Genomic DNA, 140685 nt, shown 5'->3' with positions numbered 1-140685 from the left:
CTCGATGCAAAAATCATACAATTCCCCTTCATTCAATCTGAAACTCAGCTGGCTGATATGCTCACAAAGGCAGTATCAGGGAAGGCATTTCATGGTATAATTGACAAGTTGGGCATGACCGATATCTATGCACCAACTTGAGGGGGAGTGTTTGCAAGCCTGTAATGAGCTGGTTGTAAATTGATTAACGTGATTGTAGGAAACAGATTGTAATTATTTATTCCTTGATTTTAGGATCTAAATTTATCCTAAAATCAGTATGTAATGTATTATAAATTGCCTCCTAAACGGAGAAGAATACATCATCGGAAAATCATTCTTTGAATCTTTGTTATTGTTTTTCGGTTTTCTCTGTTATTGTTTTTTGGTTCTCTCTGTTTTACAAAACTTCCACTATCAACAATGATGTGTACACAAATGTTCTCGCTAGATAACACTAGAGGCATACAATCAATAATAATTTCAAGAAAACACTTTCTTGGCAACCAAGACAATGTGATAGAAGAGGTTTCACCTAAGAAGATGTGGTATTGTTCATAGCTATAAACATCAGAAATACTTCTCTAAATCAGATCCTCACCGTTCAGATTATAGAACCCTCAGTCTTAAACGTGTCTAAAAACATTCAGCTCGATCGGACCACAGACGACACCGATCAGAGCGTTTGACAACTCTATTTTGATGGCCCGTTTTATTTTTTTCTTCTTCTCCTCCTTCTCTCACACGTTTTCTTCTTTTTATAATGACAACGACACTTAGGTTTTAGTAAACCTAAAATCAGTTTGGCCTAAACCCTCTCTCCATGTGGGCTTAATGGACCCACATGGGCCATCCTCCATATAGAAGGGAACCCACACAACAAATTAAGGGTGGGTTCTAACCTCACAATTTAGCTTCTTTACAATGTTCCTTCTTGGTAGCATGAATGTAAATTCTACTGACACAAGATGGCTGTAATGTAAATTTGTATAAATTGATTGTGAAAGTGAAAAGAAGTTGGAATCTCTTCTCCTTACTGCAAACTACAAAGTGCATCATTGAGAGAACTCTTTGAGTGAATATTGTTGCAATGCTTGGTTCAACTATCTCGTGCCTGTTTCAAAGGATTTTTTTTTGTTTGTTTCCATTACTACAAAGTTATACTCTCTTGAGAAAGGTTGCAACACATTGTTCTATGTATGCCACATCCTCTCCCATCAACAAATTCACATACTTTTTCCTTGTTTAGTACCTGCATTTTTTTTCAATTATGAGACATTTATAAATTTATCAATACGGGAGAAGATTGTTTTGTAGTGCCTCAAAAACTGCTTAGTTTGGATTTCTTGTTAGTTAAGATGTGCTCTTCCAGCTTTTGCGAGTAAGATCTCATCTTTTACCATGGTATTTCGAGTCTTATTCATTGTGTTCAACCTAGGACTATGAGGCCTGAAACTGGGTTCCTTAGGCACCATTGTTGTTTGAAGCTGGATGAGAATTTGGGAGTTTCCAAACCGAGACAAGGTATTCCAATTTCAATGACGATGAACCGTTAGAATGAGATGACAAATTATGTTTGGCATTCAATTCGAAAATCTTTCTCCAACTTTGTACAACTTTTACTTCAACCCGATATGCCCTTTTGTGATGCATCTTTTATTAAGACATAGTGATTCGATATATTAGCATAACAAACGAGAACATGTTATGAGTGGTTTGTTCAAGCTACTCAACAACCAAAGTTTAAAGACTTTATTAATTGGAATCGCCAATGGGAAATGAATTTTAAAAGAATCCATTCAACTAAGTTGTTTTGCTTATTTTTTTTTATTTTTTATTTTTTGCTTATGGTTTTACTCTACAATTTTAGATATTACTAAACAACATGGAATGGTTTGAATATTACAATCCTCACTAGCCACATATTATTATTATCTACACACAAAACTATCCGTGTCACTCCCCTTCGATGTTGCTCACTATTACAAACTTCTTGAGGGCAGAGGATGTTAGGCCATGGAATAGCCACTGATACATCTTGACAGTGGAAATGTTCATATGACCTAGTTATGTTGATCCATTTTACTCTGCTTGGTCGGGAATCACTATAGAACATAGGAATGAAGAATAATATTACCGTGATTATTATTGATCAAGTGTAAACTATTTATAGAATTACACAGAGAGATTGTAGGTGATTAGGATTCTATAATTTGAGTCTTTCTCTAATTCAATCACTAGTTATCTTTATCTCTATCATTATTTTTATATCTATCACTATGTTTATCTCTATCTCTATCAATCACATGTCATATCTCCATACATTGACATGAAAATCTTCACTTGCACAAACCACATACTTGCCATTTGTAGTCAATAAATAACATTGTCTCAATTAAAAGATGGCCAAGCTACACATACAGGAACTAAGCTATAATCTTACACACAACTATGTATCCCAAACATATTTATTAATTTATCACAAGTTCAAATCTCTCTTAGTTTATTAATAAAAAAATAAAATATCATTTTAATATAAATTAATGATGGTTAATATTATATTTAATTACTACTTTAAAAAATAACAAATTGATTAAATATTTTGATATTATAAAAGTAAGCATTTATTTTATTATTTTATATTAAAATAAATAAATAATTTTTTATTAATTTATCATAGCATAGCATCAAATTTCACCACTAAAAATATAATTTTAATTAAATTCGTACTACTATTTTTTATTTAAATTATTAAGATAGTTTATAGTTTTTACTATTAAAAATAGAAAAAACTATCTACTTCCAAATCGCCCAAAACATATCCAAAGCGCGGGTGACCAACGCCATACTCCAGATTACAGATTCCAGATTCAAGCCATCGTCGTCAACCCTCCGACAATTCCATAGCTCTGTTTGTCGTATCTCGTAAAGGTGATGCATAAGGAAGAAGAGCAGAAGCAGCAGCGAAGCAACAGGTTCTGGTCAGTCTCGCCACAGTCGCCGGCGAAACCGAGTGAAGGGTCGTTTTGACTTAATTCCATTCAGTCTTCTGCCACTAATGGCAAAGCCACGGACGTCCTTTCCGGATTCTTAAGCCGATCTAAATCTGCTGCTGCTCGAGTTTGACTCCCCGGGCGAGCTGTACCGCTAATGGATCCTCGCGTGGCGCACGGGGACGAGGAGAGCAAGGCAATCAGTGGATCTTGACCCGAAAATATACAATTCGCGGAGTTGACTTCTTGTTTTCGGTTCTATTGCTGATCTTTTTCTCTAATCTTTTCGACGCTAGCTCTTGTCATCTTCTTCTCCCAATTAAACCATTCTGACGAAGGTTTTTATTCGCCTGCAATAATTGAAGTAAAAGTTTAACAGAAAATACAAATAGATTGGCACTTTGTCAAATTGAAGGCACCAACGAGAGATTCAAATAACGCCAAATGTTTACAGAAAGTTTTATAAAACGAACCAGGTTAAATTAGATCAGACGGGTTGGCTGTGATGATAAAATACTAAAACACGCTGATGGACAATTCAAGATTTTCAAGCAGCCGATACCATGATTGTTGGCGTGAAAGTTTACAATGATGACTACCGTGGAGGTCTCATCCAATCTCAACTGTTCATACACTACAGTTCCACCGAAACTGTAAGTAATTACATGATTTGAAGAGCAGCAAAAATGTCGCAAGGTGGTAAGCCTCTTGGTATGTTGCATCCTGTTATTTGCTTGGAGTGGATAAAATCATAAAAGAGGTTAAGCAAGACGAAGAAGTCAAAGAAAGGAAACCCCGGATCCCTAAAACAAAGTTAAGCTCAAGCTATATCTGTCACTATATTTATCGCTATCTATATCATAAGAAATATCATAAGGAAGGGAGACGGGATTCTTTCTGTTTTTGATAACCGGTAAGCTTACTGTCCACGGAAATGATGACCAGTCGAAACGATGCAATTATATGCAGATTACAGACTGTAGGTGGGCGGTTGGTCGCCCTAAACCCCACCGCGAGGTGGAAAACGGATTCAAGTTCAGTTTATTCAGTACTAAAGTCTAACAGGTGCCGCGACAATAACTCAATTCCTCTCCCAATGCATTCTTTGATTTCGACTGTCGCCGCTATAGGGAGCATCCGAGGAAGACACGGGGCCGGGACACGGTTCACTGTTCAAACTGCGGCGGGCTGCTTCTGCTTTTGTCTGCCTCCGTTAGCGTTCCTGCCCGTTACATTCCACATAATCGTGGACCACAAATAGGAACAAACTCAGGTATAGGGGTCACATCGAATCAAGCCGGTTCGTGAACAAAACTCAAGTTCAACTCGATAAATCTCAAATTCGAATAGAGATTCGGGATCGGTTAGCTACCGCAGTTTGGTTTAGTGGCTCATGAGCAATTTCGAGGCCAGACCCTAATTTTCCTCAAACCTTCCTCTTTTCGACTTTCTGTCTTCTGGCTTCGATTTCGGGGAGTTAGCAAAGAAAAACTCAAGGGGCTAGGTAAAATCAGAGGAAAATCATAAGTAAATCATTGATGGTGATGCAAAGTTCCCTCAACCTGATCTTTCCCAAATCTAAACAGAGAAATAAGAGGTCTGCAATCTGACCCTCTAGGTAAGTTTTCATTTTTATTCTATTTCATCCTCCATTTCTATAATTTCTTCCTCGATCTCTTCGTTCTTCGTCGTCAATCGATTTTTTTTAAATGAGGACCAAATTACAAAGGTGAGCTGAACTTGTTGAAAAGTTACGAAACAAAAGGAAGCTCATATGTCCCCTCTCTCCCCTTTCTCTCTCTCTCGGCTAGAGGTGCTTGCGGTCATTAGAGCGGAGACCAGAGGTGCTTGCAAACTAGAACTAGAGGTGAGCAGAGCCTTTGGAAACCAAGTCATAGTGACGAAAGGAGGGTAAACACGTACCCCGCCTGTCAGATGAGTCCCCCAAGAGGAGGACATACGAGTTTACTCTCTCTAGCTTTTCGGTCGCATAGGACTCCATCAGCATGGGACAGTCTATAGATGAATTTTGTGTTGGGTTCTAAGCTCTAACTGAGGTGAAGTGTCGAGCATTTTATGGGATCAAATTTTTTGTTAGAGTTGATTCTACCTTTTTTGTGTTGTTCAATTTTTATGGATCCTGCTGTGGTTTGTGGCAAAGAAGTGGACTTCGGGGATGGAAGTGAAAATCGTTAGTAATAGAGAAAGAGAATTGTGCTTTGTGATGCCTTTCTCTAGTGTGTTATGAGCTCATTTACGAAAGCAATTCGGTGAGTTATTCTAATTTCTTAAGGAATTCTATAAATATTCGTGTTATCCCCTGTACTTAGTTGAGCTTTGAGCTATTGTTTTTTTGTTTCATTAATTGGTTTTTCTTTTTGGATTTTACTATCCTTTTCTCAACTTGAAGAAGTTGAGAAAGATTAATTAGAAAGTACAAAACCAAAGATCACATTTTTTATTTGAATTGTGATATTTAGTGATTGAAGCACCTCTCTTAAACTGTAGAATTTATCTTGTACAATAGATTTAGAACTTCCATTTCCAAAAAGAAGAAAGGAAAAGCAAAAAAAATAAAATGTAGATCTTTGGTTGCTTTCTGATGTGATCTTTCCTTGAAGTCTCCAAAGATCATATTTTTTCTTACATTTTTTATGTTTGTCTATGCACAACCGGACAATTATCCCAACAGGAGTTATAGATATTAATGGGGTTCATTCAAATATTACTTTTGATGTTCTTGACGAAATAGATCACTTGTTTTTTCATCTTAAACACCATCACCATTTTGAATGGAATATGAGTGCTACTTGCTATTGTTACGACAATATTATTCTTCATTCTTATATTTTATTCTTTTTTTTTTGTCATAGGTGGAGATTTTGCTCATGCTGGGACATAGTATATTATTTTCTAGCATAAAGAGAAAGAGCTAGAGGTTATAAATTTATATTGGATTTATAATTTTTATTTGGGTGATTGTAAATTGATATTTTATTTAATTTTTTTGTGTTTGATTATCGTATAAAGTTTATGCATAATATTATGTAGTGATTATGAATAATTTTATTTAAAGTGTATAAACAATTTTATGCAGATATTATGTATATAAGTTATGCCTAATTTTAAGTAAAGGTCATATCCAATTTTATATACAGTTTATTTAACATGTATTTTTTGTAATGTTTTAAATATAAGTTAGAGCTCGAAATCGGTTAAAATTATTAAGGCCGAACTCAAGTTCGGAATATTTAAATCAAACCCAACTCAAACATAGGTAGGTTTGAGGTCGGCTCGATTCAACGTCACCCCATAACAAATCACATAAGTTCGTTACTGTGTTTGAAGCAGTATAAGATGGAAGAGAATAAGCTATTTAATAAAATATAGAAGATGGGAGGAGAAAGGCGTGTTAGAGGTTGTTCTGGTCCACCTCTCTTTAGTAGGTTGACTTTTCGCACTTAAACGACTAGTCTTTTAGATTGCATTGGCCAACATCTTGACATGATATCAGAGTTGGGCACCACATTCGAATCTCGGCAGAAGCGATCGGGAACGAGAACGATAGGTGTCAGAGCTAGATGGTTCTGGTCCACTTGGGTTAGGTACTTAGTTTTTCGTACTTAACCAACCTGTTTTTTGGATTGTATTGGCTAAGCATTGGACATGGTATAATAACTGGGTACCACGTTCTGCGTTCGAATCCCGGCGGAAGCGATAGGGAACCGTTCTACGTTCGAATCCCGGTAGAAGCGATAGGGAACGGAAACGATAGATATTAGAGCTAGGTGGTTAGGTTTCGTCCACCTCTTGTCCACATATGTTACGTACCGGTGTTTGGGGTTTTTCTCGTGAGGTGGAACGATCCTCGGGTCGCGAACGTTGGCGCATGACCCTTGACGCGAAGACTTAGAAGACTCGACACTAGACCAACCCGATAGGATCCAGCCCCGTACAGACTCCAGTGACCGGTAGAAGAAAGTTCCGCGGTGGCGCACAAGAGATAAAAAGAGAGGGCCCACACACGTGTCACATGCCAGCCTCATAAGTCACGTGAGCATGCTGGCGTCAACCATGTCGTCTCTCCTTGCGTCATCTTCCTCTTCCTCGTCCTCCACTTCCAGGGTGTCGAGTGATTACTCAGTAATTATAGATGCTGCAACGAGGGATACTACCTTTATCCCGATCAACGAATAGAAGACCAAGATGTGAATGCATAGAATCAGAGAAGAGAAGACTTTGAAATTTGAATGGAACAGCCAGCTTTCGTGCTTGTTTCCGGAGTTGATCGGATCAGTGGAGTGACAATTCAGAATTGATATAGCCACTTAGTGGTTCCCAATTAAAGTTTCCATGTGAACAAACGGAAACTCGCACCGAATTTCAGTATTTTCACCGTGGGTGATTTGGCTTAAATTTGTCTTTGAAACGAACAGGACAAGCTACGGCGGGATTCATGTGCTCCCGTAGATTACAGTTTGCACAGAGATAGGTGATGGAACGAATTGGAGGAGAACACGACACGACACGAAACTATCCTCTTGAACCTAGTTTAATCAAATAATTGTTTTAAAATGAAAAGCATCTTCCCCAACAAGGCGAGCATCCATTAAAAAATGGGTAGATTTGTGGGATTCTTCGTTAAAGCGAGGGAGGGGAAAATGAGACCGTGAACGGTGATTGCAGGTTGCAGTTGTCGTCCGTCGCGGGAGGCACTCACAAATGCGAAAGAGAATGGAGGAGGGGCCGAGTGGGGTAGCCTTCTTTGAATCACTTTCGACGCGAAAGTTTAGACCGTCTGATCTTTCTTTGAAGGAACAGCTGGGGAATCATTGAAGCCCCACGTGCTCCCTGATGGAAGACGGTATCCCTCTTTTTAGCGCTCTATATAAAGCCAGTCATTGGCATCCGGGGTTAACGGAGTCCCAGCTCTCTTGTCGCACGCTCGTAGCAGAGTACCTGTATTACGAATTGCAGGATGGAGAATTTCGAAGAGGATTACAGCGCTTACTGGGAAACAAGAATGTTCATGCAGAATGAAGAAATGGACAGGTAGTTTGTTGTTTTTTTGCTGGGTTCGTTGCTGGATTTATTGGAGCAGGGGACTTGTTTGTTGTGTCTGTCAAGTCTGTTGGACTACTAGTGTTTGATTCTATTCTTTGAAGAGGATTTCATTCCTCGATTGGTTGTCCGTCTCATTAGGGGCGGTTTTTTCGCTTTTCATCAGCTTCGTCTTCCCCAATTCCGGGTGTCTAAGTCTAGTTGGATGATTTTGGGATTGGGTTGTCACCGGTTTTGTTTCTTTCTGTCCTCGGCGAGTTACGATCGGGTACTCCTCTGCTCCTTATCCCCCTTTCTTTAAAAAGCTTTGCTGCTCAGTCCAAAAGCTTCTCTCCTTCCTCTGAAGCAGAGTTCTGTTGCATATCAAGTTTTCCGCAACTTTTTTCACAGTTTTAATGGAATATTGCTGTAGAGCTGGTTTTAGTTTACTTTCTGGATTTTGGGCTTATTAGCTTTTCTGCTGTAGTTGGGGATGGGATGAGAACTTCTGTGGATACTACGATTCCAGCTCTCCAGATGGGGCTTCCTCGTCGGCCACTGCAAAGAACATTGTCTCCGAGAGAAACAGAAGAAAGAAACTGAACGAGAGGCTTTTTGCTCTCAGAGCCGTGGTTCCCAACATCAGCAAGGTAAACTCAATATAAATTATCAAAAGATTTTAAAAATCTGCTGCAAATTTCTCACCGGCTTATCACATGGATTTAATTCATCTTTCCTTTTTCTCTTGATTACCCTAATCGATTAGTCTTTGAACGATGGGACTCGCAGATGGACAAAGCTTCAATTATTAAGGATGCGATTGAATACATCCAAGAACTTCACGATGAAGAGAGAAGAATCCAGGCCGAGATAGAAGAGCTCGAAAGTGGGAGAGTACAGAACAAACCAGATATTTTCGAGCTGGAACGCATGAACGCATCTTTTACAGGGATGAAGAAGAAAAGGTCCGACCAGATAATGGAACCCACCCCCATTGAAGTCTTAGAGGTGAGCTCACTCATATAAAATAATAGCAGTCAAGAATCAGTCCGTGTTCTTTATATTTTACCCAGTTTCTTCCAAAATCTAATCCATACGGATTGTTTATCTGCAGCTTAGAGTCTCAGAAGTGGGAGAAAGAACTTCCATTATCAGCATAACGTGCAGCAAAAAGACGGACACAATGGTGAAACTGTGCGAGATTTTTGAGTCTCTCCAGCTTAAAATCATCACGGCCAACATCACTGCTTTCTCCGGCAGGCTTTTGAAGACTCTTTTTGTTGAGGTAACTTTCCCAAACATACAAATTGACGCTGAGAATCCAAAGCTTCCCCTCTGAATTCTAGTGAAGTTAAACCAGAAAAATGGAAAACGAATTGCCCAGAAGCAAAAAAAAAAAAAAAACCACATAGAGCAGACACTAATATTTCCTGGTTATTTGTTGCTACTATGAACAGCTCAGTGATTTGATTTCTTTCTTTTGTCCTACGTATGGTGTTGATTGAGACTCTTCATCTCCTCACTGACGAACAATTTCTTTTATTTTTTCCTGGACAGGCTGATGAAATGGAGAAAGCTCAACTAAAGAGAAAGATAGAGACGGCCATAGCTAGTCTTGATATTCAATAAGCAAATCTGAGCTTCGAAATCTACTTTGGGCCTTTCACCTTTTTATATTTCTCAATAGTTGTATTATCATCGTCACCGTCTTGAATGGGAAGCTCTACTTTCTTTGCCGTGATTTTTCAATTGACCTCCACTGAGTAATTTATTCATAAACAATGACTCTGCAACCTAACTGCAAAAAAAAAAAAAGAAAAAAAAACCCAGCAATTGTAGTAAAGAAAACGATGAACTAGACTCCGTTAAATCACGGAACTGCAACTAATCTGTGTCACTGAAACATGGTACCTGATAAACGTGGGAAACTGCATAATTCGTCACCCATTAATGGTATCTATAATCTTCTGTATTGACTGTTGATTCCGACAGACCCATTAAGATCAAAACAACTTGACGGAAACAGAGAACGGAAGAAAACCTCTACTCCACCCTCAATAATTGAGATCAGAACCCAGCAGTCGTTGGACCTTTCTAAGGTATGAATGCACGAGAAAGTATGGCCCGCCGCAATTAAGTGGAGGCCACCATGTTGACTGTCCTGATATGAATGAAGAATTTGCTGTGATCCTTCTCTCGAAAGATTCAAAAAACGACAGAAGAATGGTGACTCAGTTGGCTTACATCAGTGGGTTACGTATGCTTCTTTACGTCATTCGTCTGGTTATTCCTTGCTTCGAAGTCCTGACTCCTGATCATACGGGTGAAAAAAGGTACAGATTCGAAAGAAAGCTCCACTAGTCGATTTTCTTTTTATTCTTGTCCTTTTCCCTGTTGGTATATTCTGTTTCCACCCACGAAAAACTTTTTGCAAACGAATTGGTTTCGCTGCTTTCATATCTAAATTCGGATATTTGAATCCAACCCGTCTTATAGTTTTTGAATTTAGATGATATCTGATCCAAAATCGGTTCCGCCCTATGTTTTACATCATTCTCTTTGGTAAATTACTGGTGCCAGAACAAAAAAAAAAAAAAAAAAAACAGAATTCGTTCTTATGGAGACTGATAGTGGGTTTATCTGATTGTGCATGACTTGAACTCCATTAGACTGGATGGCTTTTGCACTTGTGAAAGTTAAAAATTGTAAACATTATAATATTCAGAGAGGTTGATGGGTGGGTGAAGTGGTGGCAGAGGAGAGTGGCCATAACCCAAAGCTTGTAATAGTTTAGACTTGCGTTAAGAGAAAGAAAGAAAAAACGTGTGAAATGGATCGATAATGATGCATAAAGAAAATTGCAAGTAGACTATCCTTGTCGCCAAAACATATCTTCTCCAGATTTTACTACCTCAATTATTGCTTAGCCCATCAATCTCCAGAGTAATATTCACATCAGATCTCCGTCCCAAAACACGGAAGGAAACGATGATTTTGTCCACGAAAGAAGGAAAAAAGTTTCGACTGGGGCGATGGAAACCCATGAAAAAACTCTGACCAATAGATCATGGATTGTTGGCAAAGAATAATTTTCTGATAGTATTCCTTTCATTGATACATGTATTTATAGTTACAAAATGATTAAAGAATTTATATAATTATAGAGTTACAAGTGTACATGACTGTAGAGTTACAAGTTGAGACAATCTCAACTTCTCTTATCCTGATCATCTTGATCTCAATCATGCCCCCGCAAGATGAAGCTCCGAGAGGAGATTCCAATCTTGGTCTTCAAGAAGAGAAAGTGTGTTCGGGGAAGCGGTTTAGTAATAGCATCTGCTAATTGATCAGTAGATGTTACATGAGTCACCCAAAGAGCACCACTATGAACATGTTCTCGAATTAAGTAATAATCCAAACCTACATGTTTCTTTTGCGATATTCTGCCTCGGTAGAGGATCGAGCCACAGTCTGTTGCTTCTTAGAACTCCAAGAGATAGGATTACGACTGAGGTAAACAATATAGACAACAGTTGAAGTGAAATCATCTTTGTCACTTGCCCATTAAGCATTAGAGAACGCATGAAGGGACAAAGAAGATTGTCGATGTAAGACGATACCATGATCTAGAGCCCACAGAAATATCGTAACAAACGTTTGACAGCATCCCTATGATCAGTAGTGGGGCAATGCATGAATTGAGATAACTTATTTACCACATAAGCAATGTCAGGGGGAGTGAGAGACAAATATTGTAGACTTTTAACAACCGTTCGATATTCAGATGCATCAGAGAGTGTCCTGCTAGACTGAAATGTGAGTGTAGATGATGTGGCAAGGGGTGTAGCGACATGCTTTGCATTGGTCATGCGTGTGCAAGCAAGGAGATCACATATATACCAACATTGAGACAAAAGAAGGCCTTGAGAATGAGGAACAACTTCAATACCGAGAAAATAAGCGAAGAGGCCAAGACCCTTGAGTGAGAATCTCAGAGCAAGTAGGTGGATGAATGTCATCATAGCTTCATCATTGTTTCCTGTAATAATAATGTCATCAACATAGACCAGAATATATAACACAATTGAACATGTGTGTGATATAAATAGAGATGAGTTTGCATAAGAGTTGGAGAAGCCGTAGATAATGAGAAACTGGTGCAACTCATGATACCAAGCACGAGGTGCTTGTTTAAGACCGTAGAGAGCCTTGCGAAGTTTACAAACATGATTCAAATTACATTGGTCAATGAAACCCGATGATTGTGTCACAAATACATCATCAGATAGAGTGTCTTGGAGAAACACATTATTAACATTAAGTTGGCGAAGCGACCAACTACGACTTACTATAAGGCTAAGAACAATGTGAATAGTGGTAGGCTTGACAACATGACTAAATATTTTATGATAATCAACTCCAAGGCGTTGGTGAAACCCTTTGGCAACTAAACGAACCTTGTACCTGTCAATGGAGCCATCAAAAAGATATTTAGTACGAAAAATATATTTGCAACCAACCAGAATCTGCGAGGGATCCGAGGGAACAAGTTCCCATATATCATTCCGAACAAGAGCATCATACTCATCAGACATAGCCTGACACCATTCGGGATTGGTGAGAGTTTGAGTTACAGTTGTGGGTTCACGGGTTGCAGATGCGGGAACTTGGGTTGTGAGGTTTAATTTTTGAATTGGTTTGTAAATGTTGTTTTTGGACCAGGTGACAATAACACAAGGGGGGGGGGGGGGGGGGGGGGGGGGGGGGGGTGAGCAAGTAGATAGGAATGATGGGTGCGGATCAGTCGAAGTGGGGAGTGGTGATGGAGAGGGCTGAGGAGGGGGATCGTGAACAGGGCTGGCCGGTGGCACAAGGATCGAAGCTATAGATGATGTGCTAATAGCCGGGAGGGACACATAGGAACATCAGTGGGAGAATGTGTCAAATGAGGGTTGATCAAGATGAGAGTGAAGTGAAGTGAAGGGGAAAATAAACTCAACGAATTTAACTTGACGCGACACATAAAGGCGAGATGTAGTGGGATCAAGACATAGATACGCACTTTGAGTAGTAGAATACCCTAAAAAAACACACTGAGAGGAACGAGGAGTGAGTTTGTGAGAAGAGTATGATCGAAGCCACGGATAACAAAGACAACCAAAATTGCATAGTTTAGAATAGTTAGGAGGATTGCCAAAAAGTTTGGCATAGGGTGAAAGAAGACTTAGTGTAGGTGTGGGAAGCCGGTTAATGAGATATACAGTAGTGGAGAAAGCATATGACCAATAAGAGAGAGGAATAGAGACATGCGAAAGAAGAGACAAACTTGTTTCTACAATGTAACGATGTCGTCGTTCAGAATACCCATTGTGTTCAAGTATATGAGGAGAAGATGTAAGATGAGAGATACCATTGGACACATAAAGGCGAGATGTAGTGGGGTCAAGACATAGATACGCACTTTGAGTAGTAGAATACCCTAAAAAAACACACGGAGAGGAACGAGGAGTGAGTTTGTGAGAAGAGTATGATCGAAGCCACGGATAACAAAGACAACCAAAACTGCGTACTTTAGAATAGTTAGGAGGATTGCCAAAAAGTTTGGCATAGGGTGAAAGAAGACTTAGTGTGGGTGTGGGAAGCCGGTTAATGAGATAGACAGTAGTGGAGAAAGCATATGACTAGTAAGAGAGAGGTATAGAGACATGCGAAAGAAGAGACAAACTTGTTTCTACAATGTGACGATGTCGTCGTTCAGAATACCCATTGTGTTCAAGTGTATGAGGAGAAGACGTAAGATGAGAGATACCATTGGACACATAAAGGCAAGATGTAGTGTGATCAAGACATAGATACGCACTTTGAGTAGTAGAATACCCTAAAAAAACACACGGAGAGGAATGAGGAGTGAGTTTGTGAGAAGAGTATGATCGAAGCCATGGATAACAAAGACAACCAAAACTGCGTTAGAATAGTTAGGAGGATTGCCAAAAAGTTTGGCATAGGGTGATAGAAGACTTAGTGTGGGTGTGGGAAGTCGGTTAATGAGATAGACAACAGTGGAGAAAGCATATGACTAGTAAGAGAGAGGTATAGAAATATGCGAAAGAAGAGACAAACTTGTTTCTACAATGTGACGATGTTGTCGTTCAGAATACCCATTGTGTTCAGGTGTATGAGGAGAAGAAGTAGGATGAGAGATACCATTGGACTCCAGAAAAGAAGACATTGCTTTGTATCCCCCCCTCCTTTATCAGAGTAGAGTGTCTTAATCCGTTTACCAAAGAAATTTTTAACTATAGATTTAAATCGGATAAAGGTATCATGTATGTGTGATTTTTGTTTTAGAGGATAAAACGAGATATACTTTGTAAAATGATCCACAAAAATGATATAATGCTTGAAATTATCAATAGAATAAATTGGAGAGGTCCAGACATCCAAAAATATAATATTAAGAGGGGAAGAAGAGACAAGTGTAGAGTGAGAAAAAGGTAATTTTTGACTTTTATTGCATTGACAAAAATTGCAAGTAAAATTAAAATTTAGAGGTTGAGACAAGTCTAACTAAAAAGTGGACACGATATGCTGTAGAATCGGAGACGATGGATGACCTAGACGATGATGCCATACAGAAGAAGTGGTCTTGACACTAGAGAAAGCAATTATTGGTGGAGACTGGAATGGGGACGATGGCCATTCGTACACACCATACTTAGTTTGACCCTGCAAAAGTGTTACCCCCGTACGAAGATGCTTCACACGAAAAGAAGTGGGTAAGAATTCAATAGAAGTATGATTAGTTTGGCAAAAATGAAAAATAGAAATAAGATTCTTTTGCATGGTGGGAACACAAAGAACATGATTTAATAACAATGTACTAGAGGGTGTAGAGAGAAATTTGTAACCAATGTGAGTAATAGGAAGACCCATGCCATCACTAATCATAATGTCGTCAGTACAGTCATAAGGAGTATGAAGAGAGAGAGAGAGAGAGATTACTCAAGTCAGTGGTGACATGGTGCGATGCTCTACTATCCAGAAGCCAAGGAGAACCAGTAGAAGCGGTGGTGGTTGGAAGATGAGCACGAGGTTGCCATGATGTTGTAGGACAAGGTTGCCAATGAGAGGTGGGGCAAGGAGCCTGGGGAGGTGGTAGAGATTATTGCATCTGGCGAAAGACATGACACTGTGGAACGATGTGTCCTTTTTCCCGGCACAATTAACAATGGCCGAGATAAGGTCGAGGTTGAGATCGACCATCAAGAGTGATGATATTGTGAAAACAGGAGGTATTACCTGGCTTTGAGCGTGATGAGGGCGACCCTTGCTGTTGGTGATTACGATTACCGGTCATATCGGAGTTGGACTGAGCATTGGCAAAATTTGCAGAAGCTGGAAATGGAGAGGAGTAAGCTTGTTGAACACATAGCGAGACTTCTTTGTTGAAGAGTTTTTCATGCAGCTCATTAAAAGAGATTGGCGTGTCACGACCATTGATATTATCAATAAGTGGTTTGTACTCATCTTCGAGCCCATCCAGAATTGTCTCAATGAGATCCTCTTGATCCATGGGTTTTCCTAGGGCTACGAGTTCATCAGCTCACGTTTTAATATACTACATATACTCAGAAATTGATTGAGATCCCTTCGTGGTATGTTTGAGTTGCTCCTTGATCTGTTTGATATGAACTCGCGAGGGCCGAGCATATGTATTGGCCAAAATAGTTCAGACTTCATGAGAGGTACTTGAGTGAATGATAAGTGGAATAATAAATGGCACGAGAGTACCAATAACACCACAAAAAATAAGCTTATCCTGACGAATGGCATGATTATTGATCATCTTTGTGGCAGACTGTAGAGAATAAGAACCATCAACAAATTTGAGAAGATCATAACAAAAAAGAATAGCCTCTATATGATCTTTCTAGCTAAAATAATTTGTAGAGGAGAGTTTGACCGAGTTGTGGATGTGGGCGTCAACGGTGTGGTTGGATCATGAGCAATGGGAATAGTAATACAAGAATCTTCAAAAGCCATAAGTAGATTTTTTTTTTGCTTCGTACGTGTGGAAAATCTCACCTGTGAGATTCGCAGGTGTGAAGGTCACAGGTGTGAGTCTTCTCTTATTCTTCCCAAAATTTAATCAGACCTCGGATTAAACCAAAGGTCGTTGGAAAAAAATCAGGAAGAAGAATACATGTTGCTCGCTGTCGCGGCGAGTGGCAGCGACATGCGGCTACGACATGCAGTGGCAATGGGAAAAAATCGAGAAGAAGAATACCACTGGCTTCTGTATCGATGTGCCGCAACCTGCGGTGATGGCGTATGACGGCTTGCTGTGGCGAGTGGCAAAAGTTGGTCGCTTAGCAAAGGCCTGCAGCAGTGGCAGCAAGCGACGGTGTGCGGTGTCAGTTGGTTGCAGAGTTTCTTAGGACCGTCAAGTGGCTCTGCAAAAACTTGGAGCCGAGCAGAGGTTTGGGACTCTGTTGCCACGAGAGAGGTTGAGCTCGGTGTCGGGAGGACGAAGCTCAGGTGCCAATGGTCGGCAGTGGCGGCAGAGAAAATCAGATCTTAAGCTCTGATACCATATAGAAGAAGATAAAAGAATAATTTCCTGATAGTATTACTTTCATTGATATATGTATTTATAGTTACAAAATGATAAAAGGATTTACATGATTGTAGAGTTACAAGTGTACATGACTGTAGAGTTGCAAGTTGAGACAATCTCAACTTCTCTTATCCTGATCATCTTGATTTCTATGTTAGTGCATGCTGAGGGAAAGTGAAAGTGAATTTGCATTTATTTTCACTTACCCAAAATTGTTAGTGCATGCCCAACGAGTGAAAGTAAATGTGAATTACCTATGTAATTCACTTTCACTCACTCTCGTGTAAAAAGAGTGAAAGTGAAATCCCAGGGTTCACACTCTGAATTCACTTTAAGTCTCTCTCTCTCTCTTGAAGCTCTTTGCATCCCTCTCAACAGACCCTCTCTCTCGACGCTCCTCTTTGCTTCCTTCTCAACACTCGCTCTCTCTTGACGATTCTCTCACCGATGACTGGTTCTGAGCTTCAAAGCCTTCCTCTCACCCTCTTGTCGTGCTGCTTCTCTCTTGCTCGGTCGTTGGTCCCCTTTTGCCACTGCTCGCCCTCGCCCTCGCCCTTGCCCTCTACGCCTTCCTCTCAGCCGCCCTTTCTTCCTCTCGACCCAATCTTTCATCCCTCTTCTCCACTCCCCTCTGTTCATCCTATCGTTGCCCCCTCTCTCAAAACCGAAACCGTATTCAACTCCTGTCATCCTCTAAAGCCAAATTTCAGAAGTCGATTGACGAAGGTAGTTTGTTAAGGTTTCTATTAATTTTGATGAAAATATTTTTAGGGTTTCTGTTAATTGAATATATTTTTTGTATTTAAATATTGTATTGATTTTAATTTAGCTATTTAATTACTTTATTGATTTTTCATAGTGATTTACAGTTTAATTACTATATTTATTTTTTGTGTGATTTAAAGTTTAATTTTTATATTTTGTTAATGAAAATTTTGTCAATTATAGATAAATTGAATTGTGATTTATGTTGACGATATTACTAAATTTAGTAGAAACTTGATTGAATTGATTTCTTGATTTATTAACTTTCTTAATTTTAGTTTATGGATTTCTATGCTATTGAATGTTGTATTTTATTTTGGTAAATTAATCAAATTATTAAATAATGATGATTTTGAACGTTGTATTTTATTTCTATTATTTAAATGATGGTTTTGTTCTAATGGATGATTTAATAGATAGTTTACTGAAGTTGATTTGTGTTTTTTTAATACATATTGCAATTTTGTTGTTTAGGGTCTAACCCCAAACCCTAAGCCCTAAGCCCAGAAACCTAAACCCTAAACCGTAAGCCCAAAACCCTTAACCCTAAACCCCAATCCTAACGCTAACCCTAAACCCTAAACTCCAAACCCTACCCATAACCTCTAAGCCCTCTTTTTTTTTGTGTTTTTGTGTTGATATATGTTGTGTTTCAAATACCGATATCAATGTGTTGGTATAGGTTGTGTTTATTTGTTGATACAAATTGTGTTTTTGTGGTTAAAAATTAGTGGTTAAGATAGTGATTTGTTTTTGTGTTTTTTTTTCTATTATTAAATGAACACCTTTGTACGTTTTCATGGATAATTTGTCAGATAAAGAAAAAATTACCATTATGTTTGCCTTCACCACAATTGTGTTATCTATGGCAAGATATTATCTACTCCATTTTAATGAGTTTTTACAACGTTCTTATGAGAATAATGGTCCACTGTATTTGAAAAAAACATTAGAAAAATCACTTGTTAAATTTTGAAAAGTTTATAGGATAAATTAGAATGTCTTACTCAAATTGATTGATATATTAAAGAGTAAAAGATTCTTATTAAATACAATGACCATCTCAGTGAAAGAATAACTTTCATGTTTGCTCCTCACTCTTGGTCAACAACAATTGTACACTATCACATTAGAGATGTTTGATAGATCGAATTGGACTATAAGTGTTAAATTTATGAAAATGAGAAAAACTTCATTGACTTGTTGTAATTAGAGTACATGAACCTCGTAGAGTCCAATTACTATTAAATTACCCTTGTCCCAATTACACCCAAACTCTAACACTTAAAGATAAGTCCTAGCATAATTAAATAAAACAACATAAATAGAAAACTAACATAACTAAAATACTTTTAAGCTGAAACTCTTCTGTGAGACCTCCTACTATAATAATTTTGGATTTGTAAGACTTCTTATTGTGAGAGTCATGTAAGACTCTTCTATATTTACTCTTCAACACTCCCCCACAAGTTGAGATGAAAATGATTCTTGGTCCTCAATTTTGTTTTGCTGAAAAAAATTCTTCACAAAAACAATGCCTCATAGATGCAAAATCTTCATCTTTTGTGCTCCCCATTTCTTGAATATTTGGGTCCCATAAAAATTAATACAACATATGGAATAAAATACCTTTTTCTTGTGCTTCTTCTTCTACTTCTTCCCCTCAAGCTGGGAGGTAATGACAATGATCTCAACTTGAAACAAATAACATAGATGTAGTAATAATATCCTCCATCACGGTTTCCCAAGGATAAGTATGAAACTGGACAGAAATTCTCAAAAGATAAAAATAGGTGATAAAACATAAGTCGAAACCAACTTCAAAGAATTTCGAAAAAAAATAGTGACAATAATCACTAAAGTGGGTAATGCCTGTAACTCACAAGATAACGATAAAAAACCCAAGGGTACTAATAAAAAGTCTCAATGGACATAAAAACACCCATATATATATATATGTAAAGGTAAATCAATAGAAGGAATACACAAGAGATTGGCCCAAAGGGGTATATAGGAGTCAAGAAAGGATGGCAGAAGAAAGGTAACCGACAGGGTAAGTGAGATATTTTCCTGATATTGTTGATTAATAACAACAACTCAAAAAATGACATAAAAAATTTGGCTTGAATTCGGAATTTTCAATGCAACATGATACCAACATGGCCTTTGATTAATCCAATGAGAATATATCCTTAAATATATAGCAGATTGACATTAAATTTTCTCCTTATGAAACTAGACTTAAATAACTTTCATCCAAGTACAACTTCTCTTCATAAGATATACATTTTTTTAAATAAATAATCTGATAGATTTCGGCCTCTGTAATCTGCTGAACTAAGTACTCTTTCTCCTTTTGCCTGCTTAACCATTGACTCTTCCAAGATCAATATCTCCATATAAAAAACTCAGATCGAGAATTGGTAAGAAAATAAACTTATATATATATATATATAAATTTATATATAATTCTCCATATAAAGTCTCGTTCTTGATAACATAAAATAGCTTGGAAATTGAAGTTTTTTGCTGTTGTTCGAATCATCTTGCAATCTAACCTCTGTTGCTTAAAATATTGATTTATTTTTGTAGAGAACTCCAATTGACAAAATTATTTTTTAGTTGAAAATTAGTCTTTAATATCTTTCTGTCAATATATAATATGAAATATGCAAAACTCAGTTTAAAGGTGAAAACACAAAACAAACAACGGGTATAGGAACAAAAAAAAGAGAAAATACATACAAACCAAAACTGCTAGAGATAATAGATCAGAAAAGGATCACATTATCTTTGTGGGTTGAATGAGTCAACTCACAAAACCTGCTCTGAGTTGAATATATGGAGATGAGAAAAACTTCATTGATTTGTTGTAATTAGAGCACATGAACCTCTATTTATTATAGAGTAAAGTAGTAGAGTCCCAATTACACCCAAATTCTAACACTTAAAAGATAAGCCATGACATAATTAAATAACTCAACATAAATAGAAGACTAGCATAACTAAAATACCTTTAAATTGAAACTCTTCAGTGAGATATCCTTCCATAATAATTTTGGCTCTGTAAGACTTCTTATTATGAGAGTTATGTAGAACTCTTCCATATTTTCTCTTCAACAGTAAGCAAATATTTCAATAAGGTGTTAGATACTATTATCAAATTACATTTTGATTACATCAAACAGGCTTTGAGACATGCTCGCTAGAATATTTTGAACGATCCCATGTTTTATCCTTACTTTAAGGTAACAACAAAGCCATTTCATAAATAATGTTTGGATAATATCAAATGTATGTTTGTATTTATTGAAATCGTGTCATTAGGGTTGTATTGGGGCTATTGATTAAACTCATATCAAAGTTCACATCCCATTTAATCAACAAACAATATTTTGGAACATAAAGGATTTTCTCTCACATAATGTAATGATAACATGTACATTTGACATGCAATTCAATTATGTATCTGCTGGAGGAGAGAGATTAGGAGTTAATTCATGTGTACTAAAATAAACATTGACAAGATGAGATAAACTCTAGGTAATTGAAGGTAAATAATATTTCTTTACTTAGTATTTTAGTGGATGTTGGTTATGCAAATCTTCTTGGATTCTTGGCTCCTTATCCAAGCACTCGTTATCATTTGCAAGAATTTAGAGATAATCCTCCTAAAAATGAAACCGAAGGCACTCATCCTTGAGGACTACTATTGAGCATACTTTTGGGGCTTTAATAGTTTGATTTCAAATATTGAAAGATGATCCTTCATTTACTTTTGATATACAAATAAAAATTGTAATTGCTTGTTGTATATTACATAATTATATATGCACATAGGATTATAAAAATATCTTTGAAAATGAAGAGGATGATTTAATTGATGAGTCTGGTGGAGAAATGATGATGAAGTTAACAATGATAGTGATGATTTTGTATTTTTACAATTTTTTTTTTTTACCATGGCTTTAAAAGTATTAACCTAAATTACCCTCTATCAAAGTGTTTTTATAATAAAGAATCCTATTTATTTATTTATTTATATAAATTCTTGGCTTTTAATAATATATTTAATTACTAATTTAAGAGTGATAATGTAGATATTGTAAAAAGTAAGGATTTGATCAAGCGTCTGGAAATTATAAAAGTAAATATCTTTGTTTAGGCATTTTATTTTTTATTTGTTATGATTAATTAAATTTAGACTACAATAAAATCTATCTTATTTTATTAATAAAATATCCTATTTATTTATTTATTTATTTATTATATTCATGACTTTTAATACTATATTAAATTACTAATTTAATATTATAAAAGTAAGAATTTGATCATATATCTAGACATTATAAAAGTAAACATCTTTGCATAGGTATTTTATCTTTATATTTTATTTTTTAAATTAATAATTAATGAATTTATTTTAATTTATAACTATTGTATTAATTTAGACTAAACTAAAATACATCTTATTTTATTAATAATATCCTATTTATTATATTCATGACTTTTAATATTATATTAAATTATTAATTTAAGAGTGATAATTTAGATATTGTAAAAGTAAGAATTTGATTATGTATCTAGACATTATTTTTAGGCATATTATTTTTATATTTAACTAAATTAATATTTATTTTAAAATTTAGAATTAAAATTTAGATGATTCACTTTCCCTTTAAAAATGCTTTTTAGCCCGGTGGTACTGAATACTTGTACTCGCAACTGAATAGTTTCAACATGGCCCGTTTCAGGTGGGAAGCTTTCCCGTTGCTATAATTATCACCTCTTCTCCAAAGCTGGCGTCAGATCTATGAGTGGAGAATGCGCAAAAACACTCATCAAACTCGATGAAACCGATGTTAACGATTTCAGGAAACCAGACAGAAACAAAAAAACTCCAAAAGCAAGATCAAGAAGCCGAAGAAGAAGATCCATTTGCCTCCATCTCTCTCCACCGCAGTTACAGTCTCTTTCCTTAACCCCATCTCATGATCTGACTGTTTTTCTATTCCTTGTTACATTTTCTTGTTTCGGAGATCTGCTCTTCCAGTAGTATTGGGATTTCAGCGTCTAGGTGATCGGAACTATTCAGTTCAAGTTGTAGAGCACTCCGGTTTTTATATCTTCTTGTCTTCGTTTCTTGTCGGAATTGGATTTCGAGACTTGGGGGTGTTGTAAATACTTAATTTTGGAAATTTTAGATTGAACTGGATGTTTTTCTGTTATTTTCTCTCAGTTATTCTTTATTGCATGTGTAATAGCTCTTACTAGTGGAGGCCTGTTGATTGCTGGAGCGTCGGAGGGTTTGAGTTGAGGTTGATCGGATGGAAAAAAATAAGAACCGGACTGATCTGCTTGCTGCTGGACGGAAAAAGGTCTTCTCTTATGTTAGAATCCTTACATTTCTTTTTCCTATTGATATGCACTAGTTTTCTATACTTCACTCGCTCCAGATATTCAAATTAAGGTATCCTTATGTTTTGTGTTTTAATTTGTGAAAATTTTCTTTTATTTTTCGCCAGCTCCAACAATTCAGACAAAAGAAGGATAACAACAGCTGTGGTGGTAGTCATGGAAAGCCCTCGAGTAAGAATGGTAAATCCATCCCTGGAGGACATGCTGAACGAGTGCCTCCTAATTCGTCCATATCTCAGTCCTTAGACTATGATACTGGTACCACATCTCATGATTTGCTAGCATCAAATTCCATCGTCTCTTCAGCTCCTGAGGACAGAAGACCAGCCCTTGGCGATAATATATCATCTGTAATCAATCTGCCTGAGGAAGAACTAATACTGCTCAATGAAGCTGATGCAGCATCAGTGCATCACAGTTTGCCGACCTCAACAAATGTGGCTGAAAGAGGACCGGAGTTGACACTGAGAACCAGTGAAGTTAGTAGAGAAGAGAGACAGAACCCAGATGATAATGTGGCATATGTATCCAATTTTTCTGATAAAGAACCACTGACTGCTGAAGCTGGTTTATCACTGACACCCTCAAACAAATCAGTCTTAACAAAGGTGGTTGATGGGAAACCTGGGCTGGCACCCACAGCCGGTGAAGGGGTTAGAGAAGAGGGGCAGAACCTGAAACCTGATGCAGTATCTGCATCCAATATGCCCGAGGAAGAAGTCATATTGGCTACTGTGTCAAATTCAAATGCACAGGGTCTGACTAAGTTGTCTGAGGGAGGATGCGAGATGCTTCCATCAGCCAGTGAAGGGGCTAAAGAAGAGAGAACGGACCTGGGAGATGGGAAAGCTCTTGTATCTTCCCAAGAACATGGTCATAAACTTGAGCTTCAAGTTCAATCTTTAGATGAGGATATGAGATCTGATAGATTTCTGGACCAGGTAAGGAATGCTGTTTCTGCTTCGTTTTTTAACTGAAAGAAATTTTTAGCCAAAAAAGTGCTATTCAATTTAAATTTGATGTATAATTGGTGCTCATTTGTTGCTGGGTAGGGGCAATGCAGGAGGACGACCATACAGGTTCAGATCGATGTGATGGGTTGGGTGGTAAGACTGGCACCTCTTTACCAGTTGATGAAAGCTTGGTAGAAATTGGGCCAAACAATCATGCTTCCCTTACTGCAAGACCTATGGATGCTGAAGTACTGTATGGATCTTCTCTGATGACGGACTTGTCTGTAGAAGCAGAACAAACCCCTAGTTTTGAGCCATTAGAAGTTTCAGAAGTAAGTAGTTCTAACATGGAAAATGCAGAAAACTGCCAAAATGCTGTAACCATGCTTGGAGATAGATTTCATGAAGGCACTGAAAGAAAGCATCAAGTTCATAACGAAGTTTATGAAGAGCGGAATGCCACTAAGAATGTTTCCACTGCTGAGGTAAATATTTCAGAAGAGGTTCAAAATGGCATTGGCACATTTGACCTTCATAGGCTGGAACATGTTATAGAGGATGTTCATGAAGAGGGACATGGGTTTATTAATTGTTTGGAAGATCTGAAGCAGCAGCAGTACTTGAGTAATGTTGTTAAAGAGTTTCTCCATTTGCAGCTTTCTGAGCAGATGAAGGTACAGATGGAATCTGATTCTCTGAATCAGCATCTAATTCATGAAGTATCTAATCTCCAAGTTTTGATTAAAGAAGCTCTGGAGAGCAAAACAAGCATCAGTGAAGAACTTGCACAATGCAGGTCTGAGATGAAGATTATTGTTGCAGAAAAGTGTGAATTGGAAAACGAATACCTTGTGGCAAAACAAGAGATTGAGGACCTTGGTGCCACAGCATGCAAGTTACAGGATAAGCTGGAAAAGTCCCAAGAGGAGATTGCCCAAGTCTTGACTGGCACTGAGGAGCTCAACACTGGAATCCTGTCTGGGAAGGGTGAGATTTATGGCCTTAACAGCAGGGTCAATGAGTTGCAGAATCAATTGGAGATGTCAGACAAAGAGGCAAAACATCTGTCTATAGAATTGGCAGATCTCTGTGCTTCTCATGGGACTTTACGAAGGGAAAATGCAAATGTAAGTGATGCGATTGTTTCAGCCATGGAAGAAAGAAGGAAGCCTCAGGCGGAGAAAACCTATTTTGCCAGTGAGAACAAGAAACTTGAAGCATTGTTGATTGAACAAAAGGAAAACTTGACTGCTGCACTCAATAAACAAATTCTGTTGGAGTCTGACCTACAGACAGCAATGGAATCCCTTGAACATCTCACTGAAGAAATTTTTTACCTTTCCAACAGTTTGGACTTGCACAAAGCAAAGGTAAAAGAATTTGACAGGTACCAGGAGTTACTTTCAGAACACAGAAGCAGGGTTTATCAAACACAAAGTTCTGAGGAATCAGGTGCTGTTAGCAACAAGCCCCTCAAAAATTCTCAGCTGGATATTGAGTACTATTGTGGGTCTGGAATAGTGGAGAAATCTTTAGACCATGGGCCTCTACCTGTATCAGCTCTCCGGCAGGAAATCTCTGATGATTCTATGGCACCTAGTTTCTTGAAGGTACAGTTAGAAGATGCTGAGAAAATGCTACAGATACTTGAAAAGGAAATCCAAGGGATGCATTCGCAGTCAGCCTCACTAAGTAGGCCTGGTAGAGTAGGGTCCCATGGAGTTTCAAAATTAATCCAAGCCTTTGAACTGAAAGCACATACCGATGAAATAGGTCCGGACGAAGTTTCTTCATCTGGAGTACAGGCAGCAGATTCCTTCAAGTTAGCACAGGCACAAATATCAGGTCTTAGAGACACTCTGAAGCAGTTTGAGTTGGGACTGGAAAGTCTCCATAAAATATTCATGGAAGAGAAGGATAATACTAGAGTGGCTTTAAGGGCGCTTGGAGAAGAGTATGAAGGTCAGAAACAGCAAAAAATCCATCTTGAAACTAAGAACAGTGAACTGTTACAGATAGTGACCCAGTATGAAACAATGATCGATGATTTACTGAATCAATTTGACAATGTTCATAGCAATGCTGACCAAGAAGCAGCTTCAATGCTAGACCAATTGGAGTATCTACAGAAAGAAGTGAATGGAAAGATATCTGTTTTTGAGCATAACTGGCAGTCTTTTGCAGCTGTGGTTTTAGAGGAAGTTGAAAAGCTTAATACCAGTATTAGACTGTTTGTTTCACCCAGTTTATCTGTTTCTACTAATTCAGATGTTGCGGTGCATTTGGCTTCTTCTGTTGATATTGCCACACAAGCAATTGAAAGTTTGCATTTAAAACTCGAAGCAGCTTTTCTTGACCAAGAGGGTATCCGAAATTCTTATGAGGAACTTGATCAGAATTTGACCAGTATGAACAGGAGGAGAGAAGAAGCTTTTAGTCTAATAGATAAGATTTATAGGAGCCTCAGGGAGCTCATTATTAATTCCTTGGAAGAAGTAGAGGAATACGAAATTGATTTAAAAGCGGAGGAACTGCTTGATTTTCGATCCAACAAACTTGAAATGCTTATTCAGGACTTTCAGAAGTTAGTGGATGAAAGGAAGCACCTTCTGCATTCCAGAAACGAGCTCATGTCTGAATTGATGAGCAGAAACAAGGATATTGAAGAGGTGAAGAAAAAATGTTTTAATTTGGCAGTTAAGTTGGAAGAGAATGAGAAGAAAAATTCTCATCTAGAGGGCATGATGAAGTTGGCTGAAGATATTGAGGATACAATTCAGCTGGATGACAGGGTAATTGAAGCAGAGAAGCAACCATTGCTGCGCCTTGAGGCTGTGGTTGTTTGCCTTCTTCAAAAGCACAAAGAAGCTATTGAGCAGGTCAAGTTATCAAAAGCCTACCTAAGCGAAGTTACCGTAAGAACTGAACTTCCTTTAGACCATTGGGAAGGACAATTGAATACCTTGTTGCAGGAAGAGTTTGGTTATTTAGTGAAAGAGTTGGACAGATTGCAGGAAAAACTTCTCCACTTTACTGCTTCCAATCTCCAAAAGGATGAAGAGATCCATTTTATGAAAGAAAGGGTGGGCAAAATGGAAGAAGCCATTAAAGTGGCCGATTCAGAAGTACATGCCAAAGTAAATGAACTTGAACAGTCAGAGCAGAAGCTTGCATCTGTGAGAGAGAAGCTTGGTATTGCTGTTGCAAAGGGTAAAGGCTTGATAACTCAAAGAGACAGTCTGAAGCAGTTATTATCAGAGAAGTGTTCTGAGCTTGAGAAGTGCTTGCAGGAGTTGCATTCAAAAGATGCCAAGCTTCATGAAATTGAGGCAATACTTAAGGCATCAGAGTCTGGGGAGCGAGTTGAGGCTTTGGAATCTGAGTTGTCATACATTCGGAACTCGGCTGCTGCCTTAAGGGAATCTTTCCTTCTGAAAGATTCTGTTCTTCAAAGGATTGAAGAGGTATTAGAGGACTTAGATTTGCCTAAGGAATTTCACTCCAGGGACATAATTGAAAAGGTTGAGTGGCTGGCAAGATCAATTGGTGGCAACTCTATGCCATTAGCTGATTGGGACCAGAAAAGTTCTGTTGGTGGTTCTTATTCAGATGCTGGGTTTGTAGTGATGGATAACTGGAGAGAAGATCCACAGCCCAGCTTAACTCGGCCTGGGTTGGGTGATCTTAGAAGAAAATATAATGAGCTTGAAAGTAAGTTTTATGGCATAGCTGAGCACAATGAGATGCTGGAACAATCTTTAATGGAGAGGAACAACCCTTTAGAGAGGTGGGAGGAAGTTTTGGAACATATCAATGCACCTTTGCACTTGAGATCCATGGTACCAGAAGATTGGTTAGAATGGTTGGGTAGAGCCCTTGCTGAAACCCAGCAAGAGAGAGATACGTACCTAACTAAGATTGAAGACCTTGAAACTTCTTCTCAGTTACTCATATCTGAATCAAGGGAATTACATAAGATGATATCTGATCTTAAAGACTCACTTGTGGATGTTTCTAATCAAAAGGAGCTTCTCTTTGACAAACTCGAAAAACTTGTCAATGAGCATGAAAAACTCTCGCAAAAGGCAGCTCAATCTGAAAATGAACTTGATAATTTCCATAGACAAGTGGCTGATTTACAGGAGAAACTTGTTGAAAAGCATCAGCAGTATTCCCTTGTTGAAAGTGAGATTATGAGATTACAGGGTTTAGTTTGTGATGTTTTGCAAGTTCATGAGATAGAAGAAACTTCTTTATGTAAAGACAGGAGCGAGTCTTTTGAAAGGTTACTGAGGAAGCTTATCAGTAACTATACTACTGTCACTTTGGAGAAGTCAATGCCTGCCAACATGGAAAAGGAACTTACTGAAGAAGCAGGTGTGGATTCTGAAGTACAAACAGTCAAAGGTGCCCCTGATGCCAGTGGGCAGGAATTACTGACCTTGAAAGAAGAGCTTGCTGCAGTTTCTTCTAATTTGTCTCTTGTGTTGGAAGAAAGAGACAAATCTCTGGAGAGGTGTCAATCTCTGGCTTTGGATGTGGAAAGTACTAGTAAACAGAGGGATGACTTGCAAGATTTTCTTAATCAGGAGGAGCAAAAATCTGCTTCTGTGAGGGAGAGATTAAATGTTGCAGTTAGAAAAGGGAAGGGACTGGTGCAACAAAGGGATAGTCTGAAACAGACCATTGAGGAGATGAGTGCTGATATGAGCAAAGCGAAGCATGAGCTTAATCAGAAAATCAAGGATGTGAGGACCTTGTCAGACAAGCTGCTTGCGGTAGAATCTGAGAATTCATCATTAAGAAAGTATCTGGAACAGTCGGAGCAGGAGGAAAAGAAATCAAAAAGAGCTGCTGAACTGCTTGCTCTTGAGTTGGATGAGGTTCATGAGAGAGCTGACAACCTTAATGAGGAGCAGGCAAAAGCAGATGCTAAAATTGCTGAGCTTTCTGCAAGAATAGAGAGGGCTGAGGCAGTGAAAGAGGAAGTTCTTTCAAACCTTGAGCACTTTCAGAAACAACAACATGTGAAACTCATGGAACTAGTAACGGTCATGGAGCACCTGATGAAGGCATGCTCTGGTTTCAGTAATTTGCTGGGTGCTGTTTTCTCCAAGGATGTGGAGTTTTTGTATAACATTCAAGCAGTTTTAGTATCCTGTTTGAAGCAGACAGATAATAATACGATGACTGACTTTCTTGTGCACTCATCCTGTGCTAATCTGGTTGGTGAGGTATGCCCTCTACCCACCTGTTAGAAATGTCTAATGCTTTCTCTCTATATATCTATTTAGTTACCCTTTTCATATTTTGTGAAACATCACGAGGGTGCCCTATGTTTCTTGGTTTCACTATTCCACTTTTGTCCGCGTGCAAAAATCCAGTTTTTATGTTTGAGATGGACATCATTACACTTGTCTTCTTCCTTCTTTTAAGAAAATGAAGAGCTCACTGGCAGTATTATTAATGAAACAGTGCAATTTTAAATTATGTTTAACAGAGTGGAACCTCGTTTGCATAAACATTAACCAGTCTGCTTGTTTCCTTTTTCCATTTATACCTTTTCTTAGTCATTAAATCATGGATGACTTAGCTATCTGTATTGAGTTGAAATTGCGAGTACATGATGACAAACTTAGAATCTGTTGACTGTAAGTTTGAAGTAGAGTTTATCATGGTTAAATGGTAATTAGTTTGTATACGTTGTATTGTTATGAACCTAGTTTGCATTTTATAAGGCAAGGTTTGTTCTGAGCTTTGACATGAGATATATCTGTACTTTAAAGCATTTGTTCAGTCCAATTTTCCAAGAAAGAAATATGCCAGATTTCCATAATTAGGTGGACGCCAAAGTAATGGACCAAAATTAATTATCAATTAGTCCTTGTCATGGTTGTTGTAGGAGCACTACGTTCTACTTTTGGTGTTAACCATCAGAGACTCCAGTGAAGTGATTCATCACCTTTCCTTGCTCAGCTATGATGCCAGCGCCTCTGTTTCCCCTAGTTATAGAGAAGAACTTAGCAAATGCTGCAGCAGTTGTTGGACAACGTCCCTCTGCTTTTGCCATTGTGGTTTATGGACTTTGACGTTTGGTCTGTTTTCGTGTCCTAATTGCTTCTTTCCCATGATCTTTTTAATTCCTTGTTAACGAGTATAAAGAATCAGAATGATTCGTGCCAGTTCAGCTTTATGTTGAATGTATATGGAAGAGTTGATTTTCTGAGGTCATTTGATGTTTCTATTGGAGTGAACATTCTCTTTTTTGTTATTTTTTTAACATTCTGTAAATCTCATTTATACTTTTTTTCTTTTTCCTGTTTCCAGGTCAAGTTTCCTGCTGTTAGGACCCTCACAGAACTGAAGCTGAAGGATGGCACCTTTATGGCTGACCTTTTTGCTGCTATTGGTTGTGGATTGCAGGAATGTCTCAAAGCAGTTGATCTTATGATGGAAAAATGTAAGAAATTCGTCACAGCTTTTGATGGACAAGCTGCTCAGCTACCTAAAATCATGGAGGCCATTGATTCTCTTCATAAAGAAGCTACAGAATCTTTTAAGGGGGAAAATACTAGGCTGCAAACATTGTTGATGGAAAATAATGCTGAAATCAGTTTACTGCATGGAAGCATCTCATTACTTTATGAAGCATGTGTGGGTTCAATTATGGAAATTGAGAACAAAAAAGTGTGTGAGACTGGGATGACTGTGAAATTTCCGGTGCTCCTTGATGGAACAGACTCTAGCAGTGAGCATAGGGTTTCTCTGACGGTGGATTTCATCCGGACAGTTGCAGATACTTTATCTTTGTCTGTGAAGACTTTAATATCGAAGGTTGAAGTGAACAATGAAAAGGAGCTGAAAACAACCATTCTCAGTCTGCAGAAAGAAATTCAAGAGAAGGACATTCATGGAAACAGGATCTGTGCAGAACTAGTTAAGCAAATCAAGGATGCTGAGGCCACTGCAAAGAACTACTTGGTAGACCTTCAGTCAGCCAAGGCTCAGGCACAAAGGCTGGAAGAACAAGTGGAACGAATGAAGAGTGAACAGGATTTTCTGCAGAGAAGAGTTAATGAATTGAAAAATGAGGAAAATGCTTCAAAAGAGCTGCAAGTGAAGGTTAATTCCTTGTCCGATATCGTAGCTGCTAAAGATCAAGGTCAGTTATTTGCTAAAGACTACTTTTGAGCTTTTTACAACTATAAAACTGGAGCCAGTTGTTTATAGAGATGTATAAGATGTAACATTTTTACTTCTGCAGAGATTGAGGCACTTATGCAAGCACTGGATGAAGAAGAATCACAAATTGGAAGTTTATGCAGCAGGGTTGAAGAGCTGGGAAAAACTATTCAGCTGAAGAATCTGGCAGTGGAGAACCTTGAAGCGTCTCGAGGAAAGGCCCTTACCAGACTTGCTAAAACAGTGGGCAAATTTAATGAATTGAGGCAATTGTCTGAGAACCTTCTCTCGGAGATTGAGAACCTTCAGGCACAGTTGCAAGGTCGAGATGAAGAAATCTCATTCTTGCGTCAGGAGGTAACCAGGTGTACTAAGGATCATTTAGTTTCTCAAGAGAGCAGCAAGAGGTATTCATCTGAAATTTGTGAGGTTCTGAGTTGGCTGGAAATGATGGCTTTGCGCTTTGGGGTGCAAGGCATACATGTTGATGATCAAATGGGCAGTCAAATTCGTGCATACACTGAGATTCTTGAGAAGAATATCACATCCACTATTTCTAAGGTAGATGATCTACGGTCAGTGGCTCAAAGCAGGGATGTTCTGTTGCAGACTGAAAGAAGTAAAATTGAAGAGCTGGTTTTTCAGAGAGACTTTCTTGAAAGGTCTCTTCGTGAGAGGGAAACCCAACTAGAAATGATTCAAGGAGTTCATGAATCTGGACAAGTTGCCAATATCAACACAGCAGAGACCCTGGAAGTTGAACCCTTGGTATGTTTGTTCTTCCATTTTTGCAGTTTGTTCTGTAGGTTTCATCTAAAGGGATACAGTGCCTCTTATTACTCTTATTCTTAAATGAATGTTCTCTTGGTTTCAGCTGTCTTGATGGACCTCATGATTGTTTTTCATGCAGAGAAACCTGAGAGCCGCTACTTCTGGTCCAGTAACACATGTACGCAGTAGCCGCAAAGTCTACAGCGATCAGATTGCAGTAGGGGTAGATTTAGAGTCTGGTGACGGTACGTTAGTTGATGAGGATGATGACAAAGGTAAGTCTAATTCATAGTTGTTTTAGTTAGGCTAATGAAAGTGGTATACTTGAGGTATTTTCTAATCGTGGTCCTTCCTCTTTCTCCATTTGTAGCACATGGTTTCAAATCACTTGCAACATCAAGAATTGTTCCAAGGTTTACTAGATCTGTGACAGACCAGATAGATGGGCTATGGTATGCTAAGTTCAACTCATTCTAATTGTACAAAATTTTCTACTCCACGATCTAATGAAGGACGAATATAATCTGCCAGGGTTTCGGGCGAAAGGATGCTTATGAGAGAACCTACTTTGCGACTTGGAGTTGTGATCTATTGGATTCTTTTTCATGGACTACTTGCCGCTTACGTAGTTTAGAGAAGGCTGCTTGGTGAGCAATGGATGTTCTAAATGCTGTCTTGGGAGATATTTGAGGTGTTCACTTACCTTTGAATTTCCAATTTGCAGTTCTACTGTTCTGGCTGGTATTCTATCTTGATGCATTCTGGAGTGAAATCTTCCCAGGACACTCGGAAAAAGGGTGATCAGATCATCTATACAAGATTGCCAATTTTTTTATTGATTAAGGCATAAAAAGGTGATTCAATTATTTTGGCCATTTGGGCAGCTGTGATTTTCTGTTTTTGCTCATATAAATCTCAGTTTGCCTTGGTTGCATTCAATAAACGAGCATGCTACCATGGGGGATCAATCTTCGTCAGTCCATGCTCCTTGACCTTGTATATCCCCATTGAGATGACTTAACACATAGTTGAAGCTTTCTTGTAGGAATGAGTTTTGGAGTTCTTTTAGTAAGAGTTGTAGTTATGTAATTGCAGTTCCTGATCTAGACATGAATCACCAATGGGATAGATTTTTTTATAATTTTTTTTATAATTTTTTTAATATGTTTTAGATGTTAGTCAAGATCATCTGATGCAATGTAGTTGTTAATAGAAGATGGCAATTATCCTTTTTCCCATGGTAATCTTCTACCGCGGCAACGACCTCTTTTTTTATGCTAACCTTGTCTTGGCTGCCACGTGGAGTATCAAATACCTGCCTCTCACATCTTCTGCTCCAGATATTTTCCACCTCTCGCCTCTGTTTTTTTTATTATTTTTATTTCTGAGAAGTTCGAGGTCGACGAGGTTTTGTGGACAGAGAAATCCGAGACCGAGAGAGACTATATAGGCAGCCTTCTCGCTCCTTCCATTCCTCCCAACCACCCAAGCCGTTTCCTTCTTTCCATCCATCCTCAATCTCTTACCCTTGATCTCACCCAAAATCTTGCTTGATCCACGACCAGATCTGGCCATTTCCTCTCCAACAGCAGCGATTTGTCTCCAAACCAACTCACTATTTTTAGGGTTTTAGGCTTCAGTCACCTTTCTTTGCGATTTGGGTTTTGTTCCTGCTTTTTTTTTTTTTTCTCCGCTTGTCGTTTCAATGGTTAGTATGAAACCTCAAGTTTGTGAGCTCTGCAACGGTGGAGCTTCGGTCTATTGCATTTCGGATTCGGCTTTTCTTTGCTGGGATTGTGATGCTAGCGTTCACGGGGCGAATTTTCTTGTGGCGCGACATGTGAGACGGATTATGTGCGCGAGATGCAAAAGGCTTGAAAGCGGTTGTTTCTCCGGGGTTGGATCTTCGGCGGTTAGATCGTTTTTGTGTCCGTCTTGTGCATCGGCTGCCTCTCACGTTTCGGATTGCGAGTCGGATTCCGATTCGATCTCCAGCTCTGGATCTTTCGGCGCGGACTCCGTTTCCAGGTCGAGTAAATTTAGAGTCGGTAGCCAGAGACGCGATGCCTCAGTCGCGGTCTTCTCTGGCCTGGATCGAGGACGGGCGACGGCGTATGTAGACGTGAAGGGCGAGAGGTTGTTGGAACATTGGTGTCGGAGGCTAGGATTGAGGAGCTCGTGCTCGTTTCAATCACTTGCGCTGCACGCGCTGCAGGCGTGCCTCAACAGGTTTAAGATTTTCCCTTTCCGTGTTTGCCTCGCTGCGTCTGTTTGGTTTGCCGCCGACGTGTGCCATGCACGTCGGGACTCCATGCTTCAGCTCAAGAGGTTGGAGGAGTGCTCTGGTGTGCCCGCCAAGTTGATCATTTTGGCGGAATCCAAGCTTCGAAGGCTCCTAAGGGTGAAGACACTTTGAACGACAAATTCAAGAACAAGAACGTTAGGCGGAGTGTTGAATTGAAAACCCAAATCCGAATGTAAAAAAAAAAGTTAAAGTCTCGTGTCAGCGGTATATATTTGTAAAACTAGTACTTTGGAGGGCCGACTAACCTCCCTTTCCGTCATGTGCTGCAAGATCATCTGTAAGGGGTCCAAAATAGTCATGAAAAATGCTCAGAAGGAAAGAAATTAATAGTTCTAGTACTGAAGCGATCAGACTGTCACAAAGGTGTAGTAGGGTTCGGAGTGATGATTTCTTTCTCTTGCTTCCAAATTCTCAATTTCATTCTGAAAACCACAGTTTGCAAGCAGGCGCTATAGTGAAAGCACTGATTGAAGTCTGTTCATGGGAAATCATTATTGGCGAACAGTCTCTATCTTCAGCCATACAAATGTTTCGAATTGGATGGTAGAAAAAGATTCTTGGGGGCGTGTAAGGTACACTTTAGTTGTTGTGATTTAATTTCTTTAATGGATTGTGACTGGTGACCTCATAAAACTCCAACCGCGAACCGGTGCAAACTCATAAAAAACAAAGTTGGTGGCTGCTTGTAACTTAAGCTTCGATTATTTATGCAACATTTATTTCCCTCGGAGTACTTGTGGTCACAGTTTGAAGTCGCCGGAAACGAATCAAATGGCTGTAGATCGATATTCGGAAGGGAGAAGAGAAAAATCTCATTATTCACGCTGGGAAGGACTACTTGTCTCTTTCCAAGCCTAACTTCCAAATTGAGAGCGGGACAGGCTGAGAATGGAAAAGTAGGGAGAGACGAGACAAATGGTCTGGTCTGAAAGTGAGTACGTTTCTGAGTTCAGTTTCGTGCTGTTCCAGACTTGCAGTCGTGGCTACCCAGGAATCTCAAATCTCCATCCTCACACCTGACACCTCCAGACACTGGGAAAAATATGAAATAATGGTGTACGACACAAGTTTTGTGGCATCCACGTGGTCTGAGGCGAGTGAAGCATTGGAAAGATCCTAAAAGGGGAAATGGAAACAATGGCGGATAAGAGGCGGGTGAAAAGGAGTGGCTGACGGACCGTGGAGGTATTGTTAATTGTTCTTTTTGCCTTTTCTACTGTCGTGTGCAAAAATGGAGAGTTCCGTTTTAATCCAATTATCGGAAACGAGTGCGGCGAAGTGGAGTCAGGGTTTCTGTATCTCAGAATCATAAATTCTGAGGGAACCAATCCTGCATTTTTTTCTCGTTTTAGCACGTGGATTGGAGTATTGATCTGTATCTTCATGAAAGGGAAGATCTAATCATGTATCGAAGAGGAGTGGACAGGAGAAGGCCACTTGTATTGCTGATGTGGTGGTCGGTGGACATTTATCTTGCGGACAGCCCGGAGATTCCATTCCAGCAATAGCCTCGTTGCGTGTCATCGGTTTGAGACTCGAGGCCCGGAGATTCCATTCCAGCAATAGCCTCGTTGCGTGTCAGCGGTTTGAGACTCAGAGGCCCGGAGATTCCATACCCTCGTTGCATGCGGTTTGAGACTTAAGGGTAATGGAAGTTTTGTTTGTATTATATGTTACCAATACTTATGTTATATGATCTCTTTATATGATGAGAGAATGAAAATAAAAGACAAAGTAGTCACAAAAGAGAAAGGAAAGGATAAACCATACCAATTAAGAGGTCGAGAAGGGCAAGTACCCTGCGAAGAGTGGTGAAAGCAGGAGCAGGAGTAGGAGCAGGTATCAGGTCAACATCGTGAGAGAGCACAATGGAAATGAAACTAGATTGACCTCTTTGTATTATGAGAGAATGGAAATAGAAGATAAAGTAGCCACAAAAGAGACAGTAGAAGATAAATCATACCAATTAAGAGGTCGAGAAGGGTAAGTAACCTGCGAAGAGTGGTGAAAGCAGGAGCAAGAGTAGGAGCAGGTGTCAGGTCAAGATCGTGAGAGAGCACAATGGAAATGAAACTAGACTCATGTTGACTATATCTTTCATATACAAAACCAGGTTTCAACCTTTCCATAATTGTCAGGGAATCATAAAAGCTAGGCAGAAGAGATAAAAATGCAAATGACAGCTCAATATGAGATGGAAAGAAATATTGATTTTAAAAAAAACCACATTCCTAGAAACACGTATACGACGAGCATGTGGATCATAACAAACATAATTTTTTTGAGGTATAACATAACAAAAAAAAAACACATTTAACATATTGAGCTGTACGTTTATGTTGTTCATGAGCAAGGAGATGCATAAAACAAACATAATCAAATATCCGAATATCAGAATATGAAGAAGAATGGTCAAACAACTTAAAGAATGGATAAACATGATATAACGTAAGAGAGGGTAAGCGATTGATCAAATGAACCGAAGTAGAAAGCGTTTCACACAAAAAAACAAGGAGGAACGGATGATTCAAGTAAAAGGGGTTTTACCACATCAAGAAGGTGACAATTTTTTGTCCTAGCAACACTATTTTGTTGCGGTGACAAAGGACAATAACGTTGAAAGACGATCCTTTTGTTTTGAAGAAAGTCATGAAACTCATTAGACATGTATTTACTGCCACAATCAGAGCACAAGACGTTGATGCTGGCAGAGAATTGAGTCTCAAGAAGAGCAAGAAAGCGCTTAAAAAATAAAAAAACTTTAGCCTTAAAAAAGTGCAAGAAAGACGATCCCTTTGTTTTGAAGAAAGTCCTAAAACTCATTAGGCATGTATTCACCTCCAGAATCAGAGCACAAGATCTTGATACTAGTAGAGAATTGAGTCTCAAGAAGCGCAAAAAAAATTTAAAAACTAAAAAAACTTTGGCTTTAGCCTATAGGAAGTAAACCCAAGTAAAACAATTAATGTCATCAATAAAAGTAACAAAATACTTGTAATATGCATGAGAAACAACAGGTATAATCCCCCAAACATCACTATGAATAATATCGGAATATTGTAGGGCATAAGATGCATGATGAGGAAAAAGTAGAACTTTACTTTTGCCAAGTTTGCATGATGGACATTCAAAAGAAAGATCAAGAGAAGAACATGCGTTATGCCCCAATAAACCAGAATTAAACAACGTACAAAGTGCATTAGAGTTTGGGTGGCCTAGACGTCTATGCTACATCTTAGTTCCAAAACCAACATTATCGTATGCAAAGGAAAGTAAAGGAAAACTAGGGATAAAGGTGCAAGGAAAAAAGTGAAGAGGAAAAAGTCATACTAATTTAGGCCCTTTCGCGATCATTGTCCTGACACTTGATCCTGCACGACATAACCAAAACGAGAGAAATGGACATTACAATTATTATCAACCAATTGACCAACAGAAATAAGATTTGTGGAGAGGTCAGGAGACACAAAAACATTAGTTAATGAAGAGAAGAGATCACCAACAACACTGATAGGCAGAGAATTGCAATCAACACTGTTAATTTTCAAATTTCCATCATAATTTCTGACATTGGAAAGAGAAACGACAGTATTGGTCATATGGTTAGAGGTTTTGGAGTCAAAATACCATGACTTAAAAGAAACTTTATGATTACCTGAGAGCCCAAAAATAGAAAACGCGGAAATGATCATTTGTTGTACCATTTCAGGGGTGAGTATGTTCGGGTTTGCTAAGGATGTAGGGGTAGGAATAGGAACAACCGGAGAGGCAGCAAAACTAGAGGCACAAGCAGGGCATGATGAGCTAGACCCTGCTTCCTTTCTGGTCGAATGGGATAAAGAAAGATGATATGACCCTATTTCTTGTAGTAGTTATAGAACTTCTTAGGGCAATCCCAAACAATATGACCAAAAACTTTACAACTAAAGCACTGGACAATATGCATGTCTCTACCTTTATTCCTCCCCTGTATTGCATAAGCCACAGTAACAGGGGCACTAACATTAGTCCGATGTTCCGTGCCAGCCTGAGTTACTATACGTTGCTCCTCAAGAAGAAGTTCACTGAAACAAGCATCTAGAGATAGTAAAGGATGACGATTCATCAAATTAGAACGTGCAATTTCAAAATCAGAATGGAGCTTAATCAAGAATTGATTTCTCTTGTTTGTTTCATGCACTGCTTGAACAACAGAGAGAGCTGTAACGGGAACATTAACATAAACAATGTCTGAATAGTCAGCCCAAAGTTTTGAAAACCAAAAAAATATTCCTCAATAGAGAGACTTCCCTGTGGGAAATTAGCCATCTCATACTCCAATTGAAAACGTTGAGCCTGTTATCTTGATGGTAAACCTTGTTGAGGTAATTCCATATGTCAGCGACATTTTTATAAGGCCTCAAATTGAGAACAAAGTGAGGTTCAACAGAGCCAAAGATATAGGTCATGACACTAGCATCCTTGACTTTCCACTTGGACAAAGCCTTAACCTCTCGAGGTGTGGGATCACTCTCATCTATATGACCCCATAACTCTTTTCTCATAACAAATAAACGAAACTGAAATTCCCAGGCAGTGTAATTTATACCCGTGAAACAAATATAGAACGAGTCTAACCTATCAATTAACATGATAAAATCCAGATAACACCGAAACCTCTTTGAACAAAAACCCATGCCAAAATTCACAATAATCCACAAAGAAGTCACGCCGATGACACCGAAAGCCACAAAGAACTCCACTCTTCAACATAGACAGAGCCAAGAAAATGTTGAATGAGTACCTTGCTTTGGTTCCGAAATCCACTACAGACAACACCGAAAATGTCGAAGGAATACTCAAATGGCACCGATGATCTCCGAATGCAACTCAGATGGCGTCGATAATGCAAAAGAGGTAAAAAAAATTAAAAATATGAACCTCACTCTAATACCACGTCAATATATTCCCTAAAAATCAATAATACACAGCGAGGTTTTGGTAAAATCCCTTTCTCACAGTTTTCTTCCCCTTTTATATCGCCCCTTTTAAGTATAAGTGATAAGCCAAAGAAAGTTATAATAATACCCTTCCCACTTAAAACTATTATGTATATACAACAACATTACGAATTGCTCAGTCTAGGCGGGCGGGCAGACAGAGTTGGGGAATCTGAGCTTGTCAACGGGCTCTTTGCTCGAATAGGTTTGCTACGGATGAAAGAGATACACGTGACAAATGACAAATCCACAAATATAGCCACTGAGACTGTGAGATTGTCGGTGCCATTTATAGTGCTCTTATCGTCTGCAACCACTGACCGCTTCGTCTTCCTTAGGCACTCATCACGCCTTAAGATGCCAATTTGTAACCTTCAGGAAACAGCAAACAGCAAACTGCAGTGTCTTTGATTACAGTAATGGGTTTTCCGCAAGGGTAAGGAGAACTTTTGGAAGATTCAAAGCCAAAATTAGAGTGAAACAGTGAATTCTATTAATTTGGGTGACGAAATAGCATTAGTATACAGTGAAAGTCGGAGTAGAATTGGCTTCACCCAGGGAAAATAGATCAGCTCGTTCCTTCACAAAAAGATGGAATCTGAAATTTCACCGGTCAAGTGGAATCCACTGTTCGTTCTACGTTCCCCATTTTTTACTTCTTCTTCCCTTTCTGTTTTTTTCTTCTTCCTTCTCCTTTTCCCTTCTCTTTAATTCTTTTTGGCGTAAATAGGACTGAGGGAGGGCTCTTCCTCTCATCTTCCACTTCCTGTCGCCTTAACATAACGACTATAGGACACCAATGGAAGGAGGAAACAGTTGGCCAATGTGTAATTTCATAGGGTAGTTTTGGGGTATCTATTTTTAATAAATATAAAATTATTTCTATAAATATTTATATTTATATTTACGCGGAAGACTCCACATTCCCCACCGCCTATTGTCCTCTGCAAGTAGGCGGTACTCCAGGTCATGGATTCTCTTCTAGCTAATTATGCCTCTTCGGATGAAGAAGAAGTAACAGCATTGCAGGCAAATCATCCTTCCTCCGCCACTTTGCGTAAAACTTCCTCCCTCTCATCTTCTCTTCCTGCGCCGACGAAGAGGAGCAGAGGAAAAAGAAGACCAAAACAGCCTTCAATTCTTCTACCGATGGTAACTCTCTAGGATCTAAACCTTTAGTCCTCCCCCCTCCCAGACACTCCTTCTCTTTGGCCCCGCCTCCGGCGTTCTCTTCAGCTAGACGGGTCGTCGTCCAGGGCGATGTTCCTGAAACGACCACTAAGACCAGTAATGAGGCTACTCATGGCCAGGAAACATCTTACTGGGGTTTGGGCAATCAAAACTTTGACACTTATGAGCAAAATTCTGTCGATGGAGCATCGTACCCATTATTTACCTGGGTTCCAGGCAATGAAAGTTATGGGTATCATCAGGGTTCTTATAGGGATGGGTCAATACCAACGACATCTGATCCTCCGGTTCAGAGTGTGGGAGCTGCCATGGGAAATTTTGTGAAGAGGGGGAAGAATGAGGTCCCAGTTTACACTGTCGAGGTGAAGCAGGACGATTTAATCAGCAATAGACCTAGGGAGGATCAAGTGAAGTTGACTGGGATTGCTTTTGGGCCGGCATATCGGGTGAGCTATCTTCTTATGGTTTGTTGAAAGTTTGTTGATTTTCTTCAATTCGACAGTTGCATATAGTACTGGAAAGGTTACTAGACACTAATTTCACATTTCCTATCCATCTTCCTTACTCTTTGTCACTGAGCCTTTGGTATAATAGTCACTTTGCTTGCATTTTACCTATGCTATTTTAGTTAGGATAAACTCATACGTTATGAACTGCTTATGTGCAGAAGACAATAAGGAAAAACACCTAGTTAGAGTTACAGGAATATCCAATTCTTGGCAATATTTTTCTCCCATCATTTACCATTTATCTAGATGACTATTAGACTTGTATATAGGAAATAACCTCTTTGTTGAATTGTTGCTTCTTCTTGTACATTCTTACATTTTGAAACTTGATTGAACTTACTAATATACTCCTAAACCCAGTGAGACTTGGACCCAAGGCATCGCAGTAGAAACCCCTAGTGACCATTGAACCAAAGGCCAAATTTGTGCCTCAGTGAAAAAATTGAAATCTCTTAGATGACACTTGAGACGTAATGCAGCAAGGTGCTATTTCATGTGCTTGGCTTTTAAGTCAAGGTAAAGTCTAGGTGGGTGGGTGCGTGCGTATATGCATCTCTCAATTTTCACTTATGGATTGGCTCATAAATTTTCCTCAGCAACTCTGTGATCCACTTAGCTTATCGTAAGTCATATTAGATGAACCCTTGCAGCTACTTGAGGGCACAGATCTAAATTGCCTCTTTAGAAACATGAGAAAGAGACTGGCCTCTTCTTAAATGTTCCATGATATTCTTTCTTTTGATTTTCGTACTCATTTTCATCAGTGTAGAAGTAAATGCATATGACATATGAAGGGTCCCATTGTTGATTTACAAGGTTAATTTCAAGCTTCCAAGGTAATTTTTTTTTCAACTGGGAAAAGAAAAGAAAAATCCAAATATCTGTTCTGGTGTGAAATACCTACTGATCCATCTAGCAGTTAATCATTGCAGTGTCAGCTTATACTTGTGCACCTCTAAATGTCTACACAAGATGCCTATGGTATTCATTCCTGAATCAATAAGACTAGTTTCCAGGACCAGAAAGAGATGAAGTCATTGTAAACTGATATGTTTCAAGTAATGGAATCAATTATTCTTGTTCATCCTATTCCTGTCTTGATTTCTTTCCAAGCTTTCATGCAAATTGAATCATCCTGATTGTTGAAAAGTGATATGGCTACGGATTACTTCTAATCATACAACTTAAGCTTCGATCCATGATTTGGAACTGAACTTTGCAGCTACAGAAAGCCTTGACACTTACAAGTAGAAAGCTGATTTTTGTGTGGATGGGAGTTGTTGGTCTAATTAAGTCAGTCCAACGTTAAGGGTGCAAAAAAAGTGAATCTAAATTCAAAATACCTGTTTCTGTGTTTTCTTCCATTTTAACATGATACAGTGTTATAAATTTGCTCTCTGAAGTGTAGCAATCGTACCAGGGAAAAAAGAGATCCATTTCTATTATGGATCTTTGGTGGTCACTCTAGATCTAGAACATATATCTGTTCCTTGTAACTTCTTAAAGATTGCCTCCATCATGTCTGGGGCTGTTAGGTCTCCAGAGAAAACTTCCTAGTTTCAGAAACTGTGTGACAGAGTATTTGCATCATCAAGAATGACAGAGCATGATGTAATCTCTGACTTTATATCCTTGAAAATGGTTTTGAGAACAAAAACTAATGGATTATTTTTTGTCGTCTTTCTAGGGAGATTTTCCTTTTTTCTGTTCGTTGTCAGAGAGTCCTTATATATAGCTTATGAATTTTAGAACAACAATTTTGGTTGCAGCCTGTTTCATCAGTCAAAGGAAAACCCTCAAAACTGCACAAAAGGAAGCATCAGATCGGGTCTTTATTCTATGATATGAAGCAGAAAGAGATGGAACTTGCAGAGAGGCAGGCCAGAGGCGGGCCAGAGGCTTCCTTACAAAAGCTTAGACTCAAGCAAAGTATGGGTGGTGAGTGGGACCCACAGCATGATCAGAATTTAGAATTGCCTTACAGAAAGTGTTTGTATGCGAATGCTTTCTTTTTGTTGAGTAATTTAATGTCTTTCTCAACATAACCAAATTTCTCTTTCTTCAAAAAAAAAAAAAAAAAAGTGTTTCTCCATATATGTTTCTTAAATATGTGCTCACTAGGAGGGGTGAAATGCTGGGAAGTAGAAAAAGAAAGGTGGAGAGGAAATACTTAAGAACAAAAACAAAGAAAAGAAATGATACATCTTCACATGCTAACATGCCTGCCTGTCATCAAAGAAGCAAAATGTAAAATTTCAAGTAGGAGAGGAGTGCAGTTTCTTCTTATGTGTGCGGATAGTCACATTGTGGTTATGTTTTAGGCAAATTGCAGTAACTGGTTATGTTTTAGGCCAATTGCAGTGACTGGTTATGTTTTAGGCCAATTGCAATGACACCAAATCAATTTGCTTCATCGTAAATTGCATTGGCCCCATCGCGACTTCTCTGCAACAAGTTTGGAAACCAGATTTTGGAGTTTTTCTGCTTGAGGTCCTGGCTCAATGGCATCAATGTCTCCCCAGTATGAACACGGATCTTCCTGCAAACCCTTCTTACTCTCATTTGAAGATGGACGGAAGCACCACTTCCCCGGGACGATTCCGTCCATTGGACGCATCAAAATATACTCATCCACCTTCTGAAGCACTGGATCACCTTCCCTGAAGCGCCTGGCAAAGGCGGCTCCACTGCTCACTATCTCCTTGTAATTCGATTTGCTGAGGAACTGTGATACCAGCTGTGGTGGAGTATCCCACACTGCATACTTCAGATCACTGTTTACTGTGGTATTTCTGAAATCAGGAGAATTGCATAGGATCGTCTGGAAGTAGGTTTCAAGAGGGAAAGCTACATTGGAGAAATACATGAGTAGTTTCCTTGGGAGGTTGTCCCATCCATGGACAGTGTACTCCACGAAAGGCCTGCTGAGGATGGACCATGGGGAACCTGTTGAATCCAAGAAATACAGGACCGAGTCAACTTCATAGAAGAGAATTCTCTTTCTTTTTCCTCTACAAGTAGGTACTGGGATCTGGGCATGTTATTTGAAACAGACCTGTGAAAATCTTGAGAGCATCAGGTGTTTCACGGGTTTCTCTAACTTGGAAGATTGGGGTGTTTGCTGCCATATAAAGATTTGGGTCTATAACGATCTGATTAATCCTTTGAGACCTGCATGAATTAATGGTGATTATAGCAGGCAATATGCGTGCGGGAACAGAATCTTAATGAAGTTTTTGGTTTTTGACACTACTCTTTCCATCCAATGCTGTTAGTATGATGAATGAAGTTGAGATTCCGGGGCAGAGGGCTGAAAACATGAAGAAGATCTGCAACGAAATTGCACAGAATGTCAGTATGATCAGCTCAAAAGATTTAGACTAGAACAGTTCGCGAAGAAATAAATTATCGAGTCTAGCTCGTTACCATCCTGGCTTACGATGGGATAATCAGAAGCACTCAGGGTGATGAGCCAATCCCAGTCCTTATTTATTTTCAGCAGCACTGCAGCTGCATGAAGTACGGCAGCAATGGCGGATGAACCCATCTGGTTTACTGGATAGGCTTTTCCCACGATATCGACATTTCCAAATGCTCTAAATTCCCGTTCCGATAGGACAGAGAGCGCCAATTTGTTTCTTTCCCAACTCGAGGAACCGGCGTCCAGATGCAGAAGGTACTGATTTCTTGGATGATAGACAGCTTTCACGAGCCTCAGAATTCTCTGGTTATCACCTTGAGTGCCTGAAATCGAGTACGCAAGCACAGGAGGAGAACCAGAACCTTTTGATGGCGCTTTCTTTACAATCTGTGGTTGTTTCTTCGTATTCCTCAATCCACCACTCTGAAACGAGCTAGGGAAATTTGCCCATACCAGTAAACCTGTTGTGAGAAAAAAAATTGCCACCGAAAGCACTTGAAGGCAAGCTGATACTTTGATTGTCCTCATGGCGTATCCAGAACACGCAAAGACTCCTCTTCGTGTACTTCATTCCCCAATTTTGTCTGAAGACCTCAAAGTCAATCCAGGTACGTTCATCGATGGAAGAGTCTACCCTTCAGAACTCGAGCCTGATTACAGAAAAACTGAACAAGCTTACCCCCAAAATTTATCAATCCATGAGGAACTCTGCTATATGCGAGCTACAATGGAAGCTTTTCAGGGAAAAGCACAGAGAACCAAATATATCCCCAAACAAACTGAACATCTACCAGATTCACACAAAAAGGTTGATTCTGTACATATGGATTCTCAAAATTCTACGAGAATATCGACTCGATCAGTATCTGGGAGTAGGGAGATGGAACAGACAGCGAACCAACAGAACACAGTTGAAGCAAAAGGAAAACGGAGATAGGAAGGAAGAAGACAGAAGAGAAAAAATACTAAAAAAACCATTTGTTTAAAACAAGAAGCGTGAAGATCCCAATGAAGATTTAGTCGTTGACGAGACAAATGACCCAGTTGGTTGATGGGGTAGGTTTATTGGACGAAAATACCAGTTTGGTGATGCAATTCGTTGTAAAGATTTGAAAATTTTGCTTAAACAAAGGAGAAGAAGCCGAGTCTGGGAGGGTGAAGCTCGTTCAGACTGCTGGTGAATGGAGCAATGTGTCTACAGCTGATTTGATGTTGGACCTCAACGGTCATTACCAGAAGTTTCTAGAGCTGATTTTTTAGGGAGGTGGTTACTGGTAGTTGCAGACGAAAACGATGACGGCAAAGTTAATTCTTTTTTTTATTTTTTATTTTTTTTTTTGAAAAAGATGTGTTAATAGGGGAAGCAGTAGCGTCTTACCATCAATGATAATTAAGAATTGAAAGTATCCTATCAATCTCGCCATTAAAGTTGAATGAACAAATTCATCTTCATTGTTGCCGTTTAGAGAACTTAAATTTATAAGATTACACTGAATGTGAAGGGGGAAGGTTAACAACATCTATGAAAGTTAAAAGGAAACAAATCTCATTCCTGATATGAAAATCAGAACTTGATATGTAGACCCAAAATACAGTTCTGTAAGGTATTAAGTATAATTAAAATGTATAGTTGGAAATGGTTTTTCAAAAACTGGTCCAAAGCAGATGATCAGACCGGATTCTACAAGAAATAATCACATTGAGAGTCTAGTTCCACCTCGGAATCGGATGTCCACAAAGAATACAAGCATGGGCATTTTGAACTGGCCATGTTGGGACTGAGGAAGAAATTTTAAAATAACTATTCAGTCCAATTTAAAGAGGAATTCTAAGGATGAAAGGAAGAGAAAACAGATCCACATATGAGTCAAATAAATAAGGACAAGTTAAATGTACTAGCTTTTCAGGACTGTCAACCCAAACATCAGGTCTCTTTTGAGTTATTTGTTACTTCATAAAAGCTTGGTGGGTTTTCATTCTTCCTGACATAACATAAGGACATGTTGAAACCATAGAACACATATTTTCAAACAGCAGATTTCACAGTTTCTATTCATCAACTCTATTAAGCATATCAGGATTTCTTGATATATAATCATGTGATCATACTCAAGTGGCTATGCTAGAAATTTTAACACCTCAACCATCCAAAAGTGTCTATACAATCTAATTCATACAGTTGTTAGATCTGATCATTTAGCCTCTTTCCAAATAATAGTCCAGTATATTATTAACTTATGTTTTCTTTTTATAAGAGCAGATAGAGTTGTTTTGGAAGGTGTTGTTTTTCTTCTCATTGGGAAGTTTTCCACGTTGAGATAGAGTTTGGATTTACTTACCCAAAGATTCATGAAAAAAAGGGGAAGTAAAGGCTGTTTTTTTCGATGATTTGATTTATTCATTGATATTCTTTCTTAATTAAGAAAGATATGTGGTTTATCTATTTGATATTGGCCAGCATGAGGAATCTTTATTTGATGCATAAACTCGGGTTGGTTCTTCCCTCTCTCGAGTTGGTTCATCTTTGCCTTGGCTTGTTGGCTTGGTTCAAGTTGGTTTGCTTATTCATATGAGAAGTGACTTAGTGCATGATTAACACTACTAAGCCTCGATTTTCTCCTCTTAAGACTCGATTATTAAGCCTTTGTTACATCACTCATCCTCTATATTGCATAAGAGTATTGTTGATTTGATACTTAATAGCCAAAGATCACATGGGAAGTAAAAATGACCTTCTCAAAATTACCACTATATCCTTGAGAGAGTTGTTTAATAACTTAAGCTGGCCAAAATTGGTTAAGAGGTTTCTCATTACTCGTGACCTCTTAGGACATCTAACTAAACCATCTCCACTTATTGATGAGGAGGATAACTCCTATATTAAATGGTTGAAGAATGATTCATTGGTTATTAGTTAAACAACATTGAGGAGCATGTGGTCAACAATATTATCCACCTTGAGACTGCCAAGCAGATATGGGACACCTTTGTCAAGTTGTACTCACATAGAACTTACAAAAGTTATATGATGTTTTTCAAAATATGTTTAATACAAAACAAGGGGAAAATCTACATGAGTATTTGGCTCAGTTTAATGGGCTGATTTAGGAATGGAAAATTGCTCAACTCTACTCTATTAATATCTCGGTTCAAGAAAAGTAGTAGGATGCCTTAACAACTGTTATTTGCTTGGCAAATATCAAGCCATATCTTGAGGTGGCCAAAACTCAACTTCTCATTTTCTCAACACTTCCATCATTTGATGATATAAGTACAACACTTCTTCAAATACCAGAACTCTCTTCCACTTCTTAGACTGATGTATCATCTGCTATCTACTCAGGTAATAGGGGTACAAATTCTACCACCAGAGGGCACGGTAGAAATTATACAGGAGGCTGAGGAATTGGTGGTAAAACTAGTTCTAGTCTTTCAAGGACTGATAATTGGGTCTGCACTCCCTGTGGTGGACGGAATCATCTAGATGACACTTGTTGAAAGCTAAATGGCAAACCATATTGGATTACTACCAACTAGGTGTCGGTTAATAGCAATGAGAAAAATGAAGAAAAATCGAAGTTACAGAAAAACCCACTGCATAGGTATGATCTCTACTACTCCCTCCTCTTCATCCTAGATCATTGACTCAAAGGCTTCCGAGCATCCTACAAGTAATAAGAGTCTATTACATTTCATGTTTCCATGTTTACCAGACATGTTTGTTAGCATAACATATGGATCTCAAACCAAAGTTCTTGGGAACTGATCCTCCTCTATTGCACCCACACTTCTACTTATTGATTTCTTATTTGTTCTATGATTCCTACTAAATTTGTTGTCTGTTAGACAATTAACAAAAAAGTTTAATTGCTCTATCATCTTCTCACCTTTTTCTTGTGTTTTCTAGGATCTAACAATGAAGTAGGTAATTGGTGAATGCCATTAACAAGGGGGCCTCTATTACTTGGACTTGCCTCGAGTGACTGCAGTTTCCACTTCTCAAATGGAGGCAACATTATGTCAAAATAGATTTGTACATCTGTCAGCAACATCACTTTTGCACTTGTTTCTTAGAAAAAACTTGTCTAGCCTAAATTATGAAGTATGTCAGTTGAGCAAACACCAGAAAACTAACATATTCTCCTCGAGTTGAACTTTAAAGGAGTTGCTTCCTTTTCATTGATTCACTCTGATGTATGAGAACCCTTAAGTATCTCAAATACCAATTAAGTATTTAGTTACGTTTTTTGATGACTTTACTCAAGTTAAGTCTGAAATCCTTTCTATTTTCAAATCATTTCATGCCATGGTATCCACTCCATTTGGTAAAAAGATAAAAGTCTTTCATCATGATAATGCCAGAGAATACCTATTAGGAGAATTTCAATCCTTTTATAAGGATAATGGCATTATCCATTAGACATCTTGTGCCTACACCCCTCAACAAAATGGTGTAGCTGAAAGAAAAAAATTGACATATCCTTGAGGTAGCCCCTGGTCTGCTCTACTCTATGAATGTGACCTATTTTTACTAGCCTCATGCAATTTTTATAGCATGTTTCCTTGTTAATAGGCTACCATCTTTAGTACTTAGTTATAAGTCCCCATATTCATTATTATTTCTAGATTATGACCCTTTCTCCCTTCCTTTGAAGGTCTTTGGTTACACATGTTTTGTTCATGTCACATTACTCCAAAGAGGAAGCTAGATCCGAAGGCTCTTAAGTGTATTTTTTTGGGTTATTCTCGTACCCAAAAAGGATATGTTTGCTATAATTTTTCTCTTCGGAAGTTAATTGTTTCCAGGGATGTTACGGTTTTTTAGGACATATCCTTTTATTCTTCATAGGGTGCTCCTCCAAGTTTTTCATTAGTTCAGGCAGCTCTAAAGCCTATTATGCCTCTTGATGCAGATCTCTCCATTCAACCCCCTGAAGCATCGACCGATACCACACCTGTGGACTTTACGGATCCCATCGAAGAAGGTCCATCTTTTCTCTATTGTATTTGGCCCACAATTTGATGCTAGGCCCATAACTCTTCGGAAGAAACCTAGGACTTGTACTAGGCCATCTACTTTTTATCCTATATCCAATTTTCTTTATCACCATCCATCTTTTTTTTATGTCAATATCTTGCATCTATTTCTTCCATCTCCGTCCCATAGTCGTATTAGGAGGCTCTGAGGCATCCAAGATGGAAGGTGGCAATAGAAGAAGAAATGAATGCATTATATGAGAATCAGACTTGAGCCATAGTTCCACTTCCCCCCAACAAGAAATCTGTGGGCTGTAAATGAGTTTTTATTATCAAGCACGATCCAGATGGTTCTGTGGCTCTCTCAAGGCCCGTCTAGTTGCAAAGGGGTATACTCAGTGCTATGGAGTAGACTACAAGGAAACTTTCTCTCCAGTGGCTAAGTTAAACTCGATGAGAATCATATTATTACTCGCTGTTAATTTCTCTTGGCCGGTATATCAATTGGATGTGAAGAATGCCTTTTTGAATGGTGATAATAAGGAAGAAATATATATGCATCAACCATCTAGCTTTGTGGTTGAGGAGTTGGTTTGTACATTGAGAGAGTCTTTATATGGCCTGAAACAATCTTCTCAAGCTTGGTTTGATAAATTTCGCCAAGCAATGTTGTGGTTTGGATTCAACCAGTGCTCAGTAGATCATTTTGTCTTTGTCAAAAATACCTTAAAGGGAAGAGTATTACTAGCGGTTTATGTAGATGATATTATCTTAGTTGGCAGCGATGCAAACAATATAAAAGAAGTCAAAGAGAAAATATGCAAATAATTTAACACAAAGGATCTTGGATTTGAAATATTTCTTGGGTATTGAGGTCTTCCAGTCAAAGCACGAGATCATAAGATCATATTATTGATTTTGAGGACTCCATAGATTTAACTCATGGAGAAAAAGGGAGAGAGACCCATTGGGAGAAAACTAGAGGAATAAGAGGTTATGGACTTGATGCCCTAACCCTCCCCCTGTAGCTCTATTTATAAATTAATAAAACTACTGTATTATAATAATTCCCCTAAACTTAGGGTTTAAGGTTTAGGGTTTTAACCCTAGAACTTTAACCTAATTACATCAATGACATCTCTATAAGATGACTTTTATTTACCATCCTGCCATCATTGTATGTGGGCCTATGGGCCTTCTCCTTGATTTGTGGGCCTTGAACCAAGCTTCTATATCTCTTGGATGTATGGGCCTTCCTTGGTCTTATGGGTTTGAGCCCATCTTCCAACACACTTGGATATGTGGGCCTTCCTTGGTCGTGTGGGTTTGGGCCCTATCTTCCAATGTTCCCCCTCAAGCTAGGGGTGAGAGAACATCATGAACTCCCAGCTTGCTACAAATGATGTATAAAATCTTTTTTTAATAAAATGACAGTCCTCCATATCTTCTAACGCTCCCCCTCATGTTGGTGCTCTCGTTCATGAGGCCCAACTCTCATGAGATAAGTGAGAGTAGCATCACTTCGAGTTGTAAGACATTGCTCCATAATCTAGTCAAATAACTCAAGCTGGATGTTCGGCACACTCCTATCTTCTGTAGGTAGTGTCACTCCTATTAATGTAGGTAGTGGGTTTATACACTTAAGGGTAATAAAAAAAACTCCTCCATCATCGCATCCCTCCACAGGACAACGTCTCTAAAGTGGTAGGAGTAATAAATGACATTAATGGGGGGAAGTAAAATGATATGTTGTAATAAACTCATCCATCATGGTGTCCCAATCTGGGCATCGACTCTCATGGTGTCCCAACTGCAATATTTTTTAGATTCAAAATAAATGATGGTGTCCCAATCTGGCCATCGACTCTTATGGTGTCCTAATCGTGATATTTTTTAGAGTCAAATAAATTATGGTATGAGAAAATGTATTGAGGCTTCTTCAATAATAATGTCTCATCCAAAGATACACAATAGCAACAACTGAAATGGGTTTGAGCCCATATAACACGAACCAAAATAATCCTTATAAAATTGACCCATGAAATAATCGAAAACAAATATTTGTACCAAATAATATGCTGACCAAGGAATAATCAGTCAATTCTTCAAAATAATAATCCAACCAGAGAAAAATTTATCGATTCGTGTCGAGTCAAATAGTAGACCAATATATCCGAGTCGTTGTAGAAATATATATAAGCTTTGGTCTAGACATGTATACCGAGGTAGAAAATAAGTGGCCCAAGTCAGATTGATCCAGACCCGAGTTGACACGGATCGAGTTGACTCGGTCCGGTCCGGTCTGGGTGTAGCAGGCGCTCGACCCGGATTTAATACGTTTGCTCGATGTCGAAGGACTGTCGGTGGAAACAGAAAAAAACAGCAACAAGGATAATGTATTCACCATGGTAATGCGCTGGATTTAGTTTCCTAACTTAGGGGGGATTAGTGCACATTGCAAGTGCGGAGGGAAAATTTCCCAGGGGAAAATGAGAGGGAATGTAAAGTACTTGTTTGTGTTAGTGTGCACAATGGAAAGTGCACTGTAAAGTACTTATTTGTATTAGTGTGCACAATGTAAAGTACACTGAAAAGTACTTGTTTGTGTTAGTGTGTACAATGGAAAGTATGGTATAAAGTTCATATAGATTATTTATTAAATAAAATATTTTGATATATCTGACTTTCAGAAAATTAAATTAATTTTAATTAATAAATAAAATATATTAAATATAATAATTAAAAAATGCTTACTTTTATATTATTAAAATTGTAATCAAATTTTAATTTTTAATATCTAAATATGAAATAATTATACAAATATCGTACTACATAGTGTACTACACAAATATCGTAATAATAAAAATAAAAATAATACAAATATAACTCGATCACCTTTTTAATATAAAAAATTATATCTTTTCATACAAAAGTACAACATAAAAAATATTTAGTGGCATTAAAACATAATAGTCAATAATTTTGCCACATCTGAATTGCTAAAACATCTCGATAATATGATGCTGTTGCAGATTGTACTGTGGACTCCCTCTGAGTACTTCTTTGAGTGTCCACATCATCCTCAACATTATCACTACTATCACTGTCTTCATTTTCACTTTCATTGTTATCTTCACAATGTTCTCCACCAGAATCATCACTTGAATCATCTTCTTCATCTTCAAATAAATCCATGTAATCTTCTATGCATATATAATTATGCAATACACAACATGCAATCACAATTTTTACATGAACATCAAAATCAAAAGTAGGAGCATCTTTTAATATCTTGAAACGAGCTTTTAAAGCCCCAAATGTACGCTCGATAGTGTTCCATAAAGATGAGTGTCTTCTGTTAAATAATTATCTTTCATCCGTAGGAGTATTATTTCCAAATTCTTGCAATTGAAAACGAGTACCTCAATAGAGAGCCAAGAACCCTGGAAGATTTGCATATCCAACATCTACCAAATAATATTTGCCTACAATAAGATATATATCTATTATAATCTAATAAAAAATTATAAATTTAAATAGACTATATAGAGAGAAGCGATACTTACCTTCAGGAACATAAAGTTTATCTCGTTTGGTTAATGCTGAATTCAATACACGTGAATCAGCTGCTGATCCTTCCCATCCAGCAAGTATATATGTGAATTGCATGTCAAATGTACATGCTGTCATTTCATTTTGTGAGAGGAAACCCTTCATTTTCCAGAATCTTGCTTGTTGATCAAATGAGATATGTGCTTTAATATGAGTACCATCAATGACACCAATACAATCCTAATAAAAAGAATCATTAATACAAATATATATTTTTATAGTAACTGAAAATTATTCATCAAACGACTTTATATTTAACTTAAAATATGGATAATAGATATCACTGTTCAAAATCTTTGAATGAGTACGTCTTGAAGGTCGTTTGATGTAATCATATTATAGTTTGATGATAGCATTTAACACCTTGTAAAAATACTTACTAATTGTCCAATTTGATCTTTCAAACATTTCTAAGGTGACACTGTAAGATTGTTGTTGACCAACAATGATACAAAAATATGTAAGCTATTCTTCCACATATATTGTCCTTGTATAAAATAAAAGTCCTCTACTTTTCAAGATTCCAGCCAAGTTGAGAAAAATAGTTTGATTCATCCTATACACTTTTCAAAATTTAATAGGTGATCTTTCTAATGCTTTCTTTAAATATCGTTGACCACCCATATGATAAGAACGTTGTACTTGCCTATTACAATCATTGAAGTATGAATTGACAAGGACAAGTACAACTATGTAAGTTGTATTACAAATAATTATTTTCTCCCTATCTGGTAGATTATCCATGGGTACCTACAATACTAGACATTCAATAATGAAAACATGGTTCAAATAAATTCAATAATACACATTCACTATTTACCAAAAATACTCAATAATCAACGTCATTCATACAAAATCAAATGTGTCTCGTAAATATAGGTTAAAACTGTCAACATATGTATAAGTCTATTATATTGCCTTGAGTTTAGCCATCAACCAGTCATACTAATCTTTCTATTTCATCTTGATAAACATGTCCTTCTTAGCTTTGGTGTCGAGCAACTCTGTGGCACAAAATTTGACTTCTCTGGGCAAGTTAGGTAATGCTTCGATAGCTTCGAACGATGGAGGTTCTATGGGACTAAAGATTTTCAAAAGGGTTCATGACATATTGTTAATAGCCTCAACGATCCTGTTACTATTTTCAACTAATGGTTCAGATAACTTCCTACACCGAGTAGAAGAAGTTCTATCCTTATCATTTCTTGGTGCTTTACTTTTCGGGGGAGCATCACTTGGAGACTCTATATCGTTGGGTGCTGGGATCTCCCTAATTGCATCATCTTCATCAATGTCCTCAATCATTGTCCCTTCTACAGCATTCGAAAGGTTATCTTTTGACTCAATGTTTGTGTGACTCGCTTTCCCCACGGAAATAGAATTTCCAACCACTATAGGCAATTTTTCATAGAGTGGACAACCTTCTTACCTATACTTATTGGCTTCTTTATGCACCTACATGAAAAGTTATCATTTAAAATACTAAAAAGCCTGATTAATAAAGCAAGAAACATAACATTTTATGTTACATTTACAAACCTTTATGTAGTCTTGCCACACTGTCTTACTAGCAGTGACTTTCTGGGTTGTTGGATCCCACCCAAAACCGCTAGTGACGAGGCATGTACTCACAACCAAATAGAATTTTTTCTCACACGGTTTTTCAATTGTTCTACTGTCTTTTGCTTTGTTGTGTCCAAATTGAACATACTTACACAATCATTGAAAACTTCGTGTTTCCAAACTCCATTGGGTACTTCGTTACCCAAATTGATTTGCTCAATGAGCAAATCAAGCCTTTTACTATCTTCGTCGCACGTCCATGTGTCATATGATCTCTTTGTAGTGTTATCCATACTGTCTTTACCTTTCCTCCTTCCAGCCATCTAAAACTCATAACAAGTAGACAATGAATAAAAAATAAGTTGTTCTTAAAAAAAAAAAAAATTGAGAGGGGGAGAAGAAAAAAAGGAATGGGGAATCCACCCCCCTCCTTACCTTACCAGATACACAATTTCATCAGTATATCTTTAGACATATACTGAGATAGACATCAGTATATCTCAAAAGATCTATCATGTTTCTTAAAGTGAAAATGAAGGAGGGGATACCAATTTCATCTCAAGAAACTAACCATAACCTGAAAATGAGTGAAGGAATGACTCAAATGTTGTTTTTTCATGCCAAATAAATAATAAGGACCCTCTGATCTGATCCATAGGCATTGCACAAATTTTTACAAGACCCATGCCGATGCCCTGATAATTAACACACCTAAAAAGCGTCAAATAAATAGGCAAGAGGCCGAGCAATCAAAATAACACATATCAAACAACTAATATGGTACATAGGACAATGCCATCTACTATATCATAACACATGAACTGAAAATTGAATACAGAAAGGGTTAGCTATTTAGCCTTGTCTCCTTATGATGGACCCTCATTTGAACTCATGCTTACATATATGGCTCAAGAAGAAAAGAATACTTGTTGGCAATAACTCAGCAATTCTAGTCATTCTAAAATCTGTGATTCTCACACGAGTAATTACTCGAATACCTAGCATGCTCACCTTTTGCATACATCACAAACAACACAATTTCTCACAAGCGCTTGATCAAACACGTGGTGTGCTCACCCTTCGTGCACCTCATAGACAATACAACTTCAACCCAACCCAGGCTAGCCATTAATGCCACTGCCCATATTAACCTAATTATGATGAAATGCTTTTGAAACAATTTATGGTGGCAAACCCCTCTTCTATACGTAAAACTACATTACAATTCATTGTAGAATAAGGTTACTTTGAGCATCATATTGGAGACTACATTGATTTTCGCAGTCAAAACCTATATGATAAAATCAAAAGGTATTATGTTAATAAGAAAAGCAGTACTTACATTATTCAAACCGAGCGATCTACAAAAGTTGATTGACGGCCGAAGTAATTAGCCATTCCCACACCATAAATTCCAACAATGGAGCCAAAAATTAAAATGAGAAGCAGACGAACGATTTAGAAACAATAAGAAGAATAACCATCGATTTCCAGGAAGAAGGGTTTCCGTAGTTCCTTTTAAATCGAGTCGGAGAGGTTGTAGAGAGGGGAGAGAAGTCGCCAACGGTCGTCGGTGCTAGGGACGGCGAGAGGAAGAGAGTCAAGGGCCTAGGAGAGGTTGCAGAGGGGGTGATTGAAATCGTCGAAGGTAACGAGCGAGAGAGGAGTCGGAGAGGTTGCAGAGAGGGCAGAGAAGTCACCGAAGGTCGTCGGTGCTGGGGACGGCGAGAGGAAGAGAATCGAGAGCCGGAGACAAGTCGCACATAGGGTGATTGAAATGGCCAAAGGTCGGTCACGAGCGAGAGAGAAATTTTTTTTCTCCGAGACCCTCGTTCGACAGAACCCTTCCGACAGCCCTAGCCTGAGCTCGATGTAATTGAGGGAGGGAAAGTGAATTGAGAGCTCGACCCCTCTGAATTCACTTTCCCTCCCATTAACAACTTTTGGCTCCTTTTACCCAGCGTAAGTGAAATACATTTCACTTAAAGACGACACTAACTGGGCTGGAAACAAAAAAAATTAATTTTGCAACTGCGTTCTTCTTCCCCGAACAGCAGAGTGGTTGCTTCGCCGTCCATAAATGGCAACATGGCAGGATCAATTGGCCAGCACCTTCGTCCTCCGTGAGCCAGCAGAGAGATCTTGAATATGGAAACAAAAACTTTCCGAATAAAAATCAATTCAACAGATTTAATCAATTTTTTTATTACACTTCAGAACAACGCTTAACGACTTTCTCACCGTGAGAAGTTGTCTTCTCAGGCGCAATGGAAAAATACTTCTAGTTGCAGTAGAGGCTACTGGAAAAGCAGAGTGAAGGCCAACGAAGAACTTCGATGATTTTCGAAGAGAAATAACTCAGTGTATTAAGCACCTAGCCAATACTACCCAAAAGACTGGCCTAGTAGGTAGCAAAAAGCCAAGTACTTAACCCAAGACCATAACATCACATCCCACCTTCACGAGCCGACGTCCACGGTGGCCCACTCTAGCGACACTGGCCCGAACCACTTTTTTTTGTGACCCTACCAGTAATTTCAATCCAGCCTCTAGGTCGCCCCCTTCGCTATATAGCGATGACCCACTCTAACGACACTGGCTTGACCCACCTTTTTGTGACCCTACCAGTAATTTTAATCCAACCTCTAGGTCGCCACCTCTGCTAAGTTTGCACACGCCGGGATTCGAACTCGCGATGTGGGCGTTCGCTCTGATACCATTTGTTAAGCACCTAACAAATACTACCCAAAAGATCGGCCTGGTAGGTAGCGAAAAACCAAGTACTTAACCTAGAACCATGACACAATGGCAGGTAACTTAGCAATAGTTCAACCGGAACAACGTCTGGTTGTCAGTGCGACTTCCTTGTCGTAAGAAGTCGTCGTCTAGCACTAGTCTTCGGAAACAGTAACAAAGCTCTGTGTAGAATCGATAGCAGTAACTTCCAAAAAATAATACCAAATCATCGGTAATGTTCCAGAATTATAGCCTTTTGTGCTTGTCTCTCGGAAGAGTGAGGATAGACAGTAGAGTTTGGTGTCATTGTCTCCGACAACAACAACGTGAATCTTTTGAAAGCGTCGAGGTGGCCTTCTCAAGATTTTCCAAACACCCCACAGAAGCCGCATGCAGAGACTTTCGGTGACGGTGGATCGACAGTCGAGAGATTTTTCTAGTGCGTCGACCTTTGCACCGGTGATGATGTCAACGATTTATTAAAAAAACAAGAAATAAAAAAATAGTGCAAGAAAAGAGAAGAAAAAATCATTTTCTAAGCCTAAACGGAGGAGAATGAAACCTGAAAAACCATAGTCAGAATCCTGAAAATCAAAGCTTTGATACCATGTTGATTTTCAGGACTCAATGGATTTAGCTCATGGAGAAAAAGAGAGAGAGACCTATTGGGAGAAAACTAGAAGAATAAGTGGTTATGGACTTGATGTCCTAACCTTCTCCCTAAAACTACTATATTACAATAATACCCCTAAACTTAGAGTTTAGGGTTAAAGGTTTTAACCCTAGAACTTTAAATTAATTACATCAATGTCATCTCAATGAGATGATTCTTTATTTACCATCCTACCATCATTGTATGTGGGCGTACGGGCCTTCTCCTTGATTTTGGGCCTTGAGTCCGTCTTCTATATCTCTTGGATGTATGGGCATTCCTTGGTCTTATGGGCTTGAACCCATCTTCCAACACACTTGGATATGTGGGCAGAGACTTTTGACGATGGTGGGTTGACAATCGGGAGATTTTTCTAGTGTGTCAGCCTTCACACCGGTGATGATGGCAACAAGTTAATAAAAAAAAACAGTTCACGAGACTACGAAATAAAAGAGAAGAAAAAAAATTATTTTCTAAGCCTTAACGAAGGAGAATGAAAATTGAAAAACCATAGTCGTAGTCGAAATCCTGAAAATCAAAGCTCTGATACCATGTTGATTTTTAGGACTCCATGGATTTAACTCATGGAGAAAATGGGAGAGAGACTCATTGGGAGAAAACTAAGGAATAAGAGGTCCCCCCCCCCCCCCCCCCCCCCCCCCCTGGAAGCTCTATTTATAGATTAATGAAACTACTGTATTATAATAATACCCTTGAACTTAGGGTTTAGGGTTTTAACCCCGAAACTTTAACCTAATTACATCAATACCATATCTATGAGATAACTATTTATTTACCATCCTACCATCATTGTATGTGGGCCTATGGGCCTTCTCCTTGATCTGTGGGCCTTGAATCCGTCTTCTATATGTCTTGGATATGGGCCTTCTTGGTCGTGTGGCCTTGGACCCTGTCTTCCAACACATATTATCTTAGAGAAAGTGTGTTATTGATCTACTTAAAGACACATAGATGATGGGATGTCGACCAATGGATACTCCTATGGAGGCTAACACAAAGCAAAGTGCAAACTCTAGTGAAGATGTTGAAATAGGTAAATATCAAAGACTTGTAAGAAAACTTATTTACCTCACAGTGACTAGACCAAATATATCATATACAGTAAGTGTGGTTAGTCAATATATGCATAAACCATAACTTACCCATTGGCAAGCTCTGGAGAGGATATTGAGGTTTATAAAAGGAGCTCCGGGGAAAGGACTTCTCTACAAAAATAATGGTCACTTTTGCGAATGCAGATTGGACTGAATTACCTGATGATAGGAAGTCCACTTCTAGGTATTGTACCTTAGTTGGAAGCAACGTGGTTACATGGAGAAAAAAAAAAGTAGAATGTTGTTGCTATATCCAGTGCAAAGTACAGAGCTATGGCCCACGCAGTCAAATAGCTTCTATGGATCAAATCCATTCTCATTAAATTGGGATTCTATAAAGAAGTCTCTATGGAATTATATTGTGATAACCAGACAACCATTCATATTACTTCAAATCCGGTACTTCACGAAAGAACAAAATATATTGAGGTAGATTGCCATTTTATACAAGAGAAATTTCAAGCTGGTATCTTATCTCTCAGACATATTTCATCTCAGGGACAGGTAGCAGACATATTTACGAAACCAATTGCATCCAAGATTCAGACCACTATATGCGACATGCTGGGTATCTATGATGTTTTCTCTCCCCCAACTTGAGGGGGAGTTTTGGAAGTTAAGATCGAAGTATAGTGTCATGATGTAATTTACCTTTTGACTTTTATCCCTTTCTTTCCTTTCTTAGGTTAAAGGGTAATAATGTAATTATTGTTTCTCTCATTAATATAAATACAATGTGGGGGAGGATTAGGACGTCACTTAAAACCTAATCCTCCTTCCATCATTCTCTCTCAAACCGTCTCGCAACTTCAAACTCTCTTCTCTTCTCTCACTCTTCTCTCTCCTTTACCTCACCTTTTACTTCTTCTCTCTCTTGTGCCAATTATATAAGATGTTATCATGGGATCCTAAATCCAACAATACATATAGATTTTAATTTACTTTTAACATAAATTATACAACCCTATGAGTCTTAATTCCCAACCCAATACAAATCTTTTCAATTTTTAGGCTTCTATTAATATAAATTAACACTATTAAAAAGTATATTAAGTTTATATCTTAAAATAAACTCCAATGAGTAGTTTTGTCAAACTATACTTGACCCCTCTATCAATTTGAAAATGCTAAAAATAAAAAATATGACAAAATTAATTGACTTCACCAAGTCAAGCAACATCTGGTTTGGACAAGGAGATCTTCTTCCCTCGCGCATGTGACATTACTCTCAATGTGGACATCAGTGGGGGTGGAGGCTCCTCCCTTTATGATATAAAGAAAGGGGGAACGGGTTGTTACCTCTCTCCTCCCCTCGTTAATCATAACCATGAGGAAGAATCTCCTTCATTTAAAAAATATAATTGGATATTTAGCAAGAGGGGAAGACTCTCTCTCTCTCTCTCTCTCCTCTCATACTTCCCCTGATCCTTTCTGTTTAAAAAATACGTCATTATGACATCATACCAAGTCAACCAATGGTCATAGCCAATTGAGGCAGTTGGTGATAGGGTTGGTTTTTATAACATTGTCATATGAGTCTACTTTATAATGCAAGAATTATCTTGTCCATACAAATTTCTAATGAAATGAAATGGTATTCAAAGAAAGGTTCTATCCGAAGCAAGTTGCTAGTAGCAAAAAAGATATTTCATTTGATTGAGGCTCTCCCAAAATTGACCAATTTATTTGCTTCAATCGATTGAGACACTTTATAATTAGTTGATAGATTTTGTTTCAAGCAATTGAGGTTGTTTGAACATTAACTGTTAGTGTTCTCAAGGAAATATCAAACCAGTAAGTTGCCCTCATGTTTGCTTTTGTTAAGTTTTGAGACATGCTCAACAATTGTAAAAGTTGTTTTCAACAAACACTTGACCAAATTATGTTGTTGTTCAGAGTTAAGCCTCAAAAGAGACTGAACCTAAAAAATTTGTGGGAAAATATCCTATTGGTGATGAATATGAAAACTTGTAGTCTTTTGAGGTAAAACTTGTAATAAACAATGACTACCGACAAAGAGACCAGATAACGTTCTACATCAATTGACTCAAGACCCAAAAGTTGTAACTCAAGTGAGTGGATAATCAATGTTGGCTAGGTTCAACTCCCCAAAGTTCCATAATGAAGTGGACTTCAACAATACAACTTAAAGAAGTTCATCAAATTTTAGAGTCTTAAAGAAGTTCATCAAATTTTAGAGTCTTATTGGACTATGGCTACATCAAGCTACAAGTTGAATATTTTAGTTTAAAGCCAAAAGTTCCATCAATTCATCGACAATTTAATTTATGAAGTTGACCATTTTTTTTAGTCCCACTAGACTATGGTCGAATTTAAACTACAAATTGAATACATCGGCTTGAAGGCAGAGTTCCACCAATCCATTGACAATATATCTTATTGTCATCAAGAGGAAACACTTTGTACTCACATATAAGATACTAGTGACCACTTATCTTTCGTGACAAATGAGCAATTCAATCCTCATTTGAGTGTAGATATCAACAAAAGTAGACTTTTTAAATGAGTAATTCATGTTAGAGACAGAATGAAACTAAGAATTCAGCTTATTCTAACGGAATTCTTATGTAACCCGCGTTATGATTTGGAATCTGATTTGGACAGGAATGGCCCCCCCAGTTTTCCCTTGCGAAACCGCTCAAAACCCTGCCCACCGAAAACCCCATTGAACAGCTTGGCTTTCCTCCCTGCTTTACTGTTTTTTCTCTCTTCTGAAACCGTTCCCTCTGAAATGGAAGTGGTTCCGAGCTCCATTATCCATAGCAAATTCGCGGAAAACTCCCCTGTTATTCAGTCACCTTCTTTTGCCATAAAAAAATCTGTTCGACTAAGTAGGCATGTTAAAATCAATGAGAATCTGGCGGCTCGGAAAGTTTTTATATGCTGTCCTACAGTCCGTGCTCACGCACGTGAAGTTTCAGATAGTAGTGAAGAAGAAGGGATTTCGGGAAACGGGTTTGGTTTGATTCCTGATGAGAATTCATCTTCGTTGGAGGTAAAATTCTTCAATTCTTCTTATTGTTTGTGATTCACTTGTTTGTTTTGTTGCTTGGAGGTATTTTTTTGTTTGCCTTAGTCGTTGCCGTAAAGCGTTCCGTTTTTTCCCTTTCCATGCGTCGGATTGAATGGTAAAAACTTGTATTTCACCCGGCTTTCTCCTATCCTTGAGTTATAGTTCGATTCAGAAAACATAAACTGGTAACATTTGTTTCTGAACTTTGTCTTTGATCTCTAATGAAATGGAGAAAATAATATCAATTCGATCTTGCTTTCCTGTTTTTATATTTCATGTTTGATCGATGTTCCTTACCGCCCTTAAACGCTTTAGAGCGGTACTGTTTGAACGTTGCTTCAAGTTTTGAGCTCGCATTTATGGCGGTTGCCTCTAATGTTTTTCAACAGATTGTAGTAGCCCGGACTTTTTCTTTTCTATAATGTGGATATTTTGTTGAAAAAAAGAGGAATAAAACGATTAGTCAATCAGCACGGTCCAAAGGCTGATGGGGAATGATTACAAAGACAAGTTGACTCAAATATAGAATCATCTGAAGTGAAAGTTTTGCTAATATAGGGATCTTCTTGTTCTGTTATGTGAACTTTAACAATGCTGAAGACAGTGCTTTATATTTGACTCAGGCACAAGCTTTTGAGTCAAACCCCATCAACAAATTGCCAGATGATTATCCTTTGTTTCAGTAACATTTTGTTCTAGCATTTGTTTTTAGTTTTTATTCCGCAATGTCTAACTTCTGATATTGTATTTTTAAATTTATGTTAACTTGTCTTACCTTTTATTTTGAATGCATTTTTTTAAATAATTGTATTTCAATTTTATATTGAGAGAATTTATTTCTCTATAGTTATTGTGTGTTGAACGGTCCTGGAATATAAAGAAAAAATTATTTACTTAAGTGGAGCCTTATCCTTGTCTGTTGGTGGATCCGCTTTTTATAATTTTGCAGTAAATTTTTTTTGTCCGTGTGGAATATGAGTGTTAGAGGCTATTGCTAGTGAAACTGGTGACAATAAACAAAAAAACTGCCTGACTCAAACTATGAATGGGCTTGTATGTTTTGACCTTGTTAAGATGTGATTAATCAATTATAGTTATTATTTTTTTGTTTGAAGAGTAATTTATGCCAGAATGAGTGTAAAAGAAGTCACATGCATGAAAATATGCAGATGGACACAGGATTGATCGGTGTAAATGGAACTCCTGGTGGTACCAGGGCTGGTCTTTTTAGAACTCCAATTTCTGGTGGGGTGCAGAGTGCAACCTCTTCTCATGGTCTGCCTCATCCAGCCCTGGCAGTCCGGAACCTGATGGAGCAGGTACATAGTTTACATGGTGCAATGAGTGATTCAAAGGGAAAAAAGAAAAGGAAAGAAAAGAAAAAGCCACTTCTCTTAGGACAAGCATAAGAATGTCTCCATTAGATTAGCTTTATAGATTTAATTGGTGGTGGTTGTTTTTGTCTATAATTCAAGGCTAGGTTCGCTCATTTGTCAACGGTAATGTCACGGATGCATCACCGCAGAATGGGTTATCCATTTGGTTCCTTGGTTGATTTTGCTCCTGATTCTATGGGTCGTAAGTCATTTTTTTCTTTTTGTGTTCAGAAGAGTTTTTTCTTTCTCTTCCTGTAACAGTCTGGGATAAAATTCCATGCTCTTGCTCTTTTTTTTTTTTTTTTTTTTTTGTCAGATCCAATCTTTTCATTTTCACCTCTGGCTATCCACACTCGCAATCTAATGGAAGATCCAAGATGTACACTTGTTGTGCAGGTTTTTTCTTACCCTTCTAATAGTCATCTTAAGTATTATTGTGTATGTTTCTTCTTCTTTGCCTTCTTCTACATTTTTTAGTACAAACTAACCTCTTTGGTAGCTTCTCTGAATTGTAGATACCAGGATGGAGTGGATTGTCAAATGCGAGAGTGACAATATTTGGTGATGTTTTCCCACTCCCTGAGGATGAACAGGTGTGTGTTTTGTATTTACTCCTTTTTGAATACGATAACTAATTTAATTAATTTATTTTATGGAGCTTTCTTTTGGCCAGTTGATCCATGTTCCTTTTCGGAAAGGAAAGAACTGTATTTTTCAACAAATTGTTAGTCATGAACAGTAAGCTTGTGGTAGTCAGGATTCTTAAACAGAGATTTGATTTTTAGACAGTGTGCAGTATCTTTTTAAGACCTTATTATAGAAAAGAAGATTCATTTACTTAAGTCTGAGTACTATTTCTTGGATGCCAGTGAATCCGGATCTATCTTGGACATATCATATACTGATAGAGCTATCACTAGATTTGAAGAACATATCCTGCAGAGTGTTGAACGCTCTGAAGTTTTTTAGATGGACTAGTGAGATGCAACTATAACATCCCTTATCAGAAACTGTCTATTTGTTTCACTTAAAAAGTGTGAAGGATTATTCTAAAAAAAAAAGGTAAAGAAACAAAGAAAGTATGGAATCTCTTCTTCTCCGTCTGGTATAACTTTTACCTAGAGCCCAAATATGTTCTAGACCTATATTCTGTTTTTTTCCATGATCAGGAATGGGCCCACAAACAATACATAGCTAAACACCAGCAGGGGCCATCCCAACAATGGGGCAACTTCTACTACTTCAGGATGGAAAACATCAGGTTCGTTTTGTACTTGCAGTTGTGGTAGGCAAGTTGAGCTCAATTGCAGTTCAAGTTTTGTTCTCATGAACTTAATTGTATTTCATTTAAAAGAATCCAATAAAACAAAGTATACAACAATGTTCTTAGATTCATGAAAACCTTCATTTTAGTTTCACCAAAGAATTTTATCCTATGTTAATTTTGTTTTTTATGTTTTTCTTTAAGCAAATTCTGCGAGGGTGAAATATTAAATATGTGGAATATCGTCATACATCAGTTCTTAATTTGGATGTCAATGAGAATCATTTGAAAGATGAGTATGAGATTTTATTGGAGCATTGAGCTAATGAGTATATCTTTGTTTCTTTCCAAAATCTGTTTTGAATGCAATGTTTATATCCCATCTTTGCCTTACGTATATAATATATTAAGTTTGTTATTGTTTTTTAGTGGAAAAATTTTGGAACATTTTTTTTGGACTATATTGCACAACTTTCTATAATCAATTTTTTTTTGTTCTTTTGTTTTTCCTTTATTTTTTCTTTTCTTTTCTAGTTTGTCTATTCTCTCTTTGAAGAAAAGATAAACTATGCTTAAGAATGTATGATAAGATTAACTACACCTAAGAATGTATAATCTCTGATTGGTTTCTTGTCTGGAGTGTTAAAGTGATAAGGATAGACAGTCGTTTGATCGTCATATATGGAGTTCATTTATTTGGCCAATGAAAGGAGGGTGTTTCATCTAGTTTCTTTTGATCAGTGACATATACTTCATTGGAGGTTTTGGTACTGTTGCTTGGGTGGAAGTCAAGAAGTATGAGGCCCTTAGGCCAGACAAAATTGCAGTCGATGGAGGGGAACAGTACTTGAAGGTGAGCACCTAGTCATATTGCTTCTCATTTTGTGCATGATATTATGAAATGATGCAACAAAAAATGTTTGAAGGGAACTCTAAGATAAGAAAGCTATTACTATTCCTCATGAAATATGCCTAGGAACTCAATGCTATCTTTTCAAAGCCACTTAAAGAACTCCTATCTAGTGAGGCAGAGATAGATGATGCAGCTCTCATATCAATTGATAGCAAGGGAACCGACATTCGAGTTCGACAGGGGGCACAGGTCTATCTTCACTTCCCTTCCACTCCACTCTTTCCAATTTAGATGTTTTACGTGTTTTTACATCTCTAAATTTTGCTCCCTTTCAGTTCAACATTCAGAGGCTCTCATTTGATATAGGCCACGCTGTTGAAACCCTGGAGGAAGCAAAGGCTGCCCTTCATAAACTAATAAGCAAGGGCTCCAGTCAAAGTAGTTGAGCTTCTTAAAAGCTTCTCAGTGCTCTCTTTTCCTTTCTAACATAACATTGGAAATAAACCATAAACAACCAACAAGTTGTTACCAAATTTGGTCTCCATCCAGATATTATGTGAAATGGGAGAAGAGGAGAATTAACTGTCAAAATTTGTCCACTAAAATGTTCATTACTTATTTTTAAGTTGTTTTTTTTTATTTATAGCACTTCTTTATAAGTTGTAGATCAAGGTATGTAATTTTTTTTTTTTTTTTGTTCTTTATGAGTGGGCAGTGGTGCATGAGACTTGCAATAAGCTTGTATTTCATTGTCATAAATGTAGCTGATTTCAAGTCGATTAAGGAGCTCCTTAACCCTAGTAAAGTTTGGAACAAAGTTATATCAGATCATGTGAAGGTCTCGCAAATTTTGTGAAAACCAGGCTGCAAAGAGTCATTCTCCCAATTTGAATAAACTGTGAAACTGTTGGGTGTAGTATTGCAGCAAAATCTCTTTTCTGTAAGGCCATGGAACAATATTGTTTGGTCCTTCTATGGTGAAGAGAAAGGTGTTTCCCCAGAATGTTTAGTGTGAATTCACAGAATAATAACTGTTACTTCTCTCTTCTTCTTTTTTACCTTCAATTGTGTACGCTTTCTTTTAGTCTATTTCAACCTCCAATCGTGCTTTCTGCTCTTGTCCTTGTCCTCCAATCTCTCTTTCTTACAATGTGAATGGAAGCAAGATATCAACCTTAATTTGATTGATTGGGAGACTCATCTTCAACAATGAACATTTCTCCTCTGGTATTAATATTTGGAGGATGGGAAACACCCTGGAAACTATACTTGAATCGAGGGATTGGTGGCAATCCTATCTTGCATTCAATAAACCAATCAAAGAGAATGAAGGAAGTTAGTTCTTTCCGACGTCGAGGAGAAAGTGATGCAAAGTGCCTAGCCATGTTTAGAATGTTTCCTGCTTCTACGCCATCAGATCGACCATAACGCATCCTTCCCTGTTCCTGTCTTCTGTATAGTTTGACTAGGTCAAGTTTCTTTCCTACCTGCTTCCTTTCCCTTTCGTCTATTACTCTGTGCATTAGTATCTCTGATCGGTTATCGAGTTATTATTCTTCGTCTGCATCTGTAGGGTCGAAGAACTCAGCAACCTTGCTTATGCGACTTAATCCAGTTCCTATCGGAAGATAGAAAATGCTAACTCCATCATCAACTAGTCTGTTTGTGATTCCATTACAAGTGTTCTATCTGAAGCAGGACAAATTACCCGTGCTGTCTCCGTCGTGGGTATTCAAGATCATTCTGAACCCGTAAAGGCAATGTCGAAACTACCCATGTCGTCCCTTTCTTTTCTCACCAATTCACATTCATCATAATGGAGACGTCGCTATTTTTCTCATGAATTCATAAATAGGTGAAGGCATCACAGATACCGGCGCCTGAGACGGTAATGGTAAACTTCATGGCTGAAGTTCATAACAGCAAGTCCTGCATAACCCGCCTTGCACATGACCATATCTTCTACATCCTCCACCTGCTTCCTATAGAATCGATCCTTTGTTTCTCTATGACTTGCAAAAGATTCAGAACTATGGCGTCCTCTGACGCATTCTGGCAGTCAATCTGTGGGAGAGATTTTGGAAGCAGCTCTGTTGATGGTGTTCAAGCTTCTTATGCGGCTGAATGCATAAGAATACATTGGAAGAAGCTATATCAGCAGGTTTCACAGTTCGGTTCTGTCTCTTGCGTCAGGTTAGCTGCTCAAGATGGGATTTCTCCAATACCCAGAGCTTCTCACTCGTTCAATTCTGTATCAGATTGTTTGGTCTTGTTTGGTGGAGGGTGTGCAGGAGGTCAGTTTCTTCTATACCCATATCGTGCTCTTCCATTCTTAGTGTTTTCTTATTCCCATTGGATTGGGGACTGAATCGAAGATAAATGAGTTTCCACTTGAGAATTAGAGAAACCTGATTGCAGGTTCAGGACCCCGTTATCTTCCTATCTTCCCCTTCTCCCAGTGAAATTCTTTGCGTTTCCTTCTTTCTGCTCCTTTTTCTGTAGACTTCCCTCGGGTTGAAATTGCTTCTTGCAGGACGTCATCTAGATGACACATGGATAACACAAACAGAGAATGGGTTCCAGCATGTTCTACAGTGGCAACAGATCAATTCAGGTGTCCCAACAGGACGCTTTGGACAGACCTGCAATGTCATTGGTGACAGACTGGTTCTTTGTGGTGGGATCAATGACAAAGGGATGCGGCAAAATGATACATGGATTGGCCATCTCATCTGTAATGAAAAGCAAGAACTGAACCTCTCATGGAGGTTACTGGATGTGAGGCCTAATGAACTCCCTCCCCGTGGAGCCCTTGCAGGCTGTTGCGTCGGGGAGAAGTTGGTGATACACGGGGGGATTGGGCTTGATGGATCCCGTCTAAATGATACATGGTTGTTGGATCTGAGAGATGGTGGAAGGTCAGCAGCCTTTTGGCGTGAGATTGTCACTCTTGTGTCACCCCCAGCTCGATCTGGGCATACCCTGACATGGATCGGTGGAACACTGGTGATCCTCTTTGGAGGTAGAGGAAATGGTTATGAAGTCCATAATTATTTATGGCTCTTGAACATTGGTGGGGATTATCCTGAATGGGTGAAACTCATGTGTGACACATATAATCTGCCTGATACTGTGCCTGATCCGCGGGTTGGACACTCTGCAACTCTTATTTTAGGAGGCCAAGTTCTAATCTATGGAGGAGAAGACTCCCAGAGGCACCGGAAAGATGACTTCTGGGTGTTGGATCCTAGCGCTGCACCAGCTATCAAGATGCGATCCCATGCACTGAATTTGAAGAGATCATCGAAGATGATGTGGAAAAGATTGAGAGTTGAAGGCCAGCAGCCAAGTAGTAGATCATTCCATAGAGCCTGTGCGAATCAATCTGGACAGTGTATATATATCTCTTGGGGTATGGTGGATGGTTTGAGTCAGCCTGCGGAAGCTTTTGGGTTGAGATTTAATGGAGATATGTATCTGGTGAAGATTCTGCTTTAGTTTATTAATCTGCAGAGTTGTCATCAGCATGTATAGAAGAAGATAGAAATGGCTTCTCTTCTTATTGACAAAATTTTCATTTACAGTTTCAACATTAGCAGAAAAACGTATTAATCTGTGTTAAGATTGTCATCAGAGTGAGAATTTTATGAGCTCCTTTATAAAGATTGAACAGTATTTTATGTGACAGTAAGAGATCTTCCAAATTTATTGTTAGAATGCTCCAAGATTATAAAGAAAAAGAATTTGTTCTGGTACGAGATTTTCCAAATATATTGTTATACTCGTTCCTACATTTTGAATTTTAAACATAAGACGTTTTTCCAACCTCTCCAGCCCCTATTTTCCATTTTTCCCATCCATAAAATCAAATACAATAAAGAAGTGAAAGTTGACCAGAGATTCTGTAAAACCCAAGTTCATGGCAGTCTTCATTTTAGTTAACAAAGGATAGTTCCTGTACTTCTTTGATAACCGAGAAGGGTAACTGATCATCCTCTTCAGACATCAAACATACTTAGATCTTTGGTACACGTAACCTCTTTAAAATGTAGAACCTTTGAACCCAAAAAAGGAACGCTGCCAACAACCAAAAACACAAATGAATTAGTACAAAAAGGGCATAAATTAGTGATTAGGCTACAAAGCAGTCTGTGCAACTCCTGTTCATGGCAGGTGAACTCAAAACATGATTAGAAGGTGGAGTATCACATTCAGTTAAAAGCAGAAAGTGGGCTAAGCCTTAAATCACCCCTATCAAAGGGTGCACCCAGAACTCCTTGCTCCCTTGAACAAAAGATCAGTAAATCAGGTAAAAAGAACGTATACAGCTTCTGAGAAATATTACACAGGAGAACATTGCAGCAGAGATGAGAGAAGTACTGGAGGGGGACACAGATAAAAGAAAACAAAGAGACAAAACAGCAACTCACCACATCATTAAGTAGAAGCAAGATCTCTATAAGAGTGCATAGTTTCACTTTCCTTCATTAGATTATTTGCAAATGTGATCCTAGAACTAACAGTTTCAGGAAAATCATGCTTCTGCTCGTCTGCCTATAACCCAACCAACATAAACTCAGGCACACAAACTTGAGTCTAGTAGCACTTGAGCCAAGTTGTATGACTCTCATCTCTTTGCAAACATATTGACTTGAACAGTTATGCAACTGGAGGTGATCGACTCTGCTGACTTGACGAGAATAGAACAAACTCAGAGTCACATTTTCATACGATAAAGTGCACCTAGCAATGGTTATTATATAAATGTAGAGGTACTTTCTCATGCAGGTTAAAGTGACAACATGAGTGAGCAGTGTCCCTACGTGGGCTGTATCTTCATCCTGTCATACAATGAATCGTTTAGTATAATTGATCCCTTCTTTCATCTAGGTTTTTTAAAAGAAGACTCAAATATAGTGGTGAACTAATAATTTTCTTTTAGCTTTTCCACTGCTTTGACATTTTCATGGAAAATGAGGCCATGAAAGGTCATCATTCACTATTGTCCCCACTATGAACACCTATGAAATACAATAAAACAAATTGGTATCAGTGTTTTAATTTCTCCTACTTAAGCAGAAATTGCTACCATTAGTGGATCAACAAATGTAAGAACTATAATCTAACATTGCACAAACTCTGCCTTTCCTCATTAATTTAAGATTTCAGAAGCATGAAAAAGCAAGACAGCTGTTCAAACTTTGCAGTATTTTCACACCACTTCCAGGGTATTCGTACAGTGCGGGAAGGCATGCAGAAATCAAGTCTTTAAGATGTTACCATGTTACCCTTTCAATAGATTTTAAGTGTCCATGGATACCACAAGTACCTCTGGTTATATAATTGATGCTTTGAACATGGGTCCCTGATCTACAATACTATTGGAAATCCATGGACTCTCAATAAATATGTTAAAACAACCTAATTGTGCATGGTTGAATAAATCTCCACTTTAATATGTCCAGGCCTTAATGGGCAAATGTCAACATGAAGCACAGCAACAGCTTATAGTGTGACAGACCCTTAAGTTACTGAGTATATGAGAGAAGGGGCAGGGGCAGAAAAGGACTTCGAGGAGAAAAAGAGGGGATTAGACGAAAGCCAGAATGGGAGGCAACAGCACAGGCCAACTGTCCTTCCCAGGACAGTTAGTTGAGGCCGGACAACCATGGGAGAATGAGGGAATAAAGGAATTGTAGGAGAGAAGGACAGCAGAGAAGAATTTGGAATTTGGGAGGTCGGGACCCTCTAAGTCTCAGGTAATCACTCTCTTCTCTGGTTTTCCATCATAGTGTTCCTTTGAACCAGCCAGCATACTGGACAAAATTCAGGTTACAAAACTCAGTACTATAACAAATTCTCCTTCCCAATATTCCACCCTAGTTTTAGTTATAGCCACTTTGTGTGGTTTAAAACCATAGATTTACCAATCAATACAACACAAATGACCATACCAATGTGAACAGTAATTTGTTGAAATGTTGGACAACGTTGGTAGAGAAGAAAACTAGCTAGTGTGGCCAATTTGATAAGTGATTCTCCAGCTAATCTGTTCATTTGCGCAGAAAGAACAACAAAGACCTACATCTTCCAAAGTCCTCTGACATTAAAATGGAGATAGATAGATAACAAAAATAGATCGTCAGCAGGAAAGTATCATACTGAACAAAGTTCACTTACAGTCATCATATGCTTATTGGTATATATGTCTCAAATAGTCAAGGTATGTAGGATTTTCAAAGAAAAAATTCCACCACATGGATGTGCTACAACTAGCCAAAGAAAGCAGATCAACATCTCTTGTCAATCATTAGACAATCATCAAGGTGAGGAAGATCTACAATGAATGATAATCCATTGATTTTCAAAAGGTTTGCCTAGATTGGATGTGTTAGGTGCCACCTTGGTAGGAAAGTTATGTCTTCCGTAGGTTAAGTCTTTTGCAGGTAAGATGGACTTGAGAAAAATGTTTGGGAACTATGAGGGACAAAGGTGTCTTTTAAAATTGGGGTGCAGGAGTAAGAAGCTGAGGTCATCCCCTCTCTAATGTCCTAGTTGAGCAAGGAGTTTAGATTGCTATATTGGTAAATGAATTCGTTGTAGTCAGTTTTCTACACACGTTAGAGTCTTAGTTGGTTAGTTGCCAATCAAATTATGACGAGTTATAAAATAAAGAGGAAGGATGATTAAGGGCCATGACTCCCACATTAGTTTTGTTTTTTTTCTCGTGGGTATTCTCGGCTTTGGAGACCCAACCAAGCTCCTGCCAGAACTCTCTCTCTCTGTCACTCGCTTTTACATTAACCTCAGCAACCCGAGAGGAGTGGGAACCTCTTTCCCTAGGCCTTCGAGAAAAGGGTCCCAACAATAGGATTTTTAACTGCTTAGTAGTGGTGATCAAGGACAACAGTTGAGCCCAGAATACTTACATTTCACACATTTAGTGAGACAACAATTAATACAAAGCATCGACACGAATGAATTGTCATTAAAAATTTGCATTTAAATTCTCTGTGGTCCTTGAATGGTTGTATTCTATGTTAACCACTTGGGTAAGGATGATATAGTGACAAAGCAAATAAGATCTTCCTTGTTGCCTTCAAACGGAATTTTATTTGAATTTCAGAAAGAATGTTAGGCATTCTTTACTTGGAGTCAAGTAAACAAATTAAGAGCAGATTCTATTCATTTCACCCACTTAACAGGAATAAGATTAAGTTTTTTATAGAAGCATGCATATAGGGGCAACAAGTGCTGTAGCTAATACGAGTAGGAAATACAAAAGACAGATATCATGGCAACAAGAAACTGAAATTGTTCTGGAGCTCACCTCAACATCGTAAAATTTGATATAGAACCTGGAGCTTTCTATCGAGAGTTTGGTCTGAAGAATATCAGCAAGAGCAGAACTGAGCTTGCCGTTCACACTGGGGCCTAGGCCCCCAATGGAAACCAACTCTCCATACGCAGCTGGTTCTTCACTTCCCCCAAATGAAATGGGGACCCCTCCATTAATCAAAATCATGACATACTGAACCATCAACCAGAAGTGGTAAAAGAAAGCATGTTAAATAAGCCAAGAAAACAATATAAAGGATAAGTAACAACCACGAAAAACGACTATCCGCTGAGACCATATTAAAGTGGCAAATTATGTGAGGGTAGGTCATAGCACCACAATGACAAAATACACCAGAAGACGCCATGAACTGAATTATATATATTCGTCGCAAAGGAACAGTTGGTGCGGCTAGTACACCTATGCCGGAAAATCCATGAAAGAATGTGAAGAATTATATAACTTCTTCCAATCAAGTAAAAGAGATCCAAGAAGGATAACTAAAAAAAAATGTCCTATGCATTAAGGGTTGCGACTTGACCATCTTCCAAATTCAGTAATCCTGAACGCGCACTGATAATTAAAAGAGCTCAAGAAAAAAAGAGCAAACACGAAAGTAGGTTTGACGATCATTAATAATAGAAAAAAAAGGAAGAAAATCAGAAGAAAGGAGAACCCCAGTTATGATGCTAACCGCATGAGTGACACCACTCCCGATTTTCACAAAAACAAGATTGATAAACAAGAAATGTCGCCTCCACGAAAGCAACAAAATGACCCAAAAAAAACACTATAACAAATTAAAGCAGTTCCCAATAGCGAGAGGAGATGAGAGCGAGCTTACAGATTCTGGTTTCCCAATGATCTTTCCAACAGCTTTACTCGCATCTTTGAGGATGTCGGAAGAGACAACGGCGTCTACTGGAACATTTGTAAACAAATTTAAGGTGGGCATGCTTCAGACTTAACAAGAAATCACTGCGCTCAACAGTAGTTCTGTGCTTCCAGTAAGTGAGTTGGAGATAAGCCGATAAGGTAAGAGGATACAGCTTACATCACAAGTTCACAATTCACACTTGACCTTGGAGTTATATCAAATTACGGATCCTTTCATGCTTTCTGGCCCAGGAACGGATGGAGCAAAATTGCGAGAGGACCTAACTGCGCTCTTCCCTGATCGTCCGCGTTGCTCTCTATGAAAGAGATGTCTCAGTCAGATTCCCTTCATAAAAAAATGTGATTTATAGTTGGAAAAACTATAAAAGATGAGCAATTATTATTATGCATTCTTGATTCTTTCAGTTTCTCTATTCTTATTAATTAACGTGAATCTTATTGGACATATTTTTGTCAGATTCGAATGTCTGGGTATGGCAGAGATTTTAGCTGATGGAGGATTTACCCCCATCAGAACAGGAATCAATAACACAAAAAAAAAAAAAAAAATCGTTTACTGTATTTTTTTTTTCAAAAGAAAGCCCTGGATCAAACTGAGTTCAACGTAAGAAAAAAAACACTAAAATATTCATGATTTCATCTTCAATGAGAGAACCTCCGTCGACAGGTAATTATCCAACTAATTGATGTTACTGACGTTCTCTATAATATTCTTGTTTCACCGAAGGGATCTCATAATGTAATGATACCAGAAACAGTTTTATTTTCATTTTCTTCTAATTCTTAGCATCTGCATCATACTCGATTTCAACTTCAGTACCACCTGCAGGCATGATATTGTTCTTCCAAAGTCGATGGAAGTTAATATAAGACGAGACAGGGACAACAATGAATTCAGTCACTAAAATAGAAAAGAATAAGCGTCCATCGAAAGACGGAAATCTCGTGAGAAAATAACATATACAGGCCAAACATCTGAGGGCATCCTTTCAAATCATTCTACTCAAAACCTCAACATTCTTCACAGATAAAAGCAGCCCCCCAGCCTCCTCTCCAACACAACATTCCCTCTACTATAATAATCAAATAATCCCCATTACAAGGGCTTGCAAAGCCTAAAAAAGAAAGCATCGGAAGCTATACAACCAAAAGTGTTTTCAGAAAAACAAAAAAGGGTTACAAGAAAAGAAAAGGAAAACACCACCTCCAACCCATTATCATAACCAAACAAAAACAATTTGCAAATTGCATATCCAATTAACACAAACCAGTCCCCACCTATACAGGAATGACATCAACCTTTGACGTGTCTTCGCATCTCAAAACAATACCCTCAAGGCTCGCCGGCAGAATACATTTAGCCCATTGACAACCAGAGGAGAGCGGTTCAGGTGGAGGAACAATCATAAGTACATTATCATTCCTTTGAACAACTCCCATTACACTAACAGTACTTCCTTCTTTGATGTACCTGCCAAAAACAAAATATTGGTATCTAAACCTATTGAAAATTTAAAGTTTGATGAAACATCTCAAAACAGTATTACAACACCAAAATGTTTTGGAATCATCTTTCATCAACAAGCTAGAATAGTTATTTTGTTCGTATTTTTAACTAATTGAAACCGAATAAGACATCCATTTGAGGACATCTGAGGGAACATACTATTTTGAAAAGGATTTTGCAAAATTTACCCTTCTTTCAAACGCATAACTCGATCATCACTAGAAAGATTTCTCTCGCCCAGCCAACGTACAAATTCCGGAGACATATCTCTGTTTTTCTGATTGATGTCAACAACAATTGACTCATCAACATATGGAGTCACTCTAGCACCATAACCAGTCTTGACCAATGCTCGCAGTCCAGATTGAAAATCTGAGATGTAAAAGTCAACAACATGCCTCTGCATCAAAATTGAGATACCATTGCATCAGTATAGAGTTCAAATTAAAGCATGAGAAGAGTAATATAAGACCAAATTTTTGCTCCCCATCAAGGACAACAGGATAATCACTTTTTTCATCACGAAAGTTGTAAAAGATGTCTAGCATTAGCAGACCCACCTCCAGTGATCTGAGTCCCCATGTAAAACGTCTATGTGTTGCATTGGCAGCTTTAGAATCCCATCCCCTGTACTCATATAAACTGGTCGACGTATACACACACCTAGGGACCTTCTGAAAGGATGATTCAAGGGGCACATTTCCACAAGTGACTACCTGGAAAAAAAAATGAAATCCTTCATATTTTGAAAGATACAAAAGTTAACCTAAGGCTGTTTGGTCTAGTGGTATTCTGTTTACATTAGGTGCGACAGGTCGCGACTTCGAATCGCGCCACGCCCCTCTCAAAAAAAAAAAAAAAAAAGATACAAAAGTTAAAAAGCAAATGTAAGGTAAGAGGAAATTTGAGAAAAGGGTAAAAGCACTCCGAAGCATTACAATACATTTTGGGCACAATTAAATTAATAAATATGTTGCTGAGATGAACATAAACATAACAGGGCACGGCAAACTAAGCAAACAAATGCTCCATAAAACTTCTTTACAAGAAGCAGACTTCCCTCTAATTGTCTTAAATTTGTTTTTTTCTTATAAATCATGCATCAATTTTTTTTATTTTTCTTATTTCACTAGCTGAGCACTAAATCTCAGATAGTAGACACCACAACAAGTTTTGGAAAGTAATCTGTTCTTTTTCCTTGCCTCATACACCACATATCTTACAGTATAACTGTTTGTTTCATGAAAAGAGAACACTTTTAATAAGGCAAAAAAAAGTTTGACAACCCTTTTTTTTAAAAAAAATAGAGTTGGGCATCCTTAACAACCACAGATCACCAAATGATAAATTCCATCAGGAGTATGCCTCTAATGGAACAAAAATAATTGCTGACTTTCAAATTTTCGGTATTTGTATCTTGGTGATCTTTTTACAACTTTTGTCACATCAAGGTGAGTGATCTGGCCAGTGGTCACAGTAAGCTAAGCTCAGTTTTGGCAATATTTTAGCTCATTCACATTTTCAGTGTTATGAGGACTGCACTGACTCCACAAAGGGAACATGCAGCAATTTCAGTAAATGAACTTAAAATCTAGATACCCTCAGAGAGTCAGTTTAAGAAATAAATGTTTCATAACAGAAAGATCCCGACTATTCCTTAACATGTCACATACCCCAGAAACTTTGACATATTGCCCATCTTTTGCTGTTCTAAGCTCAGCATCAGGATAACGAGCAATGAAACCTGTGATAGCTCTCCTTCCCCAACAAGTGTTCCATGTGAAAACCGCAGCAACGATGCCAAAAAGCACCACAACCACAATGAGAAGAATGGCATTGTGCACTGCACCAAGTATAAATCCACCAGCAATGAAACCCATCACAAATAGAAGAATCACAGACCAAAGTATGGTTTTTGGGAAGCTTCTCTTGAAGGAATATTCATCCTCCTGACTCAAGTTAGTCACAGCAGGGTTGTGAACAATAGAAGTGCTGTGCAATTTAACCGACCCATGAGAATCCAGTGGACCTGACACCTTTCTTGGAGCCCCAGATGAGTTCAATGGGCCAGAAGAAATTGGCCCAGATGTAATGAGCCCCGTAGCAGGGAGTACTGGTGCAAGAGGACCTGAATTTTGACGAACAACTGGGGTAACTCCACCAGATTGAGGACCTGATGCCTTCTTAACTGAATCACCATGACGGTTAAGTGGGCCTGAATTGGACTTCTGTCTATTTGAACCTCCGGTAACCATCGAAGCAGAGCCTGGGATTCCGCCAGCTGAGACAGGACCAGAAGTGGTATAGCTAGACCGAGCAGCAGCATTGATGGGACCAGAGTGAGAAGCTGCCCCACCAAATGATCCTGTCCTAGATGGCACACCGGCTATGGGACCAGACTTTCTTGATTTGGAGCCGTCTACAGGAATATCAAACATTTTTCCAAGTTCCCCAGATTTTTTTATATCTCCGCCTGTATAGGGCATAGCAACTGAGGTCATGGTGACAGGCCTCTCCTTTGGTTGTTCTGGCCGGCCAGAAACATAAAGGCCATTGCTGAGCTGATGGGAGGGAAATCGGGAACCCATCAGGTGCTGTTAAAAGATCAAGAGGAAAGTAGATGAACCAGACACTTCCAAGGCCCTGATTTATTTGAAATTTTTGTATAGGAGCACCAGACACCAAAAATATCTTTAATTACTCAAAATCCAGATAGTATTTAGATAGGGTATTTGTAAAACTCCAGCAATCAACATTGTGAATGTACATCTGTCAGATCAGTAAAATGGCACTCCGAGGCACTCTGGAGATGAAAACATATAAACATCATCAGTTGACATGATATACAAAATGAAAATTGATTTTTAAAAACCAGAGGTGAAATTATATAGAAAGAAGCCACAGCTAATGTGTCAAATAGTTGCAATACTCAGAAGAAAGTTTAAATGAAAATTAAATCTCTAAAGTTCATATTTTTTAGATGAAAGTTTAGTCTCTACTTAGCTCATATTTTGTAAGACCTATTTTTGTTGTTAACCCGAATGTACAACTTCATCACATAAAGGAAATGATGGTAAACATGGTCAGAACCAACCAAAGATTAGGTAAAGATGAAGGAAAGAAAAAGAAAAAGTACTCGAATGCCAAGAAACCATAGTATACTCATGGTGAATCTGCCACCAAAATACAGGTTATTTTAAGCTCAGAATTTGCAAAATACAAACACATAACAGATCAAATGTCAGGGGGGGGGGGGGGGGGGGGGGGGGAAACAGTCACATTGGAGAACACTAACAGATTATACAAAACAAAGAAATGTAACAGTATTATGCATTAACACCAGGCACGTTGAACTAAACCAATGACACAAACTTTAAAGGCCATTTAATCCTCTCAGTAGGCTTCAAAATCTAGAGAGATATTATCAAACTCAAAACCAGGTGGCCACAATCCCCACAGACAAGACTGGAACTGGTAAGCAACAGTGGTCAATGCAAACAAAGATCAGAAACCTTAAGGACTCACCAATTAGAACAAGTGAAAAGAAAAGTCACAACATCACGTCCTAACTAGTTGAGAGAGAGAGATCCAAAAACCCAGGCAGTTACTGGACTAGAAATATGATAACCGACAAACCGAACTTCAAAAGACAAATCAAAATACAGTCATACCAAGCAAGAATTAAAATCAATTGATAAAACCAGGGAACGATCTCTCAGAATTGCAATTAGTAATTTTAACTAAAAATTAATTAAAATAAAAGTAATTATTTGGTTATCCACTTTTTTTAAAGAGCCTGAAAGGAATCATGGGTTTTAAGGAAGAAAAATATAAATTCATGGACTTCACAACAAAACCCAACAAGCAGAGCAAACTGTCAGAAAAATGGAAATTCTATTGTCCGATGGATCCAGATTCAAGGTCGGGAACAACATCCATTGGAGCTAACAAGCCATATTTTCATTTCCGTAGACATTATAAGGTGGAAAATAAATCCTGGACGAGTACGAAACCAAAATCAGCCGAACAGTCCCTGACATGTGTCAACACTAAAAAATGAAGAGTGATACACAAATGATGAGAAGGAAGCAACCTAATTTCTAAAAAAAAAAAAAAGAGAAGGTAAAGGGATCTAATACTCTCCTGATCACTTAGAGACCTAAATATAAAACATCGAAAGTTTTGGGATCTAAGACTGAGAACCATTGAAATTACGACATGGTGGTCATTTCCTTAAACGATACACAAACAAAAATTTAGAGAAAAATAATGTAAAAGGATCTCAAACAATAAATGCCGATTCAGAACTAAAACGTCACAATCAAATATCTAGGAGCATTCCTCGTCCTAATTCCATATTACGTTAAACAGAATTCAGTTGCATTCAAGCAAACAAAATGCAAAAGATCTGCACTTCAATTCAGATCACCTCCAGAGAAAACCCAGAAATCCTATGATGTATCAACTTGTAGACCATGGGACTCGTACTCCAAAGCCGGCTTCAACATTCTGCCTTATGCCCATCAAATAAAGTGAAATGTAGAAGATCCCACTGCCAATCGGTGTTCCGGCAAGAGAAGAGACCCAAAACCCTACTATTTCCAACTAGAAGAGAGCGAGACCAGACCTTAAACCCCCAGAACATACATATCAAAATTTACCTTAGAAAGCAACAAGAATGAGCAAAGCAACCGTTCCATCCCGGTTCAACACCCCAAGGGAAAAAGATCCGACAAACCATAAGATTCATAGATTCGTAACCCCAAAATAGACGCCAACAACAGTTCCGAAATAAAAACCCACATTCCAGTTTTCCTTTGAACAACTCAGGAAATGACAGGGATCAAAACCCTAGTTCAAGCTTCAGAGCCCAAGGAGAAGCAGTAACAGAGGAGACGAAAGAACGGGCCAGCAGATATGCTCCTACCTTCCGCAAACAAGAAACCGATCAAGTCGGGAAAATGGCAGATCAAAGAACAGAAAGAAGTATCTGTAAGTTGCGACCGATCGCCATCGCAGCGAGATCTCCACTGTATTTTCCCACCTGCAAGAGCTCAGAGAGAGGAGAACGAAAAATTAAAACTAAAAAATTAAAAAGAAAAGGAAAAAAAAAGTGAAAACACCCCCACCCTCCTCACTCCGTTTTGTCATTGCCCATAAAATGACGAACGTACCCTGAAACTTTTCCAACAATACCATTCCGACCAAAGATTTTGTCGCTGGAAATGCCGCAAACTTGAAAGCGGCCGACATGAGAAAACCTGTCCCCTGCTGTACCTGGTAAGGCGTGATTTGTAATTTCGTATCTGATGGCAATCCGACTTGGGTGAAGTAGAATAAAATCTCCCGCGGTAAGGGTAATTTGGACAATCGACGCCGTTAGGCTGTCCCCACAGGACAACGATGTGTTAACCAAACTCCGTCTGAAAAATCCTCTGTTAACCAAACTCCGTCTGAAAAATCCTCTGTTAACGTCAGAAGCTCGTGAGATTCTCAAACTTTAGCCTAGCAAAGTAATATGAAGTAATGTTTTATTAAAAAAAAATCAATTTTTAATGTGAGCAAATGTCTTTTCAATTTAGCCGGAGTTCATATTTTCAGAGTAATTTATGAGAAGAATTAAAAAATAAAATTCGAGCAAATTTCGAGTCTTATCAACGTCTCAGATTAAAGGTCTGTCTTTGCATGAAAAGCGTGAACACAATGCGGATGATTCATTTCCAGATAATGGAGTTTCAAATGCTGCTAAGCTTTTGCTATTCTGCAACTACGGATTTAAGATCCTCTGTCACGAACCTAGCTTCATCCTTACCCACCCACGAAAGTTCAGCAGCGTAGTCATTTTCCAACTGTTAAGAGCAGGTGAAGCGGCGAAATTTTCAGATATGCACAGTGCCATGCGGGTGCGCGTATCAGCTCCATTTAATTTGGGGAGGAAGGAAGAGACTGTGAGAGGAATATTTGGCATTTAATGAAGAAACTCAGAAAAACATCCCACACGGAAATCGAAGGTGGACTTTTTTTTTTTGCAAAAGCTAGGGGCGCTCGGATTGCTCGACAAAACTCCAGACCGGGAATCGGAAAAAACCCGAAGGTTTTGCTTGCAGGGGCCGTTTCCAAAAGGGGGGAGCGGGTTCTGCAGATAAGAAAGCTTCAGAGCGAAGAGATCAGGGACACTCGGATTACAAAACAAAACTTCAGACCCGGGAACTTTGACGGACAACGAGTTCCATTCAGGGACGAATCGGAAAAATCCCTAGTGTTTTGCTTGCAGGGGCCGTTTCCAAAAGGGGGGAGCGGGTTCTGCAGATAAGAAAGCTTGAGAGCGAAGAGATCACTAATGGTATCCATTACATACAGTGTCTTTTCATTGCTTTTTGAGTAGTTCGCTTAGAAGAGGGTTTACTATAATTTGCCTTACGTTGTCGTTATGGTATATTATAAGTGTGGGCACTGAATCAGGGAGGCAGGAATGGTACTTCCAGTTGCCGCAGTTCATGTTTCCAGTGACTTAATGAGAAAGACTGGGGAGATGGAAGTGATGAGTGACCTTTAATCACAAATGTCAGAAGTTAAACCAGAGAAGGACAATGGATTCTTTAACATAAGACCGAATGCGTTGCTGGATTGCTGAGGGAACCGTGGAACAAAGTTGCATATAAAAAGGAAGCCCAGTCCCTTTCTTGCTTCAGCATGGGTTATTGCCTCAACTACGAAATGGGGTAATTGATTGGGTAATTATGGATTTTCCACCTGAAAAGAAGCAATTTTTTGTCAGAAATTTAAAACTCAAAACGTTAATTACAGATTAAATAATCAAACTTTACAACTCAGAACTGCCGCAATTGAAGCGTGAGTTGCTACCAGGTTCAACAAATTGTAACTGATGACTAACTTCATTGCCTCCTGTGGCAAAATCAGGCGGTGACTCCACTTCGTTTGGTCGCTTCAGTTGTCATTTGGCACCAATGCAGTTCCTGTCTACCAGTGCACAGAAATCAGTATTGCACATATGTCTTATGTTCACAAATTCTAAATGGGGATGTTCTTCCGAGCAAAATAATTTGAACAAGGTTTCCGTCATGGACGGAGCTCCTGCTGACTCTTGGCAGAATCCCATATTCAAAAGGAGTGGGTCATTTCCACCACTGTTCCTTCACTTGGATATTTCCTCATACACCTCCAGGGCAATTCTCAACGCTCACCTTCTGCTCGTTTGTGATCCGTCCGCAGTTGCTACATGCTGGTTCAGCGCTCAGCAGCACGCACAGTGCCAAATACAGGATAACTCCCTCCTTCCCCACATCTACCAGGCATGGGCCACTCCACATCTCCTGCACTTTAAGACCCTCCCCAAGGGCTAAAGATTAGACGTCTCCGTCTCAGTGGGTACAAGCCCTGTGATGATGGTTACTCTTCCGTTTGAGCAGTACAAGCCAAAACTACAAAGGAGAGAGAGAGAGAGAGAGAGAGAGAGGTGCACTGACCTCTGAAGATTTCCGTAAAGCTGTTAAAAGGTGAAAGGGCTCTCTCACATGCTGCTTCTCAGTCCTGCCCTGTTCTCACCAATGAGGGTCTATTGAACTCGAGTCACCTAGCCGCTACAGGTTAAGGCTTGCCCATTCGTTTCGAGAGCAGGCAATCATCATTAATGGCTGAATTTTCTTCTAACAATCTTGTCCATGCAATTGTCTCCTAAATCTTTGTCCGGTCCCCATTGACACCAACGGTATGATAGGATAAGATCGCTCCGATCTTCTGGCGAATAAGATTCTTATTTCTTTCCAAGTTCTGAATAAAATCCCCAAACTCCCAGCAGTTTGAATCCCTTAAAGAGAGTATACACCAGAATATGAAAAGAAAAGAGAAAACAGAAATAGTGACTCCATTAGACAGGGAAAGGCACAACATCTTCCACGTTACAGCATCAGCATCTGAATTTCAGTTCCGATTAACAATCAATCCCACATCAAATCACATCAGGATGATCTGCTCGACCAAACCTTGACGGCAATGCTTGGTTTGGCCTCACATTAACCCTAATTACCAGAAAACTCCGGCGAGAACTTACACACTGACGATCATACGACAGTGAGAATAAAAAACACCAGTGACGAATATTCAATTGAGAAACAAATAACAGATGGGACATATGACAAGTTACAAACTCCAGTTGTAAGGTCAACTTGGGATCAGAGGGAAGAAGACTCGAGAAGTGGAAAGAAAAAAAAAATCAGTATCAAGATATTTTCAGAAGATGAGCGCAGAGAAATTGATAAAAGTGAAAGAGAAAAAAAAAAAGCGTCCCAAGGAAAAGAATTTGCCGAGAATGAATCGTCAAATCCTTCTCATCAGGAGCGATTGAACCCAAAATGCCAAACGTAAGACGCTTATCTGCCACAGAGGAAGGAGGAGGAAAAGTCCAAAAAAGCCTCAAATCATTGCACCACGCGAGATCCTATAAAACCAATATAATACTCGCCTTTTTTCTCCTAGATTCACGTGAAAATCTGACTTACCGATAAAGGTCCTGCCACGTTGGCAAAAATCTATTCTATCCAATGGGGGACGGCCATGTCAGCAGATAAGCCAAACTCACTACTTTAATCCAGTAAATGAGAAGCGGGTTTCGGTTAGAGGACCATTAAATGTAATGAACTTACGAAATTACCCTTACGTTATCGGAGAAGCAAGGGGTATTTTGTGAGGGACGCGATGGTCTTTAACCGGAAATGAAATTTGTTTTTGGTGCTTGAGGGGTAAGACGGAGAGAGGGAAGAGCGGGGGGCACGGTAAAACAGTGGTCCAGACTGCAGAAACGGTTAAAACGAACGTTGTCGTTTCCGCTGTTGTCTTCTCAGAAGTTCGACATTTCTTGAACCTGTCGACAGATTTCTGCGATTTCTTCTGATTTTAACCCGAATTTTTCGTCTGTTCTGGACTCGTGAGTTTTCTCAAAGGGAACCATTTCTATAACTTGGGTTTGGAGCTCGCTCAATTTCGTGCCCATTTTGGCATCCTCTCCGTCATTCTGCTTCGGCTTGCCCACGGGTTTTTCGACAGTTTTCGTGGATCCTTCTGAGTCGCTGTACGTTCTGGGTACTGTTAAGGGTTTTAGGGTTTAAATGCTGTATGTTTTTCGTAGTTCGTTAACTTTTTTATGGTACGGTTGAGTTCTGAATTGGAATTGAACTTTTGATGGGCTTTTTTTCTGGAGGGGCAGTGGTTAGTTGGAGAGAGCTGTTTATTCGTTTCTTCTGTTGAGCTTTCTGTGTGGAGAATTGCTGGAATTCGGGTTTAGTTTTTTCGGCGGATTCTCCTAGAAAGTTGGAATCGAAACTATCTTAATCATTTACTGATTTTCCTTTTTTTGTGTGTGATTTACAGCTACGCAGCTCAGGGTTCTAGGGTTTTCGCTACTCTATCTGCGTTTTCTGAGAATCCACTCACTTTATAGGAGGAAATTTTCTGTGTTGTATTTGAATTCAGAGTCGAGGCCTTCTTCTTCTTCTTGCTCTGAATCCGGAGCAATCTCCTTCATTTCTAGGCATTGACATCGGTTACTCTGTTTTCTTCCTTCAATCGTTACAGAAATTTAAAGACTGCGGGTGGGAATTAGGATCTGACCTTGAGTTCCATTTAGGTCTCCGCATTCGTCAGTCGATTTCTGTTACTTCCAAGTTTGTGCTGCTGCGTCAACTCGAAATGTCTACTTGTCTTACTAGCGCGGGGCGAACCTACAGCCTCGACCTCGACATTGTCAAATCCCCATCGACTTCTTCTCGCTCGTCCCAGTCTTCTCCTTCTTCTACCCTCTCTGAATCGAGCAACTCTCCTCTGACAATCACAACTCGAAAACCACGGACCCCACGCAAACGGCCCAACCAAACCTACACTGAAGCTGCGGCTCTGCTCTCATCAATCTACCCAAACATCTTCTCGACCAAGAATTTAAGAAAGCTCTGTAAGCACACTAAATCCTATGATTCTTTCGTCGAGTCACCTGAATTACTACCAACATTTCCGGCCTTTGATAATGCCGGTTTCTTACTATACGATGGAATCCCTGAAAAACCCACTTCCCGATTTGTGCCCAAGCATGTCGATTCTTGTGAAAAGACTTGCCGCAGTCCAATTGAGAACGAATGTCAGCTGAATTCACCGAGCCAATGTACCGAGTACGATGACGATTTCGACGCTGAATCAATCCTGGACGAGGAGATTGAAGGGGGTATCGACAGCATCATGGGTAATCTGAGCGTTGACAACGATTCTTACGACGAAGCGAATGACCAAAAGCCTCAATCCGCCGGGTACTACGCCAATTTAATGCGTCTGGGTCTCGGCGGGAGGTTCGACTTCGCGTTTGGATTGCCGAACGTGAGGGCTTTGAGGCGTGTCGACGACGGAGAATGGTGGAGAACTCCAACAGTGGAGGTTTTAAACATCAGTCCCAAGTTCAAACCAGCGGAGAAGAAGAAGAAGAAGAAAAAGATCGAGGAAGTCGAACGGGCATCCAAGGAAAGCGAGCAATCACGACCACCGGAGGAAGCTAGTTACCCCGTAGAGAACCAGAGACAGAAATTGGGCCTCAAGTTGAACTACGAGGAAGTCTTGAAAGAGTGGTCCCCCAGAGACTCCCCCTACGCCGAAGATTTCTCGCCGGAATCTCCCGCCGACGCCATTGTACGTTTCTAACTCCCTCCAAAAAACAAAGAAATATTTTCACTTTTTTTCACCTCGCCGTCGAAAGAACAAACCGATTTTCCCACAGCCGGCCTCCCTTTATTGTTTAAACTAGTTTAGCACTTGCATCAGTTTAATAAGTTACAAGGAAGCGAGAAATCACTCCATCCCCATGGCGCCGGTCTGCTGCCATGGGACAGCGTCACATCCAATGGAGCAAATTCTAAAACAGGAAAACTTCGTATTTGTCTCAGTTTTACGGCTCGCAATAGTGAGCTGATTCCATAATTGGAACTGTTGAGCGTTAATGGTCCCCGCGTCCATACTACGCTCTCTGATGGGTCCATTGAAGACGGCAGCGTTGGGACTCTGGTCCCCCTGAATAACGTCTGTCAGTCTGTGAATCTCCTTTTCTAGTAACGCAATAGAGGAAATGAAAATGGCCCATAAAGGGGTGTCAGGGATTTGGATAGAAATTTTAGAAATCACAAAGTATATTGCAAAGCTCCAAAGAAGAAGAAAAGTTCTCCGTGCCTTTTTTCTAGGCCTCCGTTGGCTGTTCCTAATAGTGACGGAAGATGGGAACTCTGCTGAGCTGCTCCTGCATCTTCTCTTTTTAAGTCGTTTGTCTTTGGCCTAAGAGGAGTTGCTTGGGAGCTTCTGATTGAAAAGAGCTTAATTTTGATGTTTGGCAGGCCAGGTTGTCGCAGATTGATTTAACTCCGGATTGGAAACAAGGAGAAGAGAATGGAGGGGTGAGAGAGGCGAGCGTGTTGAGGTACAGGGAGAAGAGAAGAAGCAGGCTTTTCTCGAAGAAAATCCGGTACCAAGTTCGCAAAGTGAATGCTGATAGAAGACCCAGAATGAAGGCACGTAAGATTTCTTTTCGATCTTCTCTCTTTACTGTCACCGAATTGGTTTCTAAAATCGTCGTATGTTATGTTTTCGTTGCAGGGTAGATTTGTTAGAAGGCCATCCCTTCTTCAGGAGCTGGAGAGGTGATCGATCGAGAACATTAACGAGTAATGGAGCCGTCTTTTTTGTAGCTGAATTTTATTTTTAGATTTGATTTGTTTAGTAGAGACTGGCTTAGAATATTGCCATGAAGCATCTTTGTAGTTAAAAAAAATGGTAAACCAAGAGAAGAGAAAATAAATTAATGAGAAATCGGATGAATTTTGCCAGTCTTTGTGTTGTTTTTTTCTCTTTTTCTTCTTGTCCTAATGACATAATGATGCTTCCACTGGGTCCAACAGCAGCGGCTGCAATGAAAACCATAACTTCTTTTCTTTCTGGCTGCCGGTGGTGGCTGTCTGCAAGTTATGAGACGTTTCTGGTTTCCGGTGGTGGCCGTCTCCATGTCTGGGTTAGACGCCACTCTGTTCTTACACATTCCTCATCGTAATTAAACGTCAATTTGACCTGTTCACTCACTTTTTTGTTTAACGTTCATTCAAGAGATCATAAATCAAAACAAAAATTCTCTCTTACAATTACCCCTTTAGGGTTTATTAAAATTAATCCAAACCCAACCCCTGAAAAACTTGTGATGGGGTTAAATGTTCAACCCCATCCCGCCTTCTAACCCGTGTTGAATAAGCACTAATGACATATCTTGTAGTTAAGGGATGGAGCGGCATAACTTATAATTACTAAGTGTTTTAAGTTTCACTTTTTCTTTTTCATGTATTAGGGTTTCTACCCTTGATTATAAATAAGACATCATGAAGAGGTGAGGCTCATAATCGAGTTCTCATTGTAAATCTTGAATCACCCTTACTCGTGTTCCCCTACTTGCTTTCCTTCTAAGCCCTTTTCTCTTATCGTTTCTCCTTCTTCTTCCTACCTCACCACCTCAACTCTAGGCCTTTCAAACATGAAACCCTAGAATCTAACATGGTATTAGAGCAACGGTTCTAGGGTTTTGTTAAGTAGCTATAAAGTTATGCAAAAGAGCATGGAATGTGAAAATCCCTAAAAAAAATCATTTTTGTTACCTATAAGAGGGTGGAAAGTGAGTTTTTTTTATTTGATGGCTATTTGGCTTCAAAAATAAGTTTTATTGATGCCATAAAATTACCCTAAAATTTTTTAAAACTCCTCTCTGAATTCTAATTACAAGTTATTAGAATTTGAAGAAGTTTTATCATTTCGAAGTCATTAAACCCTAAGTTAAGGTTTGAAGCAAATGGCTAAATGAGGAGTTGTTTGATTCCAAGTGTTTAAACAATACTCCAAGTCTTAAAAAATTTGTGGGAATCAGAAGGGATAAGTGAAGTTTTTTGCTTCGACCATTATATTTTTTCATCATATAGCTCATTTATAGTGTTTTTATGCGCACGAGCTTTCATGCAAGTGCTAAAATTTCATACATTTAATTGATTTCCCCACTAGTTGGTTTCTCCAATTATCCAATTATGTTATTCATCTTCCTCTTGAGTAACAAAAAAGTCTTTTTTTTTTTTGGGCTAATCTAATGCCTGAAGGTTCACAAAAAGTTGAGTCTAATCTATCAGAAGGCTTCTTATAACAAGAGATCTTGTGGGGGCACTAGACACAACAACCTGTTGAAAAAGGACTCTTCCTATCATAAAAGATTGAAGGAAGATACTTTAATCATCAACCGGTTGATAAATAGCATGGATGAATCTGTTATTAATAATTTTGTTCACTTAGATACAACCAAAGATGTTTGAGAGACTTGTTTTAAGTTATATTCCACTCTTGGCAGTCTTTTGAAGATTTATGATACATTCCTAGATATGTATATGGTAAAGCAATGTGACAATCTCTATGAGTACTTTACTAGATTTTGAGGTCTCTTACAAGAGTGAAAAGTTACACAACCATGTTCTATTGGCATTGCAACTCCAGAAACGCAAAGAGAAACACTGGTTTATGCCATATGCCTAACCAACTTAAAGCTCTATCTTCAAGTTGCAAAAACTCAAGTACTTTGCTCTTCTTCAACACCTTTTTTTATGATGTTTGTACTACAATGTTCAGGATGCCGAACAAAGAACCCACATCTCAATCAGAGTAATTAGAACACTAGTCATATTCTCCCAACATAGGGGGACTCGCAACTATAGTCAAGGAAGAGGAAGAGTAGGTTGATCTGGTGGTAAAGGCCATGGAAAAGGTTGTGATTCCATTACTACTTCGAATCTGGTCAAAATAGAAATTGTACTTTTTGTGGCCTCAATAATTGTGTAGTTAAGAGTTAGAATTTATATGAGAAGCCAGATTTTTACAAGGTTAATCATCCATCAACATCAACCACAAATACCGGTAAAGAGTCCCCTTCATGCCCTTCTAAAGGGTAAGTGACTTTCATAGAAGAGGATTGTGGTTCTTACAAAAAAACTAGGTACATTAATGGTTGCTCCTTCATGTGCACATATAAATATTGTTGTTATCAAAAGTACATATTCTTTTGTTTCATGTTCTTGTTCATCTCTTTATATCATTAATTCTAGAGCCTCTGAGTAGCTTACCAGTAAAGTTGGTAACTTATCATCTTTATCCCCTTGTGTTACTCAACGATTTATATTTATTATAGACAGGTCCCAAACCAAAGTTTAGGGTATTGGTACCTCTCATACATCCTCTTCTCTATCGGTCAATAATATTTTATTTGTTCCATAGTTTCCATTCAGTCTCCTGTCAATTAGTCAATTAACCAAAAAACATAATTGTTCATTGCATTTTTTTCCCTTTCATTGTTGTTTTAGGACATTGAGAAAAATAGGTGATCAGTGGCAGCCATAAGAGAGGAATCCTCTACTTCTTGTATTCTTCCATTCTTACGGTTGTAGCAACAACCAATCTAGATGCAAAACAGTGGCATAATCAGCTTAGTCATCCATCATTGGCAAATTTACAAAAGTTGGTTCCATCACTTAAATCTATTACATAGTTAAGTTGTGAGTTTTGTGAACTTGGGAAGCATCACCACTCTATGTTTCTTCTTATGCAAGATAAAGTAGCTTCCACTTTGTTTTTTTAGTTTATTTCAATGTTTGGAACTCTCTCATGAATCAAATATTTCATAATCTAAGTATTTTGTAATTTTTGTGGATAATTATTCTATAGTTACTTGACTATATCTAATGATGGATAGATTGAAAGTTTTACCTATCTTTGACTCCTTTTGTGCTATTGTTGAAAATTAATTTAACAAGAAGGTTCAAATTTTTGTAGTTAGATAATTCCAAGGAGTATTTCTCTTTCTAGTTTCAATCTTTATGTCAAAAAGGGCAACATTCATCGATCCTCTTATGTTTACAAACCTCAACCGAATGGTGTGTCTGAAAGAAAGAATAAGCATCTTGTTGAGGTTACACAAACTATTATGTTGTCCATGAATGTACCTCAATGTTATTGGCCTCATGCAATTCTTATTGTATGTTTCCTTCTTAGTCGAATGTCTTCTAGTATTTTACTAGGTCAAACACCATTCTCCAAATTATTAACAATTTTTTCTCCCTTTTCATTACCTCCACATGTGTTGATGTTGTGTTTATGTGAAAAGCATTGTTGATGATTCTTTTATTTTTCTGCTACTTTATGTGGATGATATGTTTATTACTACAAAGAGTATGAGTGAGGTCAACAAGTTGAAGACTTTGTTGAATAGAGAATTTGACATGAAGGATTTGGGTGCGGCCAAGAACATTCTTGGGATAGAGATTCGCATGGACAGAGCTTCCAAGAGATTATGGTTATCTCATCATAGCTATGTTGAGAAGGTGTTGGACAGGTTCAACATGGGTAATACAAAACCAATAAGTACACCTTTGACGAATCATTTTAGATTGTCTACCGCTCAATGCCTAAAGACAGATGACGAAGTTCATGACATGTCAAAGGTCCCATATGCCAGTGCAGTGAGGTGTTTGATGTATACTATGGTTTGTACGATACTAGATTTTGCATAAGTTGTTAGTGTGGTTAGCAAGTTTCTTTCAATTCCGGTCGACAGCATTGGGATGCAATCAAGTGGATTTTCAGATACTTGAGGGGTACTATAGACTATGACATCATGTTCAGCAGACAACAGAGTATTCTTTCAGTTGTGGGATATGTGGATGCAGACTATGTAGGGGACTTGGATGACAGGAGATCTACCACAGGTTATGTATTTACTCTTGTGGGAGGACCTATTTGTTGGAAGTCCATGGTACAGTCTATAGTTTCACTATCTACTACTGAGTCAAAGTTTATGGCAGTAGCTGAGGCTGCCAAGGAGGCTTTGTGGCTTACAGGGTTGTCAAGGAGTTGGGTGTCCAGCAAGGTGGAGTTCAGTTGCATTGTGACAGTCAAGAGTGTCATTTATTTGGCAAAGAACCAGGTGTATCATGCAAGGACCAAACACATAAATGTGAGGTTTCACAGGATCAGGGAATTGGTTTCATTAGGTGAACTACTACTTGAAAAAATTCACACTTTTGAGAATGCAACAAACATGTTGACAAAACTTGTTACTACAGACAAGTTCAAGCATTGCTTGGACTTGATAAATGTCTCCAGTTGCTAGATGAAAGACGGCCCCGACCTATTGTTCCATGTGGAGTCCTAAGTTATGCTTTCATTTTCTTAAGTGGTGAATATTCACCAAGGTGGAGATTGTTGAAGTATATGGTTCATATAAGTTGGGGGGTATTTATGTATTTTATATGCAAATACATCTAGGGTTTTAGTATAAATACTTATGATGTAACCCTAATTAAAATTGAGTGATTTTTTCGGCCGTCTCTTCTGTAGACGTAGGCACACTACCGAACCATCGTAAATTCCTCTGTCTTCTTCGTTCTTCATTATTCTTCCTCGCACAACAATTGGGATGTGTTTCTTTTGTGCATAACACTTCCCACATCCAAAATAAGTTTAGTCCTAAAACTGGTTAATGTATCCTACTTGGTTACACTCAAACTAAAAAGGATATGTTTGTTATTCTCTATTTATGAAAAACATATTTACTTCAACATATATCACTTTTTTTTTAAGAACAACCCTTCTACTTTATTGTTTCTCTACCTAGTTTTGAGCCTTTCACAGGGATGCCAAGACCTTTTATTCCACTAAATCAACCTACTATATATGATGAACAACCTACTAAGATCCTCTCTCCCATTGTTGATCACTCTCCTATGGAGTCCTCTGATGGTTGTAAGGTAAGTTTTGCTCCATTTTCTCCCATTGTGTTTGATCCACCATATGACACTAAACCTATTGCCCTTTGTAAGGGGCCTTGATCCTCTACCTCTCATCCCCTCGAACATTTTTTGTCTACTTATAGATTGCCTTCTAGTTGTATAACCTTTTTGGAAGCCTTGTCTTCTTTTTGTATCCCTACCACTTTTTTGGTAGTCTCGTCTTCTTCTTGTATCCCTACTACTTATGAAGAGGTTTCTCATTATCCAAGCTGGAAAGCTTCCATGGATGAGGAGATGAAAGAAATGTATCAGGATAAAAATTGGAATTTATCCACGTTAGATTTAGGGTCTCATGATAATTAATGTACACCGAACAGTAAAGGTAAAGAAGAAATCAAAGAGAGAGAAGAGGAGAGAAGAGAGAAGAGGTAGAGAAAGAGAAGGATGGAGAAGGACAATTGTTGGAGAGAGTTTGAGAAAGTGGGAAGGAAGATTAGGGTAGTGAGTGATGTGCCTAATCCTCCCCCTTAACATCTATTTATAATAGCAAAAAGTATTACAATTACATCATTCCCCTTTACTCTAAGAATGATGGAAAAATGACAAGAAAGAAATTTTTTTTACATCAATACCACTATATGTAGTTTACATCTTCCAACAATTCGTATTTCCATCCAAAACAAAAATGGGCTATAGATGGGTATTTATCTTAAAATATAATCTAGATGAAACAATTTGTCGATATAAAGTACGGTTATTCATTGACTATGATGGAAATTTTTTACCATTGACTAAGTTAAATTCGGTACATGTCCTCATATCCCTTGTTGCTAATTTTAAATGGCAAAATTTTTTGCTCGATGTTAAAAATGTTTTCCTTCGAAGTCTATATGATTCAGTCATCTAGTTATGCAATAAGGGGGAGAAAGTATGTCGCCTCTGTTAAGTTGTGGAACCTAATTAACACCTTACGCTGAGTTGGTCGCAGATTGACCTTCACAGTAACGCTATTGGGGGGGTTGGAAAGGGGGCAGGAGCCCCCCCTCCTGGGGGTGTAGGGGTAGAGCCCCTATCCGATCTATGATATATTGATTGTTATTTCATTAAGGCCAGTTTGGGAATTTTACTCTTGTATTGCGGTTGCTCTAATTTTCTCTTTATAATTGAGAGATGTCGGTATTAGAGTTTGATCATCTTAATCTGAGGAACATCTCGAGTTGCAGCCCTGGAGGTTAGAGAGAAACACCTATAAGTGTGCGATTTCTCTTGTAAACTATTTCATCTTCATAGAGGATTACTGCAACGATGGAAAACAGGACATAGTCACACCTTAAGGCAAACCTGTATAAATCTTGTTGTTTGTTTTTGTACTTGCTTTTCCCTTCTTTTGCGTTTATTATTATTAATTTGGTTAGTTTGGAATTAGGGCGTCTAATTCCTAACAGCATCAGGAAGGCAATTTATGAGCTGAAACAATCCCATCACACTTGGTTTGATAAATTTACCAAAGTTGTGGTAAAGGTTGATTTTAAACAATGTCAAAGTGGTAATTATATTTTTACAAAAAAACATAATACATGACACGATACTTATGGCTATTTATGTAGATGATATTATCATCACAAAAAGTGATTCTGTGAGCATTCATCAAGTTAATGAGATGAATAAAGTGTTTCAAACAAAAGATCTTGGTTTGTTAAAATATTTTCTTGGTATAAAAGTTATTCAATCTAGCATGACATAGTTTTGTCTCAAAGGAAATACATGCTCGATTTACTAAAAGAAACATGGATGCATGGTTGTAAGCCAATTAATACTCCTATTGAACCAAATATTAAATTATGTGTCGAATCTAGAGATAATGTGGATGTTAGAAAATTGCAATGGTTGTTTGGAAAAATTATTTATCTCATAGTCACAAGATCAGACATCTCTTACTTGATAGGTGTTATTAGTTTGTTTATGTATCAAGTTGTTGGTCTTATTGGTTTGCATTAGAAAGAATCCTTCAGTATCTAAAGAAAAATTCAGGTCAAGGTTAATTATATAAATGTATTGTTGATGTAGATTGGGCTGGTTTTTCTTAATGATAGAAAATCTACTTTAGGTTATTGCACCACTATTGGATGTAACTTGGTCACTTGGAGAAGCAAAAACAGAGTGTTGTAGCTAGATCCAATGTAGAAGCAAAATATAGGGTCATAACATATGCGGTAAGTGAATTGTTGGGGCTTAGGTCCCTAATGACCGATCTTGGTTTTCCAATAACGAATCTCATGCAACTTCATTGTGTCAACCAAGCGGCTATTCATATTGCGGCCAACTTGAGGGGGAAGGATAAAACACATCGAAATTGATTGTCATTTTGTTTGAGAGAAGCTATAAGTTGAAATCATATCTATGTAATATATTCCATTCAGAAATCAGCTAGTGGATATTTTTGCAAAAGCCAGTGCAATAGGATAACTTGGTACTATTTGCACAAAAATTGGTATATTTGATATGTTTGCACCAGCTTGAGGGGGAGTGTTGAATAAGTACTAATGACATATTTTATAATTAAGGGATTGAGTGGCATACCTTATAATTACTAAGTGTTTTAAGTTCTTTATCTTTATCATATTTAGGGTTTATACCCTTGATTATAAATAAGACATCATAAAGAGGAGAGGCTCATACTCGAGCTCTCCTTGGGAAGCTTGAATCGCCCTTGCTCATGTTCTCTTACAAGCTCTTCTTCTAAGCCCTTCTCTCTTATCTTGTCTCCTTCTTCTTCCTACCTCCCCTTCACCTCAACTCTTAACTCTTTCAAGCATGAAGCCTTAGAATCTAATATCCCTATCTCTATAAGACCTTCGAGAGTTTGCCCTCTCCACCCCTTTCTGCTCCAAAGTTACAAAATATCAATTAAATAAAAAATTAATAAAAATTATGAAATCACACAAAATTATCAATAATTAATTTAAATTGTTAAATAGTTGAGAATAAAATGTGTAAGTTGCAGATTTAGTCCTCAGCCACAAAAATTTCAAACCAACAACAAGAAAATAACCTATCAATAACAACAAGGGAATATTATAAAGAAAAAACTCAAATGGCTAAAACTTGGTTAACTTAATAAATAAATGAAGAAGGGGCCAAAAAAGAAAAAGCAAAAACAAGATTAGCATTTACATGGTCACAAAGAGGAGAATAAGAATATTCTTTGATAGTTTATGCTCTTATTTAATAAATTCTAAGTTATTTACTGGGTCGGTTGCGAGCCACATGACAAGTTTGGATCACTTAAATTTTTTTTTGACTTTTGTAATGTTGTTAGAATTGAATTCAACCGGATTAATCGAATTTGGTTCAATTAGGTCAGTTTTAGAAATTACTACACCAACAAGGCTTTGTGGTTCTTTTTGTGAAATACCAATATGAGTTGGGGTAGTTTCTCCCTTTTTACAAAGCAATAGCAAATGAACAAATATGAATAAGAGTGGGACATTTCCTCATGTGTTTAGGGGTAATCTTTTTCACAGTTATTTGAAAATTTTCAATACTAGTAAGAAAGACAAAGGGTTTTTTTTTTCTTGTTTAGATATACGGGAAAAAAAATAAAAAAATAGTAATATTTTAAAATTATTATGATTAAATTTTTCTCTCAAGTTTTTATTTTCTTTCTTTTCTCCCCAAAAAAATATTTTTCTCTTTTTCTTTTCTTTTCAGTGGGTTTCAAACATGCCCTAAATACTAGCAAGCCTAAGTCTATATACCACATGTAAATACAAAAAGATGAGGGCTCTCTTTCTTATACTTTTTAAAAATGATTAATAATTATATTAATTCAAATTCAATAAATTTTAATTGAATAAATAAACGAAATTCGATTTTTGCCTTTTGTTAAAGTTTGTATCTTTTTGAGAGTTTTTATTTTATTATTATTATTATTACTATTATTATTATTATTATTATTATTGATTGGTGGTGGCTTACTGTAACTCTGAAAAGGACGCCACTGCATCTGTTTCTTTGCGACGATGTACTTGACTCACGCTTCCGCTACCGTATCAGCAGGTCATGGATGGAATCTATTGGTCGTCGGGTTTTTAGCATCCGTGCATGAATCTGTTACGGCCAGTAGATTCTGCACGCAGATCCGTGAGAACTCTGTAATTAGCATGGATCTGCACTTGCTGTTGTCCGTTTCCTCTTTATATAAAGAGGCTGAGAACGAAACCGTCTGTATCGATAGCCGAGCCTTTCTGTCCAAACGGTGAGCTTTCTTTTCTTGCCAAATTGAAGTTTCTTCTTCCTCCAAGCTAAGTCTATGAGCCTCCTTATTCAACTTCTTCTTTATGTAAAATCCTTCTTTTGAATCTTGGATATTGATCTCTCTGCCAAAGGTTGCATGCTCTTTCTTAAGCGCTGTGTCCTTTAGTTGTGTTGTTTTTGTAATTTGACACGTTTTTTTTCTTCTTCTTAATGATGATGTTTCAAGTATCCTTATGAGCTGATGTTGTCTGCTTTTAACCTCGAGATGTTCCTGTGTGGATGCAGCTACTCGGTTACATCCGAGGAGTTGCATTTTTTGTGTTATGTATTGTGCTAATTAGTTGTTTGTTGATATTTCATTCACAAAGTGAGAATGTTACTACGCAAATTCTGAACCGCGGAGAAAAACCTGAGAAAGCGTTCCATTTGGAATTATGATTTCAAGAACATTTTCGATTATTCGTTTATAATTACTATGGTTCATTAACTGGTAGTTTTGGATTTGAGGACTTCGGTTAGGCAACAAAAACTAGACGATTACGTCTTTGGAATAAAAAAGTGTAGTTTTTAGGAGAGTATTTGACACGTACTTATTATACATGCAGCACTCTGGTTTTCTACACATTTTTATCTTGGAAGTTTTCTATATAGCTGATAAGAGTTTGCACGTTGACTAATGCGTAATTCCTAACTTGAATGTGAAATCTCTGTTTGCAGGAATTGTGAGGCACTAGTGGCTTTATAGACTGATCTGTCAAATACTGGTTTGATATGGAAATGAAGTTGATTCTTTCCTCATCAACGCACAAAAGTCCTTGCTTTCAGTCATGGAGATCATTACAGCAGGCTATTGATAAGCCACTGGTCTTCAAACCTTTTAGAAATTTTGTGTGCTTCGATAACTTTGGGCAGCGTCAAGCACCAAATTCAGATGTTGGGAGAGTTAGGATTTCTCGGTCTCTGATGCCTGGACCTGTCCAAGAATTTTTCAAGGGGAACAAACATAGTCAGGACACAAGTTCGAGGTTCAAACTTGTGCGCACTTTGTTGATCGACAACTATGACAGTTACACATACAATATTTATCAAGAACTCTCTACTATTAATGGGGGTAAGCATTATCCTGTTGTTGCCGTCTTTTAGTATACTTGCTAATATCTATGATCTGCTTTTAAAGTAAATGAATTTTTTTACTTGATTTTTCTGCATGAATCTGACTTCGTTTTTCTTAAAACAAAATAATTTCTCTTGGTTATAACTTTGAGGACATATAAAATAGTGTTCATTGAAATGATATTTTGTCAGGCATGGAATAAGTTCACAGTAATGGTGTTGGGTACCTGGCAGCTGTATCATCTATAAACTAGTCAGCTGCTGTTCACTGTTGTCTGAGTTTATACCAGTTAATAGATCAACATAGAACTGTGTCGTGTACCTTTATATCTGATATGTGTTGCTTGATACGCATACATATCACTAATGGAGTGAACATTGTCTGAGAGTACATATTTTGACGTTAAGCTGCTTACAATCCCTTAAATAGGATCTTAAGGGGAAAAGTTATAGATCTTTATTTGCATCTAAAAATGGACAGTTAAGATGTATTTGCTCAGTGTTGTTAAAAAAAGTTAAAAGGAAGTGTTTGCTCAATATTTGTATGTCGAGACATGGCTATTGTTCTGCTCCAGGCAATGAATTATATTGCACCATTGCCTAAAGGTTTAGTGACAGCAAGGAGTAATATTCACGTACTGAAATGTAGAAAACATTGGTTCTATTAACGTCAAAGGTTCAAATTAACTCTGTTATGAAAGGTTTGAACTAACTCCATTTTTACGTGATTCGTTTTTAAGCTGAAAACATCTGGATGTTCACATCACATTTATATGAAATATGCACCTATATGTCTTCACCATCACCAATATAAGCTGCATCACAGATCAACTACATGATTTCTGCTCACCACACCTGCTCAGTTGTCCTGTTGCTCTGCTTTGAGTTTCTTGTCAACACTAGAGTAATTTCATTTTTGTTTTTCCTCTGCTTTGTGGTCCATCCATGACCAGCTTTGGCAATTCCCTTCTAACTGAAGCACTAAAATGTCCAATCACACCTTCTCAAACGAGTTTTATGTTATTTTTTCCTCTGTTGGTGCTGCTCACAACTGTTCCTTAAATACATAGCTTCTTCTTCTTCCTGGTCTACACCACGTTTGCATCACTTTCTCATCTCTGCTACCCTGATAATTGTGTTTTTTCACCTCAAAACACTTGAATCCCTGAAGCATGGTTATAGTGTCTGACGGTTATCTTATTGAATTTGTCCTCATTCTTTCTCAAAGTATCTACAAGACAACACCACAGCTCCTGACCATCTACTCAACATTTACTGTGCATTATATTCTCTTCATCATACCTTCCTGTTGACTGATGAAGAGGTTAGATAATAGAAAGAGTTGGTCATAACTAGTTGTTGAATTTTAGGAAAAGAGAAATAAATCATTGACTTTATTTAAACGAGTACAATGAGCCTCTATTTATAATAGAGGAAACAAGTAGAATCCGATTACAATTAAACTAACCATGTCCCAGTTACACTCAAAGTCATATACTTAAAAATAAGCCCTAAAACAATGAAACAACTGAACAAAAATAAAGGACTAACATAACTGAAACCCTTTTAAACTGAACCTCTTCTATGAGACCTCCTTCCCATGAGACTCCTCTTAGACTCCACCATGTTAATTCTGTTTTGTGAGAATTCTTTCTATGAGAGTCGAGTGGGACTTTTTCATTCCTGTTCTTCAATAGTTTTTTCTTGTAACTATAATAGGAGAAATTGATGCACATTTGGAATTTGTTAGAAGGTGTAATAATATTTTTGACAATGAGAACTAGGATATGAGGAAAATATGAGATATCATGGGGCAATGCTAAACGAATCCTCTTGTTTATGTAGACTTGCATGATACTTTTTTATGTAGAAAATATGTAGACTTGAACGATATCATGAGGATGATACATGTCTGTATGTGTGATGGTATCTCTTGTGAGCCCATATCTGATTTTGTTGCCATTGTTTTTCTAGTGCCTCCTACCGTCATCCACAATGATGAATGGAAATGGGAACACTTCTACCATTACTTGTATGAAGAAAATGCTTTTGACAATATTGTAATATCACCTGGACCTGGCTCTCCAACATGTCCCACAGACATAGGTATCTGCATAACCCAAAAGCGTGTTTATCATATGAATTTTCGTTATAATGCTTTTAGCTCTTTAATGATGAAAATTCCACTGGCGATTAGTATGTTATTTTTTTTCTTCGCTTTGCATGCACAAGACTCGGCTAATTCCGGTTGCCATCTGAATGATTATTCAGGACTATGTCTAAGAATACTGCTAGAGTGCAAGGATATTCCAATTTTGGGTGTTTGTCTTGGTCACCAGGTATTTTTGTGTAAACTTTAAGATTTTTTTGTTTTGGTAGGTTAATTTCTTGATCCCTTGCAGACAGACCATTAATTTTCATGAGCATATTAAGTACAATTAGAACATTATTGCTTTATTTGAAAGATATTTGAACCACTACTCAAGCTAAAATAGTAAGATTAAGTACAGGAATTGTTGTGTGATATTGACTGTGGTGGATCTTGCATTACTTTTCATAATTTGGTGAATGTAACATTTTGCATGTGAGCTGCTGCAAAGTTCTGCTGCTTCTCCAAATATTGTGGTCTTTGATTAGGCTGTAAAAGTTATCTATTGTTCAGTGTTTGTGGGGTCACACTTGGGTATGCCCAATAGGATGAACTATCTTAGTCTGGGGTTAGGTTTAATGATCTAACTTTTTCTTGTTCCATGAGTTTTGGATCTTTTGGCATGTTGGCTAGGTATCTTACTTTTGGTATCAAAATAGAGGCCATTTTTCGTGTTGAAGTCATAAAGTGGTAGCCTATCCAAAGGGGTATCAGTCCAGAATGAGAACTATCATAAATAGGGTCATGATAGGCATTGACACAGAAGCATGGTTTTTTGTTGTGTGTGTGGGCCCAGCCTAGGGTATGGCTATTAGGTAAGCTCAACAAAGGCCAGGTTGTCTATTAGGTTGACCCAACATAGTGTAGAATAAGTTTAAGGGCTTAACTTTCTATGTTGAGCTCAAGAATTTTTTGTGTATTGCTTGCTATATAATGTGTTTCATGTGTACTTTTTGTTCTAGAAAATTTTCGAAAAATATCATATTTGAAACTTGAGATGGACTTGTTAGAATTTCCTTATGTCAACTTGTAGTTAAAGAAGCATTCTATTTTTTCTTTTAAATTTTTTCTTAGGCCATCATATTTCTATTTTGAACTTGAAAGGTAGTTGAAGCAGAATTTAATTTGTTCATTGTATACTTATAAGCATCTTTGATCTGTATGTATAACTCTTTTAATAATTTTCCTTTGCTCTTTCTATTGCTTTAGGCCTTGGGATATGCACATGGTGCAAACATTATTCATGCCCCAACACCAGTTCATGGCCGTCTGAGGTATGGAATTCCAATATTTCCATTCTCAAAAGGGAGGCCGTTATTATTTATAAAAAAATGAACATTTATGGTTCTTCAGGGAGTTGAATTATGTAGTTATTGACTTATCCATTCTTCCTTCAGTGAAATTCAACACAATGGGTCCTACCTTTTCGATGGTATTCCATCTGGTCATCAATCTGGGTTCAAAGTGAGTCAGACATTTCACAACTGAAAACTGTAAAGTTGAACATACTCAATTTTGCAATAGCCTTTCCTTGGTGTATCATTTTGTGGAAATTTTCTGGAAATATATCAGATCTAACCATGTTTATTCCACCCATTCAATATGAACACATAGTTAAACTGTGCAACTGAAGGGCATTATGCCTTGCAGGCTGTACGGTACCATTCACTTGTAATAGATGCTGATTCACTTCCTGAAGAGCTCATCCCGATAGCATGGACCTCTTCTATGGATAATCACTCTTCTTTTGATACCCTAGAATCTGATGTGGTTCCTGGTCGCTTAAGAGATGATGTTTATCAAAGTTCTGTTGGAAATCTATTTATTAATGAAAAATGTTTAAGATCAAAATACTCCAAGAAGGCTGTACAGCGTTCACTTATTATGGCAATCATGCACTCTACCAGACCTCATTTTGGTGTCCAGGTATGTTGTTTACTTACTGTATATGGCTATTACACCAATGACTTACTGTAATGCTCCACTCACTCAAGTAGCATAAGCATTTGACCAAGGACATCGTGTTCAGGAACTTTCAGTCCATCCATTCAAGGGTTCATTTTGAAAAAAAAAGTAAAATTCATATTTTTTATTGAATAAAAACCCATTACTTTATGTTTTTTTTTTTTTTTTTTTTTTGAGGGAATACTTTGTGTTGTTTTTACTTAAAAAAAGAAGAAGTCTCAGTTCCTCCTGGGAAGTTGATTCCATGACTATGAAATGCTTAACAGTGAAACTCTTGTCCATGGCAGTCAACTGTTGGACACTTCAATCAGTGTGCAAGTTAAGGAAAAAACTATTTTAGAGAAACTTTTACTCAAGAGTAATTTATAGTGGGAGATTATATCCTTTCGTATATGTTTTTCTACGGAACTGTTGCATGACATGTTTGGCAGTTGTTGAATTTTTCAGTTTCATCCTGAGAGTGTAGCAACTTGTTATGGGAGGAAACTATTTGAAAACTTCAAAGAGATTACGGTTGATTACTGGCAGAAATCATCACATTTTCATGAGAGGAAGGTTCACAATTGGGGTAAACTAGTTAAGTGTTTTAGTGAATATTATTTATCTTTCATTGCCCATAGATCTGATTAATTTGTTCTGCCATCTTCTGCTGCTTTGTCTAAAATCATTAATGAATTTAATTTAGCTCGGATGCAGGTGTCTCGTTCTAGTCAACTGTTTGAGAAATTTGTAGAACCTCTATCATGTAAAGCCCAAGCTACTTATCCAGCAGTAGGACCTGTAGTGAATTCTTCCAGGAGGATTGTACAAATGACTAGGAAATATTTGAAGTTGCGATGGAAGAAAATTGACAGCTTGGCAAATACAGTTGGTGGGTCAAGAAATATATTTTGCAAGTTGTTTGGAGATCAAAAGGCCAAAGACACCTTTTGGCTTGACAGTTCTTCAACTGATCAGGTAATTTTCTCTTGGTATTTCTATGTATAACTTCAACTCAATCCACTGATGAAATTTTATTTCTTACATTTGTGACTCAATGGAACAGAAGAGAGCACGCTTCTCATTCATGGGAGGCAAAGGTGGATCTCTCTGGAGACAAATCACCTTCAGATTGACAACTGAAAGGTTTGAAAATTTGTGTGAAAAAGTCTTCATTCAAACATTGGGACAAGTCGATCTCTAACCTACTTGACCACCATATGATGTTTATGTTGATTAGAAAAGTAAACAGTGGTGTCTAAAAGTTGATTTATTTGGACACTAATGTGGATTTTTCTTGTACAATGGCACGCCTTCTACTAGTGGTGGATACTTGTCAATAGAAGATGCACAAGGTTCTGTGGATTCAGTGTTCCTTCAAGATGGTTTTCTTGATTTTCTGAGCAAGGTATTGTATGTCCGTGCTTGTTCTTATTTTTCAGAGTTCATTTTACAGATGATGTATGATAACTGCTGCAGGAACTACAGTCATTTCACTACAGTAAAGAGGACTACAAGGGTTTGCCGTTTGACTTCTGTGGCGGTTATGTTGGGTTCATTGGGTACATTTCCTAAATTTCCTTAATCTAGATTCAGTAAATCTTAGACAGTTGAGCTATGACACTCTAGGGCAGATGACTAGATAAGTCTCTTTTAATTCCATTTCATCAAATATATTTTTTCACTCTTGCTTTTTGTGAAGGCCTTGAAGATGTAGCATATGTGTAGTATTTAATGCTTGTACCAACGACCTTTATGCCTAGTTTCCTAGATAATCTGGTAAGGTGTGCAATCAAATGGGCAAATGCAATATTGACTTTAACTAGCTAGGTGGAAGAAGCCAGTCTCTTTGATCTCCAAAGCCTTGGGGCATCACCTAGGCTGCTGCTTTGTAATGAAAGATTGCCATTTGCCTGCCCTCAAAGGTCTGCCTAGACTAGTTGTACTAATGCCTTGGGCTGGGCCTTGAGTAGTTGCTCAAGAGAACAGTTATTGTTAATAATGCTTATGATTGGCTGCAAAAGCTAATCTGACTTATCTATCATGCAGGTATGACCTTAAAGTCGAGTGTGGTGCAACATATAACCATCACAAATCTGGGACACCAGATGCTTGTTTCTTCTTCGCAGACAACCTTGTAGTTGTGGACCATAGTAATGGGGATGTGTATCTTTTATCACTTGAAGGTAACTGTTATCCCAACAATATGCAGGCAACATCTGCTGAAACCTTGAATGGCTTACCATGGTTGGACAAAGCTGAGAAGAAGCTTCTTGAGTTAAAAGCAACAGAAATTGAAAAATACTTGAGACAGAATGCAAAATCAGCCATTGGCACTCGATCTGAGGAAGGTTTTGTCAGTCAAAAGTCAAGAGAACAATATCTAAAAGATGTTGAGAAGTGCTTGGAGTTCATCAAAGACGGTGAAAGCTATGAGTTGTGTCTCACTACACAAATGAGAAAGAGAAGTCATGATACAAATCTGTTAGGTCTTTACCTCAATCTGAGGGACAAAAATCCAGCACCATATGCTGCATGGCTCAATTTTGCAAAGGAAAATTTATGCATATGTAGTTCTTCTCCTGAACGATTCCTACGCTTGGATGGGCACGGAATTTTGGAAGCAAAGCCTATAAAGGGTACAATTGCTCGTGGTGCAACAAAGGTGGAAGATGAACAGCTTAGGTTGCAGTTGTTACACAGGTGAGATATAAATATATTTTTTTCTGTCGTCAGAATCTCCCCCAAATTATTATCAAGCAGTTAGAGTTCTCATTGTGGTATTGAGATAAAATGAAGAATACGTAACTCAAGAAATAAATTCCTTTGGTGTTTGGGAAGAGTGCTAAAAGTATAACTTATCTTTTACAACACTTGTTTCACAGTCCTTGGAAATGTTTTTTTTTTTCCTCTGCTTTGTATGAATATTTATAGATTTACCATAACTGGGCAAAAAATCATTTTCTTGAGCTCAAAGGTAATCAACAGATTTTAGATCTGCCTTTCTATGGTCATAAACTATAAAACAAGTACTGGTATATATTCTCCTTATAACTTCAACTGGGCCTTTCTGCAAATGAAAAAGGAGGCACATGGTTTTTCCTTGGTGTAATCATTCGATGCTTTAGAAGAAATCTAGTGGCTCTTATCTCATTGCATGGTTTTTCCTTGGTGTAATCATTTGATGCTTTAGAAGAACTCTAGTGGCTCTTATTTCATTATTTCACCTTTGCCCCCCCTTTTCAACAGTGTAAAGGACCAAGCTGAAAATCTAATGATCGTTGACCTTTTGAGAAATGACCTTGGCCGTGTTTGTGAGCCTGGCTCAGTGCATGTGCCTCGTTTAATGGATGTAGAGTCTTATGCAACCGTTCACACTATGGTCAGTACAATCCAAGGTAAGAAAAAGCTAAATCTGAGCCCAATTGATTGTGTTAGAGCTGCATTTCCGGGTGGTTCTATGACTGGTGCGCCCAAATTGAGATCCATGGAACTTCTTGATTCTCTGGAGGATTGTTCACGGGGAGTTTATTCGGGATCTATTGGTTTCTTCTCATATAATCAGACGTTTGATTTGAATATAGTAATCAGAACAATTGTTATTCACAACGGGGAAGCTTCCATAGGAGCAGGGGGTGCTATCATAGCCTTGTCAAACCCAGAAGATGAATATGAGGAGATGAAACTCAAAGCAAGGACACCAGCTAAGGCTTTTATGGAGATGCAAGGGCTATCAAGTTCTTTCGATTGAGCATCCAAGAAAGAGTTGTGGATTTATATTCTTTGCTATACTTATAAGGTGGAAAGTACAGGATGGCCGAGTATTTATACCTATGTACACAAAAGCCAAGGACTTTCTTTTGTTAGAGGTCGTTGATTTCCCTCTGTTTCCAATATTGTATTATTGATTCCACCATTATAATAAATCTGGCTCCTTTGAATGATAATCAATTGTTATCCTTACATTTCTCCTTGTGTACATCTTTTATTTAAATCTACAAGGGCAGAAGCTATAAAAGCTAAGAGTTTTGGTGGTAAGGAGCATCGAATGAACTGGTATGTGAACTCCAATCTTTTACTAGTCATTTTTTGTTTCTGTTAATTTCTCTTTAATAATATGCTCCAGGTATGGCTTCGTTGAGAAAAGAGAAACACCTCGCCTCCCGTATACTTCAAGTAATGATTCATTGGAGTTTGAGAAAACCATATTTTAAATTCAGCTGGATAAAAAAAATTATTTTAGGTGACCTTACCTAACATTCAAGAAAGTCTTTTTATTTTATTTTATATCTCAACATCTTTTTGCTTGCATGACATACACAGGTTCACATGCCCTAGTTATATAAAATGCAAACCTGAGCATAATTTGGGCACTTCCATGATTTTTCTTACATATAATGTTTAGTGGTAGGTATATTGGCACTACCTCATGCTTAATATTCGATATGTCTTAGGTTTTTTTTTTTTTTTTCTCTTTGTGGGGAGAATAGGGGGTCAGGGTGTTAATGATACACCATGTTGCCAAAACATGTAACAGCCTTAAAAATTGGTGTAATACCTATTACAAATTAGGTTACATGCTTTAACACCACTGACAGGCGATGCCTTTGATTCTGATTTTTCCTCATTTTCTGTCAAATGAGACAGTTAACCCTGATTGCTTTTGCAAATCTAGATAGTAAGAGGTCTCGTTTACCGTTTATGAAAGTTATTTGGCATGATTTGGCCAAAAAGTTAATTTCTGATGCCCCAAAATCTCTCCAATTTCTCTCCCTTTTGAGTCCAATCCTATTTGCTCTCAATTTACCCCAGAACCATGTAGATAAATGTTGATTTTTTTTCCTTATGATAGGTAATTTTTGTTATGTGATCGGACTTCATTTAAGGATCTATATATGTGATTTATTTTATGTTGTGCAAGTTTGACTTACTTTAGGGACTTACGTAGTTCTGTATCTAGTATTTTAATCAGTTTACGAGTAACTAGTTTAACTAGGATTGACTACTTGATTGTTGAGAGTTTACTAGCCTGCTTGAATTACATGAAGTGACCTTTCCATTAATTGAATTGTTCAAGTAATCCTTTGTCATTTTTAGGTGAGTTTTAGCAATTTCTAATTTTTTTTTCATATATACAAAGAAATACAATTGATAATTTTACCAATTACCTTTTTTACCTCTTTCTTGTTGATTACAAAAGAACTTAAGATTGCTTAATTATTTGTGGCTTATTTATTATACGGAAAGAACATGGATTAAGGCACTCTTTTATTTGATTATCGGATAAGCCTGTTTTATGTAGAGGGTAATGTAGTAATGTTATCCCCAAATAATATGGTTTAGTTGTACATCCTGATTTTAAATGTAGTAGGTTGCTGAGTCTTTTATAGTTAGTTAGAAACTTAGTAGCATTTGATATGTTTTTATAGTTTCTAATGGTATTAATTCTGACTTACTTGGGGAATAAAGCAAATAAACAGGTAAAATAACATTTTTTACTCACTCTAAGTAGCAGGCAATGAAATGAGTATTGATTATCAAGTAATTTATTCGTTTTGTGATTATTTACCTATTTTACCCCAGTATTTTGGGCAACTTTAGCTTAAGGGCCACTTAATACTATATTTCTCAGTCTGTCTTGCTATTGAACTTCAGTGAACTGCTGTAATCTTTCAATTGTAAAAATTGATGGAGTCATCTAGATTGACTCTTCATATAGAGATACTTTTTGGGCATATTGGCATTCTTTTTGGAAAGTGGGAGATTATTACTAAAAGCTAAAAAGAAGAAAGACAAACTAGATTAGAAGGTTCATAAACTACATTCTCAGAGGGATATCCCTTGGAAATATCTAAAGATAGAGAGGCAGATGAATCGGAGGTAGCTAAGAACTGGAAAGGAATAGCGACAACTTGGGATAAACAATCCACTTGCTCATTTAAGTCCTGACATGTTCAAGCCTGTAGTCCACGGGATGCCCGAAGCCGAGAATAACCTGCTGAACATCGAGCGAAAGAGTTAAAAGAGTAATGTAAGTTGCACATGTTTCTGTCACATTCTTGGAGGCAGAAGGGAGGGACAACGAAGGCGAGGAAGCCATAGGCAGCCGAGTCACTAATAACACCACTTGCACTTTCACAGCGACACTCGAGAGAAGAGGCCCCATCAAAAGTTGCGAGGATCCATCCTGAGGAGGGTGGGGACCAAAGAGGGTGGTTTTGATCTGAGTAAAGACTGTTCCAAAACGGGTAAAGGTTGCCCACAGTCCGTTTTTAGAGCATCCCATGGAATGGATTCAGTCATTAATGTCTCCAGCTAAGCCAGGAAATGTCCTTTGAATCTCACTCACACTAGGTTATGACTCAGACTCCTCCATAACAGGCTAGGCCTCTCTCTTAAACTTCGTAACACTCAAACTATTGTGAAGAAGCTAGTTTTCTTCAATCAACCTATTATACTCTTTAATGGGTAAGTTCTCGCTTTTATATCTCTTTTTTATCTTCTTCTTCTTCTTTTTTATGAGTGATACTTGATGTTTATTGTTGATTTTGTCTGTTATTTTTATTGATCTTTTCTATGGGGCTTGATTTCGTTTATTTGATTATGTTTTAACCGGAAAATTTTATTTTGATTTTTGTTTCGTTTATCCTGATTTTTTCAATAAATCGATCTTGCCACATATGTACTAGTAGATTGGCGGAGGAAGAGAATAATTAAAAATAAAAAAAATAAAAAAAAAAAATAAGGTTAGTAAAATACTATCACAAAATAATTAATAATTAATAATTACTAGTTAAAATAGAAAGAAAGACTTTAGAAATAATAAGAGAAAAGAGGTGATAACTAAGGGGAAATTATTAATTAATTGGGCCCTACAAACCCATTAAAAAAAAACAGCGGTGGGTCCGCCTAGGATACCAAAAAATGGCAGACTACCAATTTTAGTTGTCCTTGGGACTACAGTTCTTTTTCCTGCCGCGTTTCATCTTTGCATTGTAAAAGGATTCAAGAGCCGACAAGCGTGGCAAAGTTGGCCTCTGGACACCGTCTCCACTCTCCTCATTCAAACTGTTATCAAACTATAAATGCAGACGGTGAACCCTGAAAATATAGGCTCAGATCGAGATATCTTTCCTATTTATCTTATTTTTTTCTCAAATATATCCAAATAAGAGCCGCTTCTTACATTGTAATCAGCTTCTCTTTGTAATTATGGTATTGTTCACGCTCTTTCTTTAAATTTAGGATACTTGCTACCGTTCATAGTCGCTATCACTTTCATCTTTACTCTCTGTTTATTGTACTGATACTGTTTTTTATGTTAATTTGCTTGTGTTTCTATTTTGGTTTCTCTGTTATGCTGGTTGGGTCGTTTAATTGTAATGTGGTGGATTATTTCTTGAGTGATCGATAAGTTAGTAATTTATGCATGTCTATTTTCCTAAATGTATTTTGACTTGCCTGTTGGATTATTTGATGCGAGCTTGTCTCGTTTCCATGCATCTGAAGGAACTACGCAGTCCGACAATGTTTTCCAGGGTTTAGGGTTTCCACAGCTAGGGTTTGTGAATTGGAATTTTTCCTGTGAATTTTTTTTTAATAACAAAATACAATTTGGCTTTAACGAAAAGATAAATATCTTAAGAGTTTGTTTTCCATGCCTTTCTGTTGCATACTTGATTTGTCTACACTTTCCTTGCGTGGTTTAGATTACTTGAATGTTTGAAGACTAACAACATTATGGGGTTGTATTTTTTTTTTCTGATGAGATTGAAGTTCTTGTTTGATTTTACTAATTTGGTTGTAACAAGATCGGAATTTGAAAAAGAAATTAGTAGTTGTGTGTTATAAATCAGTAGTATGTTGTTGTATTAAACATTGGTAAGAATAATCATTTAAAACAAAATATTATGAATTTTGCATAATACATCTTTTGCTTAAGCTAGTCCTTGATTTTTAATGAGTCTTTCTTTTCACCCAAAAAATTAAGTTGTAAAGCAGTATGAAAATTTTCATATTATTCTGTCAAGCATAAAAATCTCGCTGATGAATCACTGATAATTCTACTCAAGAATCCAATTGTGGATATTTTAAAAACACATTCAGAAAAGTACCACTTCCTATCCAACAATTCTTTTCATGATAGGTTGGTAAGTGAGAAGTCAATTGGTCATTCTTTCATCATATAAGGACACATGTTGATTGCTACCTCTGTTATTGAGAATAGTTATTTGTACAAGGGCCATCTGGTTGGTTATTGTGAAACTTGGTTTAATGGATATTAAAAAGTTCTTATTGTTCTTAGAATGAAATTTTGTATGTGGGTGTAGGTTTAGTGCTAACAGTTGTAGGCTCTCATACAAGGATATTTTAGCCTGGATGAGCAAAATTATGGGAATGAGACATAGACTGTTAAATGCAGAGACTGATAATCAAAGAGTTCTAGTGAAGAGGATGGGATATGAGATTTTTTTTTTGTTTTTTTTTTTTTTTTGGAATTGGGATCTAACAAAGGTGAAAAGCACTTCAGAGAACTCTCAAAAGAATTTTAGAAAAGGGATTTAGGTACCATAACAGAAGTTGGTTCCTGATAATCTTTGGATTTGATTCTGTCTTAGAATTATGAGTGTCTGACCAAGATGAATACGTGAAGAGTATGGAGCTAAATAGCATCCTAGTTATGGTTTGTAGGTGTCTAACACATATTGGCTGATACAGTTAACTAGATTTCGTTACAAGTTGTTGAAGACGTAAAAAGGCAGATGGCTAGAGACAAGGTTTGGAACCTATAGTAAGATAAGAAGAAATCCAAATTTATAATTATTATTGGAGAAACGAGGTAGTGAAAATCACAGTGAAACTGTGTGAGTAAATTATTGAAAAGAGGATTATGCAAGGCACTGCTTATCAGATAAAATTGTTGTCCCTTGGAGGCTTCCTGAGAAATTGAAGTGAAAGAACCTTACATGTAATATTTTTTTTAATCTTGATAAAGTACCTAATTATTACTACTTAAAATATCAATGAAGATGTTGTGACTAGTGTGAGAAGAATGCGTGAAAAAACTTGTGCATTTTCTGTGACTGCAATCTACATCCAGAATCAAATTAAGCCGTGTCATTCTGCACTAGGTAATGGTGTCGTAGAGAAAGGTTTTTGCAGAGGGTATATTTTTATTGTGAGTTTAAAGATGCTGCTACTGGAAAACTAGAATTTTGAAGGTAGACCTTATAAACTAAGGGATTCATGAGTTGGTTGATATAAGCATGAATGTACGAGCTGCAACTTAATGGATAAATCATAGAGATTCTATCATCATTCAAAAGGGCAGATTGAAGATATGTGAGACAACCTAAGTGCAGGATGACTAAAATCTTGACTAGCTTATGGAATGCCTATGTGGTTCATTATGTGGATAAGTATGAAGGCAAAAACAATTTTAAGACTAGTTCTGCTTATGAAGTGAGCCTTGAATAATGAAGGAGCAACATGTAAAAAAATGAGGATGGTATAGATCAGGGGGTTGAGTTGAATGTGTGACAAAATGAGGAAAGGCTATTGAAGATAATTGTTCTACCTCCAAGAATGAGAGAATAAGAGAGATTTGTTGAGATGATTTGAATATATTGAATGGGACCTAATATTCCACCATTTAGAAAGCTTTTATCAGTTAATGTCAATGGGCTGAGACGAAATAGAGGAAGGCCCAAAATTTTGTATGGAATAGTGTTAGATTTGAGAAAGGTGATCTTTCCATGGATTTACCAAATAATATATAAGAACTGGAAGGACCTTATTCTCTTAAGCAGCTCCAACATATTTAACACGAGGTTTTTGATGGTGAAGATGATGACTAGTTTCCTTGAGTTCAGGGTTTAGGTTCTTCTCCTTCATTTGACTGTTGCTTCACTTGTTTCCAACAATTGTTTTCAAAATTTTTACTATTCTCTGCACCTCAGCAATTTGCCTTTGGAATTTGACACCTCTTGTAGAGACTCTTGATTTAGTTTTATTTTACTTTTGGACCTCTGTTAGTTCATGACATTCCTTGTTGTTACTTTTTTTATGTAGTGTTCTACTTCACATATTACTATCTGATTATGATTGTTTGTTTTCTGATCCCGGCTCATTGGGCTTTGTGAAGTTTGGCACATACACTGGATTTTTGGATGAAGTCTGGTAATAGAATGATTGCTAATTTTTGGAGAGTCTCGTGAATGTCCGATCGACCAGTGCTACACAGTGTACATGTAAGCATGTTTCAGAAAGACCTGAAGTAACAATTGGTATCAATGTTTTAGATCTTTATGAGAAATTCATACTTCAACCATTAAGATAACATTGTAGAAGCACTTTTGGGTGTATTTGTTGGGTTGGGAGTAATGCCACATTGATTAATTCTAGGTATTATGGGGTTTAACCCTTTGTAGAAGAGACACAGTGTAATGTGATGGATATACATGCACTTGCTTATACGAATGTCCTATTACAACAAAATCTCAGATTGTCAGTTTAATAGTTGTTTGATTCCATGTTTCCCATTTTTTCTGTTTTCATTTTTAGTATGATTTTGTTTACAATTAGAAGGATCTACCTGTTTAATAGAAAGTGAGCATTAATTATCTTTTCCTTTCTGACATAAAATTTCCTAGTAAATTTTATTCTCCATCTATTTATTTTTTTGAAAGAGTTATTACCTTGTCTAGTAATAATTGATATTATTCCCTTGTCTATAATTCTTAGTAAACTGGTTATAATTGGATAATTGGATCAACAATCTAGAAATCCTTGGGTGTGCAGTTCTTTCCCTTTTCAGAAGTATTGTTTACTTAATAAAGAACTAAAACGTGTATAAGGAAATAGAAAAAGTTAAGATGTCTTTAGATCCTCAACTTGACCGGTTTACTCTGCTTGAGTCTAGAGTTCACAGGAGTGAAGAAAATGGTCCTCTTTTTGTGGTGACACTGTCTCGTTAGTTTTCATCTCTTTCTTTTATTTGAAGGGACATCATTATCTTGAGATGGGAAAAGTTGGGTGGTAATTTGTAGTGGTAGCTAACTTTTGTTTTGAGGAAATTAGAGAAATTCTTGTGTTTCTTTTAGGTATCCTGGTCCAATCTACTAAGATGCTGACGTTGCTAATCAGTGGGATATCATTTATGATCTGATCTCTAATGGTTTTACTTTATAATACTGTTGGAGTGTGAAGCTTCATCATTCTGTGTTGGAGGAATTATGGTTAAAACTCTTAGGCGTCAAAGATTGACATAGAGTAGTCGATGATGCTTAGACCAACAAATGAGTCCATAATTACATTTTCAAGGCTTTTATTTAAGGGGGATTTTCCTAAAAGGAGTGGCTGCTATGGAGATAGGATAAATCACCATACTTCGGTACATGAAAAAATGACAGCTACTATGATTTTGAACTTTTGATTTATAATAGCTTCTTAAAATAGCTAAAGGAGGAGCTATGAGCATTTAAGTTGTTTTGAAGTGAGAGCCTCTGATAAGATATTCTAATTAAAGCATGTGTATTAATGAAAGCATCTAAAAGTTTTACATCTTTAAATGTTGAAGAACTATGGTTGAAAGACTAGCTAATCATTTTACATAATGCCGTTTACGTATTTGGTTCTCTCCTTCCTTTGTTGTCCCTTCCAAGCCATCTGGGTTCTTGCTATATGAAAATTTGACAAAAAGTTATCCACTTGAAATAATACCTCCTTTCAAAGTCTACCTTTTCTAGCCTTCTACACTCCTTGACTTCTCTCTTTCTCTTCCATTGAGTGTAGCTGCATGGATTGAGGCTATTGGAAGGCTCTTTCTTGGGAGAGACTCAAGAACTATCTCATTTAGTAGGATGTTGTTTGTCTTCCAAGGCATCATGATGGTCTTGGAATTAAAAAAACTTGAGTATGTGATTATGCTACTGCAATCAAAATGATTTTGGAGGCTGATGTGGAGATAAAAGTTGTATCAAGAAAGTGCATTGCTAATAAGCAACAATATTTCTTGCAATCCTGGGATCGCTAGTTTGGGGGAGTTATTTCGGATCCATCCGGCAATCAGTGCTTCTCTTATACCGGCCCTTTAGGCATTTCCAATTCAACGTCGACTGAGCTCCATGGCCTCCTCGATGGGCTTCGCGTTTTCAAAGACAATTGCAGTGGTCCCCTTCACATTGAAGGAGACTCGAAGGTCATTTCCCCTCCGTCGTGGCGCCATTAGGACATCTTTCGGGAGATTTTAGAAATTACCTCACTACTCTCTTGTATTTGGTCTCAGATTCCGAGATCTGCAAATTCGGCAGTAGATGTGCTAGCCAAGCAGAGAGCGATCCTGCAATCTCTTGTTATTAGGGATTTGCTCCCTCTTCCTTTGGAAATTCTCTCTTGTTAATATAAATACATCTTTATAAAAAAAAAAAAAAAGCAACAATATTTGGATGAGATTGGGAGCCTCATCAGATCTCTACTTATTTGAGATATTTGTTTGGTCCTGCTTCTTTGGGGTTCAATAGTGGTCATGGGTCAAATTTTGGATAGATTATTGCATTGATTAGTTTCCCTTTTTGAGACATTCTTCATTAACTTCTGAGTGTTATTTTCATCTCCAAATATTGGGTGGAACCTCCATTTACATAGGAAGCTCACAGATGAGGAATATTTCTTGGCTAGATGCTTCCTTTATTTTCTTTATACTCCTCACATTCGTGGCCAGGGATCTAATTGTATTTTTTGAACACTTTTTGGCTTTAGTCCCTGAAAAAGTACAAATCTTTTGTAGGATGCTGGCTATTGTCTCCTGTTGTATCTGAAATGAGAAGAACCACCACAGTTTCTTCAATAAAGCTAAAACCGGCATATTTATTACTTCTGTTGGGCTGGATTTGTGCTGGAATTTGATAATTCATGGGAAATAGAGATTCATTGCCTCAAACCTTCATTGCTACAACTCAAAACTCCTCCTTGAACCCCCTCCATTGGATGTAATCAAGTTAAACCTTGTTGGAAGTTCAAGCCACAACCTGCTCAAGAAGCCCCCTAGTGTGCCCCTAGGTGGCACCCATCTCCTCCCTCTTTTGGGTTCTTGGAGCTTATTTTTTATGGATCGTAGCTTGAAAACCCTGGGCCTGCAAGGGTGCATGGATTGATTATAAGACGCTGTGGAGCAATTAGCCTCCTCTTTTCTGGCTCCATTGGTGTTTCAGGCTCAGCCAAGGCAGAAGCAAGGGCCCTCCTTACAGGGGTCGGACTGTATGCTCAGCACTTCTTGGGTCCCTTGTCATTGAAGGGCATTGTTGCATAGATGTCTGAGATTATTACCCCCGGTTGGAGGCTCAGATGCATTTTCTATGAGATTTCAGAGATTGTTTCATCGTGGCAAGTTTGCTGGTCTCATATTTCAAGATCAGCAAATTCCCTACTAGATCAGCTGGTAAAAGGTGTTATGAATCAGTCTGTCAGACTAGGAGCTTACTACCCTTGTAATCCAAAGAGATTTTTTCATGATCTTTGTGCTATTACTTGTTTTGGGTGTTATCTTGCCCCTATTAATAAAAAAATTCTCAACATTTATAAAAAAATCAAAGGTCATTACAGGAGAACCCTCAATTCACATTCAAGTCTTGGCCATAGTCCTGCTTCTACTTATGCGAGCTCATGGTTTTGCTCAATGCCTTTAGATTACAAAAGAGATTTATTAAGCCTCTGCTATGGGAAGGAGACTCGAAAATTGACATTGGTTGATGTGCTTGTGCAGTGATCCTATTAATGGCTTATCCACTTCCCTGAAGAAATTCAAGATGTGACTCTCTGTGTACCTGTCCAAATGCCTGACTCTTTCTAGAAAAGGGACAAAGAGGAGAGGAGTGAACTTGTTGTCTTCCTTGTTTTTGGGTTGTGTTTTTTGTATCTACTTTCTGTGCTCCTAAATGCCTAGTGCTCTCTTGTTAAGTTGGTGCAAGGTCCATCCCAAAATGACTAGCCAACTTAGGAAACCTCTTTCCCAACTAATAAACTCAAGATCTATGTACTCACTAATCTATGTGGGACTATTCCTTAACACTCCCCCTCACGTGTAGACCCTCTTTTGTGGTTCTACAAGTGGATAATTTAGGAGTAGGCAGTTTAGGTGTAGGCCCTCTTTTGTGGCTCTACAAATGGATAGTTTAGGTGTAGACCCTCTTTTGTGGCTCTACAAGTAGATAGTTTTAGGTGTAGGCCCACATATGAGTACTTTATCTGATACCATGTTAAGTTAGATCCAAGGCCCATCCCTAAATGCCTAGTGCTCTCTATTGCAGATGCATCACATCTCGTACACTTTTCCTTTCTAAAGAAAATCAAGTAAATGTTGACACCATCAAGCAAACAATGGTTACATCTTCAATAGTTTAATCTAGGAAGATTTTCCTAGACATGGAGCCTGTACAATCTTTATTGAGAGTATTCGAAAAAAAAAAAAGAATCTCTATTGTTCTCAAAAAAGATCTCTACTAAGAATTGCTTAATTTTTAAGAGTAGTTATGGTAGATGCGCAAGGTTCCCATGAGGCTCTAGCCCTTACCTTATATTAAGAGACATAGCAGCATAGGATGCTCATTGCGTCACAGGCCCGGTCTTTTTCAAGAAAAGATGAACTAAGAAACTAACAGATTAGGAAAGAAATTTTGATTGAACTTTAGTTATTTTAAGGAATTATACTCTTTGTAACTTAAATCAAGTTTCTTTCAATTTATAAGGCATACGGTTCTCCGATTAATGGATTTTATGAAATTTCTCTACTAGTCCTGATCCTAGTTGGCAGAACGGTGTACTTATGCAACAGATAGTTGCTCAACAAAATTTGGCAATTCTAGAAATGAGGTACAAATTGTGAGAAAAAGAGGTGTCTGCCATGAAAGATCCAATGCCTAGGCTTTAGCTGGTCCGTTGTAGACTGTTCTACAATAGATCTGGTATCAAAAGGGCAGGAATTATGTTGGTCTCTTCTTCTGGTTTTGTATCAAATATACCAGCTTACTTTCCCTGCACAAATAAGTGTTTTGGAGTATGAAGCTTTGTAATGCATTTCTCGGCCTTTTGGCTATGTGACTATGAGGCTTAGTAATCCTTTTTGACCCTGCCCTTTAGCATGAGGCTAATTTGATATGAGTACAATCAATCCACCTTCCCCTGCGTGTGCATAGGCACAAATTTGAAGTCTCTGTTTATGTAGAAAAATCCTCTCTATAGTCATTTCTTAAACGATAAAGTGATGACAGTTTTGGTAGTTTTGAGGAGGATGATATGTCCTTGGAATGAACATTTGCACATGGGGGAAAACAATACTTTCACTGGGCAAAAAGAATTGCATTTTGGAGATTCCTTACTTGGTTTTGGAGCAGATGTTTTTCAAATAAATATAACCTAAACAGATTAGTTTGCCAGATGCAACCATTCATTAAAGTGTTAATAGTTTTATTTTATTTATTTTTGCTAAGTGACTTGTATGGTACTTTTTGTTCGTATGTGTCATTATTTTTCAAAAGAGATAGGTAGTTAAAGTGTACTGACGTGTCTTAGCTCTTCATAAATGTCCTTTTAATATGTGATCAGCTTGACTGGAGACTCGTTTATTTTTTCTCAATTCTTGTGGGCCATCCTTTTTATCTTCCTGCTTTCTTTAGTATAAAAGGATCACGTGCTGTAGGAATGCCAACTGTGAAAAACAATGCCTTTAATGATTTTTCTTTGCTTTTATGAAAGTTCTTCATGGCAGACCACTTATTCTCCAAATATTGCTTAAATTTAGAAAGTTAGTGTGCAAATTTTGACAACTAGAAATTGAATTTTTCCACGCAACTCTGCTCTTGTGCTTTCATGCTTGTCATTTCCATTTCATGTGGCTACCTTATTATCGTTACTCTTAAATGCCTAAGCGAAAGTGTGCTCGAACTTCCTGTGTCAACTTATTTCTAACTTAAGACTATTTTGGAAGTTTCATTATGAATTTTTACTTCTGAGCGAAATTAAACTTTAATGTTATTTCGTTGTTTTCTGGTTCCTACCTTTGCACTTTGAGTTTTTAGATTGTTACACCTTTTTATTTATCTACATTGACTTAGATTATGCTGAAATGCTTAAATACTTGTATCAAAACCTTGGGTTTTCATTCCCTTGACACTGCATGTTGTTTGGTTCAGGTTATCTTGTACAGCCCCCCAAATACAAGGAATCCACTTGATTGACCCATTTGCATTAGACGTAAGTCGGTTATACTGAACCTTGTGCGAGGAAATAGTCTAGCTTTCTTATTACAGAAAAACACCGGGCGATTTTCCCATTAGTGCCTCACCCAGATGTTGATCCAAAGCTCGCTGCCAACCTCTATTGGAATGCCACCATCATTTGTTACAAACTTCAGTGAACAACAAAACTCAGACATGGTGTCTGATTGGCCAAATAATGGAGAAACTCTGACTCAATCTCCAAATTGTGATGTTTGTCCTTTGGATGGCAACACAACCTCTGCTGCAACTAGAGAACAAGAAAAAATTTGTGCTTCAAATTCTGTCCCCACAAGGCAGACTGGTTCCTCTGTTAAGTTATCAGCAAACGATGCTTTGCAGGCAAGTTCTGAACCTCAAAGAAGAAATCTTGTGTTCAGTCGGCGTAAGCAACATAATGGATGTGACAGTGGTAGTTCTTTTAAGTGTCCTTCCTCTGCACATTGTGGGCAAAATCTTCCTGGTTCACAAGAGAAAGGAGAAGCCGACAACCAAGTTCAACAGTGTAACATCATGGCACTCACTTGTGGACAACAACAAAGTTCACTGAAATCTGATTTGATTTTCTGCTCACCAACTAATGTCCCTAGGATAGTGGAAGTCACTTCAAAATCTATATCTATTAATCAGGGTTCCATTGGAGTGGAGGCTACAAGTAATGTTAAAAAAACTGCTGTGGAGTACTGCTCTAGTGCAAATGACAGCTGTTGCTCAACAAAGTCAAATATGGAAGAGCATGTCTCAGCTTTGGTGAAGAATGGAGTTGATGATGCTGGAGAATGTTCATCTTCTGATTTTGTTGCCGCTGAGCTGTTCTTGAAGGACTTATCTGAAAGAGAAACTCGTATCTCTACCCAGCCTTGTGCTTCTGCTGATGATATCTTGTGTGTTGATGGTGAAGAAGCGAGTCGCTTTAAGTCTTGTAAAGTTTGTGCCTCTGAAGATAGCCGACTAAACATGCTAATCTGTGACCTTTGTGAGGGGGCTTTCCATTTACCTTGTTGCAGTCCTCAGGTGAGAAAGATAACCTTTGATGAGTGGTACTGTCAACCTTGTTCCAAGAAGAAGCCCAAACCTTTGCTGGAAGTTACTAAAAAAGGGAAGGTCACAAAAATTGTGAAAGAAATGTCTGAATATAGGAAAAAGCTGCGAAGTGGCTCTGGCCTTATATCATTCATGTTAAGAGATACGAAGTCATACGATTCAGGGGCTAGGATTGGTGCAAAATATCAAGCAGAAGTTCCAGAGTGGTCCGGCCCTATCTCTGAGTATGTTTTATTTTTTCTATATGTTTTTATCTCTTTATTATTTGTCTGGATCTAGTTCTGTTATGATTAGATTCCCCTTTGCACAGTCAGCACCAATTTTCTGCAGTAAGCATGAGCCTCTTTTTTATTTTTTTCTATGTAACAATGACAGGATGAGGTTTATCATGCTCAGTATTTAAGTGTTTTCAATAAGTTTGCATGTTGCTTGGGTTCTGATTGTGAAAGTTTACTAAGAAAAAGGTTTCCCATTCAAGCTTATGCAAGTCGGAACCGCTATTCAGTTCTCTGCTTTCAAGGCATGCATCTTAAAGTGCCTTTTTCTACGCAGAGGAAGACATCCTGAAACTGCTGTTGTATATAATTGGTTTTCAACTGTTTGAACACTGAATCCTCAATCTTTCTAATTTAGTGCTTGTGGCACCGTGAGTGATCATAACATTTTGAGAATTTCAAAACTAATAACTGGAAGGATTTACAGGAGTAGTGAGTATCATTTTGTGTTCATATTCATCTTGCCTTGTGGATGTTTTTCGGTCCTATGCATGGTGAGACTAAATGATTCCTACCTTGATTGCAGTGATACAGATGAGTTTGGTGAACCAACAGAAATAGATCCTGTGGAGTGTATTAATTTGAATGTATGGCTCCTTTACCATTTGATATCTTATTGGTCCTGTTTCTTGCTAAATTATGGTGTTTCTTATTATATAACATGTGGCACCTTTGGTTCCTAGGGATGGAATTCAAATCAGTCTGCAAAACAGAGCTACGTAGGTAACTGGCTTCAATGTCGGGAAATTGTCTATCAGAACACGAAAGATGGCCCCAAGGAAGCTGTTTGTGGTAAATGGCGCAGGTAAAAGTATTCTCTATATCTTGTCAGTCTGTTATCAATCGTTTTCTCCCTTATTTTGTTATTTAAATAAAGTTTCAGATGAAGTCATCTCATGAGAGTTCCTCTTCTTGTGTTTGTCTTTCTTTTTTTTGAGAACTTATGAGTTTATTAATAGTGGCAAAGAAGGGAGACAAATTGATGGCTCAAGCAAGTTTCCATATCGCTAGGAATTATTGGAAGTTCTCGTTAATATACAATGTTCTTATACTCTTATGTTGTGACTGTACTGTTTTATTCCGTGAAGATGAAATAGCAAATACTAATTGTTTCCTTTTGCTGGTTATCTTCATAGATGAAATTTAATTCATATGGGAAAGAAATTAACGTGGTCTTGTATAATCCCAACAGAGCTCCACTTTTTGAAGTTCAAACGGATGAGTGGGACTGCTCGTGTTCTCTTCTATGGGATCCTACCTATGCCGATTGTGCTGTTCCCCAGGTAAACCCTGAAATTAGTTTTTCTATTTGTTCAATCTGCCCTTTGTTATGTCCTCCATTAGACTGCCAATACTGAAAGCAAATATGAAGGCAGAGCAAGAGATGACCTGGTAAACTTTCATTTTGTTGTCTTTTCTCATTTTGGTAGATAGAAAAATGGTATTTATATATCAAAGGTAAGGATGGACTGCTAGAGGCTGCATTAGGTTGAGCTTTATATCTAGGAACCTGGAGAAAGGGTCTTGCTTATTGAGGCGTAGATGGTTTCTAGAAGCAAATGATCCTATAAGCCAATTGCACTTTCAGTATATCTTACAAGAAGGATTAGCCTGAACCAGTGAACAGACTCAGATTTTGTCAATTCTGATAAATTTCAAAAGACAGTGATGCCTTGGTTCAAGGATACGAGATTGAAGTAGAGGTTTGGTTCATAAAATTTTAGAGAAACATGATTTAGAGCAATCTTTTCGACATGTCCAATGTCTTCCTAATGAAAACACATTTTAGAGAAAATGAGCCACATTTACATGTAGAGAGAAGAATTTCTCTATATGCAACTTTTTCCTGGCAAAACACCTGGTTTCTCCATTTGCTTATTTATGTTTCCAAAAATGCTGCTGCAGTTTATTAAAGTACTAAACGAGTCCTTATTTTTCTTCGATAAGAAATTGCCTGTGGAGAAGAACATTTTAGATGTCTAGATTGGGTATTTGGCTCAATGGTCACATGGGGGAGGGGATTTCTAAGATGAGGTCTTGATTCAAGGCTCAATGGGCTATGGATTCGACATTCAGAAAAGAAGATCATTCTAGATATGCATGTATATTCATCATGCTCAAAATTTAACTCAAAGACTTCGGAATCCTGAATGAACACAAGCTTGCGTCCTTTGTCCTCTCCATTATCTTTTTCATATCTGAAGAGGTTCTTTAATTTTTTATTTTTTTTTCGTGTTAATATCTTTATGAGTGTCCACGCTTTGATGCCACTACCCAAAGATCCTGAAGGATTCGAAGGTGACCTAGGCATTGGATATGTTAAAAATGAATTTAGTATGATTTGTCTTCTGATGGAAAGGATGAAGGTTTGATCTCAAGCAGGATGAATTTCTGATGCCCCAAAAAAGATAAGGTTGCAAATGGGGTGCTGTCTTGGTACGAAGCTATTTGACATGGAAAGAAGCAAATTAGCAAAACTATTTTTGACATGCCGAAATATGTTGTTAAATTATGTCTGTAGTTGTTTTACATTGAGAAACTTGATAGATCTCCTTTCTTTCTCTTATTTATTGGCTATTTTCTCTATTACATGTATTATCATTAATCAATGAAGCGAAAAAGAAAAAGAAGAAAAATTACTGGAAGGTGCACTCTTGATTATTGATTCCTTAATGAACACTTTCGTTTTTTTTCCATTTGGTAGGAACTCGGGACGGATGAGGTTATGACGCATCTGAAGTACGTCCAGTTGGTATGTTCAAGCATATACCTATCCTTTTGTTGCCTTAGCTCGTTTCTTTCACAATATTTTTGCAATGGTATCGTTGTGTTAAAGACGGCCTATATGGATTGGTATTTGAAATATCTTTGGAGCTGAACTCTAGTTTATGGATTTGCAGTTGATGCCTCGATTGAATGGTAAAAAGCGAAAGCGCACCAACAAGGATAGTTCATAAATCTACAATGTTGAGTTAATTCATGTGAGTACAGGCATCTTTTACAGTGTAAATCTCAATCATGTCTGTATATAGCTGAGCTTATTTGCTTATTATTTGACTTCATCCCCATATTTGTAGATAAGTAGAAGAGTGGGAAGAATGTATACTTGTTATACCAGAGTTATCTCAAGCAACAAAACGAGTGGTTCCAACATCCTGTGAACCAATGAACGAAAGCCCAAAGAAATTATACTTGTCTCTTTCTTTTTTCATTACCCCCCCCTTTTTGTTTTTTTTTTGTGGTTCCTCTGGTAGGTATACAAGGCCTGTATTAGAGAAAGGAGACTTGAATTATGTATTCCAATTGTCGCCATGAGTCTTGTTTTATGTTATAAAGATTTGTTGCTTTCGACTGCTGTTTAAGCGTATTTGGTAATGTGAATTCAGATTTCTGTTTTCTAATCACTGCTCAGAGGATTCTCATCAACCTCGGATTGCTCTCATGCAGTCTTCAGGAAATACCTGTTTCGGATGAGCCATAGGCCACAGTGGTGGCTTGTGAAATACGCACAAGTTACACTGTTACAATTATATTTATATTTTACACTAAAGTATCCAATGGTAAGATATTAATATATATTACATATAATTTAGAAGAAATAATTTTTTTTTAAATCTAATATTGATTTTAAGTATTGGGTTGTGTCATTTAGTGTAATTGATAGAGATCAAGATAGGAGAAGTTGAAATTGTCTCAACTAACTCTACGGTCATGTACACTTGTAACTCTACAGTTATGTACATCATTTTATCATTTGTAAACTATAAATACATGTATCAATAACAGTAATACATTCAAGAAATTATTCTTTTTATCTTTCTTCTATAGTTATTAGATCATTTAGACAATGTGCTTTCTGGTGTGAGCTATTTTACCCTTGTCCATGGGCAATTACGATGCATCTTGGCTAATTGAATCATTTTGTTGCTAGAACTTTTTTGAAGCTTTTTGTGCTATCAAAACATACTTATTACACATCATTTGTTAATTGAATATTTTTTATAATTAAAATTAATTTAATATGCCAATAGATAACAATGGGTTCAATTGGGCAGCTTAGGTATCAAACCTGGTCCTACTAAACCCATGGCAAGTTGGATTTTCAACCTCATCTCCACCCTACCACCCCATCCTTGCTTAAACACAACCCGTTTTCAAACCTCATCCTTCCAACCCTTTTATCCTTCACTACTTGTTAAAGAATAAGACCCATATGCATTAAAGAGTAAAAAAGATTATGATTTAATTTGTTAAAAAAGAGTTTTGTAAGTTGATTAGTCATTTCAAAATGAACCTAAGACCTGAAGTTAACATGATATCAAATCATGTATTTGTACATGGACTTCCATCCAAAAATGTTCACGTATAAAAGTCACAAAGAGGATTTACAAGTGAGGGAAATATTAAGAATGGTCTCATATGAATGAAAGAATAGAAACATTATGCTTACTAGTTAGGAAAAGGTTTTCTAACTTAACTAGTCAAATTGAAATAGACATATACTTATAATTTCAATATACGAATAGTTTACTAACTTAAGGCAAAATTTTGCTTTCTTAAAATATTCTCACTTTCTCTTTGCTTTCTTACAACTAAAAGATAAATAGAAAGTGGAAAGAAAAAAATCTGGTGTATGCATGAGCAGATGTAAAATAATGCTTAGAAACAGGGAAAATAGCAAATTCAGATAAGAGATCAGTCGATGAGGAAGAATAATAGCAAAAATACTCTCTAGTCTTAAGATAAACAAACACAACAATAAGTCAAGGTGCTAAACTACCTTCAACACATTATGGGTCTATTTGGAACTCATAAAAAAAATGAGAATTTGATTATTATTATTCCAAAAAATAGTTAGTAAAAATGAGATAATGATCAAAATCTCCTTTTCACTAACTGTATGGGAATAATAATGATCAAATTCTCATTTTCTTTTCTTTTCTTTTCTTTTCTTTTCCATGGGATTCCAAACAAACCCTAAAGCATTGAATTCGACAGCACACTAGGATTTGGATAGAGAAAGAGATCGAGACCTAGGAGAAAATAGCAATACTACAAACATCTGCTGGGAACAGATAGTTGGCTCTACTTCTATTAATTTAAACAAATATGTGCAAGGTTACAACTTTTCTCTTACTTCTACAATTGGAACATAAACTACAGTTGATTGTGCTGAGGATGTTCCATAGGAAGTATGATTTTTGTCTGTATATATTTCTGATTCTCTTTTCAGTTTATGAAGCCTCTCTTCTATATTAAACAATCTTTCTAACTGGGTCAAGTACATCTGCCCATCAATATTAGTCTCCTTAACAGGGGAACTTTTGGTAAGATGCCAATCCTTTTCTGGACAGATCTTTCTCTCCAGACAGCTATTCTTATGGTTCCGTGCATTGTTGAACCACGCGCTCACCTGAAAAATAAAATCGGCCAAAGAAAACCATTCCTTAGAATCAATCAAGAATTAGAAAATGTTGTCTTTAATTTTTATCTGAGTGCAGAGATACCTGACGATACGGTGCACCCAGTTGTTTTGACAACTTCCTTTTAGTATACATAGAAGGAGATCTATTCACTCTTAGAACTGCTATCAGTTTCTGCAGTTAAGAACCATAATTAAACATTTTTTTATGAATGAACATGTTAAACCAAGTCTGATGTGTTGAGACAAATAAATTTGTAGAGAAGGACATGGTATACTGAGAAATAGGGGCTACCAACAGCTGATAAAGGGTCTGGATAAATTTTGCCAACTACCATCCCGAAGAAACTGCTGAAAGAACTTTCCAAGTACCTCGATTGCTTTAGGTGGTAGTGCAACTGAGAGTGCACTACGATGCTTCTTTAATGTGAGAGTTGATGACTTTGAACTCTTCTTCCAGTTACCTATCCTTGAGCTGCTTGGGACAAGAGTGACTGAGCTGACAAGAGAGTTTTTGTCCAATAGTGATTTCTCAGCACTACCTCTTATTTCTGTTTCTGTGTTCAATCGTTGAATGCCATTATTACACAGTACTTTTCTTCCTTGTGCCTATGTTGAAATTTAAAACACATCAGAGTTAGCAAGTGTTGGTATCAAACAAAAGTATCACATCAAGCACTTGAACCGACTGAAGAACTACCAAGTTACCTTACGGGTTTTTAGAGCCAGATATCTTGCATTCTTGAACCACTTGTTGATCTGCACATTCCAACTAATTTTTCATCGAAATGTCTCATGATAATGCTGCAACTACTGTCATTTTTTAGACAATAAAAAGTTGAATGCATTACGTTATAGAGGGTACCTTTTTTTTTTCTTCTGAAAATGCTTAGTTTATTGAGACAAACAAAAGCAGATAGAAGCTGTCTAAAGGCATCACTTGGCAATATTGTATATACCTTCTCAGAAGCGATGTCCAACTGCTTTGAGAGGTTTTCTTTGACATCCTTTGACGGAAGCTCATTTTCTGAAAACACCCGGCGAAGTGTCTGCAAGAAAGAACAATTTCTAAGAGTTTTTTTTTTTTTTTTTTTTTGTCTTTTTCTGTTTTCTTTTTTTGTTCTTTAGTCTACATCTGGATGTATGTATTTCTCGGAGTTTTTGCGCAAAGTTATACATTCCATAAAAAACTCAACAAAACTGGACTTTGATTACCTCAACAGCACTAGCAGGGATTCTGAAAAGTGATTTCTTATCTTGAGTCACTATGAGTAACTCCTTCCTGCATTCAACGTTGGCCTCAACATTCAGACAGCTGCCTTCATCAGCATAACTAACTTTTGTTATGTCTGCATGAGAGTCATTGACTCTTCTCTTTCTTTGAAAGGGGCCCCAGTCCTCATCCTGACTAAGTTCTTCATTTTCACGTATCTCCTTCCCAAACATTTCCTGTAAAAATGACTAACCATTAATATATCACATGACTGCAGTCCCATAATTGTCTCTTGCAAGTTAGTGTTATGGAACTGTAACGAAAAAAGTTGAGAGAGCAAACATTTAAAGGTATCAATTTTCTCTGTTTTCATGGTACATTGTGAATGTCTAGGAATGCACTAGCCAACCACAACATTAGAGAGAAACATTTATCTGTTTAACTAGTTTTGCAAGTTTTATTCCCAATAGCAAAATCAGCAAGGAAGAGATAAGTAGGCACGTTGGCATCTCAAAACTTCAAAGCCCCCATGATTCCACCCTTGGATAGGATGAGTGGATCAGAAGCACCTACATATTAATGTGTTTAAGGACACTGGCATATTTCCCAGTCTTCTAGAAATAACGACACTGTTCCTCTGTTAGGAGGATTTTGACTATTCCACTGACAAATTCACCCAGTCCACTCAATTATAGCAACCAAGTCCAAACAGTAAATGGAACTGTAAGTTCAGACTTGAACATGATCAGGTCAAACTGAATAGACAATTTTTTTTAAATAAAACACTTATCCAAATGACATAAGAAGGTATATGTTGGCCTTCTCTTGTAATTGGGAACTCTTTTCCTATGTAACTGGAGAATCTTCATTGTAATCATTTTTTTAAAATGAATAAAAAGATATCCAACATTTCAAAAAAGATAAATAAATAAACTAATTTCCATTTTATTCGTCAAGCCAATTGGCACAAAAGTAACACCTCCACAAACTGGCCCATTTAGCAGGTCCTTATTCTCAGCACAATACTTACATCATGCAACTTTTTATAATCGACATCCTTCCGCTGCCGACGAGAATTCAGGGTATCGACCTCATCACTGTTATCAGAATCCAGGACATCAGCTGGCTCACAAATATTAAAATTCCCTAAGTCCACCCTACTCTTGATATTTGAAAATCCTCCATTAGTGTTGTTATCTGGAGATTCTTCACAAATAGAATTGGCTTCATCAGATGACCAAAATAAGCCACTTGAGCTATCAGCATGATCAGATATGTTTTCTTCTACATCTTTGTTGCAGCTCTTGCCAAACTTTTCTGGATCATAATCATCGTCTTCAGAATCCTCAGATGGCCATTCTTCTGTTGGATCAAAGAACCCTTCCTCACTGTTGGGGGCATTAACTGCTTCTCTAAATACATCCTATTGTCATTCAAAAAGGTAAAGCCAACCATTAGGGAAATATTTGCACGAGATCACATATTTTAGAAAACATAATTTGGAACATGATTGGAGATACTAACCTGCCATGTACAATTACCAGAGAAGCTAGTATCCAGATGAGCATTAACAGCGTCAAGTATTTCCATTTTACATTCACAATACTTGCAAAACCATCCCTGATCACCAGGAGGAACTGGGCCAATAAAACTTAGTGATATTCTAGGTATCTTAAAGATAGGAATATGTTTGTGACTGACAAGAAAAAACATAAAAGGAGGACAGAAAGAGAGGTTTCCAACAAAAACAGAACCACTGAAGCAGAAAAAAAAAAAAGTGACAGCTAAGAAATTAAACAAGAATAACAATGATCTTGCCAAAACAAAATCAGGAAGCATCAGGTACATGTAACTGCAAGCAGTACGTAATATATGACAACATGACAGCACTAACCTTTTAATGGATCTTCTCTAGCTAATTATATGATCAATATCTCCTGTCAAGCTGACAAGTGAGGGCACCAAAAGATTGGCATCTACATTTTAACATCAACTATCGGGATGCTTGATTACTTATTTAAAATCATTAATTGGATGAGTAAATTAGTAACTTGGAATAACCCGGGCTGATAAAAATACAGTTAAAAGTGAAACAGTTGAGAGCAAAGACTATCCACTCCAGAAGTCACTGTTGAATGGAATACCAGCAGATAGATAGACCCTCAGCAACACTTTCCACACATACAACTATGCTAGATACTGGTGTTGCTTCTTCTATGTTGAAGATATTATTTGAGGGGAACAATTTGTTTCCACAAGCTACTTACCCCAGAAAAAGGTAATGGAAAGCTTGGAGAGAAATGGATGAGAGGAGATTAAACTTCTTCTGCTGATATAAACATTTTTAGGACAGTTATTGAGACAAAAGAGTGGTTGTTACATTTTTAAGTAATGGATGATGAAGAACAAAAAAAAAAACCTCGGAAGCCCTTAACGAAAATACAAAAGGCAGAACCAGTTGTGTAGAAAAGTTGGCAAAAAACTTGAACTTTCAGACATTCACATGGACAGTGTAGCTACAGCAATTGTTCTTTGTGCTGATTGTGGTATGGTAATTAACCTAATAGAAACTCAAATTCTGCACAGCACTAAACTGAGCTCATTAAATTGAAACTCTGTATAACTTACTATTTTCTGTTGCTAAAGGAGGCTCCAGACATTTCTGGTGAAACGCGCGATTACAAGTCCCATCACATAGTATGATATCATTATCTGGGAAAGCTTCTCGTAGTTTGCATTTTGCACAGAAAATCTAATAACAAAAGAACAGATTTATTATTTCAGGTATGAAGTTCAAAAATAATGCAGCAATGCTTAAATTACATAATTAACTAGTCATACATATTCATGGAAAACACGCCCATCAGGATCAATCACAGATTCCTCAATGCGTTCCTCAGAGCTAATCAAATCCAGCTGGCGGATAACATCACGAATGCCAAGCTTACATACCAAAATTTGCTTTTTGGCTCTTTCCAACTCCTTTTCTGGCTTGATTTTTTCATGACTGTAAAGTAATTTTTTTTTCAGAATAATAAGTCTTCATAACTGGTGCAATACCTTAATAGTATAGTTAACATCACAGACAAACTAAATCTGATTTGGCAATTAAACCCACATTTGAAAAGTCAGCAAGGATGAATAACATGCATAGGTTTACCTATTGCCTTTCCAACCTTCTCCTGAGTATGCATCTATCAGGTTCTGCTCCAGCTTCATTCTAATTAACAGGTATCTTGTTCTTCTTTGCAAACGAGAGGCTTCATCTCTCACAATATTTTGTTTCTTCCTCTTCCGCTTTCTCATTTGTTCCTTTCTTTGATTCTGATCCTTATCTTTAGCACTTTTTCCATGTTTTTTGCAGCTAAGTGGGAAAGAATTGCCACCTTGGACTCTTGATGAAGTTTGCTTCTTCAAAGAACAGATGACAGATACCTTCTGAAAATTCACAGCGAGTGCTCTTTTTGTAGATGACCTCCCATTTTGGTTAGTATAGAAGTTAGATGACCTCCTGTTTGACTTGGCGAAGTCAGCTGCTTTTGCCTTGGATATAGATTTTAGTTTGAATCTATTTGTGTAGGCAACCCTGCATTCCCTTTTCTTTGCTGATACAGAGTTCCTCTTAGATCCATTTTCCCTCTTGGGATTTGTTGACTGTCTAGGCTTCTGACTGAATGATCTCTCACTACTATTTCGCATTTTGTGTTAAGACATAAAATACTCCAGCATCAGCATATGATAGGATCCTTCGACACCCAATCAGATAGCATAGGCACCTGAAATTATATGTTCCACCCATCATATTAAAACCGCAACCATTTAAAGATAATATGGCGTCACATCATTTCAAATTTATCTCTATATCTGTCAATGGAAATTCCATCAAGATAAATAAAATGGCACAAACAAATGTGAACAAATACTTTTTAGAAATTTATGTTGGCAATCAGTGCGTTCAATTTACAAAACATTTAGCAGAAGTCAAATAAAAGGTTTACATTTGAGCTCATATTTAAGAGCAGCAGTGTCATCTGCACTGAAACGTTCAAAAATACTGTAAGTACATTCAAAGCTAGGGAGTTTTCTTAGCAGTTTTGCTAAGTCCCAAAGTATTTCATTTTACTGTTAAAACATTCCTCAAAATTAGAAGGATTAACATTTCATTTGAGAAATGTGCATCTCAAGAAACAGATTTGTCTCACTCAAATTATCCAATACCTATGATAAGAAAAGGTCGGAACCATGTATCTGCTAAACTCATCATAATCCACTGAATTTTCATAAAGAACCAGCTGAGTACAACCATTCATTTCATGAAAGCTGACAATACCAATCACATTTAGAGTAGTCTTTCTTAGCAACTTAAGGGTTTCACTATCTTCATCCAACGATGTACTCAATTCTTTGGTTCATAAGATTTATCATCATTCAAAAGCAGCACAAAGAACAGAAATCAGTCCCCAATGAAAATTGAAATCAATGGCAAGAAAATTGTGAAGTTTAAACATATAAACCAAAAAGAGCCTTTCCCTGCGTGGGGCAGCTCTATGAAAACTGCTAAACATCCAAAAATTGAATCAATGTAATGTGAAATCAATGATTTTTTTTTTCAGTGATTTAATCAACCAACATTTTCACCTTTAGCTAAAAAGTAATGCATCTTACTTAGATAGGAAAACACTCTAAATGATTTTTAAGAACCAGATACTCCAAGTAGAGCTAGAAACAAGTAGCCTGATTATGGGAAATATTTGGATCACCAGTAACAAACAGCAACGAAATTCTTAATTTTTCAGAAACGTAAAAAGCTGCCCAGACATCTTTAAGACCACGAAATTTTTGAAATAGCCTGGACAAGTAAGCCAAAAAATAAAAGCTACTTGTGTCAGAAACTGTCTTCCTAACCAAAACTTCAACCTCACGTGAAGAAAAAGGAAAAAAAGGAGTTTTGTTTCACCAAGGAACAAGACGGTGGGACAGGATTAGATGTCAGGTAGCCAAAATTACACTGAAACCACAGCAAACAGGAAGTCAGGTTCTTCAGTACTATGATCATCAAAATGCTATTTTTGAATCCTTCAATGTTTGTACCGAGTTTCAAATCGGTTACCAATTCGTTTCTCAAACAAGTGGAATCAAAATAACAGAACAAAACAAGCCCTGCCATCCTAGAATTGAAATCATACACCATACAACGCGCACCAGATCAAAAGCCATTCTTCCGAATAGGATAACAGAGGATCTAGAGCAACTTACCACAATCGAGCTTAACATAAGCAACAAGAGTTCATCATATATAGCAGCACGCGGATCAAATTGATAGAAAGAGCGCGGCCAAACCAAAAAACGGCCTAGTTTGACTTGGATAATGGAACCAACCCATAGACTGCCCACTTTTGGGCAAAACCCATCTTCAGAAACGAAATGCAGCGTTCACTCTGTGGGGGGTGGGGGTAGTCAACTTACACAGGAGAAGAACTTGAGCCCCATTACCAGAGTTCAAGTCATCTAAATGACTATGGGGGTTAGTCAATGAAGTAGAATGAATTTTCCTCGCATTATGTAGTTCATTATATTATAGGATGAATAACATTGAAGTAAGATTATATCACTTCATTCTCTCATACAAAAATTGGGACATGATCTTCATACGCATTATTCAATTCATGTCCTAAAATCGTTAGGGAGCACAAAACTTTATGCCATGTACATGATCATCCATGACTCAAGAGATCATGTCCCAAGAGTAAACGGTGGAAAGTGCTTTCTGCCCGATTTTGAGAACCATATACATGAAACGAGCACGGGGCTCTCTCTGCCGCACAACCTCTCGCTCATTTCTACCATTTCGTTCCCGCACCCCTCTCTCGTTCCCGCATCCTCTCTTGTCTCCCTAAACCCCGAGCTCTCTGCTCCCTTTCTCGACCTCTGTTGTAGAGTACGGGAAACCGAGAGGCTCTGCGACGGAGGTCGAGAGGGAGAGGAGATGAGGGAGGCCTTCCTCCCTCGGCGACGGCTTCTCTTCTCTCTTGACGTTCCGCTCTCCACTACCCCCCCCCCCCCCCCCCCCCCCCCCCCCCCCCCCCCCCCTCGTCGGCCATCCTCCCTCTCCACTCCCTCTCGACCTCCGTGGCAGAGCACGGGAGGTCGAGCATCTGTTGCAGAGCTTCTCGGCGTACCGTCAGAGCGCTGCCGTTGCCCGCTGGCTCGCCGCTGAGAAAGACGATGACGGTTTAATTTTTCCTAAGTTAGGAAAAATTAAACTATAGTCATAAAAATCATTAATTTATAAATTTTATTTATAAAAATTTTATTTATTTAATATATTTATTTTATAATTACTATATAAAAATAGTCATAATTAAAATATTGTTAAAATAAATATTTGATAAATTATTTTGGCATAATTATCTGATTGCTATAGTTAATTAAACCAATGGTTTTAAATTTTGTGATAATAGATTATTAATTAATAATACATAAAATATATAGTGTGTTAAAGTTATGATTAGATCATTTTTTCTCTTAAATTATTTATTTTTAGGTTAAAGTATATCATATGTTATTAATAAATTAATAACTCAACGTATTACTTTCGTTTTTGTTATTTATAACGTTATTTATTTATTATTTATAATTAATCATGTGCATATTTCATTGGCTCATGTAATTACCATATTAATGCACAATAAAATATCTAATTCAATTAATACATATATTAATATATTTAATTATACATTAAATAATTTATTCGTGTAGTAATAATAGTTGTTTTACCTAATTTGTGGTTTAAGGATTATGTTGTAATTAAGTGTACTGTGAGGGTTTAGGGATTCTCTTGTTTTTTATGTTTTTCTCATGTTGGGGTACTAACACTGTAAACTATTTTCCAGTACACATGAAGTCAACACTAACACCAAGTGCGAAGATGATCTTCATATACATGACTGACATGATCTTCATGTTGGACATGAACTTAAACTTCAAAAATCCATTTGGGGGACTAACCCCCCCCCCCCCCCCCATAATGGGGGTTAGTCAACAATAAAGTACAATGAATTTCCCCCGCATTATTTAGTTCATTATATTACAGCGCTAGTGTAGGATGAATTACATTGAAGTGAGATTACATCACTTCATTGTCTCGAGCAAAAATCGGGGAATTTGGATTCAACCCCATTTTTTGAATCAATCACTTGAAGCGCGCTCGGCCTACGTCTCCCAACTATTTTTTTCGCCCCATTTCTTCCTCTTGTCTTCGTTCTCTCTGCTTTGTCTCATCATCTCTCGTTTTCGCTCTTTGCTTTCTCCATTCGCCCCAGTTTCATTCATCATGTCTCTCTCACTGTGCAATACTTAGGGTTTCTGCCATCGGCATCGGTGGTTCGCAGGATTTTAGGGTTCTTACCAAGTCTATGATGCTTCGGAGAACAGATTGGGACAAGAACCTCGCTGACGCAAAGTAGCGGAGCGACATTTGTTGCCGTGAGGTCGATCTTCACGCCGTAACAGAATTTCGCGACGGTTTCGAAGGTCTTGAAGCCGCCGGGGAAATCCGAAATCGAAGGGCTCTTTCGTGGCAGGGCTCTTCGATGACGACGATGACGACATTTATTTTTTAATTTTTTTCACTTTTTAAAAATTTATTCTAATCACACGTAATTAGTATATTAATTTATAATAAACTTTAATCATTAATTAGTTTAATTATCCAATTACTATAATTAATTAAACCACTGGATTTACATTTGGTGTTAATATATTATTAATTAATAATACGTAAAAATATATATTATGTTATAGATAAATTAATATATTTATTTATTTATTATGTATTTTTTATTTTGTATTAAAATAGTGAGTTTTAAAGTTAAAATATATCTTATGTCATTAAAAAATAATTTATCTATTTATTATATTTGCTTATGTTATTTATTAAAATTTTATTTATTTTAAATAATTTATTCTAGTCACACATAATTAGTATATTAATTTATAATAAATTGTAATCATTAATTGGTTTAATTATCCAATTGCTAAAATTAATTAAACCACTGGTTTTACATTTTGTGTCAATATATTATTAATTAATAATATGTAAAAATATATATTATGTTATTGATAAATTAATATATTTATTTATTTATTATGTATTTTTTATTAAAATAGTGAGTTTTAATGTTAAAATATATCTTATGTTATTACAAAATAATTTATTTATTTTTTATATTTTCTTATGTTAGTTTTTAATTTTTTTAATCACTTGTAATTATTGTTTTAATTTATAATAAACTATAATCATTAAGTAATATAATAAAGTTTTTCATTAATTAGGATATTAATATGTTTTAATACAACACGTTAAATCACTTATAAGTGTAGTAACCATGTTTATTTTGGTTAATTATCTGTTTAGGTATATGTTCTATTTAAGTATATTATAATTACTTAAACCAAGGAGATGATTTCCAAATTCATCTGAGTCCACAATGAACTTGAATTGAAGTGAAAAATTGAATTGAACTTAAAATGAATTTATTTAACTTCAACTCATCCTTAGTTGTTAGGGTAGACGAGTTCAAGTGCACTGGAAAACATATGATATAAAGAAGAGAATGAGTAACCTTTTGGGGGGGTCAGTCAACAAAACAAAAAATTGATCTTGATCTTCATCTTCATCTCATGCATCTACATGATTTTCATCTTCAAAATGGGTAGTGTGGACAAGTTCATCTTCATCTTCATCTTTGAAATTTAAAACTATTGATTTTATTAATTATAAAAATAAGTTAATTAAACCGTGTGTTTGCGTTAACAATATTTTAATTACCACTATTAAATCACTAATACAATAGAGGAAATAAAAAATAAATATGATTAATGAATAAAAAAGTATTATATTAATAACATAAGATAGATTTTTTACATGGTATTAATTAATAATATATTTTGACAAAATTAAAAGTAATTAATTAATCAAATGCATACTTTAATTATATTTTATTTACCAGATACTTAAATATGAAGTTTAATATAGTAATAAAATTGAACAAAAATAATAAATAAATACATATACAACTTTATTAATAGCCTAAAAGAAAGATTATTCAAATAAAGCGTTGTTCTTTTTTTCATTTGAATTTCTTCTACATGAAAGTAGAAAGGTAGATCAGGAATTAGTCCCAACACCTTTGAGCTTTCTTTAAAATGAGTTATTAAGAATTTTTCTCATTAGCACTTTAGTGCGTTTATGTGCAACACAGTCAACCATGTATTTCCAAATTTATTCATTTGAAGCATTTAGATTCAAACTTATTTAACCTCTCCCCCTCTTTTATGTGGAGGCCATCATTTGCCTTGTATAGTGAATTGAATCAAATAGTGTTTTGGGGAGGAGGGCCTTTGTAAGTTCTGTATCAAATCATCCTGAGTTCCCATCAATCTGCAATAATTCACTTTAAATTCTCAAAACTCCCTATGATAAATAGATCATTGTCTACAAATACCAATTCCAGCTAAAGAAATTGAAATGAACAAAAAAAGAATATATTAGTCTTTTACAATGTGGAACTTCCTCCTAATGAAATAAATCAATACAAAAAATATTATTCTGAATCAGCTAAGAAGAATGCTAAAATACCATTCATCTTAGCGTCATGTCTATTGTCTAATGTGCCCAAAACCCCTACCTACAAAGGTATACAGGCAGTAGCTTCTTAACAACCTTCAATGCGGGAATACCTGCGCTCGACACGAACCTTTTGTTCATAGTACATTTTCGATGACAAGTTGCAGATAGGTCAGTATATTGGTATATGGCCATGACGAAGATATCTTGATTGGTAAGGCGGGAGTAAGAAAGGTTGTTTGAAATGTGTACAATTGGACAGATGGAAGAAACTGCCATAAAGAAAATCATGCCAACTTCAATATATCCCTTTAAAGATAGGGTTTGTGCGGCAAATGCTTGCACCGTATTCCTCATATTCTGTTTTTGTATGGCATGCCTGCAAATATTATCCAAGGCAGATTGAATTGTTCATTTGTATGAAAACAACAAATAACTGAGAGAGCAAGAAAAGAAAACTACCACATAAATGATAGACGGTGAACAAACCAGGCAAAAATCACATATGAGGGTTTCTTGTTTTCAGTAATCACAATTCAGTGTTTAACAAGCTGGCACGATTAGAACGTGGAACAATGATTCACATCAAACATAGCTTGTATCGATTGAGTAAAACATGAAAAAAACACATACGAAGGGAACATTAATAAAAAATCCCGTCACGGAAACACAAACCATAAAAAATAGAATACCATGTGGTCGATATGTATAACACTCGAATATCCTCACTACATGGCAAAAACATTCCATAGCACTTCAAAAATCCTCAACAACATTCTTAAACATTTCAAAATTAATTAAACTATTTTCACTACTGCATATGCACTAAACAATGAGAAAACACACACATCAAGTCCAAATTCACCAAACACCCCTGGTAGAGCCCCATATAACTTCGCAGTCACTATGAACTGTACCTCATAATTGATGGGGGTCGGGTTTTGTTGGCCAATGGACGCCCGTGTAGGCAACTCAGCCTTGTTTGAATTGGACTAAAAAACCCTAATAAAACCTAAACCCTAAACCATCAAACCGTAAAGTCCCTAAACCCTATCACCTACTAAACTCTAAACCCTAAACACTAATTCCATAACATAATACCCTAAACCCCCTAAACCTTAGAAGCCCTAAACCCTAAACCCTACACCATAATTCTAGACCCTAAACCCTATCACCTACTAAACTCTAAACCCTAAACACTAATTCCATAACTTAATACCTTAAAAGCCCTAAACCCTAAACCCAAAAAACCCTAGAGCTTAAAAACACAAAACCCCCTAAACCTTAAAAACTCTAATCCCTAAAATACCCTAAATCCTTAACCATAAACCCTAAACCCTAATTACAGGACCCTTAAATACCAAGCACCAAACCCTAAAAATAATCCCTAACATGAATCAAGAGTTTAGACCCTAAACCGTAACCCTAAATCCCACAATTATGCACAAATAATCCCCTATTAGGCACTGAAAATAAAATTAAGTAAAAAAAGCACTAATTTAATAAGAAAATTAGGGTTTAGTCATACCCTCTGAAATTTGGGGAAAAACAAAGTCAAAGGGTGAAATCGATGCCGAATGGGGAAATTGATGCCTAATCGAAGTAGAAATTAAGCAATCGATGCCCAAATGTCAAAATCGAAGATAATCACAATCAAAATGGGGAAATCGAACGAAATCGGAAGGTATTTTGGGGGAAAGGAGAATAGCCAGAGAGAGAAGGGAGTGGGAGGTTGAAAGGGAGAAGAGAGAGAAGAAAGGGAGGTCGAGAGGGATAAGAGAGAGAGAGAAGCGAGAGAGAAAAATGGAGAGCGAGTTCGAGAGAAGAGAGGGAGGCACGAAGACGAGAGAGGGAGTGCGAGAGAGGGGCGAGTCCGAGAGAAGACTGAGAGACGGAGGCTGGAGATGAGAGGGAGCAGAGATGGAGGTCGGAGACAAGAATCCAAGAGAAGAGAGGCAGTAGCGACGTCGGGGGCGCAGGGAGACAAGAGAGGGAGTGCGGGAGAGAGGAAGAAAAAAAGGGAAATGAGGACGCGCGAGAGAGGGGGGTGCGAGGAGAGAGAGGGGAAAAGCAAGCGTCGCGTGTCCTTCACCTCAAAGAAGATCAAATATGGCCTTCTTTGAGATGAAGGATTTTAAACCGTGGAGATGAAGGACCGCTTCATCCCCTGCATCCAGATGAAATGTCATTTGCGCTTTACTAACGACTTCAAGTATTGAAGGGCGTCATGCGGTTGAAGATCATCTCATATTTCAACAAAATGAAAATTTGATCTTCATCTTCATCTTCATCTTGGGGGGGTTAGTGCCCCAAAGTGGATTCTTGAAGATCAAGTCATGTCCAACATGAAGATCATGTCATGTCATGTACATGAAGATCAGGTAAGAATTTGTGTTAGTGTTGACGACTTCATGTGCACTGGAAAACAGTTTCCAGTGTTAGTGCCCCAACATGAAAAAACATAAAAAACAAGAGAATTTCTAAACCTTTACAGTGCACTTAATTACAACATAATCCTTAAACCCAAATTAGGTAAAACAACCATTATTACTACACGAATAAGTTATTTAATATATAATTAAATATACTAATATATTTATTAATTGAATTAGATATTTTATTGTGCATTAATATGGTTATTACATGAGCCAATGAAATACCTACATGATTAATTACAAATAATAAATAAATAACGTTATAAATAACAAAAACGAAAGTAATATGTTTAGCTATTAATTTATTAATAACATATGATATATTATAACCTAAAAATGAATGTTTTAAGAGGAAAAATTGATCTAATCATAACTTTAATACACTATATATTTTTACATAATATTCCCACTATTAAATCACTAATATAATACAATAAATAAAAAATAAATATAAGGTTCAAGGCCTCTCCGACGCACGATTTCTGAAGAAGGTAGCTGGAAATACTGGAAATTTACCGTATTTGTCATTTGTTTTTGTGGAGAAAGAAAGTTATTTGTTTATTTAGCTCTCCCTGATCCATTTTCTTGTTGTCGTTGTTTTCTGTGCTTGTAAATCCTATACAGAAAACAAATACAAACATCATACTGAATTGGGCTGTGAAACTGAGAAGATCTGAATCAGCTGATTCGGTAGCATAATAAGTTTGAAAAAATCCTCTTGAAGCAGAGGTAAAAAATTCTCAATTATTCTCTCTCGTGAAGACCGAATTTTGAGGTTCATAATGGAGCTTTCAAACTGGGAGAGACCATGAATTGGAGATCACAATGAATTAATTTGAAGGGATCTCCATGAATTGGAGATTCAGAATTAATTTTTCAATATTAATCTCATCTCTTGAGGACCGACTTTTGAGGTTTTCACAGCTCCCTAAGAAGGGGTATGACACAGGGTTCCCAGCAGGACAAGTAAATCATAAAGCAAAAAAACACTGGTCAACAATACCCAGTAGAAAAAACAGGTTTCTCAAGGAGAACATCAAGAAAATTTTAAATTATCAAAAGTTACAGGTGATGCTTATTCATAATGACAGACATTACAAGAAACGAAAGAGTAGGGAACAGCCAAATACTAGTAAAAGAGATGCTCAGCAGAAGAAGGATTGACTCTGATAACAATACTTCATAATGTAATTTAAAAGGGGAGGTAGCTGTTATAGGTTTACTCTTTTGGGGCCTCATCGGTATCGATTTGCTTATCTTCCTTAACATGTGAGTGTTCTGCTGTGGTTTCTGTAGGCGCAGCTTCTGCTGGTGTGGTTGTGTCTTCTGTGGATGTGGCTTCTGCTGATTTGGGTTCAGTCTCAGAGGACTCAGTGGCAGGCCCATCCGATACAGGGACAGTTTTTTTTATGGTTCCAACTTTAACATACTTGCTCATGAACTAGTATTCCCAATCCTGTAAGGCTTCTAGCTCAAAGGGGGCGAGACCTGAGATGTCTCCCATCAAATCCTTCTCTTCGAACGACATCTTTGCGAGAGCTCTGCTGTAGTCTTTGCCAGTGAAGAGGGCATAAGGGCCACCAGGTCCATAGAACATACCGCAGCAGTGACACCACAAATAGAGAGCAAACACCAGGGTCACTAAGACATTAAGGCATGATTCTATTATAGGAATGGGGCTCCCAATGGTTTCTCCAACAATGAAATTGAAACACTGAACTAGGACAATATATAATAGAGCAATAAACTAAAGATATGAGGAACCCAAAAAATGAGTAATTGATACAATTCAACAACCACCCCAAAATAAAAAAGAAGGGAAGAAAGGCCAAGAAATGGTTATCAGCAACAGTTAGCTGCAGCGTGGGGGGAGGGGAGAGGAATGAAAATCGACATGATCTCCTTGAGAGCCTAAGACAAAAGTCAGGGATGCAAACAATATAACTGGTCTGATGAGCAGAAAAATCAAAATCGACCAAGAAAAACTGACACCCAGTTTTCTGAAATCCCCGGAACACTCATCAAGCAAGACACTGGTTGTTCAACAAGTCAAACACAAAGAACAAACAAACAAACCAACCAAAAAACCACAAAAACAAAAACCCCAATATTTAGATGCACAAAATAAACCCGGAAACAAAAAACTCCAAGGTGAAAAACCTGCTCTGCAAGACATCGTAGATCTGTCCCTTGATCGCCATCAACGGCTTCTTAGGATCCAACCCATCATAAGCCTTTAATTCCTCTTCAGAAATCTCCCCGAGCTGAACAGGAGGAGGTAAGGGCTCCTTCTCTTCAACAGGCTCCCTAGCTCTGGGCGGCGGAGGTGACTCAAAAAACCCATAAATCGCATAGTAAAAGGCAATTGCAAGGGCTACTACAGTAAAGAAAGTCGCCGGGGAGAGGCCCGTGTAAGCGGGGATTGCTTCCTTCAACGTTTCCCAAAGCTGCAACGCCATGGTTTTGTGTGAGAGGGGAAAACCTAGTGAGAGAGAGAAAATGGTAGGGGATGAATCTGGAGGTTTGAGGTCTGCTCTGAGGCCGAGAGGGATAAGAGAGAGGGAGAAGCGAACGGGAGGTTCAGAGGGAGAACGAGTTCAAGATGGAGAAGGACGCCGAAAGGACGTTCGCAGCGAGAGATGGAGGTAGTAGAGAGGGAGACCGGAGAGGGACGGCGGAGACGAGATATGGAGAGCTCGGGCTTCAGGGAGACGACAGAGGGCTGCGGGAACGAAACGAGCAAAATGAAAAAAAAAAAGCGAGACGGTAGAGGCAGAGAGAGTCCGCGCGAGAGTAATGTGGATGATTCTCAAAATCGGGCGGAAAGCACTTTCCGCCCGTTACTCTTAATACATGAACTCTTGATTCATGTATATTCATGTATATAATATGAATTTTGGCGCTCCCTAACTACATCAGGACATGAACTGCGTAATACGCATAAAGATCATATCCTGAGTCATGTGCACTAACCCCCCCCTTATGTATCTACATGATGTTCATCTTCGAAATGGGTGTTAGTCAAGACAACTTCATCTTCGA

At 37.6% G+C, this 140685-nt stretch overlaps 14 protein-coding genes and 1 long non-coding RNA gene across 26 annotated transcripts; 9 read left to right on the top strand and 6 right to left on the bottom strand.

Moving 5' to 3' along the window:
* The first annotated feature begins 7932 nt into the window (after positions 1-7932).
* LOC137937695 (transcription factor bHLH35-like) lies at positions 7933-9728 on the top strand. The gene is made up of 5 exons (XM_068782814.1): positions 7933-8024; positions 8500-8662; positions 8802-9020; positions 9127-9297; positions 9570-9728. The coding sequence occupies exons 1-5, from the start codon at positions 7951-7953 to the stop codon at positions 9639-9641; spliced, it is 699 nt and encodes a 232-aa protein (XP_068638915.1). The 5' UTR covers positions 7933-7950; the 3' UTR covers positions 9642-9728.
* Positions 9729-22142: 12414 nt separating this feature from the next.
* Positions 22143-32880, top strand: LOC137937836 (trans-Golgi network-localized SYP41-interacting protein 1-like). Of its 4 annotated transcripts, none has more exons than XM_068783017.1 (10): positions 22143-22356; positions 22659-22772; positions 22920-23753; positions 23876-28999; positions 30093-30927; positions 31030-31715; positions 31858-31993; positions 32089-32170; positions 32250-32365; positions 32443-32880. In XM_068783017.1, exons 2-9 carry the CDS (start codon positions 22722-22724, stop codon positions 32350-32352), a joined length of 7851 nt encoding a protein of 2616 aa, XP_068639118.1. In that variant the 5' UTR covers positions 22143-22356; positions 22659-22721; the 3' UTR covers positions 32353-32365; positions 32443-32880. The 4 variants fall into 4 exon arrangements, with proteins under 4 accessions (XP_068639118.1, XP_068639119.1, XP_068639117.1 ...); XM_068783018.1 differs by having other exon boundaries at positions 22143-22362; XM_068783016.1 differs by having other exon boundaries at positions 22143-22772.
* A 237-nt stretch (positions 32881-33117) lies between these two features.
* On the top strand, positions 33118-34468 carry LOC137937837 (B-box zinc finger protein 32-like). The gene has a single exon (XM_068783020.1). It carries the CDS (start codon positions 33424-33426, stop codon positions 34132-34134), a length of 711 nt encoding a protein of 236 aa, XP_068639121.1. The 5' UTR covers positions 33118-33423; the 3' UTR covers positions 34135-34468.
* Positions 34469-40063: 5595 nt separating this feature from the next.
* On the top strand, positions 40064-45455 carry LOC137937352 (uncharacterized; the record flags this gene model as incomplete). Its single annotated transcript, XM_068782420.1, has 2 exons — positions 40064-40639; positions 42472-45455. Coding segments are annotated over 2 exons (852 nt in total), but the record flags the coding sequence as incomplete, so codon positions are not given.
* On the bottom strand, positions 43113-44651 carry LOC137936722 (beta-glucuronosyltransferase GlcAT14A-like). The gene is made up of 4 exons (XM_068781573.1): positions 44129-44651; positions 43956-44031; positions 43758-43873; positions 43113-43648 (listed from the first exon to the last, which is right to left on the bottom strand). Exons 1-4 carry the CDS (start codon positions 44649-44651, stop codon positions 43113-43115), a joined length of 1251 nt encoding a protein of 416 aa, XP_068637674.1.
* A 15985-nt stretch (positions 45456-61440) lies between the features above and the next one.
* LOC137936847 (uncharacterized) lies at positions 61441-66088 on the top strand. 2 transcript variants are annotated; one of them, XM_068781761.1, is made up of 9 exons: positions 61441-61794; positions 62982-63131; positions 63288-63390; positions 63505-63584; positions 63704-63781; positions 64358-64449; positions 65194-65305; positions 65429-65554; positions 65641-66088. In XM_068781761.1, the coding sequence occupies exons 1-9, from the start codon at positions 61531-61533 to the stop codon at positions 65749-65751; spliced, it is 1116 nt and encodes a 371-aa protein (XP_068637862.1). In that variant the 5' UTR covers positions 61441-61530; the 3' UTR covers positions 65752-66088. The 2 variants fall into 2 exon arrangements, with proteins under 2 accessions (XP_068637862.1, XP_068637863.1); XM_068781762.1 differs by lacking the exon at positions 65641-66088 and having other exon boundaries at positions 65476-65548.
* A 1120-nt stretch (positions 66089-67208) lies between these two features.
* On the top strand, positions 67209-68818 carry LOC137937861 (F-box/kelch-repeat protein At1g51550-like). Its single transcript, XM_068783046.1, has 2 exons — positions 67209-67599; positions 67839-68818. Exons 1-2 carry the CDS (start codon positions 67209-67211, stop codon positions 68801-68803), a joined length of 1356 nt encoding a protein of 451 aa, XP_068639147.1. The 3' UTR covers positions 68804-68818.
* A 214-nt stretch (positions 68819-69032) lies between these two features.
* LOC137937005 (uncharacterized) lies at positions 69033-73765 on the bottom strand. The gene is made up of 3 exons (XM_068782017.1): positions 73489-73765; positions 72636-72836; positions 69033-69382 (listed from the first exon to the last, which is right to left on the bottom strand). The coding sequence occupies exons 1-3, from the start codon at positions 73597-73599 to the stop codon at positions 69347-69349; spliced, it is 348 nt and encodes a 115-aa protein (XP_068638118.1). The 5' UTR covers positions 73600-73765; the 3' UTR covers positions 69033-69346.
* A 661-nt stretch (positions 73766-74426) lies between these two features.
* On the bottom strand, positions 74427-80127 carry LOC137936401 (uncharacterized membrane protein At1g16860-like). 3 transcript variants are annotated; one of them, XM_068781046.1, is made up of 5 exons: positions 79478-80127; positions 76722-77851; positions 75609-75764; positions 75237-75448; positions 74427-75012 (listed from the first exon to the last, which is right to left on the bottom strand). In XM_068781046.1, the coding sequence occupies exons 2-5, from the start codon at positions 77634-77636 to the stop codon at positions 74820-74822; spliced, it is 1476 nt and encodes a 491-aa protein (XP_068637147.1). In that variant the 5' UTR covers positions 77637-77851; positions 79478-80127; the 3' UTR covers positions 74427-74819. The 3 variants fall into 3 exon arrangements, with proteins under 3 accessions (XP_068637147.1, XP_068637148.1, XP_068637146.1); XM_068781047.1 differs by having other exon boundaries at positions 79710-80127; XM_068781045.1 differs by having other exon boundaries at positions 79976-80127.
* A 1367-nt stretch (positions 80128-81494) lies between these two features.
* LOC137937662 (uncharacterized) lies at positions 81495-83377 on the bottom strand. Of its 2 annotated transcripts, XR_011109633.1 has the most exons (4): positions 82536-83377; positions 82254-82446; positions 81913-82029; positions 81495-81801 (listed from the first exon to the last, which is right to left on the bottom strand). It is a non-coding gene; the product is annotated as an uncharacterized lncRNA (long non-coding RNA). The 2 variants fall into 2 exon arrangements; XR_011109632.1 differs by having other exon boundaries at positions 81913-82446.
* A 610-nt stretch (positions 83378-83987) lies between these two features.
* LOC137936590 (protein CHLOROPLAST IMPORT APPARATUS 2-like) lies at positions 83988-86911 on the top strand. 4 transcript variants are annotated; one of them, XM_068781364.1, is made up of 3 exons: positions 83992-85734; positions 86430-86607; positions 86689-86911. In XM_068781364.1, the coding sequence occupies exons 1-3, from the start codon at positions 84754-84756 to the stop codon at positions 86691-86693; spliced, it is 1164 nt and encodes a 387-aa protein (XP_068637465.1). In that variant the 5' UTR covers positions 83992-84753; the 3' UTR covers positions 86694-86911. The 4 variants fall into 4 exon arrangements, with proteins under 4 accessions (XP_068637466.1, XP_068637465.1, XP_068637464.1 ...); XM_068781363.1 differs by having other exon boundaries at positions 83993-85734; positions 86445-86603; XM_068781362.1 differs by having other exon boundaries at positions 83996-85734; positions 86430-86603.
* A 9990-nt stretch (positions 86912-96901) lies between these two features.
* Positions 96902-105281, top strand: LOC137936812 (aminodeoxychorismate synthase, chloroplastic). Its single transcript, XM_068781709.1, is given in 12 exon segments — positions 96902-97260; positions 99237-99368; positions 99534-99601; positions 100621-100685; positions 100809-100875; positions 101062-101337; positions 101824-102333; positions 102422-102501; positions 102679-102763; positions 102835-102917; positions 103405-104058; positions 104605-105281. Coding segments are annotated over 12 exon segments (2862 nt in total). The 5' UTR covers positions 96902-96920; the 3' UTR covers positions 105107-105281.
* A 3109-nt stretch (positions 105282-108390) lies between these two features.
* On the top strand, positions 108391-122300 carry LOC137936842 (uncharacterized). 2 transcript variants are annotated; one of them, XM_068781755.1, is made up of 9 exons: positions 108391-108570; positions 111500-111605; positions 117543-118894; positions 119472-119532; positions 119629-119750; positions 120138-120228; positions 121650-121697; positions 121846-121926; positions 122023-122300. In XM_068781755.1, exons 3-8 carry the CDS (start codon positions 117699-117701, stop codon positions 121900-121902), a joined length of 1575 nt encoding a protein of 524 aa, XP_068637856.1. In that variant the 5' UTR covers positions 108391-108570; positions 111500-111605; positions 117543-117698; the 3' UTR covers positions 121903-121926; positions 122023-122300. The 2 variants fall into 2 exon arrangements, with proteins under 2 accessions (XP_068637856.1, XP_068637855.1); XM_068781754.1 differs by lacking the exon at positions 111500-111605.
* A 1729-nt stretch (positions 122301-124029) lies between these two features.
* On the bottom strand, positions 124030-130981 carry LOC137936915 (pathogenesis-related homeodomain protein-like). Its single transcript, XM_068781883.1, has 12 exons — positions 130837-130981; positions 128741-129356; positions 128422-128587; positions 128209-128332; positions 127105-127217; positions 126611-127003; positions 125583-125816; positions 125327-125416; positions 125076-125126; positions 124740-124976; positions 124453-124542; positions 124030-124358 (listed from the first exon to the last, which is right to left on the bottom strand). The coding sequence occupies exons 2-12, from the start codon at positions 129277-129279 to the stop codon at positions 124065-124067; spliced, it is 2331 nt and encodes a 776-aa protein (XP_068637984.1). The 5' UTR covers positions 129280-129356; positions 130837-130981; the 3' UTR covers positions 124030-124064.
* Positions 130982-139084: 8103 nt separating this feature from the next.
* LOC137937351 (membrane steroid-binding protein 1-like) lies at positions 139085-140102 on the bottom strand. Its single transcript, XM_068782419.1, has 3 exons — positions 139804-140102; positions 139634-139676; positions 139085-139357 (listed from the first exon to the last, which is right to left on the bottom strand). Exons 1-3 carry the CDS (start codon positions 140100-140102, stop codon positions 139085-139087), a joined length of 615 nt encoding a protein of 204 aa, XP_068638520.1.
* Positions 140103-140685: the final 583 nt, after the last annotated feature.

Source organism: Aristolochia californica, unplaced genomic scaffold (genome assembly GCF_029961685.1).
Source record: "Aristolochia californica isolate CCGP_79_NKW_82.1479 unplaced genomic scaffold, dmAriCali1.0.hap1 SCAF_7, whole genome shotgun sequence".
In the NCBI taxonomy this organism is placed as follows: Eukaryota; Viridiplantae; Streptophyta; class Magnoliopsida; order Piperales; family Aristolochiaceae; genus Aristolochia; species Aristolochia californica.
This window is presented reverse-complemented; position numbering and strand designations above follow the sequence as displayed.

Bases quoted from the DNA above. Each gene is read 5' to 3' on its own strand.
- LOC137936590 (XM_068781362.1), top strand. From the start codon at position 84,754: ATGTCTACTTGTCTTACTAGCGCGGGGCGAACCTACAGCCTCGACCTC. The intron at 85,735-86,429 runs GTACGTTTCTAA...GATGTTTGGCAG, and splicing joins AATCTCCCGCCGACGCCATT to GCCAGGTTGTCGCAGATTGA. The intron at 86,604-86,688 runs GCACGTAAGATT...TTTTCGTTGCAG, and splicing joins ATAGAAGACCCAGAATGAAG to GGTAGATTTGTTAGAAGGCC.
- LOC137937351 (XM_068782419.1), bottom strand. From the start codon at position 140,102: ATGGCGTTGCAGCTTTGGGAAACGTTGAAGGAAGCAATCCCCGCTTAC. The intron at 139,677-139,803 runs GTTTTTCACCTT...TTGAACAACCAG, and splicing joins TACGATGTCTTGCAGAGCAG to TGTCTTGCTTGATGAGTGTT. The intron at 139,358-139,633 runs GTCAGTTTTTCT...GTCCTAGTTCAG, and splicing joins GGGATTTCAGAAAACTGGGT to TGTTTCAATTTCATTGTTGG.
- LOC137937695 (XM_068782814.1), top strand. From the start codon at position 7,951: ATGGAGAATTTCGAAGAGGATTACAGCGCTTACTGGGAAACAAGAATG. The intron at 8,663-8,801 runs GTAAACTCAATA...TGGGACTCGCAG, and splicing joins TGGTTCCCAACATCAGCAAG to ATGGACAAAGCTTCAATTAT. The intron at 9,298-9,569 runs GTAACTTTCCCA...TTTCCTGGACAG, and splicing joins TGAAGACTCTTTTTGTTGAG to GCTGATGAAATGGAGAAAGC.
- LOC137936847 (XM_068781761.1), top strand. From the start codon at position 61,531: ATGGAAGTGGTTCCGAGCTCCATTATCCATAGCAAATTCGCGGAAAAC. The intron at 63,132-63,287 runs GTACATAGTTTA...CTATAATTCAAG, and splicing joins TCCGGAACCTGATGGAGCAG to GCTAGGTTCGCTCATTTGTC. The intron at 65,306-65,428 runs GTGAGCACCTAG...AAATATGCCTAG, and splicing joins GAGGGGAACAGTACTTGAAG to GAACTCAATGCTATCTTTTC.
- LOC137936842 (XM_068781754.1), top strand. From the start codon at position 117,699: ATGTTGATCCAAAGCTCGCTGCCAACCTCTATTGGAATGCCACCATCA. The intron at 119,751-120,137 runs GTAAAAGTATTC...TAATCCCAACAG, and splicing joins GTTTGTGGTAAATGGCGCAG to AGCTCCACTTTTTGAAGTTC. The intron at 121,698-121,845 runs GTATGTTCAAGC...ATGGATTTGCAG, and splicing joins ATCTGAAGTACGTCCAGTTG to TTGATGCCTCGATTGAATGG.
- LOC137936722 (XM_068781573.1), bottom strand. From the start codon at position 44,651: ATGAGGACAATCAAAGTATCAGCTTGCCTTCAAGTGCTTTCGGTGGCA. The intron at 43,874-43,955 runs GTAGTGTCAAAA...TAATTCATGCAG, and splicing joins AACAGCATTGGATGGAAAGA to GTCTCAAAGGATTAATCAGA. The intron at 43,649-43,757 runs GTCTGTTTCAAA...TGGATTCAACAG, and splicing joins TGCTCTCAAGATTTTCACAG to GTTCCCCATGGTCCATCCTC.
- LOC137937837 (XM_068783020.1), top strand. From the start codon at position 33,424: ATGGTTAGTATGAAACCTCAAGTTTGTGAGCTCTGCAACGGTGGAGCT.
- LOC137936401 (XM_068781046.1), bottom strand. From the start codon at position 77,636: ATGGGTTCCCGATTTCCCTCCCATCAGCTCAGCAATGGCCTTTATGTT. The intron at 75,449-75,608 runs GTGGGTCTGCTA...ATTTTGATGCAG, and splicing joins GGGGACTCAGATCACTGGAG to AGGCATGTTGTTGACTTTTA. The intron at 75,013-75,236 runs GTAAATTTTGCA...TGTTTTTGGCAG, and splicing joins GTTATGCGTTTGAAAGAAGG to GTACATCAAAGAAGGAAGTA.
- LOC137937861 (XM_068783046.1), top strand. From the start codon at position 67,209: ATGGCTGAAGTTCATAACAGCAAGTCCTGCATAACCCGCCTTGCACAT. The intron at 67,600-67,838 runs GTCAGTTTCTTC...TGCTTCTTGCAG, and splicing joins TGGTGGAGGGTGTGCAGGAG to GACGTCATCTAGATGACACA.
- LOC137937836 (XM_068783017.1), top strand. From the start codon at position 22,722: ATGGAAAAAAATAAGAACCGGACTGATCTGCTTGCTGCTGGACGGAAA. The intron at 22,773-22,919 runs GTCTTCTCTTAT...ATTTTTCGCCAG, and splicing joins TTGCTGCTGGACGGAAAAAG to CTCCAACAATTCAGACAAAA. The intron at 23,754-23,875 runs GTAAGGAATGCT...GGGGCAATGCAG, and splicing joins CTGATAGATTTCTGGACCAG to GAGGACGACCATACAGGTTC.
- LOC137936915 (XM_068781883.1), bottom strand. From the start codon at position 129,279: ATGCGAAATAGTAGTGAGAGATCATTCAGTCAGAAGCCTAGACAGTCA. The intron at 128,588-128,740 runs GTAAACCTATGC...ATTACTTTACAG, and splicing joins GAAGGTTGGAAAGGCAATAG to TCATGAAAAAATCAAGCCAG. The intron at 128,333-128,421 runs GTATGACTAGTT...TTTTGTTATTAG, and splicing joins GGCGTGTTTTCCATGAATAT to ATTTTCTGTGCAAAATGCAA.
- LOC137937005 (XM_068782017.1), bottom strand. From the start codon at position 73,599: ATGCCCACCTTAAATTTGTTTACAAATGTTCCAGTAGACGCCGTTGTC. The intron at 72,837-73,488 runs GTAAGCTCGCTC...TTGATGGTTCAG, and splicing joins TCATTGGGAAACCAGAATCT to TATGTCATGATTTTGATTAA. The intron at 69,383-72,635 runs GTGAGCTCCAGA...GGTTGTTGGCAG, and splicing joins TCAAATTTTACGATGTTGAG to CGTTCCTTTTTTGGGTTCAA.